This window comes from Mixophyes fleayi, chromosome 4 (assembly GCF_038048845.1).
Source record: "Mixophyes fleayi isolate aMixFle1 chromosome 4, aMixFle1.hap1, whole genome shotgun sequence".
Lineage (NCBI taxonomy): Eukaryota > Metazoa > Chordata > Amphibia > Anura > Limnodynastidae > Mixophyes > Mixophyes fleayi.
The window spans coordinates 167076932-167182626 of NC_134405.1; the positions used below are offsets into that span (position 1 = coordinate 167076932).

The 105695-nt window shown below is 39.2% G+C and overlaps 2 protein-coding genes across 5 annotated transcripts; both read left to right on the forward strand.

The window, feature by feature from the left end:
• The first annotated feature begins 7817 nt into the window (after positions 1–7817).
• On the forward strand, positions 7818–61136 carry BCAP29 (B cell receptor associated protein 29). 2 transcript variants are annotated; one of them, XM_075208809.1, is made up of 8 exons: positions 7818–7903; positions 11808–11908; positions 17923–18023; positions 27949–28099; positions 29423–29558; positions 33073–33184; positions 48777–48877; positions 58312–61136. In XM_075208809.1, exons 2-8 carry the CDS (start codon positions 11817–11819, stop codon positions 58345–58347), a joined length of 729 nt encoding a protein of 242 aa, XP_075064910.1. In that variant the 5' UTR covers positions 7818–7903; positions 11808–11816; the 3' UTR covers positions 58348–61136. The 2 variants fall into 2 exon arrangements, with proteins under 2 accessions (XP_075064910.1, XP_075064911.1); XM_075208810.1 differs by lacking the exon at positions 7818–7903 and adding an exon at positions 7910–8008.
• Positions 61137–77296: 16160 nt separating this feature from the next.
• Positions 77297–99395, forward strand: LOC142152305 (pendrin-like). 3 transcript variants are annotated; one of them, XM_075208811.1, is made up of 21 exons: positions 77297–77357; positions 77644–77795; positions 78543–78682; positions 80080–80190; positions 80705–80886; positions 81264–81428; positions 82249–82401; positions 82488–82570; positions 85523–85670; positions 86301–86414; positions 86520–86597; positions 87505–87600; positions 89387–89493; positions 89991–90060; positions 90744–90836; positions 90958–91053; positions 92125–92364; positions 94856–94910; positions 95249–95394; positions 96785–96868; positions 97746–99395. In XM_075208811.1, the coding sequence occupies exons 1-21, from the start codon at positions 77325–77327 to the stop codon at positions 97767–97769; spliced, it is 2370 nt and encodes a 789-aa protein (XP_075064912.1). In that variant the 5' UTR covers positions 77297–77324; the 3' UTR covers positions 97770–99395. The 3 variants fall into 3 exon arrangements, with proteins under 3 accessions (XP_075064912.1, XP_075064915.1, XP_075064913.1); XM_075208814.1 differs by having other exon boundaries at positions 77314–77382; XM_075208812.1 differs by having other exon boundaries at positions 77315–77386.
• The last annotated feature ends 6300 nt before the right edge of the window (positions 99396–105695 follow it).

Sequence of the window (105695 nt, forward strand, 5' to 3'; positions counted from 1 at the left end):
ATGAACCTGTCTCCATGTAAAAAGGTCAGGGTGCAATTCATATACTATACAAGAATCTATCAGGGAAGGAATGGGCAAACACAAATGAGGGCAGAAACAAGCTGGATGTGTGAACTAAGAGAGGTGCATGTGTCACCATAATCTTACTGGATCTGTGTGACAGGAGACTGACATCACTCCTCTTGTTGGAAACCCACTCTTTCCACCATCACACTTTCCGCCTGTGGCTTCCTGCTTACATCTATCCTCTAAATATATCATACATGATACTGCATTTACCAGAGGCATTAATGCTCACTAGCCCATGCGAGTGGACAGGTCTCTTCTCCTGCTGCTGTGACCATCCCACTCATTTGGATAATAAACAGAGTACACACAAAAAGTAGGAGATGAAGACTGAATACAATAAGGTGGTTAGATCCTAGTTAAAAAAAAACCTTAAAAAGGAAAATGGGCAAAGAAATAGTTTAAGATATCACACATTTGAAAATGTAATTAAAATCTGCATTCGACATGTTGATCACCGAGAAATGGTCAGATGATGATTTTCTAAATCTTTGTCTAGACAGCTGCAAAAATAATCTGATAACCCAATTACAGGTCAGAGCTAAATGGCATAACATAAAGCTACACACACCTAACTTGATATTGTATGGTACATTAGATGTTTAACATAATGGATACATAGCAGTATGTTGTGGTGGAGGCTCTTGAGGGCAGAGCTTCAGCAGCTCATTGATAGGATATGTAGAACCGATTAAAGGACATTTCAGGTTTACAGCTCCATCTTGTGGTAAAAACAGTGTAGTTCTACTATGTTTTTCTGCCATTTCGTGTAAACGCTTAGTAAAAGGACAATATGTTTTCCTCTCATCCTGGAAACATTCCATTTTAGTGCTAATCCGCACATGGATGGGCGACCAGGTCTGGTCTTTTCAGCTTTTTATGTTACTACTTTAAATACAGATAGTGTGCTCCTAATATCGATTTACAGTGGCTGTAACTAGAGAAATCCCCCATTTCCTCCACTCCTCCTGTGTGACAGTTGCATGTGGTGGTATGTGCATGTAGATGTGTTTTGCATGATTGAGGGTTTGTTCAAACTTTTTTTACTTTTCAATGGTCTTTACATGTTGTGTAGTTAATTATGGACCAGAAGGCAGTATGACACTAGGGGGTAAATTTATCAAGTTGTGGGTTTGAAAAAGTGGATTTGTTGCCTACAGCAGCCAATCAGATTCTAGTTATATATTTAGTGCATTCTACAAAATTACAGCTATAATCTGACTGGTTGCTATAGACAACATCTCCACTTTTTCAAACCCACAGCTTGATAAATTAAACCCTAGGAATCAATAATTCAGAAATCACTGGCTGCTTTACATGCTATCCTCACAAACTGTCATGGTTATTTCTAAATATTTTGATCAATACAATGAATTTCAAAAGAACGGCATTTGTTTAATTCTCATGATTTTTTAACAAAGGAGAAATAGGGGGAAACAGATTTATATTTTCTTCAATGGTATATTTTCATTTTTATTAACTAGATGAGTCCCTTGGAAGCCATTAATTAGGTTCTTAGTTCTAATAGATACTTTGCAAAGTGGATCTAATAGTAACTACAATTGCAGTTACTAAATGGATCTAAAAGCTGATTCAGCTATGCCATACAAGAGCAAAGGCCAGGCTTCAAGGGGGAACTCACTGGCGATGTCACTGGTGCTTTCCATCACAAAACACTTCTGCTGTCACGGATCAATGTAGAAATACAGCTAAGGAGCCATGAATAATGGTGAAAAACATACAAGTTTATTGCTGAAGAGACTGAACAGATGATGTAATAATGGTCTTGTAGAAATTACCAGATATACACAGTTGCAGGTAAACAGGAGATGTGGAAAGATTCCAGGCAGCAAGTACAGGGAGATGCACAGGAAAGTACCAGGTTCACAGATGAAAACAGGTCAGCAGAATGTATGTTGAGATCCCAATGCAGCATAATCACAGGAGCAAAACAGGAGGAAGCATCCACAGGGTGTAACATCAGGAAATGACAACAGGATGGGACAACAATAACCAGCAATGACTGCTGGGAGGAACGGGTATATATAAGGGAAATGAGAACACACCCAGGTGCATGGGATAATTGGAGAAAGTGTTAACCCCTAATGCAAACATGAAAGGCAAGATAGCAGCACCTCTGGTGATCAGAGGTACTGCTGCAAATACACACTAATAAAGTCAAAAGGCAGGAGCTGCCAGGCAAAGTAGCATGTAATGCATAACCTTGCAGGCAGATCCTGACATCCGCGTTGTATAAATAGCATTGACATTTAAATGCTGTCTATTAACAACTAAACCAAGCAGTGTTTTGCAACATCACTGGACCATTAGTTCATCATTTTCAACCAGGCACTGGCGATGGGAGGTTGCGTAGTAGCGTGATCCATCAATATCTACAATTAAATTTTTAAGTGTTAAGCAACTGTTCAGCACTGAAAGATATGTTTTCAAGATATCATATTGCCTGAATGGGTTAAGGACTGTCCATCCCTCAGTGAACACAATGTACCAGGGACATGTACATACTCTTGTGCATCAAAACACACAACTCTTTTGAGGGATGGAAACAGCACATCAATATTCACTATGGGCCTGATTCATTAAGAAAAGTAAGGCAAAAAAGGAGTACATTTTCTCCTGGACAAACCATAATACAATGCAAGGGGTGCAAATGAGTTTATTGTTTTGCACATAAGTTACATTCTGGCTGTTTTTTCATGTAGCACACAAATACTTGATAGCTTTATTTTTACACTGAAATTTAAAGTTAATCTAGGACATGCCCTACCCCAACTATAAATATACCACCACATTTTATATTTACCTCTCCCTCCAATGCAACATGGTTTTGGCAAGGTGCAAAGTTACTCCTTTTTTTGCTTTACTTTCCTTAATAAATCAGGCCCACTATCTCTACAATCTTAGATCAGCCATAGAGGACTTGATTTGGAACATTTCTAATGAATTTATTCTTGTTGTATCTCTGATATATACTATCAGAACTGGTATATATACAATTTGGAGGCATAATAATGGTGTCTAAAAGAATACTACCCCTAAATCTATATGGGCACTGACCTATAGTAATGGCCAGACCTGGATGCATAAAATAGCTGATTTTCACACCTAAGTTATCAAACTTCTTTTTATCAATGTGAAGGATGATCATGAGATAATATCTGACGTTGTTTTTCTTTTATAACAGAAACGTGATGATTCCAATGGATGCAATATTTCCAATATGTACCCCGAGAGCTAACAGAGGACTTCACAATCTGTCAAAGGACCAATATGAACTGATCAGTCTTATAGACAGCAATGCAAATCCACGGTTAGGGATCAGTGAACCTGTTACAGCTTACTCCATGGGACAGTTACAGTAGCTGGAACAATAAAGACATTTACAAGTTGAAAATTGTTTTTCAAAAATGTAAAAATGAAATCACAAGTAAAAAAAATCAAGTTTGGGACAAATATACAAAGGGAGAAGAAATTACAGACACAAGCTTACAAATGTAATGTTGTATTTGTTTTCATCAGAGATCAACTAGGTAATGCCAGTTCCAGCCATGTTATCTCATAACCTGTCAGACAAAGCAGCATCCTACATCTTCTTCATTCATTGTTTTATAGCACGGCTTCTTCACTTTCAGGTCACACCTTCAGTTCCACATGACAGTCTTGGTTTGTGCCAATCTCTAATTTAGAATTACTATTTTCCCAGAATTCATCATTTGGACTCCTGATACGTAGACAAAAATAGTAGAAGTAAGGTGTGATCTTTTGTACTGAAACTGGCAGACAAAAGAAAGTGGTGCAGCCTTATGGCCTGAGAAAACATTGTGTAATTTGGGTTTCCAGTTTAAAACATATGAGAGCACTAATTTATGGTGGGGCCCAAATACCGCCTTTCCGCAAAATATATTGTATACTATTAAATATGAAAATTATTGTTCATTATATTTTGTATAAACTTTCCAAACAGTTTTGTTAAAAAAAATATACTTTTAGCCAACAGTAATTGCTTAATTGAAATAAAGTGCATTACTCAAAATTGATCATGGATCATGAAGTTAAATTGCAGGCATAATCTGGATCTTGGTCCAAAAACATGCTTAAGATGTATTGTATTCTCCCCTCCTGGAGAGCCTGGAGGGGAGGTCATGTGTCATAAGCATGGGGGGGCGTGGGACCCGGGAGAAAGACCAGCTCTCCTGGGGGCCCTGGAGAGCTACTCGAAATTCGGGAGACTTCAGGACATTCAAGGAGGTTAGGCAAGTATGGCTTAAGAATAACTAGGGTTGATATGATCACTAAGCCAGGCCAAAATCATGTCCATTTTCCTTCTAGTTTGTACTGTTTGAAGAGACCATAGCGTGTTCTGTGATATGCATTTAGACGCTACATGTAAGGCTAAAGATATGTTTATGTGTTATGCTGCACACCTGTGTTCTGGGATAAGGTGGCCCAGACCAATCACCAGAACTCAGAAAGGGAAGAAACTGCAGCTGTGCCCTAAAAATCAATTTTATGCAGGCTCTTTCTCTTTTTTAAATGTATCATTCTGTGTATCTGTAGAAGGTTTACATTTAAAGTTTATTTTCATGTAATCATATGTTATGTTTACTATACAGTATTTTGCAGTTAACACACATCTGGAGAGAGTAATAGAGTACATGACTAAAGCTAGGTACACACTACACGGTTTTTGTCCAATAATGGGCTCAACCAGCCGACATACGACCGCTCATTCAAAAGTCGGGTCAGTGTGTGTAGTGACACGATGGTCGAAAGTCTGCCCAAATGGACGATTGTCGCCTCATTTGGTTGGTCGTACCGTTTAATATTTTCATTCCAATCTAGTTTCCTTTGTGTAGTGTGTATAAACTTCCGACCGATGTGTACGAAATTGCAATCATTGCTCACGACAACATGGCTGTGAAAAGTCACTAAAGGGAAGTCCGCTCTTCCCTTTATCTTCTAAAACGATTAGACCAGAACAGTAGCGATTAGCATGGGCATTAGCATAAAGCAGTAATGTGATATCAGGCACTAACTAGAGGTGGACACATCAAACTATTTTTCTCCAATTTAGTCCAAATTAACCCTAAATCAGATATGTGAGCTCTACCATAGATGGCCTATAACGATGGAAATACATCCCCAGTTGAAAATACTGTTGGTCAGTGACTGCTATGGCTCTGTGCTGACTGTCCTTATGAAGCCCAATGGTAACCAGCTGTGTTAAGTAATGTTAAATGGGTAATAGCAGAAATCTATGATTTCTCTTGCGTTGAACAGTCACAGCTGTCCCATTTGGCCACATGTATTTGAACAGAAGAATGGTCAACTTAAACTGTAACAGAGTGTGAGTCTACCAACTCCAATCTGTTCAGACAGATTGACAGAGAAAGATTTGTTGCTAATAGAAAACAGATTTCGGTGTCTATTAAGATAGTACGGTGACAATCAATATGTTGCAGCAATGCATAATGAAACACTTCTGTAATTTACTGTGCTGGGGCTGCTCTAGGAGACTCCTCCAAAACCTTTTTTTTACTACTTACCAGCAGCCTAACGCTGACGGTGAATGGAGGAAGTGCTATGCGCATGCGCTACAATAGGTCAGGGATCCAGCGAAGCTGGAGAAGCTTCAACTGGAACCCATTGAAAATGACAAGTAAGGCCATCCTGAAACACCTGAGCATAATAAATTGCTTAATAAGCTTAATAAATTATATAACTTTGCAGTCCCTGTATTGCTATATGGGGTCAGCATTAAGCAATGTTAAATAAGTTACAGCAGGAAATTATGCAATGGACATAGTACGGAGATAAGTTTTCTCCGTTTTTATGGCTGATCGCACCTTAGTAAATAGACCCCTTAACCTTTTATCAAAGCTATATACCCATAAGCATAAATTTGTAGTGAATATGTACATAAAATGTTTTTAGAAATGCTGAGTAAGTAAAAGACCATTGTGATACCATTTGTATTGCCAATTGTGCAACTTCAAAACTTCTAAGCATTTAATTGCCATTTGTGGAAGATTTATATGTTTCTTGATAATGGTTGGTGCAATCTGTATTCTGTATTTTGTGATATTAATGTTTTGTTGTTAATGTTAGTGTTTTCACTCTGGACTTGCACCATCTAAAGAATGCAAATCAGGGGAATGTTGCCCACCTATGTTCTGACAAACGGAATTTAGGAAGATGGTCAATATGCACATTCTATAGTCCACAATCACGGCTTTCAAAAGATTAAGAATGAGAAAGGGCAGAGCAATAACTGTGTATTATACACACCTTTAGATTTAGTAAAGGGCAGCACGGTGGCTTAGTGGTTAGCACTGCTGCCTCACAGCACTGGGGTCATGAGTTCAATTCCCATCCATGGCCTTATCTGTGTGGGGTTTGTATGTTCTCCCTGTGTTTGCGTGGGTTTCCTCCAGGGGCTCCGGTTTCCTCCCACACTCCAAAAACATACTGCTAGGTTAACTGGCTGCTATCAAAATTGACCCTAGTCTCTCTCTCTCTCTGTCTGTCTGTCTGAGTTATTTAGACTGTAAGCTCCAATGGGGCAGGGACTGATGTGAATGAGTTCTCTGTACAGCGCTGCAGGATCAGTGGCGCTATATAAATAGATGATGATGATTTATCCTACACTTTACTGAATCTAGTGTTGGTTGGTGTTATTTTTTCATTATTTCTTGAACATTATTAACACTTGCAATAAATTAAACTAGGTATTAACAAATAGACAATCTAAACAAAGACAATGTTTAGTAAGCTGTAAGATGGCTGCTAATAACTTTATGTAATATCTTACGCATAAACTAATAAAAGATGGAATTTTCAACAAAATTTTGGTTTAATAAAGTTGATTTATTTTATCATGATTGCCTTGATCTTTTGTTATGTAAACTAATTCAAATTATTATCAATTATAATTATCAATAACAAACCAATAATTAATTACAGCATGTTAATGGCCACCTGGTTTTCCACCGGGGAAGAGGAAAGGAGGAGATCCTGCATGTAGCAGCTCCCAGGGTTCCGGCTAGGAGGAACGGGCATGTTAAGAAAATATCTTCCTAGGTGGTAATGTGGCTTTAAAGTATTTAGCATGCTTTATTTTACAAGAATTTATAAAACCTATAATTAAAGTTCAATGGATAGATTGATTCAAATTAATAGAGTTCAGTCAAAGGTTGTATATAGTTTGTAAATTAAGGGTTACACCTATATAATTGTTTCTGAATTCCATTTTTCTTTTTAAATTATTTTTTAATTTTATTCATGATCAAACAATCATACACAAAATAACATACAGGCAAGTAGCATGACTCAGAAAAAGAAAACTTCAGGATCATATAACAGTATGGGATTGATAACCAGGGTTTTTCCATTTTAAAAAGAATGGAGGAGGGGGGGTGAGAAGTTTAAACTTTAAAAAAAAAAAAAGGGGGCTAAAGTTGACAAAAAGTCAGAGAGATTAAACAATTTAGTGAGAGGAGGGTTATATAAGGTGGTCAAGGATAATTTTAAAGTTTCTGTGAATGGCACGACTAGTGGCTGTTTGTCTAGTTGCTTAGAATTTTATGGTACATGCGCTGGAGAGCGATATGATGTATTTTCCCACTTTTAACGTATAAGAACCCACTATCTTTCGTCTATATGGGACATCTACAAGCCTGTCAGCTCGTTGTGCTGTGCATTTCCCTTCACAAATATGGCCGCCGGAGAGTTTCTATTCTATGACATCATACAAGACGTCAAAACAATCGCCTTCCCCTTCCTGCCTGCGGCTTTTTTCAGTAATCTGAGGCAGCGGGTAAGTTCAACGCAGGAAACAGGAAACGTTAAGCGGCGCAAAGACTGTGTTATCACGTCTTATACAGCTGGACTATTACATTTATACCAGTGTTCACACAAGCATGTATGTTCGTCAGGTCAATTAAATGGGTATTGTAGCATTTACTGTTGGAGTATAGTGCATGCTTAACTGTATTACAGAAACAGCTGATATTTAATAATACATTTATTTATGGTTCTGTCACATACACATCCTGGGCTATATATTTACAGTACTAGCTATACCTCAAATGATTAATGCTTAGAAATGTTCTGTACGGTGATTGTTAACCTTTTGTGTCTGACTAAACTTCTTATGTTTGTCATTATGTTGATGATGCATTATATGCTATACATATAGCTTTTATTGTGTTGCTAATTCAAGCATTGCCACGAATACCATTTCCTTTTGAAGATGATAATCGTGACTCACACCTTTACACATACAGTGTAACAGTACAGTACATAACAACGCATAAAATAAATTAAAAAAAATCACAGGAATAAAGCAAGTAAAGGGATATAATTTTTAATATACAAAGCATGTTTTTAAATGTGGAGACATTGCATTCTGAATGTAATGCATACAGGAGACAACCACAGGGAAAATGCAGAAAATTCCTAGCAATCATTAATCACCACTGCAAACAAACCATTTACTCATTTTACATGTGCAAAAGTGGAAAAGGAATGTTGTTGGTTCCATAGGGAGTATATATATATATATATATATGTATGTATATATATATATATATATATATATATATATAAATTAGTGTGTGTGGTAGGAAATTAGACTTTAAGCTCCAATGGGGCGCGGACTGATGTGAATGACCAATAGTCCTGGTACAACAATATAAATAAACATTAATTATAATAAAATCACACTTTTTTTTGTGTTCCACATGCTTAGCAAACAAGTGTTGTGTGGCAGCACTGTGGCTTAGTGGTTAGCACTTCTGCCTCACAATCACAGTACTGGTGTCATTAAATTGGTGGCGCTATATAAATAAGTGGTGATGATGATGAAGTGTGGGGCGCATCAAATTTCGCTCCTGTTTGTATTTCTGCAGTTGTTTTGCTTTATTAAAAATAAAACTGCCACTGTATATAGTTTGCATATGCACAAATAGAACACTGTCCTTGTTAAATGTTAAACTCCTCTTTGAAAAAAACCCACTGTCATTTTTTAGTAAAGATTTATCATCTAAAATATAAAAACATAGTTTGAGAAAGAAGGGTAATTATCCTATGTGACACAGTTAATGCTTTCATTTCAATTAGAGTACTTAAAAATAATCCAATATCTCACACTAGTATATTTAATCCATATTTTTCAAAGTAACTTAAGTCTTTTTTTTTTTTTTTTTTTTTAATAATTCCATCTGGCATTGCTTCATGTGCCAGTAAATGTAATGCAGATCGCTGCAGAGAGTGTATGATAAATAAATTATGGATAATTTGAGTATGTGGACACTCTTTTTAATTAGGGTGTTTGGCCATTTTAGCCACATCCATTGCTAACCGGTACATACAGCTATGCAATGTCCATAGTTAAATATTGGCAGTAGAATGGGTTGTACTGTAGAGCTCACTGACTTTCAACGTGGCTCTGTCATAGAATGCCACCTTTCCAACATAACAGTTTACGAATTTCTGGCCTGCTAGAGATGCCCCAGTCAACTGCATGTGGTGTTATTGGGAAATAAAAATGTCTAGGAGCAACAACAGCTCAGTCACTATGTGGAAGGCCACAGATTCTCACAGAACGAGACAGCCAAGTGCTGAAGTGTGTAGTGCATAAAAATTGTTTGTCTTTTGTAACACTCAATACTTAGTTATAAGCTGCCTCTGGATGCAACGTCAGAACAAGAACTGTTTATTGGGAAGTTCATGGATTGTATGTCCATGGCTGAGCAGCTGCACACAAGCCTCAGATTGCCATATACAATGCCAAACGTCAAGTGAGTGGTGTTAAGCACCCCCACATTGAACTTTGGAGCAGCGGAGACTCGTTCTCTGGAGTAACGAAGCACAATTCACCATCCAGTAGTCTGACAAACGTATCTGGGTTTGCTGGATGCTAGGAGGATGCTTCCTACCTGAATATATGCTACCAACTGTAAAGTTTGGAGGAGTAATAATGGTCTGGGGCTGTGTGGCTGGGTCGCCCTCACCTCCCACTTGGTCAAGATGACTGCGGCAGCATCGAATGGGTTAATACCCGATGTTGCTGTACCAAATGGGTTAAACCTCAGCATTAAGGGATTAATAAATGTATAAAAGAATATATTTATTAATTTTAATATTAAATGCATGGACGCTGTGGCGCCGGTTAGTAACCGACGCGCAGTGCCAGAAAGGGCTAAGTCCTGGCGCTGGGAGTGTAAATTAATTTATTTCCATATTGTTCATGTATTGATTTATGAGGTAATGTGCCATGGTGGAGGAAGCTTGTTTTTGTAAGAAAAAAAAGACTGGAACTGCAAATTGTCTTTTCATCTCAGAGTATCTTTTTAGTCTGAAAGCACAGCATTTTCTATCTATTCTATTTTTCTTTCTATCCTGTGTCTTTGAACTTGTCTGAATAATGGAGCAGCAAGTGATTTGTGAAATCACAGATTGATGTAAACTTTGTTAGATTTAAATGGAGTTATCTCCAAATCTAGAGAATATTACATCCTGAGGGTAACATCTCAGACTTTGTGGTGCCAGCTAGGATCACGCGGGCTAGGCTACCCCCTGCCCACGTGTGTCAGAAACTCTAACAAGAGCCCTGTTTGACCATGTATTGTATTATTCCATCTGTAACTTCTGAATGATCACTAGTACCTCATACTAGTGTGTAACTGTCCTTGTAGGGACTTATTGAGCTAATAAATATCACTGCGTCAAGATCCTGCTTTTGACAACTACTTACCTGCTGTAATTCCTGTGACCTACAGATTAGACAATCTATCCATTATCCAGCTATTCTGAGGTTCGGACCCAGCATCTAATAACAGTGCTCTTCCCGCTGCCTTGTAGCTCTGGCCAGTGTAATAGGTCAGGGGGAACCATCCACAGCAAGTCTGATCTGAAGGGAAAGCTCAGAGGTGCCAGCCCAGATGCCCAGCAAGGGGGTAGACTAGCAGCGAGACTTACCCATAAGAAACCGTTCTAGGTGCTATTGAAAGAGCCTAGTGCTGGCAGCAGAGCCCCTCTTGTGGCTATGTACCATAAGTGGAAAGCCTTCGCTAAAGAGTGGAGGCTGTTATAGCAGCAAAGGAGGAACCAAGCCCATATATATGCCCATGGTTTTGGAATGAGATGTTCAACAAGCACATATGAATGTAATGTTCTGGTTCCGGCATGCTCAGTGTATGCGTAAAATCTTTACATATAACTAATCTTGTTTTAGATTGATTCCATCATTATATTAATTTGCAATTCTTATTGTCATCAAAGGAATGGCAGTAACTTATTGAAATGTAATCCATAAGTGTTGATCTATTTGGAATTTTTTTAACTGCCTCTTTGATCCTACCACTGGTCAGTCAGTCCAAGATTGTAACCACAACACTAATAGTATAGTGGAAGAGATGTCTGCAACTCTCACACAAATGTTCATATCTAATGTATACTTACTAAAACAAGGTTATTATGGATGTGATATGCCATTCACTTTTGCATTTTACCTCAGAAAACATTTCTAAACAATGTGACAAAAGATAGAGGGACCTAGTTATTTAGTTGGGTTATCTCAATAAGGAAATACTTCTCTTTGGCAACATGTACCTATACATGTATTTAGTTAACTTTTTTCCAGTTTAGCAAATTCTTACATTTTTCTAATTGTTATTTTCTAGATGGTTGTAAGAATATTGTTTTCCCTTTCTTTCTAGATTTTCAAAATGACTTTTCAGTGGACAGCAGTGGCATCGTTCCTGTATGGGGAGATAGCAGTTCTTTTGATTCTTTGCATCCCATTTGTTTCTCCATTAAGGTACTGGATCACTATTAAGCTATGTACATGAACATCATATTTCTTCTTTTTACTTTATTTTAGTGATGTGAATAAAGTAAGTGCTTTTTTAATCCAAAAATCAATCTTTTTGTATGATGTGAAATGTTAACACATGTTATAATTATTGAACATCTGTAATTTTCTTTTTTACACAAAATATCATCTGATTTCTTTCTCGGTTAAAATTTAGTAAAGCGGCCCCATAATACTTCTTCTATAATATAACAAATATTTTCCCTAAAGTAATCTGTGTAAGTCAAATATAGATGTATATTGATAACAGCCAAATGAGGGAATCTGATCACCGTCTGGCTAGGATATTTTTGGAACAGTCAAGGAGCTAATTGAAGCTACCAGTGTGTAATGTAATAGTTCCTACTATCACGCTTGAGAAACACACTTTGAAATTTGTTTAAAAACATGTTTTATGCGATGTGTCAAAACTGCAATTGTAAAAAAGTCTGCCACAGTGCTGTTTTTGTGACATGTTCACATACTAGTTTTTTTTTTATGTATTTGAATTTAATACAATTTGCCATTGTTAAACACTGATCAAAATAATAGCTAACAAAGGTCAGTGGGAGAGTTTGTATTTAAATGTTTTATGTTTCATATACGACATTCTGCAGATGTCACCCAAAAAAAGCTGTTTTCCTTGAGTTTTTACTACATTTTCTGTTGACAAAGAATAATGATTATAAACTGAAATGTAAAAAAACCCATAATTCTCACTCGTGAGTCCCATTTTTAGCACTGACAATTCAGGCCGTGTAAGAGAAGGGAAACGGGCAGGCAGCTTTTTGTCCGAATTCTAGGCACCTGTTTTTTTCAGCCCTGATGTAATGCAATAATACTTAAATTACTTGATTGAGTGGAATACAGGCTTTTCTTACATCAATAATTTTTATTGGAATTTTTTAAAGGCATATAAGAGGGTAGAGAAAGTAAATATAGAGAGCAATACAGGTGGGGCACAAATGTGGACACCCACATGGGGGAGGAGAGGAAGTTACTCAGTAGAAATAATGCAATCACAGCATCGGAAGAGCAATTATGGACAGTGCATAGACTGGACATATCAAAAATAGAGAGGAGAGATGAACATGTTACAATGCTAGGTTCTAATAATTTTGCTCTGTCAACCTGAGAGAGCTGTAGAGAACGGGCATGCTAAGAATTTTGGTGAAGTTCAGACAGAGCCGAGAGCGAGGGATCAACTGAGGAGGCAGGATCACCCCGAGTTGGAACTGGATCGTCTGTGATATACTTGTTGTGTCAATTGAATCATGTCATGATACAAGCTGAAGCAGATGTGTAAAGGGAAATGTCTCCATGTGGAAGTTGAACTGAATCTGTGAAACAGCTTTGGATAGTGTAGGTGTGACAGGAGTCTTTTGGGTTATAAATGCCCTCGTCACTATCAAGATATGTCCCAAGAGATGGCTATCTTGCTAAGGGATAGAGACTGGATAAATATGCCAGGGCAGGGTCCGCAGCAACTGTCACACCAAGCACGGTATATATTAACCCGAAAACTTCACTCCAGATTGTTTGAGCGGACAAGTCCAAAAAACATGAAATATGTTGGCTATTTGGCTACACTGGCGCCAACAGAATTTTGATTGGGAAGGCCAAATGGTGTGCAATTTAGCAGGAGTAAGATACAACCAATGGTGGAGTTTGACTTGCATTTCGGTATGGTTAATTCATTTGGACATGCGATGGGAGGTAGAGTATATATTCTCCCATTGTTGTGGAGAATGGGTCAAATGAAGGTCTGACCACAGTGTAGCTAGAAAGAAACCTTGGAGAGCGGGACCAGGGAGTGAATATATTGGTACCAGAATGTTATCCCTCCCCTATTGGCCTATTGGTACCCTTCGTTAATCTATCTAGTAAATGGGCAGAGGGCATGCACAGAGAGTGAGAAATTCTAGAAGTAGCCACGACCCAATGTCGAATTTGGAAGTATTTATAAGTATCCTTAGGTGGGATATGAAAGCACTCCTGTAGGAGAGCAAAAGGGAGGAGGGGGTCCTGGGCACAGATCTTTCAGAGAGGTCAGCATCCTAATGTGCCATGTGGACAGTTTCAAGTCTGGTATTAGCTTGGACAGAGCAGTGAGGGGCATCAAATCTTTGTGTAACTCAATTAGCCTATGCCAGATCAGCAGAACATCCGAAATGGAGAGATGCCTACGAGTAGATGGGGTAAGGTTGCTCTTGGGGGTCCAAAGAAGGACGGCTAACAGGGAATTCAGGGCATGAGGTCCAACCATGGTTTGGAGGTGAGAAGGAGAGACCAATCTCGACGGTGTGTCAATATACATGCCTCCTGATATTGTACCAGGTTATGCGACCTCTTTGTTTTGGTAGGGTCATACATTTGTAAGCTAGGAGAGAGGGCATTTCTGTTTTTAAACAAGACATTAAATTGTAAAACCAATCCATAAACCCTTTGGGAACAGTGTATAGGATAGTGTGAAAAATATACATTAGTTTAGATAATAGCATCTTCTTAAAGGCAGCTATACGACCCAGCCAGTAGACCTAGTAGTTATTCCAATTCTTGGCCAAAGTAGAGAGATAGAAAAATTGCCTTCAAATATATTAGTAAGAGATGAGGGGTATATAGATACCCAAATATGGCAGAGAAACCTGCACCCTCACAAAGGAGATTTTTTTTCTGCAGGCTCGCAAGGGAAGACAAGGGGATATTAATGGGCATGGTCGCTGATTTGTTAGCGTTCAAATTGTAGAAAGAGGCTGTATTATATTCGTCCAAAATGGTTCGTAAGGCTGACAACAAGGTCTATGGGTTGGTCACAAAAACATGTTGTCTGCAAACAGGCATAATTTATGGGGATTCTAATTGAAAGAAATACCAAGGAAACTAGGTGATGCCCTGAATGCTTGGGCCAAAATCTCAATGACCAGAACGAAAATAAGGAGGAAAAGTGGACAGCCCTGTCTGGTACCAGTAGAAATGGGGAAGAGAGGAAGCCGTTGCTAAATACCATACCAGAGGGTCCCTGATACAGTGCCTGTATGGAGTGTAAAATATCGCCTTGAATGCCAAATTTAACCAAGACTTCTCGCATGTATTGCCAGTGGAGCCTATCAAAGGCTTTTTCCGCATTTAAGGAGAGCAGAATAAGCTCTTCATGGTTTCATCGAGGAGATCAACAACATTCACTTATCAGATGTCTGACAGCCTGGCCTGGTATGAAGCCTACCTGATCCAGATTAATTAAGTTTGAGAGAAGTAAATTGAGGCAGTTGGCAATTAATTTTGCAAAGATCAGTGTTGAGTAAGGCTGTAAGTCAGTGGCCCTTTCCAGGCCTCGGAATTGTAACACATTACGCCTCTAGCATTTCAGGTGTAAAGCTGTCACCGCTCGTAATGCTATTGGACAATTTAGTTAGAAGCCAAGCCAATTCATCTCGAAAAGTGGAATAAAAGGTGTTTAAATATCCATCCGGACCAGGGGTCTTGTCTTTTGGAAGGTGCCTGGTAAACTCCTTTATTTCCCCCTTGGACCAGGGGAAGTAGAGGCTAATCTCTCACCATCTAGGGAGGGGAGGTGCAAGTGTTTAAGGAATGTGGAGTCTGCAGTCAGTTTGGGTGTATCGCTATCGGCACCACAGATTATACAGACAAGGATATTATTTTGCGAACAGATTTGCGATGTCTGCAGGGTTGTGAAATAGCCACGGGAGTCATGGATTATTATTATTATCCTATTATTAGTAAAACCAGATTTCATACAGGTTAGAAAAAGAGTGTCAAGCTGTTTTCTAACACCATTTAACTGCAGGGATTTGGAGGGACATCTCTGATTTTGAAGCTCAAATTGTGCCAATTGGGATTCAAGGTCTTTTTGGTGGAAAGGATATTGTTTTTTCAAGTGGGTGCCGATTTTGATGGCTTTGCCTTGAAGGACTGCTGTGAAAGCATACCAATATGTGAAGCTAAAGGTGTCTTCCAGGCGATTAGTTTGGGTGTAGAATATCAAGCTTTCAAGAGAGCAGACTTATGTTCCACAGGGGAAAGAATGTAATTCGACATTCTCCAGGGTCTAGGGGGACCTTAGTGTGATGTAGGTTCCAAGACCACTCCAAAGGAGCGTCGTCTGACTATGTAATGAGGAGGATGTGTACAGAGCAAGTATGTTGCAAGGTTTATTTGGAAGATAAAAGCATATCGATCCTCGAATACGAGTTATGTACAATGAAATGGTAGGTATATTTCCTCGCTCCTGGGGTGTAGACTCGTCACACATCATATGGTTCATGTTCTCCTAGCAATTTTCGAACTGCGAGTGAGTGACCCAGAGTGACATCATTGCAGGCCGGACGAGGAACATGGGATTTATTTATTTTAGGGTCTAAGCTTAAGTTAAAATTTTGTAGCGGAACCAAATGGCCATCCTGCACCTTGTATTGGCAAGATCTGTTATGAACCTAAGCATACCATACCTATAGGTGCAATAGTGTGGGTGTGGCGACACAGCTAGGGTATCATTTAGATTGCTCTATGGGTAAAGGACTTGTCAAGCATGATAAACTACACTACGGACAGCAGAGAACATATATTCTATACTTAGTTGAAAACGATAACCAGTTCCCTTGGAATGGAAGGAGGTTTTTACGAAAATGTGTCCATTCCAGGCGTAAAGGAGACTGGTGTGCCGAGGATCCAGAAGGTCGTGGTATTTGCCATTCCGGCAGAAGCTTCCAGCCTCAAGGGACAAGGTGACATAGGTGAAATCTTCATAGTTGGCTTGCAATTTTACAGGGAATCCCCATTGGCAGGAGTTGACGTTTGCCCGTAGAGCTGTTGTGATTGGTTGTAGGACACGCCTCTTGTTGATAGTAAACAGGGGATGTCCTGGAAGAGATGGCAGTCTCCAAAAATGTCTGCAGCATCGGATTTACATACAGCCTGAAGGATTGCCTCTTTAATGTTGAAGAAATGGATCCGGTAGAGAGTGTCCATCGTCACAGAGAGTGGGCGTGGTAATCAATGGATACGGTCGATGAGGAGGTTCTTGTACCCCACAGAGGGTAATAACTTCCGGAACAAAGAATTAGCATAGTCCTGCAAATCAGAGTTAGACACTGATTTCTGGATTCACTGGATTTTGATATTATTCTTGCGAGAGCTGTCGTCCAGGCCTGCCAATTTATGCTTTAGGAAGGCAACTTCACTTTGGAGTTGATTGTGGGAAGATAGAAGATCGCTGTGGGAGGTGACCAACTCCTCCCATCTTAGTCTCTAGATGGTCTGTACGATCTCCTAGCTCAACAATATCCGTTTTCAGTTTGCGAAGTGTTGCCCTTGAGTTCATTGCCAGATCTGATCTCAAGGCGGATAGCATCTGGTGCAGGGTGTGGACAGTAAGCGTAGCGACCAGCTCTACCTCTGGCCCAAGTCAGGAGGGGAAGCGGAGGCCAAGGTTATGGCGTCCTCCGAAACCAGGATAGTCTAAGGCCAGGCTATCTTGTTAGGGCAGGAGCCCTCTTTAGACATGGCTCTTAGCAGGAATCGAATCTGGGGGGCTAGAGAGCTTGTTTTTTGCCTTTCGGAAGGCATGACAGCGTATAGGTAAACTTGGAAGAGCAGACAGGAAGAGAGGAATCAAGGAGGATGTGGCATGGGTGGAAATCCCACTGGTATGACTGAAATAGCCATCATAGGTGACTCAGTGTCTTCAGTCTGTGAGTAAGAGCTGTATAGAGAGCCCACAGAAAAAACAGGGCTTGTCTCAATGGTTACCTGGCCACGCCCCCAATAGAAGCTTTTCTTTTGTGTAATGGAAGCTGTTTTGCTATGTTTTGTTTGCTCATAGGTTATATAACTTTTCTGCCAAAAAAGTAATGTGACTGCTAGAATAACTTTTCGTTCCTGGAAATGTATTTTGTGTATTGTGTCTTCGTTTTTTTGTTTGTTTTTTAATACCTTTACCATTCTAATTATGACTGTTGTTTTAGGTGGAGGAAAATATTCAGATTTCAGTTATGGAGTAAAATATCTCCCTATTGGGACAAAGCGTTTCTGTCAATCATAGTTGTATTGGTTGTCCTTTTTTTTGGTAAGTTTTTTTTTATTTATATTGCCATTGCGTTTCTGTTGCTATAAAGTGTGCCTTTATAGTAACGCATAACATTTGCGTATGTGCTTGGAATGCTAAAACCTGAAACTTTTTAATGTTAATCTTTCTGTCCAGTTAAAATGTTGTGCGGTAAGGCTAACAGAGTAAATCTATGCTGCGTATGTGTTACAGAGCAGGCAGTATTTGATAAAAGGACCACCAGTAACCCTCATAGCAACACAATCGCTTTTACTCATAGGCCTTCAGTCAGAACTTTCTCCAGAAACAGGCTATTTTTATTTGTCAATCTAATTTACACACTGTACCTTGAATAAGTGTATATACAAACAGTATAAATAAGCAAAATAAGATGTTGCCTATCACTGCTCTATAAACTTGTTGATGGAATGGATTGAAGGTCCTTGGACTCAGAAAAATATGGTATACCTTAATTCAACATCTTTGAATACTCACATATTTGCTATTACTTGCAGTTCTTGCCTAGGCTGCAACTGTTTATCAACCTTACTCCATTTGAGTGTGTGTGTGTGTTATTATAATTTTAGATATGGTAAGAAGTGTTGGGTTCTAAAACCATATTCGTGATTTGGTTTTGGGCAAAAATCCTCATGTGTTTTGGATCTGGATATAATTCAAAATTGTGAAAAACGTATGTAATTTTGAGCTGTTTTTGTTCTACGTTAGTAGTTATAGCATTAACATTTATATGCAGTCTATTTTCTAATGTCTTTCTCACACCTGTTAATATTTTCACCAAGATTGACCAAAGGTTGCAATGAGCTGGCTGGCTAAATTGGGGACAGAACAGTGGCACAAATACATGGCAGTAAAAAAAATATAAAATTCCTATGAAACATAGTGATAATGCTTTTTATATGACTATACACCTTCAATACAATGAAGGTATATAGACATAAAAAAGCATATACTATTGTTTCTACTTTAATGATGATGTAACCATTGCCGGTATGCTGTGCTAAGCGAATCATATTTGTACAATTGTATTATTACCTTATATGATCACTGTCAAGGAAGCCATCTTTAAGATAGCTTCTATATAAGAATGAGTTAAAGACCTCAAACTAGAATTACAAGAAAGTAAACTGATGTCTAGAAGTTTTTCCTAAAGAAATCAGGTGTCTTCGAAATGAAATAAGACAATGGGGCTCTGACTGATCACTGTTTGTAGCCAAGTATAATCTATTTAATCACTTAATGGTTGTTTGTTTTTATTGCTAGTAAGTCTCTTATAGTCACTTAATAAATCACTGGTATTATTTGAAAATACTTTCCACTGGGAACACTGTCTGATATGCTAATTTGTTCATTATCATTAAAGTAATCCTGCTCCATTCTACAAGGTGTGATTGATTGAGACATGGTAGATGTGTCAGTATATGTGGGCATTTCTTTTCAGCCTGACCAAATCTTATAATAATATTTCACATTGATGTGCTGTGTTGACTGCTCATCAGTGTGACTCTTAGAAAAGGTATGTGTTTTTTTTTTCTTGCAGTAGCATTTTTAGGAGAAACATATGCAAGAGATGTGGCTTAAGCCGACAGCTTGCTTACAAGAAACTCTTTGTATCTGTGAAGATTTGCGCCAGTTGTAAAGAAAAACATTCCATATGACTGAAAGCTAGGATCAAGCATTGTTGCCAAAATGTAGTGATCCAATTACAAGATACTCCAAACCCTTGGGTACTAGCGAAGTGAATAAAGAACTTGATCTACAAGGCCAACATACTCAACAGAATCGCTTGCGTTCATCTCTTGCTTCAACTTCTCATGCTGCTTTTCCAGTAATCTGATTAGGGGTATGACTTGACTTAGGCTTTTGAACTCACTTCATTTGTTAGTTTCAAACAGTTTGAGTAGCTTGCATAAAACTGACCTGTTCCCCCTCTCTCTGTCTCATGGCTTGATGTGTAGGTCTTAGTGGCTTGTTTCTGTTCCTCTAGTCGCAGAAGCATGTAAAGTATGGAATTCCAGCATGGCAGATGATATGTTTTTGCAGCTGTTGCAATGTTTTACATGCGATCACCGGAATGTTTCTTACTGAAGCCAGTGATACAGAGAGTAGCTTGCCTGTGAATGAATGGCATTGTCTGCTTGTACTACTACTCTGAAACAGAGAATTGAGTGATGATGAAGCTACCGGTGCTGCTGCTGATGGCGATACACCTTCCCAGTGGGTAGTAACGATCATGCAGTCTTTTGTTTGAGCAGTATCGCTTGTCCACATATCTGTAGTTACGTGGATAGTTGATAAACAATGGCATTTTCTAGTGACTAATGGCTTTAGTGATCTGCTGTGCAGCAGGATGCTGACTGTCTTACTTAGTTCTTCTTACAAACGCTAGCTTCACAGACAGTTGTTTTTTTTTTTTTAACTATGCTTTCTCATCTTGGTCCCATTCTGTATAGAAGTTTCACTGCCAGCAGCAGCAGCCATAACACGCAAGGATGCCTCTTGGGAATCGCACATTGCAGTAGGGGAGTCAGTTTGCATTTGAAAACTGGATGCTGCACTACGTGCCATTAATGAGGATGTTGATAATGAAGTTTGCATGAGTTGTCTATACATTTTTGCTGGTAGCTGATGGAGGGCTGCTTGTTGCTATACACAATTTTCCACCTTTTGGTAAACTACTTGAATGAACTCTCTGCAAATGACCTAACAGGGCAGAGGTGCCTAGATGGTCAACAAGTGCCTTGATAAAGGTTGCATTGCAATGCAGCAACAATAGTAACAATAATAATAATAACATTATTATTAATATTAGTGGCTGGGTGCCTGCCCCAAATATAGCATTAAGAATGCTCTACCTCTCTCAGTCCCTCTGTAACATAAGGGAATGTTATACCAAATCTTTTCATATTTAGCAACTTCGTTCCTACTAGTGTACATTAATCGCTCATGACCTACTGTGTCATTAACAAGATCAATCCAATCTCTCAGAGCTGGACCCTCCAGGGCCATCCACTTCCTTGCAATGACCACCTTTGCCAACATAAGTAAAGTAGTAATGGGCAGTCTAATTAGTTTATGAATATTCCTGTCCAAGCCCAAACCAAATATACATAAACCTGGTGTAATGGCAGACACTCCCACCTCCAATCGAATAATACAAGCACCCACCTCCCTCCAGAAGTAGGAAACCAATGGGCACTTCCAGAGCATATGGCAAAAATCCCCCCCGCCCCCTCACTCCCACATTTAGGACATAAAACCAATTGAGGCCCACTAAATTTAGAGAGCCGGAGAAGGGTAAAATACACTCTATGCAAAAGGAAAACCTGGACCTGACGAAATGTGACAGAAGCAATGACCTGGCTCAGACTGCGCAACATAATATCCCATGTCTTATCGTCAAATTCCCCAAGATCAATTTCCAACAGGAGTCGCAATCTCCGCAGGCCACTCACACCAGATCCTTCCAGCAAATTTGAATACATGGACAAAATCTGATGCCTCGGGCTCAGCCTTGACAGCTGCACCCGTAAATGATGTGCACTAAAACTTGGGGCGCACCCCGAAACTGCAAGGCCAGGGCATTTCTAAGCTGCAAATATCTGAAAAAATAACCCCTAAGCAGTTCATATAATCCCTGCAGTTGTTCAAAAGAACACAGTATCCCATTCACATACAGTTGCCCAATATGTACTATATTATAAATACGCCAGGCTCCAGCTCCCCCCATTTTTACATGTTCGCCGAAATCGAGATTATCCCAAAGAGGAGTACACGGATCATAGGCAGACTCCTCCCCAATACAAAATGAGAGCCGCCACACCCTCAAGGCCTGCATTAACAATGGAGGGTCACCCTCAAGCCTCCTACCAGCTAAAAGGAACTGCATCCGCAAATGTCTAGATCCTGTCACCGATACTAAAAAATCATACAAGTCCAAGCCCGCAACCATACATCAATATGTGCTAATTGAGAGGCAAAATAATAAAGCCGCAGATTCGACAGAGTCAGACCCCCCCCCCCGACACCCGAGAACGACAGAGAGTAGCAAGCTTGACCCAGCCAGTCTTGTACGCCCATACCAATGAAGATATCAGTCGATCAACAGAACGAAATATACTATGAAGAATGTAAATTGGCGACTGCTGCAGAACATACAAAAATTTTGACTGAATTATCATTTTAACCAAATTGATTTTACCCGTGACCGTTGATGGCAGCTGTTGTCACACCCGAACTCGGCTCCTAAGATAGTCAATCTGAGGCTAGAGATTTCGCTCAATATATTGACCCATGTCATTAGAAATCCAGATACCCAAATATTTGAATACCGGGGTCCATTTGAGAGGAGTCTAATAGACTTGTCCTGTAGGACAAATACCCTTAATCGGAGTCACACTAGACTTGTCCCAGTTGATCAAAAGCCCTGAAAAAACGCTGAAAGCCATAACCACACGAAGAAGTGCAGGTAAGGATCTACCTGTACGGGACAAAAAAAGTAATATATCTGCATAAAGGGCAATCGTGTCTGTCCTGCAGACCACCATCAATCCAGTAATATCTGACTGAGCTCTAATGACACAGGCCAGTGGTTCTATGGCCAAGGTGAAGAGGGTGGGGGACAAGGGGCACCCCTGTCTTGTACCTTTGCCCAGGGAAAACTGACAAGACACGAAGCCATTAACACAGACTCTGGCTGTGGGGTAGGAGTACAACAATCGCACCCACTGGAAAAAAACAGGCCCAATCCCAAGTTTCAACAACTACACCACAGGTACCTCCACTCCACGGAATCAAAGGCCCTAGCAGCATCTAACACCACCACCACTGCCTCTTCCTTTGCCGAGCGGGGCAACTGCAGATGACAAAAAAGCCTACGCAAATTTATAGCTGTAGATTTTCCCGGCATAAAACCAGTTTTTGTCAGAATGCACAATTTCACAAAACGCCTGATTCAGACGCGACACAAGGATATAGGTCTGTATGAGTCCGGAAACAAGGGGTCCTTCCCCATTTTATGAATGAGAACTATAAGAGCTTAAGACATTGACAGAGATACAGAACCCAGATCTTTAAAACTTGTAAACATTTCTTGTAAACGAGGCACAAATAACCCCATATGTTTCTTATACAGTTCTATAGGGACCCCGTTCACACCCCGCAGCCTTGCCATTTGGAAACGATGATATCGTAGCTGCAATCTCCTCATCAGTAATCGACCGTTCCAAACTTTCCTTACTAGCCGCACTAAGTTCGGGCAAGGAAAAAGCCGCCAAATACGAATCTAAATCTGAGTCAGAATATTCAGCCCTAAATGCATGCGCATCTTTAAAATATGTATAAAAGACCTCATTAATCTCCTCAGTCAAAGTATGCACAGCACCTAAAGTATCCGTGATTCCTGCCACCACAGTCGCCACCCTTTTCGATCTATCCAGGTACGCCAGAAATCTACCACATTTGTTCGCCTCAAAATACTGGGTATGTCTTGCAAATAACAACTTACGCCTTGATTTGTCCAGTAAATAGTCTGACCATTCTTTCTGTATTGCTAACCAGGCCTGTCTGTCAGATGTCATACGAGAAGAAAGATACACCTCCTCCAACCGTGAAACCTCCTTTTCAAACTCATCACCTCGCAACCTGGACTCTCTCTTTTTTTAAAACAATTAATACTTCTAATCCGGGAACCTCTTAAAAAGGCCTTGAATGAACCTCAGATAATTGGTGGAGCAGTCGTATGTACATTGATAGCAAAATAACCCTCCCATTGAGATTCTAATTTGTCTCCATCCTTCTATAGCATCAACCAAAAGGGGTTAAGTTTCCAAAATACTTGGCCTCGAGGAGCGTTAAGTTTTAGAGTTAATACTAAGAGAGAATGGTCCGAGATCCCTCTCGGCAAATACGCAACATTCGAGACAGCCGGCAGCAGCCTCTTAGAGATAAGTCCCAAATCAATTCGGGAAAAAGCATAATACAAGGTAGAGTGACAGGAGAAACAAATCTCCGCCAGGTGTCTCAGACGCCACACGTCCATCAGGCACATCCACCAAACCAGCAGACTTCGACTTTCCAACATGCGTAGTATCTCCCGCCTCCCTCCACCTATCAACATTAGGATACAGCACATTATTAAAATCCCTGTAGCAAATCACAGGAATATCAGGAGATAAAGAGATGAAGTCACTACATTTTCTCAAAACTTCACTACTATAAGGCGGTGGGACATAGACAGCTAATACATTTATACAAGTAGAGTCAAAGATGCCCCTCAGAAAAGGGCAAAACCGGATCCTTGGAAGACTGATGCGCCTGCGGCTCAAGCGCAAGAGCTCCTCCCGATGCTGCAGAGGAATTGGAACGTGCATACTTCTCCAGCTTACTAGCAGCAGTAACATTTGCAGAGTGTTTACCCATAGTAACACCTTCTATAAAGACAACAGCAGATGTAATACAAGGTTATATATAGGAAACTCGCAATGCAGAAGAAGATTAGAAACAAACCACTCAGGCTGAGTTTATATCCAAAATCCAGAAATCCCAGAGAGTAATGTGGCCACTACAGTACTGAATCAGATGAACTGTATACAATTCAGATAGCACCACCACAGAGAGAGCTCAGAAATGAAGGGCCACAGGCAAGTTCTAATGGCCACTGTATTCTCTCCAGATAGGAGATCTTAAACGTTTCGTCCAGCAAGCCCTAACAACCAGCAGGCCCTCGGCATCAACAGCTCCAGCACTAGGGAATAATATACAAGCAGTCCGCGCTATGGTGGGAAGATTTACTGCAGATATCCCTTGCGCCACCAATAATCAGAAGACTGACTTCCTCATCTCCAGTGATCACCACAGGAGACAGGTGAATAGGAGCCGACACCGACAGGATCAGAGTCACCTCTTTCCGCCCACTCAGCCGCAGCCCAGCTCCGGACACCAACTCCCGTGACAGCCGCCCTGACCTGCCACCACACACTCGTCTCAGACCGGAGGGAGCAGCAGGATTTATACCACCGGACCAGACAGTTTCAACGCTGAGGGAGCAGACCAGGATGTTATAACCAGATAGTTTGGACGGGGAGCTTCAGTGTATTCGACCTACGCCATGCTCCTCAAGGCCATGCCCTCGCCCTTTATGCATTTTAATAGAACCCTTAATTTATATTATAAACTGTAATGTGTGTACAGAGGAAAAAGGAAACATCATGTATAGAATTGGAACAGTGCCCCCAGTGGGTGCATTATCTTTTTTTAAATCAAATGTTTTTAATCAGATTTTAATACGAACAGAACAAAAACAATATATGGCATAGTTCCAGAAACATAATGCATTCCACATCAATAAGAAAAGGAGGATCATATTAACAATTCCAAGTATCACAATTTGCAACAACATATAGATCCTGCACCTGATTGACATTACATACTAACACGTGAATAGCTTAGATTGGGTTTGGATCACCAAATTCCATCTATATAGGATCAATGATTATAGTGAATGCTAAATGTAAGCAGCCTAACGAACATGCAATGGGAATCCGCTAATGGTGATTTAGGAGTGGCTAAAAGGGGGGGTCAAGAGGGAGCATTCCCCAGCACCAGATGGGAAAGCAAATTATATTCAAATGGGGTCAAAATCCCAGTGGGTGCATTATTATGGTAATTGTATTTGTTGGCTTTACCAAGCAATTGCCATATCTCAAAACATTGTACATGAGAGTAACATTAATGTTTTGCCATTAAATTCTTTTAGGAAGAAGATACAACCATAGAAATAATTTAATGTTTTTTATAATCTCGCTTATAAATCATATGTTGAAAGATGAAAAGATGTAATTGTAGCATCAGAGTGGTAGTTACTTAGTGTTCCCATTGGAGAAGTAGTAATGTTATATTGATGTTCATTTGGCTTGACATGCAACATTTCTGTTTACAAAATAATGGAGAAGTCTGTTTGCTGAAACTACCACACCTCTCCTTGTCATTGAGAGTCCCATGGAACTGCTTGATACCCTTTGTAACTATTTCCTCTTTATTATGGCAACACATTTTTTTAGTTTTTGCAATTATGTGCTGTGTCACTCTTATGTCCTCTGACACAATAAACTCTTGCCTAACTGTATATCAAGGACTTGAAAATGTGCCTATCTCTGTTGTAAGCATCATCTCAGCGTCTGTGACTCTGTACAACAACGGGATTACTTATGTTTTTTCAAGTCTATAACGTTATTTTTACCTACATCTATGGTAAACACTCATGAGTGGAGCCCTCTCAACCCTTTGTTGTCATAACTGCATTATTTGTCTTCTTTGTATGTTTTATGTATGCTTTCTTTTCCACCACTGTTTGGCACTGTGGTGCCATATCAATCAACAACCATAATAATGGTAGAGTTTCCATTTTTTAAATAAAATCCACCAAAATAATATACGTTTTTCAACTCTATGAAGGAGACTCAGTTGGCCAAGATGTGTCGCTGGACATCACAGCGATGTCAGGCGGCGCATATTGCCGGCCATTACAGTAAGAAATCTCTGCTCATTTTTCCTTGCACCTCTTTTTTGTGTGTGAGGATAAACGAGTGGAGATTCCATCCTCAACATCGCCGTGATATGTCTCCATGGTCTATTCCCCCTATAAATGACATCCCTTGCTTCTTATTTGTTGCCAGGTGCAGTAAAAGGTTGTAGTTCTCTAGTGCTACTAATTGTCTTAGATTAGATCAGGGATTCTTAAATATACTATTTAGGATCCGGTATCATGATCCTCTTTTTGCAAGACTACTATGTATTACTAGCTAGAGATTAATCTAATTGTAATATATATTGTGCATGATAATGATTTTATTTGTAATATACTAAATGTGTAACAGTAAGTTCATAAAGAACCCTTGATCTAGATGCATCCAACTAAAAAGAACACAATTAAAAAATATATATATTTTTTTTGGTTAAATACCTTTTACAATCTTAATGATAATTTGTTCACTGGCCACAGTGCTTAATTGGGCTCTATGCCTTTGTTTAATTTTATCTCCGGTGCATAACCAGTATTGCAGCCCTCACTCGTCAACAGACAGAGAGAAGCCTCATGTATCTATGTCCAATTAAACACTTAAGAAAATTCAAGTGCAAACATGCAACTTCTAGTATATTTTTCCTTTCCTAGGAGCAACTTAGTACATTCAATAAGGAATTAGAAATTGCATTGTTTTAAACAAATGTTTCATTTGTCAAAATGTTGAAGCTTGTTAGATCTCCTAAACTCCCACTGTAACTTGCATCATCTCTCTAAATTAAACTGGCCACACAGGCAACGATCTTGCCACTTGGTTCTAGAGCTGAGCATCAGAATCACGCACATCAAATTGAATGATATCTGTCCATTCAGCAACATCAATATTCATTTCACTAGTATCATCATTGGACATAAAGGACATAATGGGGCCATACATTCGACAGTATTGCAGTGTGCATAATTTTTTCCTTAAATATTAAGGTGCTTTTTGCTTGTGTGGTTTTCTTTCAATTACATTCATTGTCGAAAACGAATCCATACATTTCAGTGGGCCCATTTCCTTGATTTTACACAACCTTTCCCCACTTTTTACATCACAAAATGACTCTGATACAGTATTTTTTATGGTCCTATTGCAATGTAGTAGATGTTTCTTGTATTTTACTGTGTGTTCAGTACAGTAGTTGCTGAACAAAAAGTATATGTGTGGCCCCTGAATGGATAATATGTTGCCCACACCTGCTGTAGTCATTGAATCCTATCACTATTTCATAATGCTTTATAAATCTGTTGTATGTAAGGAAATGTAAATATTCTTCTTGAGTTTATTGAAAACATTGATTGCATTGTCTGTTACAGTGCTACTTCAGATGCATATGCAGTATAATGTATCTTTTTATTTTACAGATGCTGTAAGAGAAGTGAGAAAGTATTCTGCAAGCCAAGGAATTGAAAAGTCTGCAAACCTTCACCCAAGTTCTTATGATCACATCCAAATGAAACTTTTTAGATCTCAGCGGAATCTTTATATCTCGGGATTCTCTCTGTTTCTGTGGCTGTAAGTGTCTAAATATTTGTCCTACTTTTTCATTTCTTTATTAGTCTTTTGTTTAATAAAGCAGAGATGGACAAAGCTACAACATTTTCAACAGGTTTTGTATGGTAAATACACTCAACATTGTGCATTAACACATTTATTATAATTGGAACCAGTGGTCGAAGTGGGCTGGTATATAATGGTATGCCTCATACTGCTTTGATTATAAAACTATCAAATTCCATTCACTTAATATTTTTCCACTTATATAATTTCATACTGTCCCTTCTAAATTTCTACTTCGACCACTGACTTGAACTCAAAAAGTGCATTTCTTAACAAAAAAAAAAAAATGCAAATGGTATGGACTCAGTGGCAGAACTACCAGTGATGCAGTAGGTGCAGGCTAGTTCTACCTCTTTATGGACTCTTAGGTGAGTTTTGTAAAAAAATCATCGGAATGAAATAGTAGCTCATCCAATGATAGTCCAAGTTAAACAACCTAAAAAAGAAGTTTGCTATTGGTAAGAGCTTAATATTATAACATAAAAAATCAATTTAGTTTAAATGTCAATCACAACGATGAGGACCACTGACATTTTTTTTAGACCTGACATGTTTTAGTAATTGTTAATGCTTTATTTACTTGACATGTTGTATATAAATGTATTATGAATATGGATCAAGTGTTGTAATTTAATAAAGAAATGTGGAAGCACTCACTAGACATAATTTCACTGCACCCAAACGTTGCTTAAAATCACACTAACCCCATGTTTAACGCTTTTTAATATTATTTATCTAATGGAGTTGTAAAGTTATAATTCTATACACATTTGTACAGCAAGGTTTCATATACACTCTGTGATAGCATCTGCTATAAACTGCTTTAAAATAGCCCATTTGAAGCACCAACATAGTTTTTAATCTTACCACATAAGACCTTCTTCTTGCTTGTGCTAAAAATACCCACCCCCACCTTTTTCTGTAACTCTCCCCTGCTATAAGGTAGGTCCAAGTACTTTACTTTATTAGCCATTTGTTTTAGATGGGAGGAGGATAGACAGAAGAGGACCTTTTACTGCTGCCTGTTATATGCAAACAAATACAATGTCTCCCACAGAAAGGAATTTTTCCACAGACAAAACAAACAGTATTTTCACATTACTTTACTGCACACAACAAAAAGAAAGAAAAAAAAAAAAGATTGAGGTCATATACCCCTTAAGATTTTTAGTTTGGTTTATATTATTTTCAGTACTTTAGGACAATATGTGTATACCAAAAAAAAGTTATTAGGAGAAATAAATAGAAATGAAGATGTTATGCCGTTATCTTTCACAGTGTTCTGCAGCGTGTGATATATCTGATAATGCAGCTGGCCTCAGAGATAGAATCCCTTGACACTATGAAAACACAAGTAGAAAATGCAATTGAAGCTGCCAAAAAATATATGGAGGACAATGAGCAACTGAAAAGGGTAAATATTTACCTACATGTTTTTACAATATTTTTTTGCAGACACTAAGGGGGGGTGTTCAATTGACGGCGGGATCGCCGAAAATCCCGCGCTAGAAGAATATTACCGTTAATACGGTCATCCTGCGCTCAGGGAGCTGCGAGCTCCGAGCTGAAATCCAGCGAGTAATTACCGTATTAACGGTAATATTCTTTGAGCGCGGGATTTTCGGCGATCCCGCCGTCAATTGTATACCCCCCTTAAGGAGAAAAATGTGGTACCATTCTTCCGCTCTATATCTGGGACTTAGATTAACTCTTTCACTTGGCTTCAGGAATCACTTTTGAATTTACAACTTCTTTATTGTTTGCTAGAAATTAAGTATATTATTTTAATGAATTGTTATTAAATTAGAATTTATATATAAAAAAAATAATTTGTTTGGTATTGCACAATAGTTTTTTAGAAAGAGTATTGTGGTGATCATTTTGGGTATTAATGCAGATTACCTTTGTTGTAGAGCGTAGTAGTCTTAGAGAGGTAAAATTGGGATGAAACAGGTATACTAGTACCTAAGAATTACTGGGAAGAGTTTAAATTCAAATTGTGTTTTAAAGACGAATGATTACATTATTCTGCGTGCTGCAATTTTAAGGAAGTGCATCACGTTGTGTAATATTTTAATTTCCCTGGAATACATATTTCTGCCACTATTATGCACTGTGAAAGAATCGTGCTACGCATGTCAGATAATAAAAAAAAAATACACAGCGTATTTGTTTTGTGCTTATTTAATTACTATGCATACTTTCAGAATTAAATGAAGGAATTAGCAGAGTTTGTGGTCGGAACAGAGAAGCCTGTTTTTACAAATGTTTTTGCAGACACTAAAGGAGAAAAATGTGGTACCATTCTTTCGCTCTATATCTGGGACTTAGATTAACTCTTTCACTTGGCTTGAGGAATCATTTTTGAATTTACAACTTCTTTATTGTTTACTAGAAATTAAGTATTATTTTAATGAAGTGTTATTAAATTAGAAACTTGATATTATTAGTGCCCTCAATGGCACTGGTTTGGTAGAGTTATTCTCATATGGGACCTAACTTTGTTCCTTCCCGCTGTTTGAGCAAACATGTAGACAAGGTACTAGCCCCGAAAGGTCAAGAAGGTTCAATCCTTCTGCACATCTGAGGCTTTTCTTTAAGTTGCATATAAAGCCACCTTTGAAAATCACCCAGCATTTTTTTTCATAGTGAAATCAGAAGTATAATTAATACATATAATAATCTTGTGAGGATGACCATCTCCACTACAACAGCCCTACCTATTCACATTTTTATTAAAATCAGAGAAACATGATACAATTATCCTGAAAGTTTTTTAAGTTCTGGGCAGCTGAATCCCCAAATAGAGCGTTCTGTCTGTTTCCAATATGCATCCAAACTGAGATTGGGTTTAGAGTTTCTACTTCCTACTTCCAGTCTGTTTCAAAGAGTTGTTGTCAGATCCTATACTATATGGACAAAAGTATTTTGCTGCACCTCTTAATTATAGAATTGAGGTGTTTCAATCAGACCTGTTGCCGGAGGTGTATAAAATTAAGCACCTAGCCATGCAGTCTCCATTTGCTAATAATTGTGATACAAAATGAGTCGTTCTGAAGACCTTGGTGACTTCAAGTGTGGTACTGTGATAAGATGCCACCTTTGCAATAAGACGGTTCGTGAAATTTCATCTCTGCTGGATATTCCGCAGTTAACTGTAAGTGATATTATTAGAAAGTGGAAGCGTTTAGGATCAAAAGCAACTCAGCCACGAAGCAGAAGACCACGTAAAATCACAGAGCAGGGTCAACAACTACTAAGGCACATGGTGTGTAAAAGTTGCCAACTCTGCTGATTCCATAGCTGAAGTGTGGCGAACTTCCAGTGACATTAATGTAAGCACAAAAACTGTGCGGCAGGAGCTTAATGGAATGGGTTTCATGGCCAAGCACCTGCATGTAAGCCTCACACCAAGACCAATACCAAGAGTCAGACGGAAATCTTTCTTAGTTGGTGACTGTGGTGAAACGAGGTATTAAATTAATATCACCCTAATCAGTCTGTTCCTCGTTTCTCACAAAATTTGGATTATAGCATGTACTTCTTATAGCCCTTGCTTTTGTTCCCCAACCCAATAGAATACCACTGCTTTGTCTAATTACATGTGGATAAGGAGACATTGTGGCTCATTGTAAATATGTATATTGTGTATTGTACATTGGTAATGTTGTAGTGAGGTTGTCATTCATTCTCTTTAAAGTGAAGCCAGGGGGTTATGGGTAGAGATCAAGTTGAAAGACACTGGTGGGGCTAAACTAATTAGTGTCCATTGTTCTCAGAAGACTATTCCAGACAGGCCATCTAGCAGGGAAGGTTCTATGGAAGGACAGCTGATCTTCACTCCCCTCTCCAACCCCCCGTAGTCGAGCACTGACCAATGTTTAACAAAGAGAGGCCCAGGGGTCTGGCCAGAGAGGGGAAAGCTCTGTGAAAATTAGACCGTAGATATAAGGAGCCACTCAAGGGGGATGGGGGGGGGGTGTTCATTCTGGGATTTCATTCATGGAAGGTGCAAGATCTGGTTTTGAGTTGTTGTTCTCTACCAGAGTCTACATATGCAACTGAGAGAAGTCCATGGGTCGTCCAGTCTGGACAGCCAGGTGACTGTAGCTCCTTAAGCTAGTGGGGTAAGTGACAGATGATGTGGTAAACCTGCCTGGCATTTATTTACTGTGTGTACACAATAATCTAGTGATTGTTTTTATTATAATAAATGTATTGCTTTACTTTCTAACTGCAATTGCCTGAGTGACTATACGAATCCTAGAAAGTAGTGGGTAGACTCTCCTGGCATAGTGAGGCACCCTTGGGTGGCCAGCCAGCGTGAAGTGGGTAGCATTGGACCAGTGAACCCGGTATCTTCACAGGGACATTTTTGTCATGGATAGTATCTCAACTTTATATCCTTCAGTGAATTGTTTCAATAGATCTGTATTCTCTGAGCATTTCTTTAACACATATGTGAAGGTAGGGAATGTGGCCCTGGGCCATTCAGCATTGGGAGGATGAGTGTAGGCTAGCACGATGGATAATATTACATCATTTGGTTGTGCGTTTGGGACCAGCATGGAGTTTTACGTCTTCGTATATTTTTGGAGGTCAGTCACTGATTTGGTGCTCTTTAAATGATCAAGTTATTCTGTCTAGAGCTTTTGTCTAAATCTTCATTGTGGGATGTCACTTGAGGTGCAGTTTGCCATGGTTTCACTTTTCACAGCTCATTGTGTGCTACCAATGTATTGCCAGAGAGGTGATTTCTGTACATAGGTCACACTTAACTTTATGTAATTGCAGCTGAAGCATATATGTAGTTAAGCATATATGCTTCGGTAAAGGTCATCCAGGCCTAATTAAAGTGCTTGAAAATGCATAAAATTAACTAATAATGAAAATAACATGTTATATGTAAATTCTCTGTCATTTTACAGGTGTTGAATTTAAGTAAAGACAGTGAAAATGAACAGGCAATCAAAACAGAGAATATAAAGTTGAAAAAAGAAATTCAAAGGGAGAAGGCAGAATTAAACAGAATGACAGAAGGTGAGTTATATTATTAATAATAATAATAATAATAATAATAATAATATTATAGATTTGTAATAATGTTGTTGTATGGTGTTTTTATTCACACATGATGCACTTCTGTTTGTAACCAGCCTAGAGTCCTCGTTAGCTTTACGTGATATTATAGATCGCTATAGTGCTGCCTCTTTTTAGAAGATGAACACCACTAAATTGGAAACGCACCCAATCATCTCCGCCTGGCCCCTCTATCCAGATTACAAGGATTATTTCCCTATGTCCGGGTACAAGATTCTCTAGCCTATTTGGGAATTCATATACTCTCCTCCCTTACTGATATTTTTGAGACTTACCTTACACCGTTACTTATACAACTCTCTAATTTGACTAAGAACTGGATTTAGCCACGAGGTCTGCTGGCTGGGCCGCATTGTGTGTTTTAAAATGATCTCACTACCTAAGTTAATGTATATATTCCGTACGATCTCCTATGTCACTTCTGAACTGTTTATGGATAGATTTACCGACATTATGGTTACCTAAGTTTGGAAACAAAAACGCCCTCTTATAAGGGCATGACTTTCTCTAAATGTCTAATCAGCGCACTATCAGGAAGCCTATATTTTGGCACAAGTTAGGGACTGTTCCCTCTCTCCTCTCTAAACCTTGGGTTGATCTTGAAAAAACTCTACACTTGTAGTATCCTTTGGCAGACCTATGCCTCATTATGAGCTTTCCTCTATCTCAGATTCACTACAAATATGGGATAGACTTGCCATGCTTACAAAAGAACTAATACTCGCTACCAGAAACTTATTCCTCCAAGCTTTAACTAAGTTAATGCCTGATCTGAATGCTTCTAATTGGTATCATATAGAGATGTCCGCGCTCAAGGATCTGTTCTCACAGAATCTCCCTCTGCCCTTCCTCTCCTTACAAGAATGGCTTAGTGTACCATCTAGAGATAAGTATAAATGACTCTAAATCAAGCATTGGATGTCAGACGTTTCAAAGATTCCTCATTCTTTGTGCTTACACTGCGCCACATCCTGGATAGATTTGAGGTGGTGACAGAATAGGCATACACAAAACACCTTTCCAGTTACACTGGGAGGCAGACTTCTTCGTGACCCTTTCCCCACATCAGTGGGAGAGAATAAAACTCACCTCTCATCGCATTTCCAAATGCATTAACCATGCTGAAATGCAGGGTACTCTGCTTTAATTGCATGCATCATACTCCCGCCAGGCTCCACAAGATCTGGCCATCTCAACCAACATTTTGCTGGTGTCTATGTTCTCAGGTGATAGATATAATGCACACATTTTAGAATTGCTTAGTCATCCAATTGCAAAGGGGGAAGTTTTTAGTCGGATATCTACTGTCCGGGGGTTGACAATTGCCCCAGACCCAGCTCTACCGTTGCTGCTTGTATACCCTGTGGCTATCCCATTGGAAGATAGGTGTGTCCTAGGACACATTTTGATAGCAACCAGGGCTGCAATAGCTCAGAATGGGAAAATTTTGTCTCTTCCTAATCAGACCCCCTTATCAAATGTTTTAAATGGCATGAATACATTACGGAAAGGGTGGGCTCTACCCACACTGACTTCTTCCCCGGAATTTCCTTTACTCCCCCTGTATTCAATTTATTTGAATCACTGCAACCCTCCTCTTCTGTAGTTACTTAATTTTATGGGACGATCAGTTCTTAGTTTAGAGCCAAGATACAGGTTCTCATTTGTGTACTGTGCATGTCTATTATGGTATACCCTTTCTCTTTTACAAGCTATTGTGATTGTTTACATTATATACTCTCCCCTGAGTAATTCCCTTTCCCCTTTCATGTACTTTTTTTTCTGTACCCATTTATTTACCCTTGAAAAAAATGCTAATAAAAATGTATTGTTGGAAAAAAAAATACGAAATATCATTATGCAAGTGTTAAACACAAGGATTCAGATTACTTATTTCACCTCTAGGTTTATTGGTAATACATCATTGATAACCCCACTCTTGTTATTCAGCCTCTGCTTGTCTCCTCTTAACATAAACCCGGTTTGATCTGTGTGCAGTATTTAATTTAGCCTCACAGGTAACATGCGAAGCACGGCTGCTTAAGCATACAATATTCAGCCATTCATCTCCGAAAAGACTTTATATTAGCTCTGGGTTTCTGTGGTCAGGACCCCGCTCTACACACTCAGACAAAAAGCAAACCTACATAACCATGTTTTAAACCTCCCTATCGCACCAGGATAGTCCTAAAAACTCCAAGTGAAGAGATATCATAGAATATAGTATATAATTCAACTCCTGGAGATAGGTGCACCCACACAAATAGTTAAATTTAGAAAGAAGCACTAGAAAACACCTAATGTGTCTTTGGGGCACTCTGAGGACAATAGAGTAAATTAATATAAAACTTACTGAAATTTTATTAGTATATCTTAAAATAACATTATTTTAAGATATACTAATAAAATTTCAGTAAGTTTTATATTAATTTACTCTATTGTCCCCAGAGTGCCCCAAAGACACATTAGGTGTTTTCTAGTGCTTCTTTCTAAATATAACCATGTTTTAATAGTACTGTACTAAACCTAAATCAGCCAAAAATTTTCTTCATCTTGTTCTTCGGAGTATTTTAGAGTCTTCCCTAAAATTGGCAAATTTTTGCACATTTGTTGGCTCTGTCTGGAGGACATGTGGTTCTGGTACATGGTGTCTGATATATTCTCATTGGTTGTTGGAGCCTAAATTAGACCGACAACCTTCCAAATTCTTATTGGTATTGAAATTCAGAGCTCTTTAATTGATACATTCTCACAAATTGGTCACTTTTATATTAAAAGCAGCAAGATCCTTATTGGCAGCTTATTAGAAAACAAAACTCGACCCAACACTTCAGATTATAACTGTATGATCGTTTGGATTACGCCTATCTAGAGCATTTGATAACAGCTTCAGGGCAGTATATGCAATATTGAGTGGTTTACGTGAGTTTGTGACTGCCTATAATGTGCAGGCATTTATTTTTTGTGTGCAATTCTTTATTCTGTAGTATATCTGTATTACATGCTGAAAAATAAAAGCTACAAGTATTAAAAGAGCAGGTGTGTATAATTAGGGCACTTATGAAAACCTCCTTATGTATTTCTTGCCATTAATACACTCATGAGGCTCTAACTGACTTAAATTGGGGTACTCTAGGGATGTAGGGTCAAGTTTAAAGAAAATGCATAGAGCCTAATGGAAAATTTTATAGGACACCTACAATGTCTAAGTAGTGTATGTATGCCCCCTTTTAATAAATGAAAACAGTCTTAGATTTGAAGTTAAAATACGATTAAACAATCCTAAGAAACAAAAACTATTGCATTCCGAGGTTGGCAATCCCTGTCTTTTCTTAACTTTTTTTTTTTTTTTGCTCCTTCCTTAAAATGTTAAAGGATCAACACTGTGAGATAAAAGCAGATTGGACCTGTTTGAGATGTCATATTGGATGTCACTGGGTGTGTGACATTTACTGAGTAACATCATGAATAAAGCTCGTTGTGTAAGGTAACTCTTGACCTTCTGAAGATCAAACCTCCTTCTTGAAGAGATTGTTTTACATTTTCATCGAGACATTATCATTTTTATATATTTGGGTTTTCAAATTATGTACCAAATTACAGAAGAGAGATGCAAGATAAAAAAATGAACTTTACTAACTCCTATTGGCTAAGCTGTGAATACATTGCGTATATGTTAAGGAAATTGCATTGGTGAGAGTTTGAGCATATGTGTTGCTGTCGTTTGGCCTAAAAGGAGCTCAAGAACAACACTCCCTCCATGTATGTCCACTTATATATTTTCGAAAGAAACATAAATTGACCCTCTGCATTCAAAAATAGCATGCTGGATAACTGCATGTATAGTGCACTGAGACTAGAACAGGCATAGAGGTCACTAATCCACATGTGAATGCTACTTCTTCATTGACATTGAAATATATGGTAAAATTTACATCAACTAAAATACATTTATTACTTGTACTTTTACTGCTTGGTGGTATGTGAATAGAGGAGGTGCACTGGCATAGTAATAAATGCTCTCTCTAGATGTCTGTTGGAGGGTTGTACATTATCCACCATATTAGGCTTTATTCTCATTGGAGATTAAGTGCTCTGTGCATTAACAGTGCCAATATATGTGCATGAGCCCTGAGCATGGTGTCAAACACTAATTATTTCTTTTGTGATTTGTTTTCCTCTCCCAGAAGACACGCAGATTTCATGTTCAGACAAGTTTTAAAACTATGCATGCTGCAGGAAAACAGCTGAAACAAACACGTGCTGCATATAATTACTTGAGTAAACTACGGAGATATTATGGCAATGAACTTTTCTGGCAATGTTGTTGCCAAGCACAAGAAAAACACTGAAATATTGTTTAGTGGTTTTCCCTAGCTCTTTTTCAATTGCGTTTAAACGGCTCATATGACACCAGCCTTAAGCTAGTGACAAACTCTTTAAGCGCCTGCTTGTTTTAGATCAGGGTTCCCAATATTTAAAGTTTAGAAAATGTAAATGTAGAGATCCTGGCATACTACCGTTGATATGCAATATGAGTGCTCAGAACAGTGTTCCTAAAGATTACTCACTCTTTTGTGCCAGGAAATCGGGGTACCTGCTGTCTGATGTGCAGGCAAGAAGTATGAGAGCTTGATGTGTTCAACCTGCTTGTGTCACTAGGCTTAAGGTGATTAACATGGTGAGGACAGCGCAACCATAGTATCCTCATAGATCACTTTGCTCGTTAATGAGCAATGCTAATAGGGCCAAGGTGCATGGCCAGTTTATAGACCAATTTAAGTTACTGTAACAGAATACTGAGGTTTTGATGCAATTGGAGAAATGTATGAAAACTGTTCCAAAGGTAACTGAATAATTACATTTTCTTTAAACTACTAGAAAAATACAATCTAGGAGAGATTCAATTCAATGCAATGTGCTGCCGGACATCACCTCGATTTCCGCTACGCACAGTACCACCTATTACGGTAAGGAATCTCTACTCATTTTTCTGCTAGCCTCTATGGGGCGCGTGGAAAAATGAGTGAAGAAACATTGTCACAGACTGTTCCGAAGGTACTACGTGGCGCATTGAATCTCCCGTCTAGAATTGTTTGCCATTTTCATAAACTTCTGTTATGTTCAACAATGAGCGATCTCGAATTGAATTGTAAAATTAAAATTTTGTAGCTGTGTTTACTCCATTAAATACTCATTAATGAGAGCTTATATTTATAATTTGTGGTGTTATATATATATATATATATATATATATATATATATATATATATATATATATATATTATTATTTTTTTTAAAGCACTTCTTGTGACTTTTATTACATAGAAAATAGACACAAGTGAATTGAAAAAAAAATTGCATTCCCTTTTAGTGATGGTAATGAATATTTGCTAGTTTGCCATTATAACTTAATCATAAAGATATCCTGCATATTCTTAGACACTCCATTTATATACAATACATCTTACTTACAAATGTTTTCTAGCTTTCTCAGAGAAGCTATAGTAATATTGCTTCTGGCTAATATGTTAATCATTTACATATGTAAACGTGTTGTATTTCTCACTACCTAAAAGGAAAGCCAACAGCATATTACAAAACCAGTGATTTTCCCATTAACCCATTGAAGTTTACCATACTTGAAATTATCTTCAGTACTTTTTAAATCCATCATTTGTAGAGTCAGAGGTCCTTTTATAGAGTGTTTTTTTTTGTTTGTTTTTTCATATTACTGATTGCATAAGCTTGCTCAAGGCCACTTTATAATGTTAGATTACCAAGACAAAAATCACAGGAATGGGCCGCATACACCTTGGTTTCAGTTGCCTCCTGTGTTTTTGCCAATACATGTGTCTGTAGGAATCTGCAGATTATTTTTAAAAGGTTGTTTCCACTGGTACATTTTACAGTCAACTGTGTGAGGGATTGTTACATTTTTAGACCAAATCGGAGGCAAAATATAGGAAAGTTTTGGAGCTTTGTTTAGAGGTAAAGTTAAAGTTTCGACTTTGATTATGATAAACCACAATGGTCCATTTTACTTTCTTTTTCATTCTTATCACATTTATCAAGCAACTTGACAGTTGAGGTTCCCATCTTTGAATCAATGCCCCCACTGCAATGTCCCTTTTTTAAAACGGTCCAGAGCTTGTAATTTTATTTGCAATTTTGTTGATTCTTTAATCCCTATGTGAATAGAAAGTGTAATTGTAAATTGTTGATATAGATGCAGAACATTGCTCAGCACAGTGATTGCTGTCACCCAGTGTATTGTTTGACTTGGGGACTTGGGTATTATGATATATTATACAGTGTGTGGGGGTATGTATACACACACACACACATAATTTTCACACCTTAGTAGTGACATTAATTTATTTTTATTTGCTTTATCTGGTTTGTACAATTTCTGTCTCTTAGATTGACTATAGTGTTGTATTGACATATATGCAAGGTGATTTGACAGGTGGGGTATGAATTACTGTTGAGCAGAATTCCGACAACAGGGATATAGACAATACAAAGCCGATGGGCGTTTATAGCGACTTGTAGTAAAAAGTGAAAGCAAAGATTTGCGAGAGGAGCAAATGCCGGAAGTCTGATTTACGTCACTTAAGTTGCCGACTGTGAGATTGCTGGTCTTAAAGGGGCAATGTGACTACCCGACTCCAGGATAAGGTACAAATGCTAAAATAAAAAGCGTAGTGGTCTGTCTTATAAGCACTACTAACTGTAGCACTGCCAAAGTTAATAGTGTTTATAAAAACCACCCCTACACTTTTTATTTTAGGTTTTGTACCAACAGTTGTACCTTATCCTTGGGCCAAGTGGTCGCATCTTCCCCTTAAGACCAGCAATCTCACGGTCGGAAATTTGTCACTTTAAATGAATTGAATTAAATTTAAATAATTGACTCCTGTCAAAAATCTTTGCTTTCACTTTTTCTGTAAGTCTACAATTACTACATGTCGCTATAACACCGATCGGCATTGTAGTGTCTACATCCCTGTTGTCGGCATTCTGCTAAACAGTTGACTACCACCGTTTTTTTCATACATTACATTGCTAGTTACCATATAATACGGATAGGCAAATAAACAAAGTATTGCCACAACAATAGACATTTACTGTCCTGTGAGATACTACTGCTGTGAAAAGGAAAAGAGCTGTTCAAACTTGGTTATGTTTAATGTCATTGTATTTCATCTGTAATAGACTGTGCGGTGCTATAAAAGTTTCACATAAAATTGGAGATGGCCTGTATGTATTTATAGCTATATATCATAAGTACAAGCCTTTTCTTCAAATTAGGAGTCTAAGTAGCTTTCAAAATGTTAATCATCCCACTAATGTACAGATGTTTCTGTATGCCCTTCTGATCCCTTTGTTTATAAAGTGTGTGAAACTGTGGTATTTGTTATGTTCCTTTTTGTTCGCAGAGTCTAAATTTAAAAGGGTATATAGAAATGAGCCCTAAAAGTGCATATCATACAAACTTATATCTAACATTATTCATTTCACTTTTGCTACTGACCTGTTAATCTGCTCATTGCCAGGGAACCTCACAATAACACTAGACAAATAATCAAATTGTGCATTGATTTGATTAGTACCTATCAAATCTGTTGCGATAAACTGAAGCAATAGACATAGTGTTTTTATTCCCCTTAAACATCTTACTTTAGAAAGACATTAGTTGAGGTGTCAGTATATATCCAAAACACTGCAACAATGTGCAGTGTTTTTTGTTTTACAGATTTCTAGATAGTGTGTCTTCTTGATGAGAGATACTGGTGTTTTCAGTCTAAACAAAGGCAGCATGTGTGCTCTGTCATGTAAAACAATGCAGTAGATACTTTTGGCTCATATTACATGTACTATATGTTGATCATCCCACTAATCTGTAGATCATTGTATATGCCCTTCTGATCTATGTTTGCTTATTTAACTTCATAATGTGTGAAACTGTGGTATTTGTTATTGTGGCACACTTTCATTGTATTCATTTTGTACAGCAAATTGGAATTATTTGAGCAGGCATGACAGCCTACACACATTATTTTCTATGGTAAATATCTGTACCGGAAATACTTTTTTATAAATGTATACGTATGGCTCTCTTACGCCTGCATCTCTAAGCATGTTTTATTTGTGTGTTCACATTTGATTAAGCAGAAAGTGAATGTATATTAAATATATTGAAAACCGGCGTCGTACAAATCATTGAGTTACCTGGTGAACTCAAGGAAAGAATGTGACCATTTTTTTCTGTACTTGCAGAAGAACACACAAAACCTAATAATACTACATGTACAAAAATGTACCGTACATTTCTTTTGTGGTCAATGTAGTAATTACAGTTACCTCATTGCCATTTTAGATTACAAAGGAGTAAATGAATACAACCACAACAAGCTACTATGAGCAGCTTTATGAAAGGGAACGATTAAATTTAGTACGAGTTGCCTCGCATGTCCTTAATACACGTCTAATGCCTAGAAAGCTATTCAACTAAAGGACCCGCAATGCTCATAAAGTCTGAAAATAGGGTTTGATTATTCTCATTTTTGCTCGCAGAGTACAACTTTAAAAATGAGCTTTAATAGTATCTCATAAAAACTTATATCTAACACATACTTGCGAACTTGTGAGATCTCCCCTCTGGGAGGGGAGATCTTGCTGCCTAGACCTGGGGCTGCCCCTCGACATCACCACTTTCAGCCTATTATAGCAGGGAGCGGGGCCCACAATGACGCGATTCACTGTCGCTGAGCCTCGCCCCACCCACTTCAATAACAAAGTCGGTAGGATCCAGGAGGACTCCCAGAAATTCTGTGAGAGTTGGCAACTATGATCGAACATTTTTTATTTAACTTTTGTTACTGACTTTTTAATCTGCTCTTTGTCAGGGAACCTTGCAGAGTATGATCAGACTAACAATGAAATTGTGCATTAGTTTAATTAGTTCCTAATACATCTGTTGTGATAAACTGAAGCAACAGACATACTGTTTTATTCCCCCTAAACATCTTACTTTAGAAAGACATTAGTTGAGGTGTGAGTATATACCCAAAACACTGCACAAATGTGGAGTGTTTTTGTTTTGCAGATCTCTAGATAGTGTGTGCTGAGAGATACTGGTGTTTTCAGTCAAAACAAAGGCAGCATGTGTGCTCTGTCATGTAAAACAATGCAGCAGATACTTTTGGCCTTTATTACTTGTAGTTTAGGAAGAGACATTAGTCATCTACTAAAACATTGTGAGAAGCTAGATTCCTGTTTGAAAGACATTTTGCAGTATGTGTTTCATAGTTTTGTAATGAGCGGTATGCCATTTGCAATACTTCCAACTTACTGTGCATTATTTTATTATCTCTTTGCTGGATTAATTGGTGCTTTTGTCTTTCAAATACAGAACTATCAAAGCACAAAGTGCTCCTACATACGGGCATTGAAAAACAGCTGTAGTTAAAAGTATAGTAAAGCCTTGTTCTTTGTCCTCATTTTAACAGCATTAATTGCACTTCTCAAAGTGTCCCAGCAGCATAGTGTACTATGTATATACTATATAATGAGCATTTCCCAAAAACTCCATTATACATTTAATAATTTCTAGGGCACAGCACATATAGAAAAGCTCTTTAGCATATCAAACGGTCTCTGAAAAATCAGAGCCGCTTAACAACCAGTGTGTCCCACATAATGAAAGTTCTCATGGCTCTTAGGAACACACAGTAACTTTAAGATCAATGACCTATCCACTCTTACACATGCTGGGAATTGATTACTGCTGGATCCTAACTTTAGCCAGTCTATACCTATCCGGTAAGAGGCGACCACCTCAGATGCTACATTGTTTTCAGGCAAGCCAATAGAATACCGGCTCAGGTAATTTTCCGAATCTTGATACCCACTCATTGTGCGATGGGTTGTTAAATCTTGCCGGAAAATTACTGCAATTGGCCTGTGTGAGCGATCTTATTTTGACCACACTAGCATACCTTAGTTACACTGGAAGTGATTAGGCTGCAGAGCTCGCCCATTGAGCAGCCAGATCTTGTCCATTCTGTTCAACTTGTGGGCTGGCTTTAGTCCCTGTCATACTATATAAGCTCTATATCATCATAAACCATTAATATGATATTTTTGTGAACATCATAGGGGAGTGTGCATTCATATGCTCAGAGAAAACAAAAGATTGTATAGAAGATTGACACAGCAGCAGCATCTTGCAAAGCAGAGTCCTGGGAATGTATTATTAATACAAGATCACTTTCATATAAAGTTTTTCCAGATAAAAATACAGGAGTGCTACAACTAATAACACATAAAAAGATAATCTTTTAATTATGGAAGACTATTCGAAATATAGAATTCATTTTTAAATATTTATATACTTTATGTCCTAACAATGAGATTGTTTTTAAATTGGCTTGTTTATTATGAATATGTGCTACTTAAAATTTCATACATATGTTCTACAAGATCAATGATGAAAATGTTTCATTTGTTTGAAAAATGTAGTTCTGACAAATTGCTAGTAAGACCACTTTCATACTGCCGCCCCGGCAATATCCTGGGTTGTTAACCCGGGATATTGCCGGGGCACAGGGCAGTATAGATAAGAAGATTCCCGGGTCGGGCGGGTTCATACTGCACCTGCCCGACCCGAAATTTTAGTACCCAGAGGTCCCCCTGACAGCCGGCAACGCACCGAAGACACCGCTGGCTAAAAATAAGTAAAGTAAACATTTGTTATGTATTTTTTATTAATTAAAATAATTTTTTTTACATTCACATTTTTTTTTTTCAGTATGAATGGTGAGACCCGGGAATTACCCCTCGCAAAATCCCGGGTCTAAGTCCCGGGATTTTAGACCTGGGATTTTGGGGTTGGACTATTCATACTGCACCAAGACCCGGGTTTTTCAGCGTGCCCCTGCAAAAACCCGGGTTTTTGGTGCAGTATGAATGGGGTATATATAAAAAAGGAAAGGGCGCAATGAACAAGAAAAATAAAAAACGTATAGACAACAAAATGTAAAACCAACAAAAATGTTTATAACTCCTTTGAAAATGTAAGTGGAAGTATCGCGGGATAGTATACCGGATAGCGTGGGGAGGGGAGAGCAAATAAAACTAATTCTTACCCTAGAATTCCCTATGTATGCTGGCAATCCTCGGCAAGCTGTCCAGGTAAAACGGTGAGTCTCCCCTCCCCGCGCTATCCTGTATACTATCCCGCGATACTTCCACTTACATTTTCAAAGGAGTTATAAACATTTTTGTTGGTTTTACATTTTGTTGTCTATACGTTTTTTATTTTTCTTGTTCATTGCGCCCTTTCCTTTTTTATATATATTGCCGATTGTACTATAGGGGCTGCATATTAGATGAGCGCTTACCTCTGTTTTTAATGAATGGGGTATAATTTAGTTGTTTGTAGTGTTGCTCAGCCCTTTCCTTATCATGTACTTCAATTTTGTCTATAAATGTTGCCAAGCGCCCTTATATTTGTAAATGTTTACCAAGTAAGGCTAGGTACACACTGGAGGTTTTTTGACAACTATAGGACCAATCACCAGATAAACGACTGTTCAGCCAAATATCGCATTAGTGTGTATACTTACACTGATGAATGATGGTCGTTCCAACGTACAGATTCATTTCATTTGAACGCTTGTTCTGTTTAATAATCTGGTTCCAATCGCCTTCCAATCCTGCAGTGCATGTGAGTGTGCATGCACTCTGTAGAACTGGAGCGACAATTCAGCATCCAGCACCCAATCTCTGGCACTGTTACAGTGACAGCCCCTGTCTTACCCAGTCCCCTGCACAGACCAGAGGGATCAGTGACACTTACCCGCTATAAGGTGATCTATTTTTAGCTGTCTCTCCTTCTTAAATTTCACAAGTGCTATTAATTACTTTGTTGAAACCACCTAACAGATCAGTGTAATCTCCTGTTTGCAGCATCTTGTATCATCTAATATCTCTTTTTCTGCCACCGAGGGACTTCAGTGCCCACTGTCTTGTCCCTCCTTCCCCCTTTGGCTGCTGATGCACTCCACTTGTCGTCCTGTCTCCTCCCCCCTGTCTCCTTCCCTGTAGGCTATTACTTAGATGATGGAAAGGGCTGAGGGGACAGCTCCATGCTTGCTACCCTGTGTTCCCAGCAAGAGGCGCTATCTGCCTCAGTTGGGATCACTGCCTCTGCCGGCTACCTGGCATTTGTATTATTGCACGGATAGATTGTGATACATGTTACTGCTGCAGACATGTCGTCTCTCATAAGGGCTGCAACTCTCTTTGGCATGCGATCATTACCCGGATCATGGCATCTTCCCCTCCCGATCATTCCTTACTAATGATCAGCACCCATTTCTAGACTCCCAGCATTAGTAGATCGCCCCCCAGTACCTCTTTTTCTTCTCTTCGCCGAGCATAAATGAATTGCTCATTAGGATGGCAAGAATCCTGACTTCCGCCACACTCCTAATGTTACAAAATGTATAACATATTTTCTAATATGGAAAATACACGCAAATATTTACATACATATAGCCTGCAAAGCACGTATACGCTTGCACAGCTGGCGTCAATGTTCTATTCATGAACCATGTATGAATTAGATGCGCACATTGTGGTATGAAAGTAATTTGCAGATGTGCTTAAATTTTATTATTAATGCTACAACTTAAACACTTGGATTCAGTGGATTAGCCCTTAAGTTACAAGGTGTCATACAGATGCACGCTCAAACAATTATTACTATAAACTAGTAATATACGAGTCTATTCTGTGATTAACTTAAAAAGATTATAAAACGATTTGTACTGCAAGACATATATTAAACAGTAAACAGAGGATTACAACACTTATTATGTACTGATACTTGAAAAGACCCGTACCATTATTAATATATGGCTATATTATAATAGAGAGCTGTCAAATAAACCCAGCAATTAGTCCGGCAGGCTGAAAGTGATTGTATCCTGGTATGTAAATGTGGGATAATGAAAGACTGAACGGCAGGAGCTTTGATCATTAATTCATCAAACAGCCACATAGATATTGTAGCACTCGACATATCCAGATGGACACATCTCAATTTTCATTTTGAACCTGATTGTGTAGTATATGCAGAAAGCCTTTGTATGAGTAGATGCCATTGTGGGGATATTTGATTACTGTTGTTGAATAAATGATTAAATTGCCTATTTCAAGAGCAATGGGGCAAATAGAAAGAATTTGTAATACAGTTAATAATATGCCAATGTGTAATATAAAAGCATCACATCTTTGATGCCAGGAGTAAATGAATTAAGACCTGAGTGTCAGCTCTCTTTCACCTCCGGCTACTCACTGACTTGCCTTGCCTTGCCTTTGAAGCCGATGGTTATGACAGATAAAGAGCATAGATCTGACAGTAATCAGGTATAGTGTGTACACACAAATTGGCATGCTGATCGGGATTTTTTTTTTTTGTCTGTTGTTTGTAAATCACTAATTGTTTGAAGATTCCTGTAGTGTGTACCTAGCCTAACGTGATTTTCTTTGTACATGTGTTATCCTTATACAGCACATGGTTATTTTATTTAAATTTAACATGTAGGATGATCTTGAGTGTAGCTCAGTTATCACATTCCATTTATGGTAATTGTACACATAATAACAGCTTATGAAATAGCGTGAAATTAAATACTTGCAGGGTATTAGCATAACTGATAGCAAGCTCAAACTCCCTATCTCTTTCCCTGACTTTGGGCTAATTTTGAATGAAGATTAGTGTTAAGCTTAGGATATGGGGAATTTTAGGCTTAGTCTGTGTGTTGGATGCTAGATTGTAGTGAAGCTGAAGGTTGGGAGAGTAAGGCTGGGTACACACTGGTGGTTTTTCAGCCAATTATCGGGCCAATCATCTGATAAACAACTGTTCGGCCAGATATCGCATTAGTGTGTATAAACTATGAACGACAGTCGTTCCAAAGTACTGATTGTCGCTTCATTTGGTTGGTCGTACTGTTTAATAATCTAGTTCCAATCACCTTCCGATCATGCAGTGTATGTGAGTGTGAATGCACTGGAGCGACAATTTAGCACTCAGCACCCAGTCTCTGGCACTGTCACAGTGACAGCCTCTGTGTTACGAGGGATCAGTGACACTTAACTGCTATAAGGAATCACATCTCTATCCTGGCTCCAAATACATGAATGCAACGTGCACTTTCGGGACACTGTTGTCATGAAAGTGCACGGTCTCCTTCCCTGAAAAAGTGACATCCCTGTACACAGCAGGATACAGAGACACCAGAGCTGGTAATTGCCCCCCACCACAGAATCTCTGGCATTGTCACCCGGTCCACTGTTCAGAGCAGGTACCGGAGGGGGGGGGGGGGGGGGGGTTACCTGTGTGGGGACCCAGTACTTGCTCACCTGAACTGAGTGACAGCCCCCTTTGTGTTACCCAACTAGCCGTCTATACAGGGCAGGTAACAAAGGGGAAGGGGGGTTACCTGTGTGGAGACCCAGCCCTCTTTCCCGAACTGAGTAACAGCCCCTGTGTATCCCCCCTGTGTTACCCGACCAGCCCCGTGTACAGAGCAGGTACTGGGGTTATATTATCTGTGACAGCATTTGGTCTCCCTGCATTGATAGAGTAGGATGATTGGGCAGGACACACAGCTGTTATCAGAGCAGCAGAGCTGGTAATAATATCCAGCACCGAATCCCAGACACTGTTACCCAGTTCCCCTTGTAGAGCGCAGGTATGGGGGTAGGGGATATTACCTGTACGGTGACCCAACACTCCGCACTGCATCATCTTGTATCATTTGTATGAGTAGATATCAGTGTGATTTTAAAAAATGGATGATAACCGCATTTGGAGATATTTGATTACTTTTTTTGTATAAATTATTAAGTTGCCTATTTCAAGAACAATGGGACAAATAGAACAAATTTGTACTACAACTAATAACTTCCAAATGTGTGCAAACGTGTTAATTTAGACTGTAAGCTCCAATGGGGCAGGGACTGATGTGAATGAGTTCTCTGTACAGCGCTGCGGAATCAGTGGCGCTATATAAATAAATGGTGATGATGATGATGATGAATGTAAAAACATCACATCTTTGAGGCCAGGAGTAAATTAAGACCTGAGTGTCGGCTCTCCTTCACATCCGGCTACCCACTGACTTGCCTTCCCTTTGCAGCCAATGGCTATGACAGATGAAGAGCACAGATCTGACAGTAATTGGGTATAGTGTGTACACATAAATCAGCATACTGATTTTTGTCTGTTGTTGGTAAATCGCTAATCGTTTGAAGTTTCCTGTAGTGTGTACCTAGCCTAATTGTTCACAATCCTCTCATTTGAGAGCAACTACAGGTGAGCAGTTGTCTTTTATAATGCACAATATTGTAGATAAGTGTTTGTTCTAACAGATGTACTTTCAAGACCTTCAGATTTATCTGTTTTTCACTTTATTTAACTGTAATACTTGATTGGTGTATTCTTATATTCCAGCTCTCTCCAAATCCCAAGCAGAGGTCATTGCTCTAAAGAAGCAGACTGAAGGTCTTACAAGAGAATATGATCGCTTACTCAGTGAACATGAGAAACTACAGGTCTGTACCTTACTTTTCTTTTCCATGTTTTCCGGGTGAGTGTGTAATTATTACATACATTTACAAGTTATCTGTCTGAAAGTGATTGCTGTCAATATCTTCATAACTGTGTGTGTGTATGTATGTGTGTGTATGTATGTGTGTGTGTATATATATATATATATATATATATATATATATATATATATATATATATATATATATATATATATATATATATATATATATATAGACATACATATATGTGTGTGTGAGACCCCTAATTACCTGGATTTCTGCATATATTGGCCATAAAATGTGATCTGATCTTCAAGTCACAACAGTGGATCAACACAGTCTGCTTAACCTAATAACACACAAACAATGATGTCTTTATTGAACACACCGTGTAATCATTCACAGTGCAGGGTGGAAAAAGTATGTGATTGCTTGGATTTAATAACTAGTTGACCCTCCTTTGGTGGAATTAATCTCAACCAAAGGTTTCCTGTAGCTGCAGATCAGACCTGCACAATGGTAAGGAGGAATGTAAGACCATTCCTCCTTACAGTTCAGCAATATTCTGGGGATGTCTGGTGTGAACCGCTTTCTTTGGGTCATGCCACAGCATCTCAAATGGGATTCTGAATGGCCCACTCCAGGAGGTAAGGCTATCAAGCTGCGAGTTTCCAGAGGGTTTGAAAGTGGAGATGGTGTCTATAGCAACCAATTAGATTCTAGCTATCATTTTGTAGACTGTTCTAAATAAATGATAGCTAGAATGTGATTGGTTACTTTAGGCAACATCTCCACTTTTCAAACCTGCCGGAAACTCACAGCTTGATACATTTACCTCCAGAACCCTAATTTTCTTCTGTTGAAGCCATTCAGTTGATTTACTTCTGTGTGTTGGGTGGTTGTCCTGTTGCGTCACCAACTTCTGTTGAGCTTCAGTTGGTAGACAGCTAGCCTTATATTCTCCTGCAAAGTGTTTTCATAAACTTTGGAATTCATTTTCTTGTCAATGAGAACAAACGGTCCAGGTCCTGAGGCAACATAGTCGCTCAAACAATGATGCTCCCTCCACCATACTTTACAGTTGGGATGAAAGTTTGATGCTGGTGTGATGAGCCTTTTTTGTCCACACATAGTATTGTGTGTTCCTTCCAAACAGCTCAACTAAGTTATTAGCCTATTGGCTTAAATACTTTTTACAACCTAAAATTTGAATGCTAAAAATATGAACATGAAAAGTACTATGATTTGTGTGTTATTCTTTAAAGCAGACTGTTTGTCTATCGTTGTGAATTAGATGAAGATCAGTTCACATTTTATGACCAATTTATTCAGAAATTCATGTAATTGCAAAGGGTTCACATATGTTTTCTTGCTACAGTATATATCTCCTCATATCTGTCAGCTTAAACAACGACTATATGTGCTGTTACATTTATTGATATAGAAATGGCATCATGTTGTTATTAAAGCTGCAATCCCACAGCTCATTTTTGTTTTATTTTGGGTTATTAATGTAAACATCAAGTTGTGTACCTGTGTAACATGTACAGTCAAGTCAATAAATATTAGGACATCGACACAATTCTCATATTTTGGGCTCTATACACCACCACAATGGATTTGAAATGAAACAAACAAGATGTGCTTTAACTGCATACTTTCAGCTTTAATTTGAGGGAATTTACATCCAAATCAGGTGAACAGTGTAAGAATTACAACGGTTTCTATATGTGCTTCACACTTTTTAAGGGACCAAAAGTAATGGGACAAACTAAACAATCCTACATCAAACTTCCATTTTTTAATACTTTGTTGCAAATCCTTTGCAGTCAATTACAGCCTGAAGTCTGGAAGGCATAGACATCACCAGACGCTGGGTTTTATCCCTGGTGATGCTCTGCCAGGTCTCTACTGCAAATGTCATTCATTCCTGCTTGTTCTTGGGGCATTTTCCCGTCAGTTTTGTCTTCAGCAAGTGAAATGCATGCTCAATCGGATTCAGGTCTGGTGATTGACTTGGCCATTGCATAAAATTACATTTGTTAGCCCTAAAAAATTATTTGGTTGTTTTTGCAGTATGCTTCAGGTCATTGTCCATCTCCACTGATTTTTAAGCCTAATGATGGCTTGCTTCACTGATAGTGACAGCTCTTTGGATCTCATATTGAGAGTCGACAGCAACAGATTCCAAATGCAAATGTCACACCTAGAATCAACTCCAGACCTTTCACCTGCTTAATTGATGATGAAATAACACGGGAATAGCCCACACATGTCCATGAAATAGCTTTTGAGTCGATTGTCCCATTACTTTGGGTCCCTTAAAAAGTGGGAGGCGCATATAGAAACCGTTGTAATTCCTACACCGGTCACCTGATTTGGATGTAAATACCCACAAATTAAAGCTGAAAGTCTGCAGTTAAAAAACATCTTCTTAGTTTAATTTCAAATCCATTGTGGTGGTGTATAGAGCCCAAAATATAAGAATTGTGGCGATGTCCCAATATTTATGGACTTGACTGTATGCCATTTTTAATTTTCCTAGAATTTCCTTGTGTAACTCTGTCTTCCGTTTGCTAAATCTCTCTGTGGGTGAGCAAACTTGTATGGCTGCCATGCTTGGCACAGTGTCTCCACTAGAATGCATTTGTATTTCAGCAATCATACTTGTTTCCAAAGAGAGGGTCACCTGATTTGCATCAGAGTCCACCTTCCATGTGTATGATGGCAATGGAAGGGGAGGGGATTGTATTGTGAGTATGCATGTGTGGTGGCCTAGTCTGATGGGATTTTCTTCCCTTACCTTGTCCTCCAGACACGATTCAGGTTCTTTTTTTATTCGGACATCCGGTGGTCAGGAGATAAATACTTCAATGAAAGGGACAAGGATTGGTCAAATAACTTGGGTTTATTAATAATGCGGTAAAGATAATTTTGGTAAGCCACCGCGCCACTGACCCCTTCAACTCAATGGTAATGACAAAATATTAATTTGATCAACATAGAGCACAATAGCATTTAACATATAATATACAATAAATCAATTTTCAGGTAAATCACTTAACATTAAGAAATTAAATTAACAAATTAAAAACATATAGATACACCCCAGGGTACTCAGATTTTGGGGCACCACATTCACCCCCGCTTTTTCAGGTGCGTGTCCTCACGCATTAAGACATAAAGGTGGTTGTTCTTCGGGCCGTGCAAACCATGCAGGCCTTACACCAATCTTCGGTGTCTTGGCGCAAGTTATGCCAGTAAAATCTGTTCTGCAGGGTAGTTTCGGTCTTCTTACTCCCAAAGTGCCCTGATTCGTCATGGTAGGCTTGCAGCACTGTGTCTATTGCAACTCTGGGTAGGAGGATTTGTTCCTTGGCCAGGTGCATCTTTGGGTCGATACATCTGCGATACACCAGTTCCCCACGGATTACTAGTCGATCCCGCTGTCTCCATAGTCGTAGAAATTCTGCGGGAGCCACGTCTCTCTCAACCGGGGATAGTTCGCGTCGGGCTATCAGGTAAGTCTTCACCCGTTGGATGTGTGGGCACCCTTGTTGCCATTTGGTCCATTCTTCGTGGCCCACTGGGTCTGACCTCGTCATGTCCCCGACGTCCATTACATTCTGAATGGGGGCCTGCGCAGGACCCCGGAAGACCGGGATCTCATCCTGGTCTCTGGCATCGCTTTCGAACTCCTCTTCTTCGGGTAGCGGCAACCTGGACAACGCATCAGCGTTTATGTTGCTGCGCCCGCTCCAATATTCGACTGTATAGCGGTAGTTGGCGAGCCTAGAGGCCCAGCGTTGTTCTAATGCTCCTAGGCGGGCGGTATCCTGGTGAGCCATGGGGTTGCAGTCCGTCACCGCGACGAAGGGGGTGGCCGCCAGATAGTCCCGGAATTTTTCAGTCACCGCCCACACCAGGGCCAGAAATTCTAACTTGAACGCACTGTAATTAGCGTTGTTTCGTTCGGTCTTTTTCAGGCTACGGCTGGCATAGGCAATCACGCGTTCTTGCCCTCCTTGCACTTGGGCCAGTACCGCCCCCAGTCCCTGCTTGCTGGCGTCCGTGTACAACTTGAAGGGGATGCTATAATCCGGGTATGCCAGGAGTGGGGCTTCTGTGAGCACTTTTTTCAGGTGAACAGATAGCGTAGAACTTGCTGACATGCGCCAACACCAGAAATCAGAGAGAGGGGGTTAACTTTACAATGCATGAATACTTGCTACGTTTGTGGGTCTAGTTGTGGGTCTAGTCTGTGACGGTAAGAGTCCAACTGTCTCCGTCTCTACGAGATTTGCTGATTATTTAAGTCAGTGATTATTTGTTGTCTATATTGATTGTAATAAACCGCATGAAGGATTTTATACTATGAAGTCTTTTTTGTTTTTACTATGATGGAAGCGACACTCTACATCAGAGGAATGATGATATAAGACGATTCCACTCTATGATATCTACATGCTGTTTTATCGTTTTGTGTCTAGTAAGTAGATACCCTAAGGGGTTAAGAGGATTATCGATTTCACGTGGTGCCTGATCTTATTACTATCGATGCACTGTCTAGTTGTGAAGGGTGTCTATTCCTTTATGTGATTGATCTACAGATCGCTCTATGTGCTGTTTCTTTTTGTTTTCTTTCTATTTTTATGCCGCTCTATGAACTACGGGTAAACTGACTTTCATCATTGCAGAAGAATTTAAACATCTTCCACACCCAGGACACCTATCTGAAGACTTCCAGAAAGACTTTTTTGTGCTATTTGATAGGATTTATTTTTGGGTGAATCATTGTAAAGTTAACCCCCTCTCTCTGATTTCTGGTGTTGGCGCATGTCAGCAAGTTCTACGCTATCTGTTTTTCTGTTATTGGGATGGTTCGCTGTTACCTACTTTGAATTTGCTACAAGCTGTCTTCTGATTGTATCATTGTTGCGCCATTGTTGGATTTGGTATACTTTAATTTGCTACTTTCTTCAGGTGGTCAAACGAAGATTGTCGGGCGTCACTCCACTCAATCAGAATCTTGCGATTATACCCGTCCTTGGGGATCCCACGAAGGAGTTCTGTTAACGGGGTGGCCACTTTAGCAAAATCACGGACGAACCTTCGGTAATAACCGATGAAGCCGAGGAACCGGCGAACATCTTTAACGGTTCGTGGCACAGGCCATTCCAGCACCGCTCGTATTTTCTCCGGATCAGGGGAGATGCCTTTTGCGTTTACGATGTGTCCCAAGTACTGGACTTCGGCTTTCAGCAAGTGGCATTTACCTGGCTTCAGTTTCAACCCGTATCTCGCTAGTTGCTGGAAGATGTTGGATACGCTCGGGGTATGTTCGGGAGAAGGCAATAATATCGTCCAGGTACAGGAGTACGGTCTCAAAATTCCTGTGCCCCAGGCAGTGTTCCATCACTCGCTGGAATGTGGCCGGGGCATTACATACCCCGAAGGGCATTCTGTTGAACTCATATAGCCCCATGGGCATCACGAACGCCGTCTTCTCCTTATCCTCCTCTGCCATCTGCACTTGCCAATAGCCACTGGTCAAGTCAAGGGTGGAGAAGTACTTGGCCGTCTTGAGAGCTGTCAGTGACTCCTCTATGCGGGGCAACGGGTACGCGTCTTTGTGCGTTACGCTGTTGAGTTTCCGGTAATCTACACAGAAGCGCAATTGTCCGTCCTTTTTCTTTACTAGTACCATGGGCGCCGCCCAGGGGCTGTAGTTCTCCCTGATCACCCCATTGGCCCTCATGTCCTCCAGCATCTGTCGGACTGGTTGATACAGTCCTGGGGCTATTGGCCGGTGTCGCTCTTTGATGGGGCAAGCATCCCCCGTCGGGATCTGATGTCGGATCCGTTCTACTACCCCCAATTCGGATGGATTCCTGCTGAAGGCCTCGGCATTCTCTCGGACGGCCTTTAGGACTCCTTCTTTATGGTCTTCATGAGTTGCTCCATCACCAAGATGTATTTCGTCCCACCACGGGGTGCCTGGGTCACTTTTGTGGCTCTCTTCAGCCGTCGTGTGGCCCTGCTGGGCGGGCCAGGATGTATGCAACTCATCCTGGAACGTGGTCCATAAAAGGGTGGCCAATGGTTGGTGCCGATACAGCTTGACCACGTGGTTGTGTGGGTTCAGCACCCTCACTGGGACCCTCCCATTTTCCACTGCCACCAAGGCGCTGGCTACCACGACCTCTTGTCTAGCTGGGAGCAAACATGACTCAATCAGGGCTTCATATCTGCAGCCGCTGGGTCCGCAGTGGGCTTTACCCCACACAATCTTTTCTGCGTTGGGTTGGAGTTTTACGGGTTTTCCGTCCGTCAGATGGACCTTGCCGATTTCTCCCGTCTTTTGTACAAAACGCTGATGTCCTTGTAGGACCTTGATTGTCTTCTGTAAGGCCTGATGACCGGGGGAAGCCGCTTGGGTTAATTTACCCTTCAATGTCGCCACTAGCTCATCCGGGCATTTTTGTAGCACATTCATCCCCAGGATGATGGGGGCTATTTTCCCTTCACAGGGGGTGGTGATAAGACAGCCTTGTCTTGGCAACAAGGTCGCTCCGTTCTGGATGTCCGCTTCCCAATACCCTTCACATGCAATCTCAAGGCCGTTACTGGCGATCAGCTGCAGCCAGGCTGGCGGTGGTGATAACAGCTGCTCTTTGCCCCAATACTTGTGGAATGTAGGGAGCCGGATGGTCGTAATCTGCGACCCCGTTTCAAGCATAGCCAGGGTCTCCACTCCATTAATTGTAACGGGTAAAGTGGGACATTGTCCGATGAACTGGGGCCTCCAATTTCCTGGATCCGGATCTATTCCCGTGGCTCGACCCGAGATTCGGCCCTCGAATCTCGGGGTGTCGGAGTTTAAATGTTCGTTTTGGTCGCAGTTTCGTTCTATGTGTCCTATCCCATGGCACCGGCGGCATATCAGGCGCCCTTGACCATCGAATTGGTTAGTGGATCGCCATACATACTCGCGAGGTGGTTCCCACCTGCTTCGGACTGGTCTTTGTCTTTCGGGCCTCCACTTTGGTTCCCTGTAGGTGGGTACCGGTGGCCTCGCCATTTGGCGCATCTCTCGCTGGATTGCTGCCATTCCGACGGCCAGCTCCTCCATTTGCTTCTTGAGCGTTTGTATTGGGTCTTCGGTGGGATACTGACCGCTCTGTATTACCGATTCTTGGGACCCCGAAATAGTACGGTAGGGTTATGGGCATATTAGGTGTTGCTGCTGGGGCGGCCTGTTCTGGGTTTTGTGGCCCTGCCGGTTGCGCTGTTCCCCCGCCTTGTTGCTGATCCATTTTTCACTGAAGGTATTACTCTCCTGATGCACTCGGATCCTGTTCGGTTTGACGCCAAAGTTATGTGGTGGTCAAGTCTGATGGGATTTCCTTCCCTTACCTTGTCCTCCAGTCACGATTCAGGTTCTTTTTTTATTCGGACATCCGGTGGTCAGGAGATAAATACTTCAATGAAAGGGACAAGGATTGGTCAAATAACTTGGGTTTATTAATAATGCGGTAAAGATCATTTTGGTAAGCCACCGCGCCACTGACCCCTTCAACTCAATGGTAATGACAAAATATTAATTTGATCAACATAGAGCACAATAGCATTTAACATATAATATACAATAAATCAGGTAAATCACTTAACATTAACAAATTAAATTAACAAATTAAAAACCTATAGATACACCCCAGGGTACTCAGATTTTGGGGCACCACACATGTAGAGAAGAGGGGTAGTCCAAAGTGTCACTGCTCCGCTACATTATATGTAATGTGACTGTGGCTGCCATAGTAGTATCTTGGCAATTTGTAAATCATTAAACAGCTTGAGAAAAAGGTATGGAAAAAAACAGAGTAATTTAAGTTAAAACATACTTTAAACACCCTGAGAATTTTTCATTGGATTGCTTCTTTATGTAGATGAGTTACATTCAAGATGTAGATGACTTATTGAGAAGTCTCTATTTATTTAGTACAATACCATTTAAAATACTTATTTATTCAGTAACCTAGACATATATTTAAATTTTTAGGGCACAATGTATGCCATATTTCAACAGAAAAGTTTTGTGTAGTCTGCGATTGAGAATAAGTTTAGTGTTACCACAGCAAAAAGTTCTCTCTAGTCTCTGTGATGCTCCACATTCGAGCCAGACATTATGCCCTAAGGAGTCTTAAAAACGATGAAACGGGCTGCCTGTAGGTGAATATTCAGTGTCGGTACAAATATTACTATATACACAATAAATCCTTACTGAATACTCTAAGGAAGATTAGGAAAACTTACTAATTAATATCATTGTTCTAACACAGGACAGTTGGCAAATAAAAGTAGTGCTTAATTAACTCTACTGTACTGCTGGCCAATTGCCAACTTATTACCATGCCCATGGGAGTGTGATCTAAACACTGGACTTGCATATAAAAAAAAATATATTGATACAAGAACAAAGACAGTTTGCTCGTCACCGCAACACATTCTACAATCATGTCATTCATATACAGTGCTGTCAGGACAAACTGTAGAAAGTGCTGATGGATAGACAACAGGCAAAAACAATGTTTTGCTACGAGCTTACACATTACATCTAATTGAACACAACATGATTGTATTGGAATATGGTCCGAAAAAGGAAAGTGTAAGCTTTATGGAAATTATGGCTCTTTTCTTTTTTAAAATGGTCATAGGGGTGGACCGCCAATATGCAACTCTCCTGAGAGAGATACATAGTTTCATCTTACGTTAAGAACAGTCAGAGGAAAAAAGAGCAACAAAAAAAACAGTCCAATCAGCTGAGTAATATTTGAAATAGAATATTATATTGGAGATATTATTCACAGCGGTATAAGAAGGTGGGAATCTTTTGTCATGCTTAGAATTGTTCAATACATAGTGTAAATATTATTTGAGCAAGTTAATAAGTAATGCAAACTCTTCATGAAAGATATAGATCAAAAATGTCATATTTTTACAGATACCATAAATTCAAACTTTCTCAAGTTTCTCCCACCATGTTACAGTGCTGTGACCTTATTTATTGTGGTTTTAACGAAGTACACGGAATTACTGGAGCACGATAAGTGGCGTTAAATAACATTACAATATGTGTCTGTTGCTTGACATTAAACATTATTTACATCCCTGGTGAGTGTAGTGTATACATGACAATATACTGTAACTCTGTAGTGTGCCAGGAGAAATGGGGAAATTGAAAGGAAACCAAGAAATCAAAAGCGGAATTCTCATATAAAATCCTGTATACACCAATGTCACGTTAATTTTTGTCAAGTAAAGAAACTAAAATTGGGTGATACTTTTGTTATTTCTGACACAAATATTGTGTACTTTTTTAGTTTTTTTGGTCAATTAATTATTTTGCTAACTCACATTTTGCTTTTTTGTTTCTATAGAATATCACAGAAGAACATCATGATAAAGACCAGTAACTGATTGACTAATTATCCAAGTAACTGTAAGATTGTGAAAAGCTGTTCTACAATTTTGCTTTCATTTTGATAAGGGAAATTTGCTGAAAAAAGTTTGTTATGGTTTTTTCCTCTGCGGTGGTCTGCGTGCATTGTAAACTTCATGTTAATTGTTGACTTCATGTTAATATTTCGGACAATGTCTATTTTATCTCTACCAATTCAATATATTTTGTTACTGAAAATATAGTTCAAATTATCACACATTAGCAGCATTTTCAATTATCTTGTAAAATGTAATTGCTTTAGAAATAATTATCCACAGAACCTGTGTACTGTAAAGTGCAGCAGTTATCGACATTATAGACAAATAGGTTAGTCACATACATTGGTGATCTGAATAAACATTTAAAAGGCTAACTTTGGGTGAAATTAAGTGTGCTGAAAAAGAATTGTTACCTATGGTACGTCAATTTGGAGGTTTCCCAGCTGCTTCGTATTGCCTGAGCAGGATGGTCTTTTTCATTCTCAGGTGGATCTTGTTTGGGTTGTCAAAGGCTGTCCTCCTCCTCTGTTACCTTCTCATTCATGTGATTGAGAATGTTGTGGGAAGAGGGCCTTTGACAACCCACAAAAGGCCCATCTGTACAGGACTGGTAAATGCAATTTAGGATTTTATATTCACAGACCCAAAACCATGGTTTTACTTTCAAGTGGAATTAGCCTAGCCTTTAACCAACTTGCTCCCCTCAAAATAAAATAATATTATTTAAGTTCTATTTAATATATTGCCTGTGAAACTTTGTTTTACTTTTCTTTCCTATGTGTGAAATATTTAATTGTCTGTGCTGTGAACATATATTTTTGTGGTTTACCAATACCCCAAGTTTTCAGGATGAGGTTTGCACATTTAAACTCAATTTGGATGTTGGATTTTTAACAAATGTGCATAATCCTTTGTCGCAATATATAAATTTGTTAAAACACGTGTTTACATTAAGTTGCAGTAGTACCATTTAAAAGTAATCAATAGCAAATTCAAACAGGCCTTTATCCTTTCATTTGTATTTGAAAAAAGCCTTTAGGGCTCTTCCCCACATAAGAATAGACTACAATGCCACTCAGACCTTTCTTCTCTCTTCCATCTGTTCTAGTCAAAAATTCTACTTTAATAAAAGTGGGCACACATACTGAGATCTCACAATTCGCAACAACCGTTGAACTAACAACACACATACACACATACATTAAACTATAGGATTTGCTATCATGCCTGATCTATTTTGTGCACATATGGCAATTTTGATGTAAAGCAGCTGTATTGGCTCAGGAAATTTGAACAACTTCAGATTTTCCTTTCCACGCCCTTATATTGTGGTAGTGTCATACTGGTGCGTTGTGCGCCTACATATATTATCCACATGAACTGCATATATTTGCTCCTGTTGCTAGCAAAGAGATGGTATACAGCTACATTCTGTCACATATGTACTAGTATGATCTATGAATGCTGCTGGCAGTGTTCGTATCAGTGCTTAATGTTTTCATTTTTTTGAAAAATATTTTTAGAGCATTAGATGGGGAGATACTCTTTACCAAAAATGTCATACACAAATGCTGCTACTAAGGTGAAGGTCTTTCTGTGAGACTGAACAGTAAAACATAATCATTGTTTCTTTATTCTCAGTTCTTTAATGTGTGAAAAAGTATAGTATTTTTCAAGCAATACTATGAATTCCTGACTTACTGCTGTATGATTTTAATTTAATTTCAGATTTATATCATATTTGTAGTCAGACGTGTAGTTTAAATGCATAAATGGCTAATACGCTAGTATATTATTTTTGGTTTCACACCGGTGCCAAGAAATATTTGTTATGGAGCGAGCTGTGTGGAGTGTCCCCTCTGATTTTCACAATATGTAGGAATTTTTCAGTCACTTTGACTTAATTTACTGATAGCCAGTTTGCCTGGGAATGGAAATCTAATGAGATTACATAAAGATGAACACAAATTCAATTTATTCTACTCTTTCCTCCCATCTCAGTTTAGCAAATTAAGCCTCTTAAGAATCTAATATACCTACTTGCCATTGTGAACCGCAAAACTCTTAATAAAGGTTTTCTAACTGATACATAAAATAATGGTAAATGCACTTTGCTTCTGGAAATATGTAATTATTGAATGCGGCACGAAGATAACAATGGGGGTCAAGTTGCAATTGGCCTTACTATATTTAAACGCTATTCTTAGTTAGGTTCCAATGATCATTTATCGAAATGTGTTGTTGTTTGGAACGGTGCGTAGCACTCACACCACATAGTACTTATGATTTTAAGCTAAAGTGCATACTGCAGTAATGGTTCACATAGTGCACAAATGGGAGTTATGACATTTTGCTATTTTTACCTGTTTTGCATAGAAGAAATTTTTTTGGGGTAATTGTGGAAACATGTTGAGAGCTGCAAAAGATCAAATAATTTCTTTAAAAATGTGTCTAATATTGGATATTCATTTGGCTATTTATTGTAGGGACATTTAAGCTTATAATAGTTTTACTCTGTGAAAGTCACATTTATTTAATGGGACATGAACTCTCACTATTCAATAAAGAGGGGTTTCCGTAGTTTCACAGAGGTCACAGTGTTTACAAGTGTGTTTTAGCATATTTATGCAAGTTAATGTTTGAAAAAAAAATATACAAAACACTGTTTTAGTAACTGATTACAGGTCTGTTTGCTTATGCACTTGCCAAAAGAATGTATTTTTGAATGAATATCAACATCTTAATAAACCTTATTTTGCTACTGTGTAAGTGTGATGACTTTCTTTACATGTGGTCAAGACACATTCCTTTCTTGCTCTTTTTTTTTTTTTTTTTAAAAAAAGGTGTGTTTAATACAATAATAGCCCACAAATGGGACAAATAATGCTTGAATTATGAATATCAGTTTTGAAGGGCACATATTGCCCAGTGTTTGTGCCAATCAGGGGAGGTGTGACACCAATATCCCATATTCTGCACATCTGGGCTATGGGGTAGAACATTCAAGCCTGTCTGATTGTATTTTTTTTGCGAAATGTAATCACACCAAACCTTGTGCGAAAGTATATTATGGTCTTTTGAGACCAAGGTTGAAATTTTTTACCTTAATTCTAAAAGCTCATCAACCAAAGAACATCATATTGACTAATATGATGGTGGCAGCATCATGCTTTAGGGCTGCTTCTCTTCAGCTGGGACATGAGCTCAGCATAGGGTGCATAATCCATAACTACAAATATCACAATATTTTGGCACAAAACCTGCAGGCAGATCAATTTCATCTTTCAAGAGACAAGTAAGATCAAAGTATTTCGATATAGATATATATAGATAGATGTGTGTGTGTGTGTTATATATATATATATATATATATATATATATATATATATATATATATATATATATATGTCCGTCTAGTCGCTATTCAATGAAAATTGTCCAATTCGAATAGTTTGGTTCCAACTCACAAAGCGATTTAATAGCAAAAAGTAACAGAGTAACAATTAAATAAGTACAACCGATTACATATGCAGGCGCTTTGGATCCAGCATACAGTCATTCTATCCTGAAGTCTGTGTTCAAGAAGACTGTATGATAGTCCAAGAGCTCGGTTTATACACAGTTGGTGTTACATTGAAAACAGTAGAGATGATTTGGCATGTTTCCATTGGTTCAGGCTTCGGGTCAGTCTGGTATAATGCAGGACATAGGTAAGTTCAAACAAAGCCCTCCAAGGGTGGGGGTCAGCTCTCCAACAGCTGGATACGTATCATCCTGTCGAAAAGCTGGTCTATTTGCATTACACACACAATACCATTCTGATCATTAATTCCCTATCATCCATAAATCGCATATGCAAAGTGCGATCTCTTGGCTGATAGTAACGGATCTCTGAGGATAAATAGGGGATTAGAATGACACCAAACATGATATGTACCCTGTATCCTGAACCTTAGATCTCACTAAAGTGTATTTAACATTATTATATTGAACTATAAACTCTAATAAATTTGGTTATAAATGAGTGTGTGTTGGAACTATTTTAAGGTGAATTATTTACAAGTAAATGTGTACTTGTACATGTGTGTAGAAGTGTTTGCATGTGTTGTGGTTAAATACGCCCTTCCACGCCGTAGCGTGGTATTCGCATATTTTCAGACAAAGACAACAGTATTGATGGATATTAATATGAAACGACTACATTCAATTATTTGACTTCGACAGCTCCACCCTTTGATAGTGCACAAAACTATCACCTAATTATGCTTTCAATTTCAGGATTATAATGCAGTTCTTCATTGACCTTGATACATGTACTTCCCATCACCATTACAGTCTCATTTTCAGTGTTTACCTCAGTAGAACATTTTCCACACTTCAACACAGTAGGAACACATCTGACACATAAGCCAATTACTAAGATGACACCAAGTATAAGAATAAGGAGCTTACCTATACTAACAACCATTTCTTGTACCCACTCACCTAGACCTGAGAACCATCATGCTACCTTTTTTCCTATCTCGTACAGTAAAGAATTGTGGTTCTTTCAAAATTTCCCATTTTAATTGTAAGATTTCGTCCATTTTCCGGTCAATAACTTCTTTGGGGTCGTCAGTATTATTGGTAATGTATGTGCAACATTTGACACCAAATTGGGTGGCCAATGTTACACAATATCCACCAATAATGGATGTGAGCTAGTTTAAAACCAGTCTATGTTGCACTAGCTCCTTTTTATAAGCCTGTAGCTCCTTACCTTTACCTGAAAGTGTCATCATACATCTCTGTGATATTGTCTATCAATTTAGCCAGGTCTTGAATATACCTAAAATTTAAAGTTCCCCGAGCAATCCTGGTGGGATCTAATGCAACCATAATTTGGAAACCAGTGGTTTCACTAATTAACTTTGTAGCTACATGTTCTTCACCAGGAATCATATTTATTTTGCCACGATGTTCATACTGTGTGTGTATGTATGGAGGTGATGTAGTTCTATGGATGGAAACTACCCATGCCTATTGTCTCCATCTGTTCAAGACAAGTTTCGGCATGGATAACATTTTGACAATAACCTAGAGGAACTTACCCAATAAATACTCTCCTATGTTTGTTAATTTGTCCTCGTCTATTATGTCCATCACTATTCCTGGTTATTCCCAATTCTCCAGTCTCTTTACATGTGAGATATTTAGACACAGCAAAGACCGATCTAAGGAGTGCTTGGCGAAGCTTTAGACTAGGGGACCTAATGATATTATACCACCCGTCTATGGACCTCCCTCACCGTAATATGAGGGCCTCAGAGATGTTTAATGGGAATGGTACTAGTCCTACATTATTTTGTCCCTTAGGCACGTGACAGCACACCCAGCACTCAGTTTGGTTTAAGGCCTTACCCACTAGGGAAGAATAATTCTCTAGAGGATGCCAGTCCAAATCCAGATTACTATTGGACTGGCAACGCTGGATGCACTTCTCTTCAACTAGGGAGTCACAGTACTCACAGATACGATATTCCTCATACAATAGCCCCTCACACTGTCTCCGAGTTCCAGATTTAGCAGATCTTTTCATGGCCCCTGAACTGAGTTTGACAACAAGCTGTACTGATTGTTATATCAACCTTTCCTCCAACGCCACTTCATCAATATCGCTACCGGACCTTTTCTCTGTCATCTGTTCTCCATCACAAAAATAGAATGTCAAAATTCAAATTGTCCTGTGGACCTATGATCAAATGAGGTTGTCTGCCAAAAAGTATCTGAAAGGGAGACAGATTAAGAGGCGGTCTGGGAATGGTTCTGATGGTATGGAAGACTAGTGGAAATGCTTCTTGCAACGTCAATCCAGTTTCAGCCATTATCTTACTCAGTTTGTTCGTAATGGTACAGTTTAACCTTTCTACCTTACCACTGGCTTGTGGTCTGTAAGGAGTATGAAGTCTGCTATTGATTCCCATAAGTTTACACATGTTCTGAAAGATATCACTATTAAAATGAGTACCCCTATCACTTTCTATGATTCTAGGGATACAATATCTGCATACAAATTCCTGAACAATTTTCTTAGCAGTAAAAGCAGCAGTATTAGTGGCAGCTGGAAATGCCACTACCCAATTAGAAAACACATCAGTACAAACTAATACATATTTGAGATTCCTGCAAGGTGGTAATTGGATGAAGTCAATTTGTATTACCTGAAAAGGTCCGTCTGAGGAATATGGGATGGCTCAGTTGGTATTGTCTTCCCAATATTTTTCCGCAAACAAGTAAGACAAGACATTGCCTTCTTACCGGCTTGAGAAGAAAAGCCTGATGCACACCAGTATGCTCTAACCAGCTTACACATACCTTCTTTACCCAGATGAGTCAGACCATGTGCTACCTCAGCCAGGCCTGGGTAATGTGCCCTGGGAGGCACGGGCCTACCTTGTCCATCTCTCCAGAGTCCAGAGGACTCTTGACCACATCCCTTCGCCTTCCAGACCACCTTCTCCTGTAGGGAACACAAATCTTGCATTTCAATTAATTTCTGTGTGTTTGTTGTCTGGTAAACCATTTTGTCAGTTGATACATTTACAGGTAACCCTGCTGCCCATTTAGCAGCTTCATCCGCTCTGCTATTGCCGACCGACACCAGGTCTTCTTTGTATGTGTGGGCTTTTCATTTTATGACGGCTACCGCCTTAGGTAAATGTATCGCTGTCAGGAGTCCTTTTATGTGGTGTGAATGTGCTACTGGTGTGCCTGCCGCTGTCATAAAGTTCCTAAGATGCCAAAGGGCCCCGAAATCATACCCCGAAGGCGTACCTATAGTCAGTGTATATATTAGCTGATTTACCCTTTGCCAACTCACACGCTCTCCTTAATGCCACTAGTTCGGCCACTTGGCCTGAGTGAGGTGGGCCAAGGGGTTCAGCTTCTATAACATCCTCATCATCTACAACAGCATAACCGGTGCATAGTTCTTCTGTGTCTGTCTATGACAACTCCCATCCATGTAAAATGTAAAATCTACATTTTCTAAGGGTGTGTCACGTATGTCCAGTCTCGCAGTAAAAGTCTGGTTCAGATATTCCATACAATCATGTGTATCAGTATACTTGCAAAACTCACCCCCAACCAGAGTCTCTTTCCCTTCCACCCTTTGTTTATCTCGAGGCACATATGGTAGGTATGTAGCTGGATTTAAAGTATTGCACCGTTTGATGGTGATGTTTGTAGGTGCCATCAGAGTTAGTTCCCAGTTTGTGAACCTTGCTGAAGAGACATGTCTGGTTTGGGCTGAATTCAACAGAGCCGATACTGCATGTGGTGTATAGACAATTGAATCATGCCCTAATACTACGTCCTCGCTCTTACCAGAAGAGCAGTTGCTGCTACACTTCTTAAACACGTTGGTGTTATGGCCTACAACCACCTAGATGAGCATTTAGAACAGTTAGGATAGAGATCTTCACCTATAGCAGCCGCCTTTCCCATAGAGCTTTATGTGCTCACAGGTACTCAGATGCCCCCCGGTATTAAGCTCAGAGTAGTAAAAGCTCATCAAAGATGGCCATAGCGCAGGTGGAATCGGGGGCGCTAGCCCAGGCTAGAGTGGGTGGTCACAGGCAGGCCGAGGTCAAAGGTCCATAGCAAAACAGCAAAGTCCAGAATACAAGCCAAAAGGTCAGGGACACAGGCAAGGTCCAAGGTACTGGCAGAGGGTCACAACGGTAGATCAGGTATACAGGAATCGAACACAGGTCAGCAACAGTGCAGGACTGTAACGCTATAACCGGCAGGGAGTCTAAGCCCTTCCTGCCTTAAATACTAATAGTAGCCAATCAGAAGGCAAGCTCCATAACCAGATAATGGGACCAAGCTGCTAAAGGAGAATACTGCACCTGCAACCGGGTAACAGCTTGCCAGGTCGCAGCGCTAATTTAATTAAGTCATGCGCCCGGCTGTGTTTCTCCTGCCAGGACACGTACAGGGGATGAAGGAGTGTCCCGACCGTTGCCCTGGCAATGGCCGTGTAGCGGCATAAGTGACATCCCGGTCATCATGACGCTGGCCGGAACGAGGGGTATTAAGGAGAAGCGAGCCGTGGCGGCTGGTGGTAAAGCCGCGGTTCGTGACAGTACCCCCCCCCCACTTGAGGAGGGGTTAAGGAACCCCAACATCCAGGTTTATTAGGAAATTGTCTGAAAAATTCCCTAATGAGTTTGCATGTAAATGTCTCCACGGAACCCAAGATCGTTCCTCCAGACCACGATCTTTCCACTGAACCAGGAAATGGATTTTCCCCTAGGCCTTTCTGGGGTCCAGAATTTTTTCCGCCACAAATTCCTCAGGATCCTCCAAGTTGAGATTTCCCTAGGTAGCGGAGCCTAGATTTACATGCAGGGATAGCAGGCTTCAGGAGACAACAATGGAAAGTGTTCGGAATCCTAAGTGAACATGGAAGCTTTAGCATGAAGGCAACAGGATTGACCTGTTTGAAAATAGGAAATGGTCCAATAAATCTAGGAGTTTTTTACAGGGCTGTTTGAGCTTAATATTGCGAGTGGAGAGCCAGACCTTTTGACCCACCTTAAATGAACATATCAGGCGCCGTTACGCTGTCTCCCTGGGACGGCTGCCTGTATCTCTGCCCAGCGCATCTGGTTGCCTAGCAACCAGACGCGGAAGTTCCGGCCGCTCGGTGCGGCCTTCTGCGCATACGCGTCTTGTTGCTAGGCAACGTGACGCTACTCACAAGTCTCGGCGGCAGCCAGGAATAGCGCTGCCGCCCACAAAGTATCCTATTGGCCCCTAATACTTTATAAGGCACTTCCTGTTACCTCACCAGTGCCAGAGTATCAAGTCTTCCTGCCTCCAGTGTTTCTGTGTTACTGCTCCAGCATTTGTTCCTGACTTTTCTTGTTTGCCTGTGACCTTCTGACCCGGACCGTTTGACCACCCCTTTTGGATTTCCCCTTGTACTGTGCTTCTAGATTGTTACCGACCCGGCTTGCCTCACCATCCCTCCGGATATCCCTGTGTACTTCTATTACCTGAACGTTACCGACCCGGCCTGTCTGACACGCCTTAGTGTATCTCGCTGTTGACTCGTGGAAGGACCGCGACCTGCGTGTCCCTGCAGCGGAGTTCATACCGCCTTGAGGGGGTTCCTGGTGAATACCAGGGGCACGTTAGACTCCGCACCTTCTTCCGAGTTGCGCCAACAATAGCAGGTATGCAATATAGTTGTGACAGAACAATTTTTTTGATAACGGTCTGCAAATTTTTTAGACTGGAAGGAGGCCCGAAGTAACGTAGCGTGAACTTTCTTCCAGACAGTCTTGAGATGTGAAGTTGTGGAACGCATCTCCGGGAGGCCAGAATGGTTGAGAAAGGACAGGGAATTAGATCTTTGATGAAAACCAAAATTGTGGGGAGGTTTGAGTGGAGGAATGACACAAATTATTATATGCGAACTCAGCCCACTGGAGCAAAGATGACCCATTGTCTTGAAATTCAGTGGTATAAAAGCGTATAAATTGTTCCAAAGATTGGTTAACTCTTTCAGTGTGTCCATTGGACTGAGGAAGATAGCCTGATGAGAGACGGATGTTAATCCCAAGGAGGCTACAGAAGGACTTCCAGAACTGGGAAACAAATGGGGAGATATTGTCAGAAACAATATCGATAGGTTTAGCCATGAGGACGGAAAACATGCTGTACGAACAGCACAGCCAGACTTTGAGCACTAGGGAACTTGGCCAGTGGAACAAAATGGGACATTTTATTGAAACGTTCCACTACTACCCAAATAGTGTTGTTTCCTGAAGAATATGGCAGATCCACAATAAAATCTATTGACAGATGTGTCCAGGGTTTTGTAGGATTAGACAAGGGCATAAGTGCACCTGAAGGAGAGGTTCTGGAAGTCTTGTTTTTTGCTCAATCTTCACAGGTAAGGACAAAACTCTCAACAGCCGAGGACAAGGAAAGCCACCACACTGAGTGTGCAAGGATTTCAAAACTTTTGGGGGATACCTGGATACCTGGCCGACTTGTTCTCATTGGCCTCAGTGAGAACAGCTCTTCGTAGATGAACCGGAACAAATAGGCGCCCTGCAGGAATTTCAGGAGGGGCTAACTTCTGGAATTGATGCACGATGTTACCTAAGTCTTGAGTGAAACCAGCCTGAATAATGGAAGATGGAATAATGGACTGCGGTTCTCCAGCAGTTAGTTGATGAGGCATAGACAAAGCATCCGCCTTGGTATTTTTGGATCCGGGTCTATAGGTCCAAACAAAGTTAAAACGAGTGAAGAATAATGCCCATCGAGCTTGTCTGGAGTTTAACCGTTTGGCAGTTTCAATATACAAAAGGTATTTATGATCAGTGAAAACTGAAATTGTATGAACCGCTCCCTCCAACCAGTGACGCCACTCCTCAAAGGCCCACTTAATTGCTAGAAGTTCTGAGTTGCCAACATTGTGGTTATCCTCAGCTACAGAAAATTTGCGTGAAAACAAGGCACATGGATGCAATCTATGACCACAGGGGTTCCTCTGAGATAGGAGGACACAAGCGCCCACTTCAGAGGCATCTACCTCCAGGATGAATGGTAACTGTGGATTGGGATGCTTGAGGATTGGAGCAGTAGTAAATGCCATTATAAGGGCTTCAAATGAAGCAATGGCCTCTGGTGTCCAACTACTGAAATTAACCCCTTTGCGGGTAAGAGCTGTGATGGGAGCCACCAAATCAGAAAAGGCTTGGATGCATCTCCAATAATAATTTGCGAAGCCAAGAAATCTTTGGATAGCTTTTAGATTCGTGGGACGTATCCATTCCAGAATGGCTTGGACCTTGCTAGGATCCATAGAGAATCCATCGGGGGAGATTATATATCCAAGGAAGGACACCCTTTGGACATCAAATCACATTTTTCCAGTTTGGCAAAGAGGTGATGCTCTCTGAGTCTTAGGAGAACTTGTTAGACATGGAGTCGATGCTGTAGCAGAGACTGAGAATAAATCAGGATGTCATCCACATATACTACAACGAACTGTCCAAGGAAATTTACGGAGAACCTCATTGATAAGATCCTGGAAGACAGCAGGCGCATTACATAGGCCGAAAGGCAAGGACAAGTACTCATAATGGCCAGATTGAGTGTAAAAAGCTGTCTTCCACTCATCACCCTCCCTGATGCGTATGAGGTTGTAAGCGCCACGAAGATCAATATTGGTGTAAATAGTAGCATCCCTAAGTTGGTCAAACAGGACTGAGATGTGCGGGAGCGGATATGTGTTTTTAATGGTGATCTTGTTTAAGCCACGAAAATCAATGCACGGGCGTAGACTACCGTCCTTTTTAGATACAAAAAAACACCCAGCTCCCACTGGAGATTTTGAAGGTCTAATAAAACCTTTCTGTAAAATTTCCTCCACATAATCCTGCATTGCCTTAGTCTCAGGGCCAGAAAGGGAGTATAACCTTTCTTTGGGTAACTTAGATCCTGTGACTAGATCAATGGCGCAATCAAAGTCACATTGTGAAGGCAAATAATTGGCCGCCTTCTTGGAAAACACATCCTGGAATTCACAATAAGAAGGAGGAAGTTGTTCTGGTAGAGTCTGCAGAAACCGGAGAGACAAGGTCAAACAATTTTGAGAACAATGAATACTCCAGCGAACAATCTCTCCTAGATTCCAATCAATAACTGGGTTATGAAGGTGGAACCAGGGATGACCCAGAATTAGTGAAATGGAAGGACAATTGATGAGATAGAGGGACAGGGTTTCGGAATGAAGAGTCCCTACTGTAAGTTGTAATGATGGGGTCGTGAAGGAAATCCTGCCTCCAGGTAAAGGGCCTCCATTCAGACCACAGACAGTGATTTTCATGAGAGGGATCCCAAGAGACTTGGCAAAGCCGATATCTAAAAAAAATTACATGTGGCACAACTATCAAGAAAGGCTGAGATGGCGGAAGAATGTGGTCCGAAGGAAATATGAGCGGGAACTAGTAATGTATTTATGGAAAAAATGAACTGCAGACCTAGATGAACCTCTTACACATTCTCCAGGCTTATTCTTTTCCCAACTTGCTGGGACAGGAACGAAGAAGGTGACCTTTTTTTCCACTATATAAACAAAGACCTAAGGTGCCTCTCCTAGTTCTTTCCTCCTGGGAGAGGCGATAGGCCCCTAGGTGCATAGGTTCCGCAGCTTCCATAGTAGGAGGAGACAGGAGTGTACTTGAAGTAGGTGGTTCCTTATCAGCTCTACTTTCTTTGAAGCGTCTATCAATCTTAATAGCGAACTGCATAAGTCCCTCCAGAAAGGTTGGAGAAGGATATCAGGGAATCCTTAATTTGTTCCGACAACCCTAAATGGAACTGGCTGCGTAATGTTGGGTCGTTTCACTCGCTGTCAGTGGACCACCGCCGGAATTCGGCAGAGCGTTCTTCAGCAGAGCGTCGGCCTTGCTTTAATGATCTGTGGTGAGACTCGGCAGAAGCCACCCGATCCGGGTCGTCGTACAGGAGATCTAAGGCATTAAAAAAATTAATCCACTGATCTTAATGAAGGACTGTCAGAAGGCAAGCTGAAGGCCCAGGACTGAGGGTCACCCTGAAGGAGCGATGTCACTATACACAATTTATGCTGCTCAGAGCCGGAGGAGCGGGGTCATAGACAAAAATAAAGTTTACAGCTCTCTTTAAAATTACGGAACAAGCTTCTGTCCCCAGAGAACCGGTCCGGTAAATTCAACTTGGGCTCCACAGTAGGTGCCGGAGGAACCTGTGAGTTTCTGGCAGCTTCTTCTTGCGCAGATAAGCGATGAGAAAGACTTTGGACCATTTGGGATAAGGTTTGGATTTGGCCAGCCAGTACCTGAGCTGGAGATGGGTTCGTTTCGGTTTCATTCATGGAAGCGAGTTCTTTCAGAGTTTTCACTGGCTGGTTATAATGTTATAGCCTACGACCACCTATATGAGCTTTTAGAACAGTTAGGATAGAAATCTTCACCTATAGCAGCCGCCTTTCCTGTAGAGCTTTATGTGCTCACAGGTACTCAGATGTCCCCAGGTCTTAGGCTCAGAGTAGTAAAAGCTCATCAAAGATGGCCACAGCGCAGGTGGAATCGGGGGCACTAGCCCAGGCTAGAGCGGGTGGTCAGAGGCAGGCCGAGGTCAGAGGTCCATAGCAAAACAGCGAAGTCCAGAATACAAGCCAAAAAGGTCAGGGTCACAGGCAAATAAGTGAAGTCCAGAATACAAGCCTAAAGGTCAGGGACACAGGCAAACAGGCATGGGCCAAGGTAGAGGCAGAGGGTCACAATGGTAGATCAGGTATACAGGGATCCAACAGCATTTCAGCAACAGTGCAGGATTGGAACGCTATAACCGGCAAGGAGGCAAAGCCATCCCTGCCTTAAATACTGATAGTAGCCAATCAGGAGGCAAGCTCCATAACCAGATAATAACCCAGCTGCTAAAGAAGAATAGCTGGTCATCCATGGTTTGCAGTGCTCTAAAAAAAAACTTAGATTCAGACACTGAATCTACTGCTTCAGGGACCAGCTCTGCATCCAATTTGTCCAAGGGTGGTGGCCAGCTCCTGTGTATGCAGGGCCTCAGTGAACAATCTCTGCAAAACAGCAGGCTAGTCATGGATTTACACTTTTACCAGACACTGTCTTCTGGATATAACATCTTCTGCTGATGCTCAGTTTGAAATAAAAAATCTTCAAGAAATTATTCAACAACAAAAGTTTCCACTATATTCTCTTTTCCATGTCTTACTTGGGCACATCCCATTCCTTATGACTGCCATGCAGTTGATATGCAAGTAGGAGAATTATCAGTGTTAATTTTTCCTGAGATATTCCATAGATGCCCAATATTCCTTCCAATATTGTCTATTTATATTTTTTAGGAACACCTTGAGAAATTTTTTAAAGACACCAGTGGAGGGAGAAGTCACACTAGATTATGCAAAAAGCATAGCTTTAAGTTTGCCCTAATATACCCCTCAACATTAAGCAGTAGATTTAATAAAGCTTTTATAAAGGAAAAGTGGAGCTGTTCAGATTCTAGCTATGATTTATTTATCTAGTACATAATAGAAAATGATAGCTAGGATGTGATTGGTTGCTATAGGCAACACCCCCACTTTTCCTCTTTAGCACCTTTTCTAAATCCACCCATAAGGATCATAATAGATGGTAAATCAGTCAACTTTAATGAACGTAAGTAGGCAAGAAATGTTAAACCTTGACAATAATTTACACCCTTCCCCCAACTTTATGTTCTTGCAATCTTTGTTATTATGGCTCTGCTGTTAGTTACTCTCAAATATTATCAGAAAGTGTTAATGACGAATATTAATTATGGTTGTTTGTCCTTTTCTAATTATTTTTACTGTATTTTCTCAATGAAACTTTCTGGAACTAAATCTCATATGTGTGACTCCCTCTCTATTTTTCTTCATTGAAAGGGAAGTGAGACAGATCAGGGGCGGAAATTTCCCTTTACAAGGCAGTGCGCTTTAAATTTAAGCGCTGAAGACGCCGATCTCGCCGGAGTTGAAGAATCCGGACATTGATACATTTACCCCCAGATCTCCTTTAAAAGGAACATCTATTTTTTAGCTTATCATTCTGTAAATCTACTGAATAACACTTATCTCACCCTAGAAACACACACCCACACTAATAGGGTCACTTCATTTGTGCATTTTATCTTGGTATGTAGTGGGTATACACCATAACATTTCTTAATATTTATGTTAACAATAATTTCAATGTTACATTCTTCTGAGAAATTTCACAACCTTATGCAATACCTCAAACTTAATAAACAGAGTAAGCTTTAATACCATTGAGAATTTCACCCTAGACAAATCTACTACCATACAAGCTTCAATTTCCAAACACTTAGAATGTATTCATCTACTTAAGTCTTACCGTGACATGGTGGACCACTGGAAGCAATGAAACCAAAATGGCAAGTCTTACTCCTTCCACTCCAAGGTCTACATTTTGCATTGATTACCTCCTAACATTGAACTTTTCTCCTTAGAGTTACAAACACATCTATAGAAAACATTTCTCAGATCATGCACCTATTCTATTAGATATGGTCAGTATAGAGCCAATTTATACAGACTGCCTAAGGGCCCGTCCCTTATTATAAATGGAGGTTATGAGAGAGCACATTCTTGCCTATGTAGAAAATATGAAAATACCAAAAAACAATACAACTCTACTGGTACCAACCTGAATATGTACTCCATGTGTATGCATGGGCTAGTGTCACAATCCGAGGGCTAGTAAGGACACAGAATCTACTTGAATTGACACTACCCTCAAAGATGCGTGGATTCTAAGAAGTGGGTGGTGTTCGTCAGGGGCCCCCGCAAAGAGGTGTGGACTTTGCGGCTGCCGCTCTGCAGGTCGGGGTCCTCTAAGGTGGTGTAACAGTCTGCAGGATACAGAGGAAACAGGAAGGCAAGTTTTCCGGTGAGTGGTGTTAGAACACTTGTAGGTGCGATCCTCTGAGGAGTAGTGATGCCGGTTCTAGGATCTGGGAGGCCCTGAGTCAGAATCAGTCAGGAATGCAATGGTCTGCAGACACATTGTGCGACCCATTACCTCTTTCACATTGCACCTTACTGCTCTACAAGTACTCCGACCAACTCTTTCCACCTCACCACCGCCTTTAATTGACATGATAATACTACATTGGCTCACATATCTAGGTCACGATTTACAGATATATTAGAGATTGGTTTAACAACCAAGATATATTGACTATTTTTCCACTAGAACAACATTTCCTTTATAACATAAATGTAGTATATTTCCTTCACTTCTTTAAGGTTAAGATCCACTCCGCTATTTTGGGCAATCCTCTGTTGATGACCAACTGGTTGGCTTGGCATGGAATATAAATGAAGAGGGACCTTAATCATTACCATGCTCTGCTATTATCATTTACTGGCAATAAAGAATTAAAGTATGGTCAGGAATCCCATCTGTTTAGAGTGAGGGCAAAGGCGGATATCTATATATAATCTATCGGACGCAACAAAGAAAAAACTTATGTCCTTCCTTATGTTTTAAATAATTCAATTACATACGGTAGTGGTGTTTCAAGCCTAACACTGCACAACAATAATCTTTTCAAAACTATCTGTCTCATTAGGGCAATCCACTTTTTAGGATTTTGTGCATCCCTGACTTAAACTCCGAGAGGAGTAGTGAGATGTACAATGGTTAGTACACTTCCCACAACTCCAAAAAGCTGAGAAGCACGTTCATATGATACCCAAGGTTTAAATGTTAGCATGTACAAGGAAATATCATTGACTGTTATTTATTGACCTTCAGGTACCGTGAAGTTATCTCTAACATCTAATTGTGGTAACTCCAACAGCTCTTTGTATTATGGGATTGTCCTCTTATCGAGAAAAAATTGGCTGCAAATTAAAAATTATGCTACAACAAATTTGGTCAACTTTGTCCTATTGTCTCTAGAACGGGCAACTTTGGAGATTCCAGGTTGATTTTACTAAAGGCAGTATAAAACTCTGACTTATCATGTGTCTTACCATCTGTGAACAATTCTTGTTATTCCTTTCTTTACAGTTCAACATGTATGGATATGTGAAAGCTCTTATTTGATTAATCATCTCCCTTACATTTTATTTCTTTTCCTCCCAGTTTAATAAGGATGGAAAAAATAAATAATAATTTTATTAAATTACTTCTTTTACAGATAATAGTAGTTTGGAAGTTATTTTGTAAAACTGATTTGAAAGGTTCTCAACTTTTACTGTAAAGCCTGTGAAATAAAGCCCTGATGCCTTCCCCCATGTTATAAAATAAGACATAAATGTAGTCCCAAAAACGTGTATTTCAGGGGAAATTAAATTAATTAATTGGGTATGATAACAGTTAGGTCTGTGGGGTTATGTTGTTACAGTGTGCATTTGTATTCTACAAATCATCTGCCCAGAGGAACATGGGAAAGCTGAATGAAGCCATGCACAAGTGTGTGCAGATGGTAGACGATAGGTGCATTGGTAGGGGAAAAAAAAGTACAATGCAATTTTTCTTGGTTTTTTTGGACCTTTCTTTGTTTGCTTACACATTTTACAAAAATTAAAACTATAAACATTACACCATACCATAAATAATTGCATTGAGATTACTTTTTCTTATTGGTGAGGTCAATAAATGGAGTAATACATTTTAATTTTTATATCCATATGACCCACTCTCCTTTCCTGATAATAATGTGTATAATACAGTATACGCAAAAGCAAAAGTATTATCCTTACATGGGATCAGGGCCGGGGCTAGGGTCCATGGCGCCCTAGGCATTTTTACAAAGTCGGTGCCCCCCCAACAAAAATCGGCGCCCTCCTCCCTCCTCCCCCCTCACCCCGTCTTTCCTTACCTTGTCTCACCACCGCCGCCTCTCTGCTAGTTAGTGAGTGGAGGGGAGGAGACGGAGCAGAGAGGCGGCGGTGGTGAGCAATAGCCTCTTCCCCCCTCCCCATGCATCTGAATGCTGTGCGGCAGCCGTGACAGGTATGGTCAGCGGTCGCCGCACAGTTTTAAAGTAATTTACCATTCTGTGGCGCCCTCCAGAGCCCGGCGCCCTAGGCAAGTGCCTAACCTTGCCTAATGGGAGCGCCGGGCCTGCATGGGATACTGCTAACCAAAAATATCTCCTTACTACATTTTATTAAAAAAAAAACCAAAAAAAAAAACAGTTAGACCAAAGCATTACTAAGTAGAGATCACTGCAAATACTTAAAAGTGTTTCTGACTGTATATAGGAGCACATCACTGGATTTGTGTTTCACATCATGTGCAAATATTTCCAAATACAGCGATTAAAAATACAGCTATTAGCTTTCTAAAGCAGGACATATTACAACCCTCTAATGCATGTACACATGGTGCTTCTCAGCAACCATAGTACACTAAGTTTGAGCTGCGTTCAGCTGCTTGCCGTATGCAGCTCAGGCTGGAATTTGAATATGACTTCCAAGAAGGGGACAGCTTCAACTGAAACATAGAATTACAAAATATGCATATTTTCATGGGTCCACAGTACTTAGTATCTCACAGAACAGTGTTATGCAAAGGCCAAGCCTGGAATCATATACACCTATAACATAACACCTATACGCTAGCACACAGGAACAATTAACATAAGAACGGTAATTTGTTAGTGTATGTGTACATACAGACACAATACCTGTTTCTGTAAACACTGTTCCATATTATTTTACCCCAAATACAACCATTAATAAAATGGTAATAAACAAGAAACACAGAAGCAGCAAATATGGAAAAAATAGGACATTGTTTTAAAGTTGTATTTGTTCATCTTTTTTGTGACATTACAATTAAATACCGTTTCAAACATGCTACTATGATAAAAAAAAATGCTTACAAATAAATGTGTCAAATTATACAAACTGTTTATGAATGCTGCCAGAATGTATTTATTGTGTGTTTAAACCCATATTTACCTTAATTATGTTAGAAAAGACTTAAATAAATATAGTAGATTGGTTTTAATGCATATTCTGGACAGTTTATTTTGTTAAAACCACATTAAACCATACAGTAAGCTAATCACATTAAATTGTACAGTAAGTGAGCTTGATAAAAAAAAAGAAAGTTCTGTATGTCTTACAGCTTAAATTTGTTATCAGATGCCTGCTAAGTTGCGGCTAGTTGTTACAGGTATTGTGTTTTACAGGAGAAGGTGGCACAGGACTCTTGTATTACATTGAACTCATAGCAGAAGGGTTAATATGTGTGTGCTGGATGGCGAGTTTATTCTCACTCAAACTGGTGATGGGAGTCTCTGTTTTCCCATAAATAGAACTTCCCTTGGGCTGCAAGGACTATATAATGTGGATGGCTTAGTACAAATGCCAAGGTTGGAGGGGGCTGCTGCTTTGCAGGTGCACAGTCTGAAATACTTTAAATGTTGGTAATTATGTTTATTATAACAGTATATGAACATTTACATAAAGATTAAATACAAGATAACTTTCTATTCTGCTGGCTCCATTGTGATGTAATTATGTAGCTAATACACTATGAGCAAAGATTTAAAAAATACTTAATCAACTTACTTTCAAATATAATAATCCATGTCTTACCTCCCAGAAAGAATAACTGTATTATTACATGAAGTTTGCTGAAGTTGTACAGGCATTTAGCGTACTTTTTGGCTTTGTTTCTCAGATAACATCAGGAAGGATGGATATACCCAACCCTGGATTCAACCAATATCTTGTGGCACGATCTGTTTACGCAGAGCCAGCTTTCCAGGAGGAAAATGAAAAGAAGGAAATTGTTCAGAAAACTGTCCAGGAGAGGCTGCAAAAAAGCTGCAGGTTGTTACCTTCATTAGTCTGGATTTCGGATGTGATACCAAAGGAAGTGGCGTCAGTACTGGGAAGCAATTTAGTGCAATTTATAGCAAAAGAGACAAATCCTAATGTGCCTCTTTATGTTCAATTTGGTTTTCCAAGTGTCTTGGCTAATGGTTTACAGCACAGAAAGAAATGTACGAGACAGTATCATTTGGTAATATAACAATGCACCGATGATATTTAGTACAGAGATAACCTGTAACCCTTCAGCTGATGTGACAATTATAACTCTCTGCTTACACTGCCAAGCTCAGACTGGCAGGACATACTGAGACTTGTAGTTCTATACTAGTTGGATGATCACAACTTGCCCATATCTGACATGAAAATAACATAATTGCTGTTATTTTTGTGTTTTTATACCAGCACAGTTAATATATTAAATACTGTGAAGTAATGGTTGATGTACAAATCCCAAGATGTTTAGAATCTATTCTGAATATTTATTTGTGCTATCAATTATTGGTTTATTAGAATACATATTATTTATAAATATTTTTACTATTGTATTGCAACCGTGTATCCTCTTTATCATCATGTTGTATTCCTTGTTGAGCCATTACAGTCTTGCTATTGTGTAAAATTGCTACTTAAACCAGCTAATGTTAGGTACATGTTATCGAGTAATTTGTCATTTGTTGTTTGCACAATAAACATAGTTATATGACAATAGATCATTTTACTGATAATATCTTTGTTATCTGTCAGCTGTACATCTAGAAAAGCTCTTTTGATTGTCAAGTCAATTTTCCCTGTTCTGGACTGGCTACCAAAGTACAGATGGAAAGAGTGGTTTGTAAAGGACCTTATCTCAGGAGTCAGCACAGGGCTTGTGGCCACATTGCAAGGTAAGTTTTATGGTTATTTTTCGTTTCTCATAAAACACATGTATTCAAGGCAAATAGTTAATTTCTGACATTTTTCAGCAGAAAGTAGTGATTTAACAGATTATTTTTTTTTCTTAAATAGAACCTATTTAATAATTTGCATAAAATATCCATTAAAATGAAAAACAACCTAAAATTAAGATAATGCTTTTACTCTCTGGGAAGACAGTAAGTTTAAGTTATGAATTGCAAAAGTGTACAACTGAGGGTGAGTCAGAGATGTCATGTTCCAAATTCAGCATCTGCCAGGGTGCAAATGTTTGCAACAGCTAAGGGGAGGAGCCGGGTGGATTATATGATAAATGCAGATTAATGATACAAGTGAGCCTAGTTTTGCATCGAAATGGAAAATGACATTTAATGTTGCTGGATAGGGTCATTTAAAGGAGATAAAGCAGTGGAGAGGATTAATTTATAAGGCTGTTCACTGCATTACAGAAAGGTGAATAGCCCTTTTCTCCGTGCAAACAGTCTTGTATTCTCTGCCACCTCATATGTCCTTGCATGTTGTACCTCTGTATGAAAGCACATTTATAGCTGCACTTTGACCAATAGAATAAAAAGCTTCAAACACACAAAAGTGACCCATTTTATAAAGACAGTCCCAATGTACCTTTATTATCACAATTCATTTAAAACATAAATGAAGCTAAACGAAAAAAGATTTAAAGAAAAAAAGGTATCATCAAGTACTGTTCACTCCTATTCGTTCTAGGATCTTATTATCTAATTAACAAATGTAAACGTAAATAAATGTAAAAATGAGTAAACATTCTGGCTCTGTGTATAGACAATATATTGGTTAATAATCTCAATTCTAAGATGGTTTTGACCTAGAGAGGCCAATTTTTTTTGTACATAACTACAAGAAACAGCACAAATTTTAGTTGGCAAAATGTTACTATATTATATGAATATATAATTATTATTTGGAAAAGATTAGAGCATTGAGCATCTCTCCTAGTTGGTATAGAATGATGTGGGCAGCTAGGCTGGCTGGTATATATCAACGTGGGCACATCTGTTTGCTTGTACACAATCATATATTTACATCTGTTTGCATGTACACAATCATATAGTTACATCTGCAGCCTGGTAAGTATATATATATATATATATATATATATATATATATATATATATATATATATATATATAAAAGCACACACACACATACGTATTTACACATATATACATACACACGTACATAGCTGATGAATGGACACACTGGGTATTGAGATTGGAAGAGGGTGTCCTAAGCTAATAAAACTGTGACCATTCCAATGTGATGATTGTTATATGGAAAGTAAAATTAACATGAATTTGGCATCAAGTTAATAAATCATATTTGATTCCAGGTTTGGCCTTTGCATTACTTGCTTCAGTTCCTGTTGGATACGGCCTCTATTCATCGTTCTTCCCCATTTTAACATACTTCTTGCTGGGAACATCTAAACACCTGTCAGTTGGTAAGTTTTAATTATAGCCTATTACAACATTAACACAAATAATATGACGCAATCAACCTGCTAGCTTGTACTGCCAATTGTCATCATCATCAATGTGTCTTGTTGCACCAACTCTTTAGCACCCTCAAAATATACACCTCGTGACAGGTGTATATGCATCTGCACACAGGTCAACATTAGTCGCATTTAAGTGAACACGCCATTACTGTACATGGCCTATGCTTGCCCGTGCTTTCCCTCCCCTGCTCAGGCTCTCCAAGAATAAAGAGTTGTAGGTGTAAGATGCAACCAAATCTGCATACAGACGTATCCATATGCATTTTTGGTGCACATGTGCAGTACTGAACTGTGTATTTTGCACACAAAAAAAGAGATATGTCCAACTATTCCTGAACTATGTTTTCTACTGGCCATCTGTTGATTTTTAAGTGTATGCTCTGTTGTAATTCTTATGGACTTTAAGAAGACGAGAATGTTAAACAGCTATTTAAGCTGTGTCTATATGCATCAACAGGACCATTTCCAGTAGTCAGCTTGATGGTTGGGACAGTTGTTTTGTCTATGGCTCCTGATGAAAAATTTACCATGCTAAGTAACAGCACTGGACTGAACGCAACAGTGATAAACACAGTAGCCAGGGATGCAGCTAGAGTCATGGTTTCAGGGACTCTCTGTTTCCTAATTGGAATCATTCAGGTAAGACATATTCTTTCACACAGAGCAATATTGTAGTTTAATTTCTGATCATTGTTTCTTATTTTGAATTTGTATTAATAATCTCTATTTAGAACTAGAATTTTCCAATTACAGAAAATGAACTCATTAAGCCATTACGGCCAAGACAAGTTAATCATTCCAATTGTTTTATTCTATTTGTTGCTGTGTTTCACAGTGTACATATGCAAGCTACAATAACCTGCCTTGTTGTGGGATTATGTAAGACTGTTTGTTTATAGATACACCTATTAGTGTACACCAAAGGGAGCATCTGTCTATCTTTTCATGTATCTATTTGTGAGTTTGTCTGACCGTCTTCATATGAAAAGCAGTGATCTATATATTTTCACTTTCAGCTTTTACTAGGAGTATGTCAGATTGGCTTCATCGTCAGGTACCTGGCAGATCCTTTAGTTGGTGGATTCACCACAGCTGCAGCTTTCCAAGTGTTTGTCTCACAAATGAAACTAGTGCTGAATGTTCCCACGAAAAACTACAATGGAATACTTTCTATAGTTTATGTGAGTTTACCAAAACTTAGCATTGTTGTATAATGGCTATGACTTAGCAATGTGTTTTTTTAGTGAATAGCTGAATGCATTACATTGTACAGTGGCGATGTTATCACTAGCTAGTAACACATCATTATTAATTTATTATTCCCATTATCATTCATTTGCCAACATATTCAGCCCACTGCACATAAAGTGTATCGGCCCTAATTATTCAGCATGAGCAACCCCCTGCCCCCAATTGTGTGGCACATTAAATTGCTCTGGGGACTAAATTTTGCACACCAAGAGGCCCTAAAGTTGTCTGGTATGACACACACCTCCTTAATATACTAGACTGGCAGCTGCAGTCACAAAAACATGCACTTTTGATTGATTAGTAACCGTACTATGGCTGATTCTTTAGTAAGCTAACTGAAGAAATAATCATACTATCGCAAATATCTAGTCACAGGATATGTTGTAATATAAAGCTCAGGTGGTAGACTAACATTGAAGAGAGGAAGGGATTTTACAGCAGAGCTGGAGTCCGTGGTGGCACCTCTCTGCTGCACACAAATTTGGGCACTTAGTTTCCCTTAGAACTACGGAGAACAGTGGCTGGTTCCCTCCATTGAAGCTCATCCTGTGTGTTTATGTCAGACTGAGCAGTCTTCAATTCACTTGCAATGTCCCTGTTCAACCTTAATGTGCAGCACAATTTTTCATGTTAAGTTATTGTAACTGCAACATTTTGAGTAAAAAAAATGTCATTTACTTCAATATCACTTATTGGATATATTAAATTAACTGTTCTAATTTATAATTACCTCTTATTTTTATTGTGCAGACAATTATAGATATCTTTACCAACATTAGACAAACCAATATTGCTGATCTGATTGCTGGACTTCTGACTTTTTTTGTGTGCGTTGTGGTGAAAGAAATAAACGATCGATACAAGCACATCTTACGAGTACCGATTCCTATAGAAGTCATCGTGGTATGTATCATAGTAATACTGTTAGTGTAAATGGCATAGAAACTGACTACATATACTTAATGCTTCTTTTTTATCTCTAAATGTAGACTATAGTGGCTACAGGGATTTCATATGGAGCCAATTTAGCAAAGAATTATAATGCAGGAATAGTAAAAACAATTCCCAGTGGGTAAGTGCCCGTATTGCATATATTGTTTAATGAAGAATTCAATAAGCTTTTACAGGAGTTCCTGAAGTCAAATCTGTAGATGATAAAATGTGCATTTATGCTCACATAGTTGCCTATAGAGATATAACATGCCTGTACTGACCTTTGTACATGAAACTGAATTAATTGTAGTGAATAAGCACATCATAACACAGAATTATATTGCAATTACATTAAATATCCTGAAATATTTATAGCTAAACTAATGAGGCTTCTGACACAAGATTGCAGGATTATTCACTGAATCCTTAGGCAATGCACACTGCAATAGACTTTACTTCATCGGAAGGTAACCCATTGAGCACAGTTTTACTATGTGAGCAACATAAGTGCTACACATACCAGTGATTTCAGAAACACACAGAAGTACATACTGGTATTGGCGGATACAGACAATGTTGGGTTTACTTCCCGGGCAAGTTAATATTTATATACAACACAGTCATACCAACCTGTTTATGATGAGATATTTTCTGATGAAATATATGCTAACATTTCATACTGACTCAACTTCAAATTGTGAAATTCTATTGTTAGGTTATTATTTCTGGTCAGATAATTTAAACAGGTGGCTGAAGAGAAAATGATTTTGACTATCCCAACTGAGTTATAGCCATACTTGCCAACTCTCACGGAATGTCCGGGAGACTCCCGAAATTCGGGTTTGTCTCACGGACTATTGGGAGAGCTGGCAAATCTCCCGCACCCCGCAATTGGCGCGACAAAACGGCATATTTGACGCGGGGGGCCAAAATGAAGCAATTCACCGTGCCCCGCCCCCTCCCGCCCTCTAGACACGCGCCTCTCCCGGATACAACTTGCCAAAGGTAGGCAAGTATGGTTATAGCAAGTAAAAATGTAAGGTAACCATGGCTAGTTATTAATAATAAATAGATTAATGCATATTTAATATGTAAATGTTCCATGGACGAATATGTTTTGTGTTTGCCTTAAGATAGTTGAAGAATAACTCTATGATAATGTATAGTTTATGGAACGTCACCCATAAATAAATACTCAGTTTTGGGTGAAGTTCCATAAACTATACATTAACACAGAATACTACTTACATGGTGTCTGGCATTCCACACAATAGAGCAGGTCCACTGATGTTTGTAGTGGTCCATTAATACTCTGCTCGCTTCTGTTGATTACAACACTCTGCCTGTGTAACAAACTGCCTCAGCAGCAGTGAGAAGAGCACCGCAGAAACAAGGCAGATTTAGAGCCTCCCCCCAAATAAGGGGGAACTCCAGAAACCAGGTAAATAATATTGAGTGATCTTGTATAACCCATGGAATTCCACACAAAATTGAATTGCCTTTAATCTTTTACTTTTTGTATCTTGGTATCAACTGTGATAAATCACATAAATGAGATGTAATAGAGATTTTAATGTGCTAGAATATGACTTTGCAACACTTACCCACTTACCGTGATTTTTAACATATACAATAATTATGTGAATGGATAATGCTTCATAAATGATCCCGACATTTATCTTGAACAATGCATTAATAAAACTTTATTCTTGAGTACTCACTTCTGAATGATGACCCGAGAACTGTGTGATGTTCAGTAAAGGAGTTGGTCTTAATGCTGAGAGTAACTAGTTGGTGAATCTCAATAATTTGTAGGCTAGGAATCTACTCTTGACTGAAATAAACTGTTTGACTAACCTATTATATATATCAAGAACTAAACCCTATATGGTTTGCACCACAAAACTGTCCAAGTTAACCTGAATGACATGTATAAAAGGGCTGTCTAGCTTGAAACATGCAGGCTAAATATGGCCTACCAAGGCTTTGTGGTGACCCCCACCTTCTCTGACAACCTCAGTAGACACCGTTGTATTATGTTATTTTTTTTTTAACAATAATCAGCCTGGAAGTACTTATAAAATAAACATGGGTTGTGTTTATGTACACACTTGTACAGCAATGATGTATAAGAAAGCTCTGTGCTAGTTAGTTAAACAAATGATGCACAAGACAGATTCACCATGCTGGGTATAAATGTCATGACAGTGAATCAGAGAATAGAACAATGAGCCCAGACAAACATTTTTGATGATATCAAGAAATGTTTACTAAGGAAAGTGAGTGAAGGGATGGGAAATAGTTTTAGGATGTTTGTAAATGTACTTACCTCCATATTGACATATAATATCGAGGAGAAATGAGGGCCGAGACAGAGCACACACCAGATAGGTAGAATGCATCCGTAGCTAAGTTCAGGAGGTTCCTAAACACAAAAGAGTCATTATGTTGTATAGATTGCGTGTGGAAAGTGCAGTGGTAACAATATTAGAATGCTGATGGGCTTTGTCTTTAATAAAAGTACCAATTTAAAAAATGACTTCAAAGTGCCAGGAATCAGAGGTTATGTGGAACCACCGCATAGTACATATACCACTAAATGTGATTGTTAAAAACTTACAACCACAGAAGTAATTTGAATCCATTATTTCTATAACTTTATAATCACCAATAATACTTTACAATCGTTTATATTTTGCTGTCTTGAAACTTTGTTCTGGTCATGTATAGATACTTGTAATCATTTATTCATAAAAGCTATAGTATAGGTCTTTATATTATAGATAGTGCTTTCTATTTAAATGACTTTCTTTCCCCTTTTATTTCCCTTTTTTGAGCATAAGCAAAATAATTATGAGGAGAGGCACCCTCCCTTAGGCAAAAATAATATAAAGAATATATGATGAATAAAAAATGAAAATTAATCTTATTATAGGGAAGATACATTAGAATTAGATTGATATTTTTCCCCTTTTTTCCCCATTTTCTTATTTTTTGTCCTTTCGCCCTTTGCACTATTGGAGAACCATCAGATTAGACAGGTTTCTTTTTCAGATGAGAAACTTATAGTGTCAAACTCTTTTTCTTCTAGTTTTATACCTCCAATGACACCAGATGTCAGCATGTTTCAAGAAATGATTGGCTCAGCATTTTCCATTGGTATAGTGGCCTATGCCGTGGCTGTATCTGTGGGGAAGGTGTATGCTACCAAACACAACTATGCAATTGATGGCAACCAGGTAAGCAGCTTCGGTATAATTGCATAGCTATCCAGTTAATATAACCAGTCAGTATGATCGCTGCCCCATCATACCTGCTTAACTTGTGTTTCAATATTAATGTATAACAGAAGGTTCAAATGGTTTTGAGTAGTCTCTTATTGTGTAGCAATATAAGAACCTGTGACTTTTTATGAGGGTTATGTTACCGGTATATTTAACAACATATTCTCTTCAGTACTTATATATTAATGTATTAGAGCATTATTATATAATATTTGAATTTTTATTCATTGCAGCTGTTTTTGTAGCTGTGTGCTTATGACAATTGTGTAGTCCTATATTTAAATTAGATAATACTCAAGCTTTTGGAGCTGGATCCTCGTCCGTTCTGCTCTCAGTGAGCGGTGAGTAAGTGGTGGGTGTGAATAATCATGGACCTGGTGCTCATGTCATTAAAATCTTGCTGGCCATCACTGGTGACTAAGGAAGGTAAGTGGAGAGCTAGTAGCCACCCCATTAAAAGGGCAGATTTAATTGAACAGAAGAACTTACTTTTTAGGTTTGTGAACTGTCAGCTCCTCACATTACAAAAGGTGTGTTGTATATGCATGTTTCACAATGAATCAATGTTATTCTTTCCACTTATAGGAGTTTATTGCATTTGGGATCAGCAACCTGTTCTCTGGAGCTTTCTCTTGCTTTTGTGCCACAACTGCCCTGTCACGTACTGCTGTCCAGGAAAGCACAGGTGGAAAAACCCAGGTAGGCAGTACAAGTCAGAGCACAATTGTTGGGACATTTTCACTTCACGATTAATGGGTATATTGTCCATTTAAAAGTATAAAAAGAAATACCTTTGTTTTCCAGATAGCTGGCTTGATTTCAGCCATGGTTGTGCTAATTGCAATAGTGGCACTTGGCAGACTCCTCGAACCGCTGCAGAAGGTATGTATTTAATGTACTTTGAATGTTAATAGCAACCAATCAGATTCTAGTTATAATTAATTTAGTACATTTTACAAAATGTTAGCTAGATTCCGATTGGTTGCTATAGCCTACATCTCCACTTTCACACCCACCAACATCTCTCAACCTGATATATTCACCCCCAAGAGTTTTTTTACTATCACCAAGTGTATTATATTTCACAGCCATCAGCACAGGGAGGGGGCACTGTTCTGGGTTAGACAGGGCAGCAAGTGAGTAGAAGTTAACCAGAAAAGGCAGCAATAAGAGGGAATTGACTCCATCCCTTCAGATATCACCCAGGCGGGATTATTTTCCTATGCATAATGTTATATGACTAATGACATAAAGTAAATCCTTACATTACAGATGTAGTACAGTTAAATGGAAAGCTTAATATGCTATTTTGTAAAGGAAAAAAAGGAATATAATTCTGCAGTGTTCCTCATTTGTAACCTGGAAGGGTTGGTTTTTCTGACATTAAGTAAGGCTACTAAATATATTTTCAGATTTACTTTTGCCACTGTATATCATAGCTTACTGTTCATGTCACAAAATAGATCATCGTCATAGATTGTGTGCTATTTGGGAAATTATTTCTTATTGAGCTTATTTCAGAGTGTCATTAACCACTATCCTGTGTTCTCATGTCTCCATCTTAATGTTGGTGGGAATGGAAGGAAATAATGTAAATAAAATAATAATTTCCAGGTTTCTATCTGTATTTGTTCTTTAGGACATACAGAAAACAACTGCTATTGGTTTAATATATCACAACAGTTACATTGATTATAAGAAAGCAATCTGTAAGAAAATCATGAGGTAGTAATGTAAATTATTGTTCTAAAGGAACATGAATGACTTGACTTTATTCTTCTCATCACAGTCAGTGCTGGCAGCTATTGTCATAGCAAATCTTAAGGGAATGTTCTGGCAAGTGCAAGATGTGCCTCGCTTATGGAAACAGAACAAGTGGGACTCAGTAAGTACTTACGGCAACCAGAAAATGTCACGAGCTGCGTGTATAAAACATTGCTAAATACATATCTTCGATTAAATGGTAAAATTAGGCTAAAAATATTTAAGACACTGGCTACATGGGAGATTTTTAGTCTTTGAGATTAATTTTATGAGATTAATTGCATAGAAAACATGGAAAAGTTCTATAAGATTTTATTTACATCCCCAAAATGACAACTAAATTATTTTTCCTTTTCTATGATTTCACGTCCACGAATGCTCCTATTATCCAGCATACTTCACAAGAAAGGTCAACAGTGCACTTCCTGACAAGAAGATATTTTGCTACAGAGATTAATTACCTGCGCATTTATAATATAGGCAATTCATCTCTGAAGCAAGAAATTTCCTTTTCTCTGCCAGATTAACTGCAGAACTACATGGTTAAACACGACAGAAGCGCTGCTCCACGATTATAAAGCACCTATGGAGCTAACCTAATAAAAAGCAGGTGGTCCAAAATAGGCAATCAGTGTAGACCAATGCAGAGTAGGTACATCTGTTTTTGCAATACAATAATAAGATTGTTAAACTGAGATAAAAGGGTGTAAAAATGCAGTGTGTAATAAAGGCTGTCCCCTCATTCTCTTGACTAATTTGAGCCATTAGTGAATCTGAACCAAACAGTTTTTTAGGCCTTAAACAGAAAAGTTTATTCTAATGAAAGGGGTGGTTCTAAAGTGGTAGGAATTTGAACACAATTCTATAAAGTTCAATCTTTCATAAATGTTAATTGAGTGTTCCAAATGCTTCCTAGCTTTATTCCTATAAAGTTTCATAAGGACTTGTGAGAAATCTTTTCTAGAGTTTATATAGGGTAATAAACCTCCCAGAACAAGGATCTTTTGCTTGAGAAGAACCATTGGAAATGGCTTACAGATATAAAAATATATTATCAAGCCATATAATAACATTGTCCCCCACCCTTTTCCCTAAGAGCTGGATCCATATTGAACATTACTTAACAAATCTGATGACATTATCATCAATAGGTCTAACCAAGACAGACAGAATTTGAACTCTAAAAACTATCCAACCACTCAATTCCTGTGCCAAATCTGGGATATATGCAACTCTTGATATAACATATCCTCCTCTTTTTCATTAATAACATCCATCTATGATAACCTACCTTTCACCCAGATTTAAATGCTCAAGGCTTTGGAATATGGTGAGATTAGTGCACACTAAATCTGGGATGTATAATAGATCTACATGATGCACAGGCCTAGTCATCATTAGCAGACCGGGCCCAAAAGTAATACACTCCTGATTTATGTGTTGTGATTTCTATAGCTGAAACATTTCCTGAATCTTTACTAGCAAAGCCCTCAGAATGGATTTGTCTCCATCTTGTAGAGATCTTATCTTAATAACTGACCCAACCTCAAGAATATTTTCAGTATCACACCCCTCAGAACACCTTAAATAATTTATCCACTCAAGTAATTCAAGTAAAATTTGCATTTATGCACAGTGCATCTCTTTACATTTTCCCATCTCCCCTAAATTCTAGACACATGTTTAGTTTGCAGAGGTGTTTCCACAGACCGGAAAGTAAGAGTACACCTTGAAGTGCACTGGGACAAACAAAGTTATCTGTGGGGCATATCCAGTACACTTTTTAATTGATATCCAATATGTTTTATGAGAGTACTATGTCCGGAATCAAAGCATTAGGAAAAGGACCACGTTTCATAGATAGATAAATAGGTAGATCTGTAGTAATGGTTAATCTTCTGTTTTAGGTCATCTGGGTGTTCACGTGTATTGCATCTATACTACTGGGACTTGACCTGGGACTGTTGGCTGGATTAGTTTTTGGATTACTAACTGTTGTTCTACGGGTTCAGTTGTAAGTAAATGTACTGATATTTTTCAATAAGCAATATGCATGTATGTCAAGTAGGATGTGTATGACTAAAATAAAAGCATAAAACTGCAAAAACCACAATGAATTAAACATGAGACTTTGTTTACAAATAACACATTTGAAAGGAAGTATTACTAGTTTCAATAAGTTTTTAATGTCGGGATTTTCCTCCCAAACAGCTAGCTGAAGGGAGGAAGTATAAGACCCCTTCCTCACCATCCTATTGGCTGGATTTTGGGATCAATCCTACTGACCTAAGATGATAGAGTCATGTATAAATCGTGTAGACTGTAAGCTCATGTGCTTCTGGTTTTCTGATGTACATTATGTGATAATGCTCAGATTACTTTGTGTGTTAAAATGATAATAAAATACAAGCTACTGACAAAAAAATTAAATAACAGTGGCAGATATTTATAGTATACTTATACACGTATAACCATATAATTTGTTTATATCATGATATATTTTTATTCTAGTCCCTCATGCGGTGCTCTTGGGAATGTCCCCGGAACAGACATTTACAAGGAAGTCAAAAAATACAAAAGTGTAAGTCAAAACACATGACTGGCTTTTGTGATTTCTAGAGCTCATTATCATATTGCATCTATCCATAAGAACTTATAGAAAACAGGTGTATAATATGTACATTGATCACACAGTTGTGACTATTGATTTGTTTCACATAAACTACAGCGCAATACAATTTCATGTAGCTCTTTAGTATTGCTTTTGTTACAGTCTACATATTGTTACATTCTAGTTATGCCCCTGCCTGGGAATGACTGTACGCAATGCACAAAATTATACACTGGCAAGAACAGCGTTTCCATAGGGGGAGGACAACATGGTGACTCACAGCAGTGGGGTCCTGAATGTGATTCCTGATCAAGGCTGTATCTGTGTAGAGTTTGAATGTTCTCCCTGTGTTTGCATGTGTTTCTCTGGGTGCTCCGGTTTCCTCCCACACCCCAAAAACATGCTAGTAAGTTATTTGGTTCTGATGAAATTAACGCTAGTGACCGTGTGTATGTTTGGAAATTTAGACTGTAAGTGCCAATGAGACAGGGACTATTGTGAATAAAAAATATTCCCTGCACAGGGCTATGGAATTAATGGCACTATATAAATGATATTGATGAGGGAGAGAGGTCACCATTGCCTTTCATCTAAATTTTCATACACCTTTTCCATTTTTTATAGAAAACAAATGTTTCCATTCTTTTCTACAGGTTGTTGAACCAGATGGTGTTAAAATTGTTCGATTTACTAGTGGTATTTTCTATGGGAATATCGATGGCCTGAAAAATGGCATTAAAAAAATTGTGAGTTCAGTTTCTTTTTAAATGTATACCTGATTACTACTACTACTACTACTACGAAACAAATATGTAATCAACAAATATTTATATATTTAAATAAATATATTTTCTGAAATCATTGCAGGTTGGGTTTGATGCTGTCAAAGTTTATAATAAAAGAGTCAAAGCACTGAGGAAAATAAACAAACTTATTAAGAAAGGACAATTAAAAGCAACAAAGGTAATTTCTTATATTTGTTAAGTGGTCCCATCACCTAAATTCAGTTAACATTTTCTCATTCACTAGTACAATTTAGTTTCATGAGCTATAAAATGTTATTTATTGTGTACCCATTCAACTTGTCACCTCTTTTTCTATTGCTGAAAACCTCTCCTACATCCCAGTGGTATCTAAATATTCCTGCTGTTCAAAAAGAATGCTGCCAGTTATCAATGGAGAAGGAAAATTTAGTTAAATAGACATATTCCTCTGTCCTTCTTTTCAAATGCCCAAGTGGGTGTAAGTGCCAGAATAACGTAAATCTGCATAGGTGCATATGCATGCGGTCACCTCCTGGGCATGCACTGAGCTATTTTAAGCAAGATATGCTACGTTAACTAGTAGAGTACTTACTCTGCATCAGCCCCATAGAGTTTTATGTGGAGCTATATAAATCAAATCCAGCTAAAGGGTACATTCTTGCACCTGTACAAACCATGTTGCGATGCAAGGGGTGCAAAAGCATTTTTTTTGCATGCAAGGAGTGCAGGGAAAATAGTGGCCAGCTTTATTTTTACACTGCATTTTAGAGTTGAGTTTGAACAACTCTATATCTGTCTACACATTTTAAGTTTGTTCCCTTTGCAGGGCAACATGTTTTTTTTGATCAGTTAACTGTCAATATAGGTCAAATGATTCAGCTAGACCTTGGTTGTTAAAACTTTATTGCTATGGAACATAAGATAGAGAAATATTATTCTAGCTTTGTTTAATATTATTGTCTATAATTGTTGGTGTTTACCACAATTCTATAAAAACTTAATTTAGGGGCAAATGTGAATTGTATGTAATCTAATTTTATTGTCATTGCCATAGGCAGCTTTCTGCTGCCAATCATGCTGATACGTCTGCCTGATATCTCCTCATACTGCTCAGATAGCTTCATGCATGTATAGATACTTGAGGCTAATCTGGACAGAAATGGTAGTCTAAGTGAAGGAGTTCGAGCAACAGGAACCCACCTCCTACCCATAGATTTTAGTAAATGAAACTCATAATGATCCCACTAATGAAATACATTTTTATGTTTAGAACGGTATCATCAGTGATGCAGGTACAGATAATGAAGGATTTGAGCCAGAAAAGGAACTTGAAGATCCAGAAGTGGAACAGAACCCAGACATTCAAATGAAAGAAGTGGAAATACAAGTAGACTGGAATTCTGAGCTACCTGTAAAAGTGACTGTTCCAAAAGTCTCTATTCACAGCCTTGTTTTTGACTTTGGACAAATATCTTTCCTTGATGTGGTGGCAGTAAGGTCTCTTAAACTGGTAAGTAAGATGGTTTACTGGCAAACACATTTTCTGTTGAATGACCACCATCGTATTTGTGTTATTGTTGTCTTTGCAATGCCTCTTTTACAGAGCCACTGCTACACTTAAATGGTATCCTCTGTGTGCTGAAGGATCTGAAGCACAGATAGAAGACAGGACCACTTTATGGCATCAGTGGGCTCAAGGCAAAAATCATTTTCGTGGGCCCCATACCAACTAACAAAATACAAGGGGTAGCTACATCCCAAAAGAAAGGTGTACCAGGTTTTCTAAAAAGAGTAGTAACACTAAAATGTAAAGGTTACTATTTTCTTTTTTTAGAATTTAAAAAAATCAGAGCTGAACTGGGACTTAGGATTTTTTTTTTTAAATTTGAGATACTTTTACGGTTAGGACTTAGGTATGAGTTTAGGCAGTGAATTCCAAACTTTCTCAGATCAAGGCACCCTTATGGTCTCCATAATTTCTTCAAGGCACTCCTAAGCCAAAATAATTACCAGGTAGACCTCTCCCTTCCCTCCTTGCTTATCACTGGCCCTGCCCGCGACACACTTGTGAGATCGCTAAGGCACCCCAGGGAGCTGCGATGCACAGTTTGGGAACCACTCGGTTAAAGTAAATTAATTATGGTTAAAATAATGAGTTTTTTAAATTCTTATGATACCAGGGGAATGGGAAAGAAGCTCTTTTCAAGTCTCTCATATCAGGATAACATACGTAGCAGTGCAATTGTGAGCCCAAAGAAAATGCCACTTTTGCCCCTTTATTAAAATTTCTATAGTAGAGAAGACAGCTGGCTCCTAATATCAGGAGTCAGTTATTGTTTCTACCCATACATCGGATCCTTTTCACTGATGTCTGGTACACCAGGATCCACCGTGCTAGAATAGCTCTCTTGGCATTCTGCTCTCCTTATATTGTTGGCTGTATACAAAGGGAGTAGGGTCAAATGTCTCAATCCTCCTCATTTCAGCAGGGGTCTATCAGTGAACACTTTAACTGTTAGACATACAGTCTCTGTTACCTTGATTATACAATGGAATGGCTTGACTCAATTAGCTATTTGACTGGATACACTAAACAAAGGGTTACAATATAACATCAAGGAATGACACTTCACTCTTGCGTGAAACAAGACATTTGACACATTGTATCTGCAACATTACACAATCTGAGTCTGTGATACTTTTTGATACAATAACATTTATATCGATACATGTTAACACATTTCCCAATGCTATTTCATCCAGTATATTACTGTAGAGGCACATTGCATATCATCTAGAACCTCTCATCTCTAACCTAATTACCTCTCAGATTACCTGTTGACCTAGCTAATTTACATGGTCTGCAAGCTAGCTATGTCAGGGCTATCAGCTAGCTATGTGAAGTCACTCAGACATTGTTCTGATTACAAACCAGATCTAAGCCACACTTCATAACAATAGACATTTGAGACAAATGGTAATTACCTTAGCTAACATTAGCTAACACAAGCAAAATGACTTCTGCTGTCCTGTTATTTTCGCACAATATGGCAATATTCTTTCTATTTCTAATACATACAATATTGCAGGTTATAGCAAGAGCAAAATGTACCTAATAACATGAAATACTAACACACATAATACACTGATGCTCCGGTGTATATACTTAGACTGGGCCAAGAATTAAAAAGTACATTAAACTGTGAGAAACGGGTGATAAATAAAAAGTTCTCTGTCCAGTAGCAACCCGTTTCATCACTGTCCCCAATAACAGTGCAGACAGCATTAAGTGGGTGCCCACTGATAATAGTAGTTGTTCAGAAAAATGGTTGCTGTGTAACCCCCCCCCCCCTTCCACACATACACTAACTTTAAATCACCCTCAGACAGGCATACAGGCATGTGATGAGACATTTAAAAAATGGTATACCTTAATGGAATATGACTGAAATTATACCTTACTAAGAGACCAACACTTGTATTCAGGGGCATTGCTTCAATGCCTTTTGCAGCTTTTTCGGTTAATTTGCCCACTGTGAATTTCCAATAATAAATGTTATCCACTCACCCATGCAGGGCCATCTTAACAACATTATGGGCCCCCGGGCAAAGCAGTGCACCGGGGCTCCTATATATAGATAGAGATAGAGATATAGATGTATATAGATGTATATAGATGTATATAGATATATATATAGATGTATAGATATAGATATATAGAGATAGATAGATGTACTTGCTCAGTGACCCTTGAAGGTTTTTTTTGCAGGTTTTTTCTTTTGCAGGATTATTTATTCTAATTAAGAGCCCTGCCTATGGGGCCCCCTTGCCCGTGGGGCCCCCGGGCACCTGCCCATCATGCCCAATGGAAAAGATGGCCCTGCACCCATGTATTTAGCACACAGAAACTCTGTTATATACTTGTATGCGCTTGCGTAGTATAGCAAGTACATTATTGCCTGTAAACTGTGTCTGTTGTTAAATAGCTACTTGTTTTTCAGATATATAAAGAATTCAAGAGGATTGATGTAGAAGTGTACATAGCAGCATGTGATGGTAAATTAATTTATCATTGTATTATATTTTCCTATAAGACAACACCATGATTCCTGCTACCTACCACAAGAACAGTAGAGTTTATTTTTTTCTGTAAGCCTTTGATTTATTCTGTTAATTGCATCCATACATTTATTATTTTCTTTACTTGTACTCACATACCTCTTATTGTGCTTACGTCTTTCATGTACGTAATTTATGTCAAATATATCAGGCACCGCAGAATCTTTAGCTCCACGCAAATAAATGATAATGATGATGATAAATCTGGAGGAAAACAAATAAAATATTATTTTTAAACTAGTTAATATGGATCTTTTATTCGTTACCTTCTACAGATAATGTTCTAAAAAAATTGGAAGAATGTTTCTTCTTTGATGACCAGATCAAACCAGACAGCCTTTTCTTGACTATTCATGACGCTATGCTATATATAGAGTATCAGAGAAAGTTCAATGATGGACATGATCCTCTACTGGAGAAGGTAAAATGAACCTGAACTATTTATTTTAGTGTGGCAAGATATTGACTGTCCCAGTCTTTGTGACATGTAAAGTGAACCATGCACACATCTTAGAAAAATAAAGTGTTTAAAGGAGGGGCACTATGGCATACAGTACTCAGAGATGTGAATGAAGCAGCAGTCTTATGTAACAAGTTTTGAGGGCATCAATATGAAGGGAAGTTATTTATCTTGTAAAAGTTAATTATATTTACCTCATTAGTAGCCCTAATAATTCTTAAAGATCGCTAATTGTTTTTAGAATACACATAACACAGATTATGATAGTCGGTATGAAGGATGGGCAGGATGCCATTTTAACTGTTGCCTCAAGAAGTAGCATAGCTAGACTCAGCCCTCTCAGTTACGGATGTACTAATGCGAACATACTTTTCGGTTCCTGAGTCAGAAAGTAACATGAGAGATTTACTGTCCACAGTCTTTTGTTTTGGGTGTACTGTACCGCTGAGAAGAAAGTGTATTACTGAACCGCAGTGCAAATACAGTATAGAGACTGAATATGGAGATGGCAATATATTGATGATTGCAGGGTCAGCTGATTTCCTGACTGGAAGACAGATTAATGTAAAGAACATGTTTGAAGCATTGCATGGATAGTAAACAAATGCTAAATGCAATTGATCTAATGGAAACATATTCATTTATATAACTCACAGACTATTAACGGAATAATTAACAGTCAAATACATAACTATAGCAATAGCAGTCCATGTGACAGTATATAGCAGCAAAGGAGACCTTGTCCCAGAAGAAAAGTATGTGCCTCAAAGTGCAAACTTAATATGGTGCCATAACAAATTTATCCAGGCCATTTAAAATTTAGAAATAATGAAGATAAATTGACTACATATAAAATACAGACTCGTGTGCCAAATTGTTATGAATGAAATTTGTACTCTGCTGACGGGAAATGGAGCAGACATTGTGATGGGTATGTCCAGGGGCTGGCTGGCAAATTTTAGCCAGGGAGTGAGACTCGGAGCCTATTCAAATATTTTAAAGAAAAAAAATGCAGGTAGCCCAGTGACCCAGCCCAAGGTAGCCAACCGTGGGACCAGCCCGGGGGTAGATTCCCCCTTCCTCCCTCAGCCCAGCCAGCCCCTAGGTATAACATTATAAATGGTGCATAGAAGGCCAATCACAATTTTGCTATGATGCCCACATATTTCTAGTAACACCCCGTCAAAGGTATTCCACTTCAACCAGGGTTTCTCCTTCAAAGCCAGACATCTGAGCTTAGTATAAAAAGACACCCTTTTGATTTGTGTTCAAATGTATACACAAAGCAAAACACAAAGTTAGCATACCTATTCACAAGCTCATTGAGGAAAATCTGTTTTCTTTTCTTAAGATTTCATTAATGCAAGAATCAAAAGAACCAATGGAATACACGGAAACTGAACCAGGAAACGATGAGCTGGATGCCCAAGAGGAGGTAAGAAAATGCTTTAATTTTTTTTTTTTTTTTACATACGACGTACAAATATGTGCAGCTCTTTACACGTAGCCAAATTGAGATTATGAAGGGTGGACTTACAGGGTGTCTGATGGGAGTGGCCACTACAGGGCCCGAAGGTGAGGATGGCCAGACAATGTCAAGTTGCCCCCAAATCGAGGCTTCTGCTCTGCTCTCAAAATTACAGACAGCACATACTCAGAGGAAATCTACACTCTGCTATTATGAGAGCAGGCGGGGAAGGAGGGGGGGGGGGGCAAGCGGCTTAAACTGCATCAGTAGGCTCCTACCCAAAATTTGCTGTGGGGCCCAAATTCTACTGGTATATAGAGGAATAATTTGACTTCTTCAAGTTCAAACTGATCGGGATATCTTTGTTTTGTGGGTGGGATTATTGGGAAGTATGTCCTGTCCACCACTGTTCTGGTGAACGGGTGTCGCTCACACCAGAGGCAGAATGAGTGTAAGGACGGAAGGGTTGAGAGGGGTAAGGGGCATCCTAGTGCTTCAAAAGTGCTAGGCAGGTCCCTGTCGTGATGTGGCCATGCCCGATTGTGACATGACAATGCCCCTTCAATGATTCCTGGTTGGGAGGTATGATATTTTGGAATACTTTGAAAGCTAGAATAAAGTCCTGTATTTTAGAGTATTTTGGAAAACTCTAAAAAAAAATTGTAACCATGAGGCACTGTTTGCAGTCAGTCTTCTTTTTAGGCTCATTAAGAACAAGGGATCTTCAAAGATAAATTACAGTGCTATGTCAATTATGCTGCTTTAGTGTTCAAAACATTAGACTACAAAGAGATGAGCTAGTATTTATAAAACAATGAACTCACTGGATTTTGTCACCCCGCAGGCTCTCAGAAGACTTGCATCATGAACAAGGCTACTGGATCTTGCAATTTGGGAGAAGCAGTATTTGCTTTCCTATATATTCTGAAACAACTGGAACTTTATTTTTTCATCATTTACGTATTTGGCACTTAATGGCTAATCCATATATAAAAGAACATTTTACAACATAATTGCTCATAAGGGATCATACAATTGTAATTATTTGGATATAGAATTGTCTATGTTACTGTTTTATCCATATAAAATATGGTAAATGATGAGGGAGAACAACCTGTTTCCAAGACTTTGATGCATGTCCAATAGGAAGGAATACACACTTCCTTACCTTCAGTCTAATACAAGGTGAAGAGCTGTTCTGATCAAGAATGTGGTGTTAACTGTAGATGGACATACAAATGGTACTGTCTGGCACCAATGGAGGCAATTGTATCACTGATACAATTACGAGAGACTCTTAATAATGACTTGTAAGGGCATTACAGTAGCATATGTTGCTTGATATGTGTTCTATTTCAAAAGTGGAAAGGTAAAGATTGATACAGTTACATAAAAAACTAGTAGAGGTAGGTGATGATGATTTCTGAAATTTAGATAAAACTACAATAAGATGAAATTACTATAACTACTCAGGAAGACAAATACAGGGTTATTGGTTTCAGTCCTTATAAGGAGGAACAGCTTACTATGGCAAAACCTAGAAAGTAAAAAAGACTACTTCTCCCATGATGCCTAGCTGGTTGAGATCAGTGAGGTGCCAATCCTCAATAATTAAAATCTCAATAATTACTTTTTTCATAAGCACATGTAATAAATATTAATATATAGACACAGACAACATATACTTCTTTGCATATCCAGAAAAACGCATTAATGTAATAATTATTACTCTAAATCCCCTGTCTTTACAATAATAGTATATGGTGTGATCCCTCCCCTGGGCAGTTGCATCTGCTGATCACCTCTGGCTGCTGAGCTCTCTCTGTAGTAGGAGAGATTCCACATAGATAAAATCATGCAGCACCAAAGGTAATCAGTAATGGTCTCGACTATATATAAGTGCTAGGACTATGCTAAATACAGGACGCCCATTAAATATAAGTATTGAAGAGTAAATAAAATTTATTAACCCTTTACTTAAGTAACGTGCAGATAAAAATGAATATGGCAATTAAATGGAATAGAGCCAAATGTATCTATCTTTAGACAGCTATGAATTATATGTACCATATGTATTCTAAAACATAATATAAATATAGAAATAGACTTGTGTCTATTAAATTATCCTAAGGTAAGCCCTATATATTGAAGTTATTCTTGTTTTCTGCAAAAGCAATCAACTAAATGACCATTATTGAGTACAAATATTGCAATAGATCAATTAAAAAAACTAGATAAATTAAAATAAAAAAACAAGTTGCATTAACAAAGTGAAGTATGAAAGGAAAACAGGGTAAGTGATAACCTATTGTTCACTATAAATCAAAAGAAAAAACAAACTTGTATAAATGGAATAAAATTGGTATTCCCGAGTTGCAATTTTGCCTTGATGCTAGACATGCATGGTACAGTATAGTGCTATATTATTCTCTAAACAAATAAATGTTTTCATTGTGTGATATTTGGTTTTAATAAAAATAATATTTTATTGTAAGTTAAGGCCAACATTATTGCCATGTCTCTTTAGCTTTTCTTTCTGCAAGTGGTTCTCTACAAGGCAGACACCAGGTTTTGCTGTGGGGGTTCAGCAAACTGAAAGTGCTGTGGAAAAAAGTGGTCTGTGTACATGTTCCTACAAAATATGAAAACAGACCACAATAACATGTTATGTTACAAAATGATGTTCAAATAGGCACATATCTATGGAAAACCTATGTCTTTTTATAGCAGTTTGTAGTAGGAAGGCTCTGAGTGCCTGAAGATTTGTTGAAATAAATACAACTGTATTTCCTTGTGGTCAGAAATCAGAACACACACTGGAAAAACAGCTTCAAATCAGGCACATAACTTAAATAAAGCTTCCCTTCAGCAACATATAGATAAACATAAATACAGCTTTATAAATCTTCCATCAGTTCTAACTAGCCTCCTTCTTAGGCAACTGTGAATAACAAAGAGGAGTCCACTGAGGATTCCACCCAGCCTACAGAAACTGCTACAAGGTCTGAGAGGGAATGACAGAAATGCAGTAATACACTGAGGTATACACAAAAGCTGAAGAGGAGCAAAAAGCCAGTGGAGCTGGAGTCTTTCTGCCACTCAAGGCTCAAATAATGGCATAAACCTAAGGAACAGAAAGCACTTAGCTACACAGGTTAATGTTATTGCAGGTTTATTGTATGCAATGCTTCTATTTAGTATACATATTATTTCTGAAAATTATATTATTGAAATAATAATATTGGAAGTTAAGAAACATCTGTAATAAAGGACAGCAATGTACCGAGTTATGGGATCTATTATCAGGGAATCCATTAGCTGGTAGTGTCACACACACAGACAATGAGCACCTCAAATTACAGTCACCGTGAGCAGCTCTGTGGACACATCAATGAAGAAGGAAGTGTGTAAGCAGGGGAGGTAATATAACCATGGCAGGGGGCTAGCGCTTGCGCAGTGTTATGGAAGTTTTCAGAAATAATTCAAAGACGAAGTCTCTTCAGAATATATTCAGTTTATTCTTATATGCGCATTACAGACCATTCAATTCAATCAAAACAATGGTGATTACATATTAACTTTGCAAGCATTTTATGCCCTAAAAGCACAAACTAATATGTAGATAGAACATCATATAAGACTTTAACCAATAATATCACTTCATATTACAGGACCACTCAACATCACCCCACATCCCCACAGATACAGGCATAAATCCAAGTAGACCTTGCCTCATCTTATCTGGTGTAGACTTACAGTACAACTTCCCCGTTTCCCATAATGAACAATGGAGAGCACATTTCATTTTAGACAAGTTACACTATATAAAATATTTTAGACAGGTTTTCTCATATTCCTTAAGCAACACTGTCTAAGAAACAGAAAAACAACTTCATTTGTCAATATATGCACTGTAGTTTTGTTAACTCTTATGTGTCCTACTACTATTTTATAACCAGCTTTAATTCAACTTCCATTTTGTGTGAATTGATTATCCATATCAGCAGGAACTGGAATCCCATGCTAAGAAGTTCAGACTGGAATCCTACGGGTATAACATCGCCGCCCTCCCTTTTGCTATGGGGACTAGCGATTACGGATTATGCTCTTGTATGTGAGGTAGAATGTGTCAAAAAAAGGGCTTTTTTTTAAATTTACTTTAGGATATTTAAGACATAGTGCTAGTTCTCCAAAGCACAGAAAAAACTGTTATGGAAAAAGACAGGAATAGATCCAATATTTGTACTATTAGTTCTTGATTAAGAAAAAAAACATATTATAGCAAATATTTATCCATAACATAGTAAGTTATATAAGATATATAGGGCCATTCCATTGAAACTGATGCAACATTTGGATTGTTAAATTTCGTATAGGTCTCACTAGATTGTAACCATTTTAATATAGGAACTATGAATAAATAAAAGTAAAGCTAAATACAATAATGATCTTTGAAAACCCTGAAACAGTTTTACATTCAAATAAAAAAATAATAAAGAGCTATAATTGACGCAACTAAAATACCACTAATCGTTTTCCAATTTATGCTATTTGAAGTTTTCTCTGAACTTCGAAAAATTGTGGCCTTATGTGTTCGGTATTAAATATTAGTCCCATTATTAGTGTTAAATTGCTATGATAATAATTTCATACATTTATAAAAGAATGATGTTTGTTTTCTTTTGTAACTGATCCAATAATGGAAAGAACCTAAATAGATATATAAAATGAATATTTTTTTTAAATTGATCACAGAATGCCATCATATTTCTGAAAACATCTGTATTATGTTAGTGTATGCTACAACTTATTTTATATCCTGGTTACAATGCTTATCATTTAAAAACAGGTATGATCATTGGAACAGGGGAAAAACTACATAAAAGCCCATGCTAGTACTATGGGAGCATAAGGTGCTCTAGTGGGCATTGTTGAGCCAGTATTCAGGAGACACAGAAGTTCCAAACGTATATCTTCATTGTCAGGAATACAGGAACATCACAAAGCAATGAGGGCAGAGCAAACAAGTACAAAGCAAAATAGCTTCTAGGTTCTGGATGTTCAGTGTTAGTTAACAGCACAGGTTTGATAGAGAAGCCACAGAGTTTAACCCAGTGTTAGGAGCTGCCGCGTTAATTGCGATAGCTCACACTAATATACTTACCATCTGCCTTGGAGCCGCTGTGCTGTTCACGGCAGCTCACACTGTCTCTATTGTCCCGGCTGCTGCCTAGCAGCCAGGACACTGTTCTGCCTCTAACGACCAGACCCTCTTTCCTTTAGCAGAACAACTCACTTTGGCCTTTCAGGCCTATTAAGCCCATCTAGTTATATGAAGAATGGGCAGGGTTATCAAACTCACTAATCACTTAAGCTAGGTACACACTACACGGTTTTCGTCCAATAATCGGCTCAATCAGCCGACACACTGGTCAGTGTGTGTAGTGACACGATGGTCGAAAGTCTGCCCAAATGGACGATTGTCGCCTCATTTGGTTGGCCGTACCGTTTAATATTTTCGTTCCAATCTTGTTTCTGTTGTGTAGTGTGTATAAACTTACGTCCTATCCACAACAATCCTCTGATACTCCCTCGACCTGGGGGGCATGTGTATGTAAATTTTGGATGTCTGTCCCAGTCCCACGTGGTGCGGAATCCGCACATCACTGTGTTTTGCATCGATGTGTATTGCACCTGTCTGGCTGCAGACCATTACACGTGTATAAAGCATGTGTGTTATTACCCTTTGCATCTATGTTGGCAATCAATTCTCATTTAACCTTTATAAAGTTTAAAAACTATTAAAGTTATAAAGTCATATTAACCTTTATTAACTAATATTTGAAAAAAAACTCTGAATAAACCACACAGTGTTAATGCAACAGTTTTATTGCAGGTAAAAAAAAAAATATAAAATTTGTATAGTACAATATGACACGTGAAAAAAAAAAATTGTATTACACTGAAAGGGTGCTACTGGTTTGTGGCACAACAGTTGCAAACAGCATATACGTCATCAAAAGTATTATCAAGGTTTTAAATTTTTTTCTTGATGTTGGCAATATTTCCTTTCATTTCTTTAAAATAATCGTTGAGCTTGGCAACATTTTTTTCTTCTTCCAAACTTTCATCGGATATGACGTTGGTATCTATGAAGCAAGAAAATAAAAAATGTTTACCAATTGTTACGAGCCGCGGCGGTGCCCAGCCGCCGCGACTCACTCACCTGCGTCCCGGCCGTCGCTATGGCGACCGGGACGTCACTTCCGGCCCTGACCCGGCCGTTGCCGGGGCAACGAGAAGACGCTTCAGCGCTGCGTCCCGGCAATGAGAGGAAGCCGGGCGCAGCGCTCACCATATGTCCTAGCCTGTGGGCTAATTAATGCAGCCTATTAATTATGCTGGGGGCGGTGTCTAATTCAGAAGCTAGGCTCTGATTGGTGGCCACTGGTATTTAAGGCAATGAGGTCTGCTGCCTCATTGCCGGTTATAGCTCCTGTGTTCCAGTCTGCTAACCTGCTAGTTCCTGTCCTGTATCCTGATATCTCTATTTGACTCCCCGTGTATGACCCTTGGCTTTGATTTGGACCTTGCTCGTGTTTCCTGTGACCCTGATCTTTGGCCTGTTTACCCGTTCTGCTATTTGCCTGTGACCCCTGACCTCAGCTTGTTCATCGATACTGTTGTCTGCTGCCGGCCCTTGACCTCTGCGTGGACCTGACTCCTCTTGCCTGGGTTCTCCCCAGCTGGTACGCACTTCACGACCCTCTGTCAGTCTGCGGCCCAGTCTGTACCCACCATCAGGGGCTCCAGTGAACACCTGACTGGCAGAGTAGATTCCGGGTTGTGTTGTGCCGGCTGGAGGGGTTCCTAACATTATAACCGGCCCACTCACGGAGACGAGGTTGGAATGGATGCAAGTGGATCCTCACCGTCTCCGGCACAAGCCCTAGCAGCCCATGTTGAGTCCTTATATCAGATGATCCAGGGATTGGCTGAGCGTCTGTCTGTTCAAGAAGAAGCCGCAAAAGTGTCACAACCCACTCCAAGTTCCGTCTGTGAACCTAAGATGAACTTGCCGGATCGCTTCTCTGGAAATAGGTCCCTGTTTCGGAATTTCAGGGAGAGCTGCAAGCTCTATTTCCGATTGAGACCCCGCTCCTCCGGGTCAGAGCATCAAAGAGTCGGGATTATCATTTCCCTTCTACAGGGTGACCCCCAGTCCTAGGCGTTTTCCTTGCCGCAGACCAGTCCTGCCATGCAGTCAGTAGACGCTTTCTTTGAGGCGTTAGGTCTACTATATGACGACCCGGACCGTACTGCCTCCGCTGAAACTCATCTACGGGCCTTGAAACAAGGCCGGCGCTCGGCAGAGGAATACTGCGCTGAATTCCGTAGATGGTCACCTGATAGTGGATGGAATGATCCTGACTTGCGGAGTCAGTTCCGTCTTGGCCTGTCGGAACAGGTCAAAGACTCTTTGGTGCAGTACCCATCTCCTACCTCTCTGGAGGATCTGATGCACCTCTCCATTAAAATCGACAGGAGATTTAAAGAGCGGAAAATCGAAAAAGGAGACATCATCACCTCTATCCGGTTTCATTCCTGTTCCCACGGATGGTGAGGAACCCATGCAATTGGGGGCGTATCGTCTCTCCCCTGAGGAAAGAGACAAGAGAAGATCACAGGGCCTATGTCTCTATTGCGGCACAAAAGGCCACTTCTCCCGTTCCTGCCCGAATAAGCCGGGAAAAGAGCATGCCTAGGGAACGAGGGGAAAGTTCACCTAGGTCTGCAGATTGTCTCCCCGAAAAACGTCGGCATTGATCCCTACACAGCTCATGTTTAGTGCTCGTTCAATGGACCTGTCTGCCTTCGTTGATAGTGGAGCTGCAGGCAACTTCCTGGACATCGGGTTCGCCCGCGCTGCTAAAATTCCGATGGTAAAACTCAAGTCCGCTATTACTGTCTGTGGATTAGATGGAGGTCCGTTGCCTGGTGGCAAGATTTCCTGGGAGACCTCGCCACTACAATTAAAAATCGGAGCACTCCATTCAGAGTCAATAACCTTCCTTCTTATCGATTGTTCATCAGTTCCCTTGATCTTGGGCCACCCATGGCTTTCCCGTCATAACCCTGTCATGGACTGGGTAAAAGGAGAAATTGTCCAGTGGAGCTCTTACTGTACACAGTCCTGCTTGTCACTGCCCCTGCGGGTGATTCAGTCTATTCCGGAGCAGCTTCCCTCACAATATCATGAGTTCTGGGATGTGTTCTCCAAGAAAGCTGCTGACACCTTACCACCTCACCGTGACTTTGACTGTGCCATCGAGTTTATTCCTGGTTCCAAGTTGCCTAAGGGTCGCCTGTACTCTCTCTCTGGTCCGGAGACCAAGTCCATGCAGGAATACATTGAAGAAAATCTGGAGAAGGGCTTCATCAGGCCATCTAAATCTCCCGTAGGAGCAGGATGCTTCTTTGTATCCAAAAAGGACGGAGGACTAAGACCCTGTATTGATTACCGGGGATTGAATCTTATTACAATCAAGAATACCTATCCCCTTCCGCTCATCTCCGTATTATTTGATCAGCTGAGAGGTGCTACTGTCTTCTCAAAAATCGATCTTCGTGGAGCGTATAACCTCATCCGTATCAAGGAGGGAGACGAGTGGAAGACGGCGTTCAATACGCACTCTGGCCATTATGAATACTTGGTTATGCCGTTCGGTCTTAGCAATGCACCTGCAGTATTCCAGGACTTAATCAATGAGGTTCTTCGGGACTTTCTTGGTAG

Excerpts from the sequence above, each read along its gene's own strand:
- BCAP29 (XM_075208809.1), top strand. The coding sequence starts at position 11,817 with ATGACTTTTCAGTGGACAGCAGTGGCATCGTTCCTGTATGGGGAGATA. Across the intron at positions 18,024-27,948 it reads ATTGGTTGTCCTTTTTTTTG|ATGCTGTAAGAGAAGTGAGA; the intron begins GTAAGTTTTTTT and ends TTTATTTTACAG. Across the intron at positions 48,878-58,311 it reads GTGAACATGAGAAACTACAG|AATATCACAGAAGAACATCA; the intron begins GTCTGTACCTTA and ends TTGTTTCTATAG.
- LOC142152305 (XM_075208811.1), top strand. The coding sequence starts at position 77,325 with ATGCCAAGGTTGGAGGGGGCTGCTGCTTTGCAG. Across the intron at positions 77,358-77,643 it reads AGGGGGCTGCTGCTTTGCAG|ATAACATCAGGAAGGATGGA; the intron begins GTGCACAGTCTG and ends TTTGTTTCTCAG. Across the intron at positions 77,796-78,542 it reads AGGCTGCAAAAAAGCTGCAG|CTGTACATCTAGAAAAGCTC; the intron begins GTTGTTACCTTC and ends GTTATCTGTCAG.